At 41.6% G+C, this 143,826-nt stretch overlaps 7 protein-coding genes across 12 annotated transcripts; 5 read left to right on the top strand and 2 right to left on the bottom strand.

Moving 5' to 3' along the window:
• Positions 1–2,353: 2,353 nt before the first annotated feature.
• On the top strand, positions 2,354–6,538 carry elovl8b (ELOVL fatty acid elongase 8b). The gene is made up of 8 exons (XM_080473239.1): positions 2,354–2,831; positions 2,917–2,974; positions 4,368–4,555; positions 4,726–4,806; positions 4,960–5,016; positions 5,258–5,372; positions 5,756–5,883; positions 5,963–6,538. The coding sequence occupies exons 2-8, from the start codon at positions 2,917–2,919 to the stop codon at positions 6,125–6,127; spliced, it is 792 nt and encodes a 263-aa protein (XP_080329365.1). The 5' UTR covers positions 2,354–2,831; the 3' UTR covers positions 6,128–6,538.
• Positions 6,539–8,147: 1,609 nt separating this feature from the next.
• glis1b (GLIS family zinc finger 1b) lies at positions 8,148–88,920 on the bottom strand. The gene is made up of 11 exons (XM_080473213.1): positions 88,790–88,920; positions 88,312–88,632; positions 55,900–56,092; positions 53,018–54,548; positions 30,898–31,059; positions 27,268–27,378; positions 22,499–22,640; positions 18,946–19,117; positions 9,794–9,924; positions 8,762–8,917; positions 8,148–8,674 (listed from the first exon to the last, which is right to left on the bottom strand). Exons 2-11 carry the CDS (start codon positions 88,601–88,603, stop codon positions 8,532–8,534), a joined length of 3,033 nt encoding a protein of 1,010 aa, XP_080329339.1. The 5' UTR covers positions 88,604–88,632; positions 88,790–88,920; the 3' UTR covers positions 8,148–8,531.
• Positions 88,921–92,871: 3,951 nt separating this feature from the next.
• Positions 92,872–95,708, top strand: dio1 (iodothyronine deiodinase 1). 2 transcript variants are annotated; one of them, XR_013935704.1, is made up of 5 exons: positions 92,923–93,308; positions 93,399–93,542; positions 94,005–94,204; positions 94,632–95,239; positions 95,362–95,708. XR_013935704.1 is itself a non-coding variant. In XM_080473240.1 (4 exons), exons 1-4 carry the CDS (start codon positions 92,972–92,974, stop codon positions 94,695–94,697), a joined length of 747 nt encoding a protein of 248 aa, XP_080329366.1. In that variant the 5' UTR covers positions 92,872–92,971; the 3' UTR covers positions 94,698–95,708. The 2 variants fall into 2 exon arrangements, 1 of the variants encoding a protein (XP_080329366.1); XM_080473240.1 differs by having other exon boundaries at positions 92,872–93,308; positions 94,632–95,708.
• A 3,093-nt stretch (positions 95,709–98,801) lies between these two features.
• Positions 98,802–112,640, bottom strand: ssbp3b (single stranded DNA binding protein 3b). Of its 4 annotated transcripts, XM_080473230.1 has the most exons (19): positions 112,453–112,640; positions 111,653–111,725; positions 111,457–111,518; positions 111,289–111,373; positions 105,015–105,104; positions 103,800–103,874; positions 103,472–103,534; positions 103,298–103,361; positions 103,121–103,194; positions 102,873–102,937; positions 102,726–102,774; positions 102,419–102,454; positions 102,237–102,291; positions 102,083–102,147; positions 101,273–101,383; positions 100,779–100,857; positions 100,597–100,625; positions 100,405–100,506; positions 98,802–100,233 (listed from the first exon to the last, which is right to left on the bottom strand). In XM_080473230.1, exons 1-19 carry the CDS (start codon positions 112,506–112,508, stop codon positions 100,204–100,206), a joined length of 1,263 nt encoding a protein of 420 aa, XP_080329356.1. In that variant the 5' UTR covers positions 112,509–112,640; the 3' UTR covers positions 98,802–100,203. The 4 variants fall into 4 exon arrangements, with proteins under 4 accessions (XP_080329356.1, XP_080329357.1, XP_080329358.1 ...); XM_080473231.1 differs by lacking the exon at positions 103,800–103,874; XM_080473232.1 differs by lacking the exon at positions 101,273–101,383.
• A 2,666-nt stretch (positions 112,641–115,306) lies between these two features.
• Positions 115,307–122,608, top strand: acot11b (acyl-CoA thioesterase 11b). Of its 2 annotated transcripts, none has more exons than XM_080473222.1 (16): positions 115,307–115,559; positions 116,188–116,386; positions 117,122–117,191; positions 117,531–117,591; positions 117,676–117,777; positions 117,875–118,010; positions 118,106–118,259; positions 118,366–118,485; positions 118,597–118,735; positions 118,866–118,921; positions 119,721–119,787; positions 119,888–119,971; positions 120,431–120,564; positions 121,120–121,251; positions 121,414–121,540; positions 121,662–122,608. In XM_080473222.1, the coding sequence occupies exons 2-16, from the start codon at positions 116,197–116,199 to the stop codon at positions 121,791–121,793; spliced, it is 1,704 nt and encodes a 567-aa protein (XP_080329348.1). In that variant the 5' UTR covers positions 115,307–115,559; positions 116,188–116,196; the 3' UTR covers positions 121,794–122,608. The 2 variants fall into 2 exon arrangements, with proteins under 2 accessions (XP_080329348.1, XP_080329349.1); XM_080473223.1 differs by lacking the exon at positions 115,307–115,559 and adding an exon at positions 115,955–116,100.
• A 2,065-nt stretch (positions 122,609–124,673) lies between these two features.
• On the top strand, positions 124,674–127,612 carry fpgt (fucose-1-phosphate guanylyltransferase). Its single transcript, XM_080473221.1, has 4 exons — positions 124,674–124,820; positions 124,900–125,067; positions 125,154–125,246; positions 125,767–127,612. The coding sequence occupies exons 1-4, from the start codon at positions 124,748–124,750 to the stop codon at positions 127,170–127,172; spliced, it is 1,740 nt and encodes a 579-aa protein (XP_080329347.1). The 5' UTR covers positions 124,674–124,747; the 3' UTR covers positions 127,173–127,612.
• A 1,144-nt stretch (positions 127,613–128,756) lies between these two features.
• tnni3k (TNNI3 interacting kinase) lies at positions 128,757–142,601 on the top strand. The gene is made up of 25 exons (XM_080473214.1): positions 128,757–128,861; positions 129,118–129,226; positions 129,420–129,505; positions 129,798–129,895; positions 130,186–130,296; positions 130,372–130,470; positions 131,024–131,162; positions 131,412–131,556; positions 131,630–131,734; positions 131,828–131,922; positions 132,049–132,198; positions 132,291–132,374; positions 132,459–132,515; positions 133,320–133,412; positions 133,504–133,561; positions 133,645–133,839; positions 135,055–135,159; positions 135,252–135,304; positions 136,243–136,295; positions 136,920–137,052; positions 137,643–137,752; positions 139,969–140,028; positions 140,120–140,289; positions 141,590–141,669; positions 142,140–142,601. Exons 1-25 carry the CDS (start codon positions 128,822–128,824, stop codon positions 142,217–142,219), a joined length of 2,508 nt encoding a protein of 835 aa, XP_080329340.1. The 5' UTR covers positions 128,757–128,821; the 3' UTR covers positions 142,220–142,601.
• Positions 142,602–143,826: the final 1,225 nt, after the last annotated feature.

A 143,826-nucleotide genomic window follows, 5' to 3' on the forward strand; every position in this document is an offset into this window, starting at 1 on the left:
CCGCGCACACTTCACACTTCATTTGTAGGATTATTATATTTATCACTCATAAAAAGAAAGTGGCTTAAGAGATGTGCCACCTTAAGTACATACACATACATACACATACATACTGTATATGACAAAGACCAAGCAGCACCCTGGTGGGTTGAACTTAGTTCATCTCAACCTGACTACCTAGATCACGGGTCATCCAACTTTCTGACAAATAAAGCAAATTGTTGGGTAAAGTGTCATATGAAGAGCGACTTAGTTTGTTACGTGTCTCGACACTTGCAGGTAACAGGCCCACGGGCACCATCTTGGCACCCCCTGTCGTAGAACCTGAAATACAGCCTGGCTCGTAATAGCTGCTCCACGATTAGATAAATAAGTAACTTACAGCTTGCTGAAAATGGACTCTTTCTTGCTGTTTCGGAGCAATTTAAGTCTTTGTACTAAACAACATGTCATTTAAACATGGAGTTCCACAGGGTTCTGTCTTAGGTCCAGTACTTTTCACTTTATACATGCTTCCTGTAGGGAATGTTTGTAAAAAATACTCCATTAATGTCCATTGTTATGCAGATGACACACAGATCTTTTAATCTATGAAATCTGATGATATTAATCAACGTTCTAAACTACAAGCTTGTCTTGGAGACATGAAGGCTTTGATGAGCTGTAATGTCCTGCTCCTGAACTCGGATAAAACTGAAATTATTCGATTTGGCCCAAAACATCTGAGAGAGAAATTATCTAAAGATATAGTAACACTAGATGGTATTACTTTGACCTCCAGTACCACTGTGAGGAACCTGGGAGTCCTTTTTGACCAGGACTTATCTTTCAACTCCCACATTAAACATATCTATAGGACTGCCTTTTTTCACCTACATAATAGTTCCAAAATTAGAAACATGTTGTGACTCAGAGTGACGCCGAAAAACTAATCCATGCATTTGTTACTTTGAGAGTAGACTATTATCAGGGTGTCCAAATGACTGCTTAGCAAGTCTTCAATTGATTCAAAATGCTGCAGCGAGAGTCCTGACAAGAACCAGCATCAGAGATCACATCACTCCAATATTAGCTTCTCTTCAATGGCTCCCTGTTAAATCTAGAATAAAACTTAAAATCCTCCTTCTAACTTATAAAGCTCTTAACAACCAGGCCCCATCACTTCTTAAAGAACTGTTATTTCCATATCTCCCCAGAAGAACACTTTGTTGTCAGAGTGCTGGCTCACTGGAGGTTCCTAGGTTTTCTAAAAGTAGAGCGGGAGGCAGAGCTTTCAGCTTTCAGGCTCCTCTCCTGTGGAACCAGATCCCAGTTTCAGTTAGGGAGGCCGAAACAGTCTCTACTTTTAAGGCCAGTCTCAAGACTTTTCTATGTACTTACTGTGTTGTATCTGGTGCTGTATAAATAAAGTGAATTGAATTGATTCAGTGTGTCTAAAAACAATCTTTGTGAGAAGCTAATAAATGAAAATTTGAGTTGAATTCCACGTGCAGATGTATCACAAAGTGTACCACACATTTTTATTTTTCACTTTTTGAACAAATAAAGTGAAATATTCCTGTGTCCCCTCTAAAACTTGGCACACTGTATCAACCTGTTGTGTAACTAAAGATCAACAGTGGCGTCAGTGCGCACTTTAAGGGGTTAAAAAGAAGAAGAAGAAAAAAAGTTAATTTGGGCGGTATTCGGGTCCCATGTTACAGGAAGTACTGATGTCTTGCTACTTGACAAGCCTGCCGCCGCGCTGTTCCGCGGTGCGCCCATACACCATGCATTACCGTAAGAGCACACTAAATGGATTTCAAAATAAAAGTAACATTCAATGAATGAACTTTCTATAAATGAGTGCAATATTGATACTTCAATAGCCATAAGGAATCAAGTAATAATAAAACGTACTGTCCGCAAGAAAAACAAACAAACAGTCCATTGTCACTGTGACCTGGATTGACTAAATGATGACTAGGAATTTTGGAGTTAATTTGACTTTAAAGGAGACATATCATGTTGAGTGTTTGGACATATTCCAATTTTCAAAGTGCTTTTATTTGAATGACTTTATGACAACTGGGAATTTGGGAGGTCATCCAGCTTTAAATGAGGAGATATCATGTTGAGTGTTTGGTCATATTCAAACTGTTTGTTTGTTTTTTTTGCTTCTGCAGGCAGTATCTTTAATAAATATTTCATTATGCAGTGCGCATACAGGAACGAGGAGACACACAATGCAACAAAAATCTATCTGGACAAGACAATAACAGAACAACTTAAACACGGAAGTATAACACGTAACCATGACAACACATAAACCAAGTCAAGGGGAGAATTTCCCACAATCCTTTGCGCGCCCCCCAGTCCACAGCGGCAGCTCCAATAGTTTATACTAGTGACGCATTCATTTCTAACGTTTGTTATTAAGTGTTATCATTAGCAGCAGTAATAATTAGTGTTGTATTAACCAACTTAGCGAAGGTGAGATCTCATACACTGGAACGTCAACTTTTATTTCGACATCCGCTCATTGTGCTCTTACAGTAATGCGTGGTGTACGGGCGCACAGCGAAACAGAGCGGCGGTTGGCTTGACATCAGTCAGGAAACTCTTCTGAACTGACATCCGTTTCTCCGCCGAGATTCAAAGTTGCTCCGGTGAAAGAGAACTAGTCGGTCGGGTGTGCGGGCCCACGGTGCGGCTGGTCGGTTCAGTGGACGAGTGGACCGTGTAGGGCGGCTGAAATCTGAAATCTGACCGACGTTATTCTCTCAAACGTCTCCACGCTGTGTCCAAAGGTCCCCCCCAGCGCTGTCAGTGAAGATTCCCAGGGTTTCAAGGTGAGAACGTTAATGCACGTTCATGCACGTCCATGCGAGCGGTTTCCGTTCTTTTTCACTCACTTTGGGTTTGCTGTGCTTTCAGATGGCGGCTGCCTGGCAAAGTGTCAAATCTGTGCACCAGTGGATAGTGGACAACGGAGGTATGGGTGCAGATTTTACTCCCCCCAAAGTTTTATGTATGGGTTGTGCACGAATTTGCTCTTGCAGCTGTGGAAAAGTTGAGCGGTGTAACAGAGCCGAGTGTGTACCAGTGGAGGGAGTGGGAGGAGGGAGCTGCAGATGTGCGTCCTCCATTGAATTCACAATGTGTGCTTTGTCACTGGAGACCTGCCTCTTCAGTGGAGAAACACAAGTATTATTATACATTGAACCCCTAGTGTACAAATAAATAAAGCGAGTTTTCATAATATTATTGATAACAATGATCATTTTAATGATAATGCTGACGCTATAAAATTGTATTTCTAAGCTCCTTGGTTGGAGCGGATAGAATCTGAACATGTCAGAGAGAGCAGTTTGAAGATAAAAAAAAGAGAAACGCCAGGTTGAGATGCCGAAGAGAGTCAGTGGATCCATTTCATGAAATCTGCTGGAGATGAATGTGAAGGTTAACGCCCCGGAGGAGACTCGTGGACGTAGTGAAGGAGGACTTGGAGATGAATGGTGTCAGTGTGGGCAGGGCAGGGGATAACTGTGGCAGATGACCTGCTGTGGGCAACCAAAAAAGACAGAGAAGAAGACTTTTAACCAACTTTAGCAACAATTAGAACAGTGAGAATGAACCAGTAGATGATCTGAAAACACAGTTGCAAATAAAGAAATCAAAACAGTGTCTGGGTGGATGAAGGTGACTTGGAGTGAACAGAATAAAAGAGTGAATAATAAACGGGTTGAAATGAACGTTAGATGTGATGGTCTGGAAGCTCCGGCTCCCCCGATGGACTGGCAGGCTGGCGGTTCAGAAGGAGGACCTGAAAGGTATGGCAGGTTGTGGGTGACCGTTGAAGTGAACAGAATGTTGTCGTCTCGGAGCCTTCTGTTGTTCTGTATGTCTCGTTTTAGCCTCCCAGTCGGTGAACGTGCAAAAATGATGTGTAATGTCACGGATTATCTCTCCATTCCAGTTTAACACTTTGTATTTCTTATCATTCTTGTAGTTCACTTTTTCTTTAAGGAAGTAACTAAAAAGCTGGTTATTTCAAATACTATCCATTAAAAAGAAAACACTTGCTTACAGACAGGATTGTTGCAGTTCTGAGAGATTTTAAGAAAAAAAAAAAGTAATCGTATATGATTGTTTTTACAATTATGCATTTAAATACGGTTTGTGTGTGTGAATGAATCAAGTCATTATAGTAACGATCAGTTAGAACATCTGCCTGAGGGCAGGGTGGCTGCTATTTTTCTTTTTCACTGCCACCTGTTTCTCCTATCGAGATCCTCCATATATGTTTCTATAGCGTTCAGGAGAGTCATGGGATTTGCTCTGTAGTGCCTGAATGTCCCTGACTCCAAACGTTGTGTTTCCTGCAGACAAGCGGACAGATCCGTGGCTCTTGGTCTTTTCCCCTGTGCCGGTGGCCATCATCTTCCTGGTTTACCTCTGTATAGTCTGGGTCGGCCCTCGTCTGATGGCTCACAGGCAGCCCGTTAACCTCCAGGTCGTTCTCATTGTGTACAACTTTGCTATGGTCGGCCTGTCTGCGTACATGTTCTCCGAGGTACGTTTGAAACTGATCTTTGTTCATTTTTAACTGGGGGAAAAAACAAACAATGGTTTTGGTTTTTTTTTTTTTCTTCTGTGAGTACAACAATGAAAATATGATGTCAGGTTATAAGCACATCGTTTCATAGTGAGTGATCATGTGTGATTTCATCCCTGTTTGTTTAGTTCCTGGTTACATCCTGGCTGTCAAACTACAGCCTCCTCTGTCAGCCTGTAGATTACAGCACCGACCCATTGCCCATGAGGGTAAGAAAGTTTCTTCTGAAGAAAAAAACCCCAAAACTAAGTACCATCTGCAGAGGAGCCACGTTAGATACACGAAACAATCCCAACAATCTGCTGACCGGCTTGTTCGAAAGAAGATATGTTTGACTTCTTTATGTCGTTTCCTCTCTCCAGATGGCCAGCATTTGCTGGTGGTTTTTCTTCTCGAAGGTCATCGAGCTCAGTGACACGGTGTGTGTAATCTTCACGTGAATTTGCACAATCGTCAGAAGTGGGAAACGGCGATGTTCAAATATTTAAACATGTTCACAGAGAGAGCCCATAGAAATGTCTTTCAAATGATTACTCTTCCCTGCGGTTGTTTAACTTTGACTTTAAAAAAAAAAAAAAAAAAAAAATCAAGTTGGAACCGTATTTCTCACCAGCATCTGTATTCCTCCCGGATTTAACCCTACGCTCTCCTCCCTCTCAGCTCTTCTTCATCCTGAGGAAGAAGAACAATCAGCTCTCTTTCCTTCATGTTTACCATCACGCCACCATGATCTTCAACTGGTGGGCAGGGATCAAGTATGTGGCCGGAGGACAGTGTAAGTCGGTAGTTCCACCAAACGACTAGTTATAGGATCAATTCCGAGCAAACTTGTAACCAGAAGTTCAATTGTTGAACCTATTGAACCCTGAGGGTTCTTTAAGAGCAAAGTCATGAGTCGACCTCCGTTCTAGATTCATGCCTTCATCATAGATGGCTTTTATGAGCCGCTTTTCTTGCTCTAGCGTCGGTCAAGTTCATGGGTTTTTAACGTTTTACTTGGTATCGCTAGACACAGTTTAACTTTGACCTCAGTAAATAAATAGGAACAAGTATTATTGTCTATGTCTTGTTTACTCATAGGTAAACAAACATCAGCAATTAAAATGCTGCTTCCTAAAAGACCTTCTTGCACTCTCCTGTTTGCTCTACATCCTTCAGCATTCTTCATCGGCGTCCTCAACTCCTTCGTCCACATTGTGATGTATTCTTACTACGGCCTGGCCGCGATCGGCCCTCACATGCAGAAGTACCTGTGGTGGAAGCGATACTTGACGTCTCTGCAGCTGGTGAGTGGCTTCCCCTCTGTAAGACAAATGTTGCCCAATACCCCCCACTAATGTGACGTCCTGTGGACTGCCTCTGCAGGTGCAGTTCCTGCTCTTCCTCTTGCACACGGGCTACAACCTGTTCACCGAGTGCAACTTTCCCGACTCCATGAACCTGCTGGTCTTCGGTTACTGTGTGACCCTCATCATCCTGTTCAGCAACTTCTACTTTCAGAGCTACCTCAAGAAGAGGAAGGAAACATGAGCTCAACAAGTCCAATGGCACATCGCAGGAAGTGTAGGCGTGATGAGGGTGTCAGATGTGTCGTGTTTGTAAGATGCAGTATTCATCAGTGTCCACTAGAGGGCACAACATGCTCATAGCATCACGATTTCGATTTAGTCAGGATGTCAGAGGTACTACTGTCGAACCACTCACTCACTCACACACACTCACACACACTCACACACACACACACACACACACACACACACACACACACACACACACACACGCACACACACACACTGAACAAACAAAACAAATAAACATTCCTATATTTATTTCTTGAAGTGAGAAAGAATAAACATTCAAATTACTGCTGTAAACAAACAATGTATGTACAATTTATACAAACCATAATAAAGAAAGGTTGGTTCTTCTGCAATATTACTGAATTGGTGAGTTCACACTCTGAAGATACATCCATACGCAAAAAATCCAACATCACAATACAGACAAACATTTTTTTTTTTTTTTTTTTTTTTTAATATCCACTGCTAAAACATCACAGCAAATTTATATATTCATTTGTACACTTCAGTCTAAAACAGATTGAAAAATGTAGATAATAGAGAAAAACACACAGATGTGAGGAGGCATTTCGTCTGTTGCCCACTTTGTAGGGTATAAGTCTGAGGAAATTGCATATATAAACCGAGCTGGGTTGTAGTGTGAACATGCAACTGTACAGAAGCACAGCTATAATTACCTAAGATTTAGATCAGATTAGTTTTCAGCCCTTAAAGGTGAACAGATAATTTCTTCAAGATTGAAAAAAAAAAAACTTTCTGCATTTTCTTAGGTTTTTTGTTTTTTACATAATTTCTCCATCACATTGTTTTTTTAAATACATATATATATATATATATATTCAGTATACTCACATGAACTTACCAGAGTGGTAACAAAAAGAGTGGTCCCACACATTTGTCAGATTTTTGTTGGACATTTAAAGGATTTGCCTGAAGCCAAATACCAGCATCGACCACTTTAGATTTAAGTTCATACATTATTTTTTTAATAGTTTGTGGGTAAATCAGAAAATAAGTGAGAGGCCAGAGGATACGATGTTAAATGACAAATATGTTTTCAGCTTTCACTTACATTTCATTGGAATTTTATAGAACTCACACTCTTGTCTGATTAAAGAAGCAGTGCAGAGGATTTAGTTTGGTTCATAAGCAGAAATTACACAAAACTATTTAACAGTGTTTTCACCTGTGTTTAATCGCCACAGACTAAGAAGAGTGTTTCCACCCAATAAAGATTATGGCATTCATGTTCATAGCCTCAATGTGGAAAGGAACAAGAGACATCACTGAACTTTGAGCTTAAATTTAATACAGTGAGAACTTAACTTTTGTGTATGACTGTAATATCAGCATGAATACACTGTTCAGTCAATACACGTAAGGTCAGCTATGTAGTCAAAGTAGCAAAGTCAAGTTTTCAAACAAAAACTTTTTCCCCATCTTTCTTGAAGTGTGTGAATTATAGAAAATAAAACGCTTTATACAATCTGTGAAGCTACAAATGTTGGGCTACAGCCATTATCTTGCAAGCATTTTTTTTTTTTAAAAACAAACTCAATGTCAACACGCTGGAGGATTTGTGCCACTAAATGCTTCGCACTGCTCCTTTAAACCAACTTAATTTCTCCTCAAATACTGAAAATCTTTCCTATTCAGTGGCTCAGAACCTGGAGGTATACACAATCACACAAGGTCACATCTGGATTGAGATGGGTGACTCTGGAGTTAGGCCCTTTGGTGAGCAAATACTGCACTCATAGAAGGAGGATGAAATCAATACAATAGTCTCAATGGATCCAGCAGAAGTTGAGTAATTGACCCTCAGTTCAAGATGGCCTTAAATGCTTTTACAAGCTTCCTTCATTGCTTCAAAGGAGTCACATCCAATGACTTCTATGTCTGAAGGGGGTGGATTGGTCCTTTAACGGACTATTAAAGCAGAATAGGAGCAAGCATACTTTTTTTTTTTTAATTTCGATTTGTTTTCCTCTTGTGAATAACAAATGATTTTGTCTTTTTCAATTCAGCAAAAAAAATGTTTTTTTGCTTAAACTGCTAAACTTTTGGATGACAGGGTCACAAGAGGTCACTCTAGAGGTCACTAGTCTGTCGTGTATTTTGCATTTGGAAACTGTTGATTTAGTCTCAAAATGAAACTATACTTCACTCACTTGCTAAATTGTCTCTGTATGCCTCAGGTCACTGCCTTGCAGGTAATATACGTAAGCCTGAGTGATCCATGTTTAATATGACTTAAGGGGGCTGGTGTACACGTGTGAAGGCGTGTGTGTGTGAAAGGAGGTCGCCTGAAGCAGAGTCGGCGTGATGAAGCGTGTCCAGCGCCGGTCCTGCTCCTATGTCTCCGTGTAGACGGACGACAAGTGGCTCAAGTTGCGGTCAAAGCTGCCCACCTGGAAGAAGATGCTCTCTTCCGGGCTGGACGAGAACTGGCACCCTGCTCCTCCTTGCAGTTCGTGGGCCAAGCTGAATCCTGGGACTGGCACGATGAAACATGGTCTGTTTAATACCGAGATCATCCTCATCAGGTGAGCATTTAAGGCACACAGAGTAGAAAGGAAGTCACCTGCAGAGCCCGCGTTGCTGGTGGACATGTGGAAGCCGCTGTGCTGATGGGAGGTGTAGGCGTGAGAATCGGCCGGGACGTGGACGCCGCCGACTGTCTGCTCCATCCTGTAGGAGTCTCCGAAATGGAAGCAGCTCTGAAAACTTCCTTGATAATCTAGGAAAACCAGGGAGCATGTAGAGGAGTCGGAGGGGAGGGAAAAGTAGAAGCCAGACTTGATCAGGAACCGCCACCATTTATACGGGTGATTGTTTTCAAGGTCGGATAAGTGTCCACTCTGTTCGGCTCAAAACTTGATGTGGTTCTTAAATTATGACTGTGCTATATTTGTGCTTGTGCGAAACTCGGCCAACTCCATAGTATGTAGGATTTGTCCCCATCGTCTCAGTTTGTACTCAAAATCAACCACAGGAGTCATGATAATGGGAAAGCAGCCTTTCCTGCAGTGCTTTTACGCAACTGCTCGACCACAGCGTGGTTAGAGAGACGTCCATGTGTAGATCTTTAAAGGGAAAACAGTGTTTAAGGCATTAGGAAAAAGGCTTGAGAGTGACAGCTGAGCCTGCCGTGTTGGGGCGCTGAGAGACAGCTGAACACATGAGCCAGCATTTTGTTGGCCTAATTCAGTGCAGGGGAAAGGCTTCCGGCATGTGGTTTTCCCCACTCTGTCTCTACAAGTCTAATCTCCCTGTCCTAAAAATGCTCTGACAGAGCCACGGGGCAGTATCGCTGCACAAGGAGGCAGCCTCCTCTCTCCACGACCTTTCATGTGGGTCCGGTGGTAGGTTGAGCATTCGGAAAGGCAACATGGGGTGTTCACAATTGAATTAAGTTCAAGTGATCTGACACTGTCAGTGCTATCGTAGGAAGTTATTGTAAAAGCAAAAGACAGACTGCATGTCCCCGAATCACCTGCCACAGGAAACATCTGAGGATATTAAATTCAAACGCCAATGATTGTTTTCAAATACGAGCCAGCACAGATTTCCTGAATCAAGTGAGAATGCGTTCATTCAGAAGTCGTCGGATTACCGTCATTGGAGGACTGATGCTGGTGATAGTGAGCGTAGGACTTGTGGTGAGGATGCTTCTCCAGGGGAGGAGGAGGAGGAGGAGGCGACCCTGGTCCCTTCATCACAGGAGACAGGAGGGGACCAGACACCCTGGAGAGAGGATGAGTGAAACAAGAATGGAAGTCTTTTCTTGGATGGTCTCGATAATGTCTCAATAAAATGCCTCATGCGTCCCAAACCTAAACGCCAGCCCACTAACCACATGATCCCACAAACCCAGCAGAGCAGTTAGTGATCCTAAACACACAGAAGAAGAAACAGTCCAGGCGTGTGGAAACTTGGGCTCCCCGCACGTAATCATCCTCCTACCACATATTATGATCTTAAGTCAACAAACAGCAGAGCGTGCATTTAAGTCAATGCACACACACACACACACGGTGCACCGCTGCAGTAAACCCCTGGCTTTGATACTGGCAGGAAAAAAAAAAAAAAAGCAGTGTTTATGACTTTTGAATGGAGGAATATTACCTCAACATGTTTTTTTATTTATAGACTTCAGGTTTGATAGATGCTGGGGATTGAAATTCACATTCATCCACGCCCGTTGATACCTTTTATTATCCAAATAGAGCAGCTAGAAGTCACAATTAAAGGAGGAATTTAGAAGCTTGACGTGGCCAGCTGTTTGTAACATTTACAAGGGGTAAGATTTATTCAGTCTCAGCATACAAAAGTGCAAGATATAAAAACCCTACTACCATCACATCAAAGAAATCAAAGCACAGTGGTAAAATATCCGACCAGCTGACTGTAATTCTGTGACTTATCCTCGGTATAACTGGTTCACTCTGCAGAGTTCTGCGTCATCATTTCTAACAGCTGTTATCGGGTTAATTAATATTTTAGGGTTAATTCTCATGTTGCTGTAGTTTACTGCTTAACAGATTTGTAGGATTACATCATGCAATTGTATGACAAATTCCATCTTATTACGCACATTTGACAGCAATTTTACACGTCTGTTTCGGGTATAAATGAGTGGTGGAGTCGCCTAAATGTCGCAGATGCTATCTCACATGTGATATTTTCCTAAACTTGGGCAGACGTCCAAAGTCAAAGCGGTCGCTGTTGTGGTATATTTTGCTGTGAGGTGGATAAGAAGCTCTTCAGGAGAGTCATATCTCGGGTTTATTGGCCGTTTCTTCCTGCTTAAAGGGAGTTTGTTTTCTCTCTAACATGACATTAGTTTGCTCGTCATGTAATGTTCTAACAGAGTGCATCTACTTTGCGTCCCAACAGTTTAGAATATTACTGAGAGGTTAATTGTCCGTTAAGTTATTTCTACGCCTCTAACATAAATACTGAACGGCTTTTATTTGCGATCATTTTGTAAAACGTCATAATTTATGAAATATTCTTTTGATGTAATGTATTTTAGATTTTCATAAGAAATACAATGGGCCTCAAGGTGACGTAGTGATTAACACCGTCATTTCGCAGAAAGAAAATCAACATTTCAAATCAGGTTGGGGATCTTTTCTCTCTGTGTTTATTTTATTGGGATTGCATTTCTTCAAGTTTCTTCCCACCGTCCAAATCCATTTGTATTATTCGTCTATATGCCCTGTATGCATTCATCTACATTTCATTCATTTCAATTAAATTTCATTTGTATACCGCCAAATACAATAGAGTCATTTCAAGGCACTTTTACAGAGAAAAACACAAATCCACAAGGAACCTGCAGAACCAGGCTCAGAGGAAGGAGAGAAGAGGATAGGACAGACAGACAGATTGAAACCCTGTTTCAGGTAAGGACGTAAGGATTCACTCTAGTCATCTGGGATAGGCTCAGACCTCCTGCAACCATGAACTGAATAATGTGCATACCTCAGTCTATGTGTTAATAAATACAAAATGAGTTCCGCTGTTTGAATTAAAAAATGGGAAAAAAAACTTTTTTTTATTTTAAACTAAGTTTTTAAGCTTCACCTGTGAAGATGTGCATATATACAACATTGAAAACATCTAAAAATATTTTTAATAAGATATAGTGCTTGAGTCATTGTGTTTATAGTGGTGCTGTGGAATCCATTTTATTCTGTATAACTTTTAGACCTATTCCTAAATGTTGTCTGCAGAATGAGAGCTGCAGATCAGTCTTCAAATCCACTCCGACAAACGTAAAAGTTAAAATAAGCAGAAGAAATATTGAAAGCATTACTTCATGGTTATAAATATACCCAGAAGCAGTAGTAACCATATCTGGTATTTATTCAGACTGCGGCCTGAGCCGTAAATGTGAAAGTTTACCCAAAACTTAAGATGATCAATTTAATGACTTCACATTGCACAATTGACATTAACTTAATGAAAGAAAAAACCTGGTCCAAATCCAGACTGATTTGCAACAGACCTGCCTTTAAAAAAAAAAAAAAAAAAACGAAGCTGGCCCATCAAATCCCCAAATATTCATCAGCTACTTCTGACTGCACATCAGGAATGCCAACACATAAACTGCTGCTGTGTTACTACGTGCCGCTGTGCTGCAGAGGCATATGGTTTGCAGTAAGCGCTATATGAACGTGATGACAGAGTGTTGTTTGAGGCAGCTGAGCCCTCAGATGACTGCTCACTGCTGGCCTGGCCTGGCTGGAGTCTGCTGCATGACCTACTGCTCTATGCATGAGGGGCTTCTCCCTCCCAGCACTCAAGCACGCTGGCTCTGGCTCGGGCTCTGGGAAGAGCATTTGGCAGGAGGTGGCCCGAGATGGCGAATGCTGTCAAACATAAATGTAAGCCGTAGGAAAAGTTTTCTTGCCAAAGCTGAGTTTTGGTTTGCATCAGACACAGTTTCGGCCCTTTATCGCGGGGAATCGTGAACATTTCTGTTTTCTGCTCCAGTTTACAGACACATCTTAAAAATGTGATCACATGATTGATTTTCAATGGTTGTGTGGGATTCTCATTATACTAATATCCTATGTTGGTAACTAAGTAATAGCATTTATCATATGCCACTCAACGCCTTTTCATTTCGTTGAGAAAAATGACAGAACTGACTCATGAAACACACAACTAAGACCACAACATTTTCTGTACATGGTAATATATGATTACTAGAGTGGGTTTTCAGTCACTAATTAAGTAAAAACTACATTTCGCTGCTGTTCGACTGACTCATTTCAAACATAGGACTTAATACGATAACTTGAAAAGGTGTTTTGTAAATGTTGAAGGGTATAGCAGAAGCAGCGAAGAAGACTGATGTGTACTGATGTTTCCAAGTTTTGCTTTTATTTTTTTTTCAGTGTAACTATTCATAAATGTAAGCTGAAAGAAGATGTGAACAGAATACCAATAAGGAATAAAAACCTTTCCGACTCTAATGCTTGTTTTCTCACATTAGGAGAAGTAAATTATAATTTCAGAAGGTTGGGGATTTTGCCTTTAAAACAGATCAAATGTAAACCAAAATGAACTTATAATGTGTTTCAGTCTGACGAGTGAAATTATTGAACCTTGTTAGAGGTTTCTTAAAAAAAAGCATCAGAAAATCTTTTAATAGCATAGTGACATCATCATATATTATTTCATGAAAGACTTTCAATGTAAAAAAAAAACTTTGTACCAACTAATATTCATTGATCCTACAAGATAAACAATTCAAATAATTGATCAAACTAAAAATATTGGGAATTATGTTTAAAATGATTCACCAACTTCTATGGACACTAAAGTATTGCAAGGAGGTGATAGATAAACAATTCTGCTCCTTTCAGCTTTTAATCGTTGAAATCATCAACTAAAACAAACCAGGAGGGGTTTTCCTAAACCAGGTTTTGCCCCTCTGGCAGGTCATCACAGCTTAAAAATTGGGATGGCACAACTGTTTGACTTGGGAGAGCGCTCTGCTCTGACAGTTTTAGGCATTCCCCTTTGGTATTACATGTGACTATTGCTTTTATGGCCGTACAGTACACGGGCTGCACTTGACTTTAATTTCTATTACGGCAAAACTGAGGATGCCTGTGTGGCACCTTGTGTTGGAGCAGCTCTGGAGACGCTTGCTGCGAGCTGGCTTGACTAATCCATGTGTTGGCACCAGTCCAGTGCATGGCCATGTGGTCCTGCAGAGAGCAGCCTTCCCCCAGGAGCTGCTGTCAGCACAAACTCAGGAAACAGTTATACTGTTCATATTTTTACAAGCTGCCTCTATGTGCAGCTAAAGTGAATCATAAGCTAATCACTGCCAGGTGCCCCCAGCCCAGGCTCTCTACTCTCTCACTTGCTAGATACTCGTGGTATGAGGGGAATCTTTCATATGCTGCATTAATCTGCCCCCTGAAATTCATCTTCACTGACCATCTCCTGGTTTTTCCAGCCAACACACCCACTCCTGTCCCTCTGAAAAGACAAAACGGTTTGACCGCTGACCTTGTAATCCATGGAGTTAGAAGCAGCGTGAAAGCCATCAGATTAATGGAAAAATGGAAAAAGGTCACTTGTTTAGGAATGATGTGCATCTATGACTAGAACTCTCTGATATGAGCTGCTCCGTGAGGTTGACTTTGGCTCTGATAAAAGACTTTATGTCACAAAGAGATGTTAGAAGAGGTTATTTAAAGACCCGTGAGCCTGAATGGTGTGTGAGGCCTCACCCTTTGCTGACTCAATTGAACAGCAGCTTTGTGACTTCAGCTTGGTTATTTTGTGAGTAATAGGTCAAAAAGGTGATCTCATATTGGGAATTAGATTTTCTAAGTGACTAAAATCTGGCTTTGGAAAGAAAAAAAAAAAAAAAACAGATCAGAAGGGCATTTATACCTTAATCCACACAATGTCCAATGACTTGTACTCAGGTATGTGTGCAGACGTCATCACTGCTGGCCCACTACCGTCCAGAGACACGACAACCCGTGAAGTTTTGGCTCGCGATATGTGGAGGCATGAGGTGAGGGGATGGAAAAAAGTCTGAAGATTCATGAAGGTTGTTGCTCTGCTGCTCGTTCATCTTCCTTCATCTGCACCAAACTGTCCCACTAGGGAGTGAGGATCAGACCTTGTCCGCCACAGACCATGCAATCTCCGCGAACACCCTCGACCTTCCCTCTCATCCCCCCCCCCCACTGTTTGTAGCCGACCATTAAGCCCTTCTGATGGATGATGGGGGGCTTCTTTGGCGCAGATCGGTGGGAACGCTTCTGTTTCTGCTTAGCAAACTAAAACAGTGCTTGAGACACAGCCTGTAGCATCATGACTCAAGCTAAGCTAAAGCTAAGCCAGCCCTGCAGGCCTCGGCATGGAAAGCACAGACGAGGCTACAGAGATTTTAGCCGTCTGAAAATCTCTGAGAGAGATAGCTGTCCCAAACAGAGAGGATCCATCTTTAATCACCACCCTGAGAGGAATTTGAACAGAACCTCATCCGATTCTTGTCCGTGACTTAACCATTTGTGCAGACGGGTTAATTGAAGGCCAGATGTCATGAAGCGGGGACCACAAAATGAGTGACTGACCACATGCTGCCATGAGAGACTACCTCAAAAATGTTTTTGTTTGGGTTGTGAGATTGGCACTCATTTTCGGGATCACTGGAAAACGATAATGGCTGGAAGACAGACGGTGTCGGGTTGCGGGCCGTGAACGTCTCCCTTCAGAGAGGGAAATCTTAATGTAGCTCTGTGCAGTCTCTGCCGCCACTCTAATTCAATTAGCCCGTGTCAATCACTGCTGAGGTATCAAACCACCCCAGACTAATATTTGCAGAGGGGCTCTAATATCAATACACAGGTAAAGGCAGTAGCCTCCCCCCCTCTGCAATTATATAACCACAGTTGGTCCAAAGCAGTGAATGACAACATTTACCACCCATCTCTCTGTGAGCAATGAACCCCCCCCCCCCCCCCCCCCCCCACACACACACACACACACACACACACACGCGCGCACACACACACACACTCGTGCCGTGCCAATTGCCAAATGTATTTTAACTGGCATATCTTGATATTAGCTTCAGAAAAATGACACAGGTATTCACTAAGTAAAAGGAGTCTAAATGGCCCATTTAAGCCAGAGTAAACACATTTAGCTATGAGGTCAGAGGCTGCCACACTAGAGGAAGGTTAGTTTGATAATTTTGTCAAAATGTTTAATGTCTTGCTAAACCGTTTGGGAAAAACAAGTGCGGCGCTGATATTGACCTTGGCAGCTGCCTGTGTGCTCAAGGCTTTAAACATGTAAATCAAATGCTCCATCTTCGGGGCAAATGTAAGTAGACGTTTCATGCTCGACTGGTCGCAGGTCGCCGCCACAACTCGATGAACAGATAGAGCACTACAGTGTGTGTGTGTGTGTGTGTGTGTGTGTGTGTGTGTGTGTGTGTGTGTGTGTGTGCCTGTGCACAAATGTGCACACATTCTAGAGTTCTTTGGGGGTCAAACATCTTGATTTGATGAAATTTAGAAATTGGTGCAATCTTAGTGTCATCACTTTGCGAGTGTGTGGGAGCAAAGGCACAGATAGTGAGTGATTATGGAAGATTACTTTTTTTTTGCTTGTTGGGTTACATATGTAAGAGAAAAAAGGGGATTCTCACCTTGCAACACACACACACACACACACACACACACACACACACACACACACACACACACACACACACACACACACACACACACACACACACGCACGTGCGCGCACACACACACACACACACAATGATCACATGGTCTTCATCAAGCACCCAAAGGAAAGAGATCCATGTCTCAAATCTAACATGTCACCCTGCCCGTGTAACAGAGTATCACCCTACTCAGGTCCTTTTCACTTTCCATTCCTGTCCTCACTGCGGTAATTGTGCGTGCTGCTGAGAAAAGAGGCACCGGAACTGCAACCTATTTTCGCTCTCCTTCTTGTGCTCAGGGCTTGAAACAACACACGGCCTTCCAGATGCTTCCAGGCCGTCCTGACGCCTCTGAGCGGCGCTCGTACGTTTACATCCCGACTGACTCGCCGCGCCGGTCCAGTGCAACTGTTTGTGTTATATGTCAAGTGCTCTGCTGTACCTCACACCCCTATAACCCGCAATCATGTGTGTTTCCTGGCCTACTATATGTAAACTCCCTCGCAGACAGAGCCACACACGCAAGTTCAAATGTAAGAAAGACATCAAACCTCATTCTGTTAGCCGCCCAGGTTGTATATACTGCCAATAAAGTGTGTATACACTCACAGACACCCAAAGAGCCGACCACAGAGTGAAAAAAAGCATGTTTATGTAACACGATCACTTTTGTAACACAGAGTTTATGATGCCTGATTCCATCCTCTCTTTCTCAATGTTATTAGACTGTAAAAGGCTGTTTTTCTTCATTGTTCCCCCACTTTTAGACACAATGCTCGGTACACACTGTGCCTCCTGACGACACCGGGGCTCTGGAACTTTGCTCCGCAGGCTCTCTGGGGAAATCATCAGCGCTAATAGGAAACATGCTGTGCCTCGCACTCACTCACACACACACACACACACACACACACACACACACACACACACACACACACACACACACACACACACACACACACACACACACACACACACACACACACACACACACACACACACACACACACACACACACACACACACACACACACACACAAAGAGCTGTCCATCCACGGTGACAGACACTTCAGCAAAGCGGTGACATTTCTTCAAGGTGGTGCTGCAGATTTTGTTTGTTCTCTTTTAAACCCCTGCTGCCTAACGTTAGATCCGGCCTGGAAAAGATGTACTTTGTTCAAGTTCAAGATTTTCTGTGACAGATGAGATGATAGGTTAGTGCAAAAGATGTAGACACACCAACAAAGGTGTTGAAAATGACTGGAGAGTCTTTAGTTTTGATGGTTTCTCATGTCAAGTTTGTCCAGATGAACTGATTTTCACAATTATCTGGAAGACTCATCATAGTTTATAGATTGAACAATTAATACAGTTTGTTGTTTGTAGTTTTTGTACGCCGGCACATTAGCCATATACAATGACACTCATGGTTATTAGAACTGTTCGCCCTCGTATCTGGTCTTAGAGAGGGGGCAGCAGAACTTACAAGATAAACACCAGCAGATGATAATATCCTTGCTGCTTTGATGGTTTACCCTCATTAAAGCGTGAATCACATCCACGATAAATAGAGCTTGTGATGTGTCACGTTGACCGTGTGGTGACCAGCACTGCCCCTCTTCCCACCAGGGATTTCTCAGGGGTTCAAACGTAGATTTTGTTTCCAGTAAGAAAGCCAAATGGGTTTGTCAGCAGGACCGCTGGACTTAGCCTAGCATGATCTAAGAGGGTTCGGTCTGCATGCAGGATGATAAATAGGTGAAAAAGAATGGAAGTGAAGGGTCAAAAGTGAAATCATGTTTGCAGGGTTTGAGATCGAGGCTTTACAGGACTAGAGAAGTCATACTTTACAAAGTGCTGCCAATTATTGTGTATTCCTTGGGATATAGAGAGTGGAGAAAAATAACATTTACAAGCAGAGGTGGCAAGTCACAGAGTATTTGCTTGCTTTAATGTGTTCCTTATATTTATTTGTAAAGCAGTGTGTGTGTGTGTGTGTGTGTGTGTGTGTGTGTGTGTGTGTGTGTGTGTGTGTGTGTGTGTGTGTGTGCGTGGGTGTGTTTTGCTGACAAATATAGTATTAAAATAACAATGGTGATAATGTGCAAATACACAGACAGACAGCAGCTCTACAACAGTTTTCATAAAGAACAACAGTAACGAGCCCAGTGAGGTAATAACTTATTTACCCATTACTGCAAAAAAAAATGTCTTGAGATGGATTTTAATGTGGTACTTATACTGTGATATTAATGTAAGACACTGAGCTTGGTCAGATCTTTAATGTGTCTCTTGCTCACTTCAGCAAAAGAAAAACTGAATTTCTGAGATGTTGGGGACTTTTCTTGACAATACATCAATGGCTATCTGAAGGATTTTCCACCTCTAATCTGGTTTAATCTGTTTATATGTCCCACCCTGGTGACAGATTTATAGATTTTGCCACCCTTCACATGGACCCAGAGCGTTGTGCATCAGTATATCTCAGCCTTAGAATGTGAATGGATCCCCAGCCGGTTGCACATCTGCAGAGGACTCACCCATCTCTTGTCTCCATGCCTGTCAGTGGGGACAGGTGATGGGGGCTGCTGAGGTCCCGATCCAGGCGGTGCTGTCGGGAGGGCAGGTCAGTGGCAGAGGCAGGGTTGGGGGCGGGGGAGAGGAGCTCCACTGTGGCGCTGTGATGGGGGGTACTGGAGCCAATGTACAGGCCTGAAAGACAAACAAACCTAATTTGGTAAATCTGCCAAATAAACTCAAGAGCCCCGCCCTCCGTCTTTTCTTTGAGAAAATTAAAAGCCATTTCGTGGCAACAGGATTTTGTTTTGACAACCTTCATCCAGTCAGGGAGCTTTGCAAAATAAAATCTCCTGTGTTTGCGCTGTTTGTAATTTTGGGTACATTGTTTGTGCCGCCACGGGACTTGGCCTTGTTTGTCCTTTTAGCTATTTTTTCCTTGTTACACAATAAAAAAAAACTAAATTGTTACATGTGTTTGAAGAGTAACTTTGAACAGTAGGGTGTTTAAAAGGAAGAATAAGGTCACAAGTACATAAAAAGTAAATGTGCAGTAGGGACTAAGAGGATCCTATAAATTTCTGACTGTTTCAATATGGCTCTGGCTTTTTCATCTTTGCTGAAATCCCTTTTTTATAATGATATTTGATTCACATTTCATTGACGCACTGATCGGTGGGGGTGCATTATATACTACTCATGCTGGCTGCATCTTGTTAACTTTCTCTACTGTTTCAAGCTGCAACTTATTTCTTAAACACTGAATCATCTTCTTATTCTAAAAGCCCTGCAAACTAAAAACTGCAACTAATAACTGTCCCTTTTTATTGTTTATGTTTTGTTTTGTTTTATTTTACAAAAAATGCCCATCCCAGAGTTACTGCTGCCCTAGGTTACATCTTGAAATGGCTAGTTTTGGTTTCAAAAGTTTAAAAGAATAAAAGACAGAACAAGCAAGAGTTGCCCTTTTTCCTGTGAGTGCATTATTTTCAAGACCCCCTTTTTTTTTTTTCACCGTGAGCATTTACTGGTCTTCTGAGCGCTTTATGGGCATTTTACCCCTCAAAAATCTTCTTGAACACCTTTAACTTTTCAGTCATTTTTTTCTCGCAACTGAGAAACCTTTTTTTTTTTTAAAACAACTTTCTTTGTCAAAAGCTTGACAGTCTCTCCACTTTACCTCTCCGGGATCAGAAAATGTCACTTTCTGTCTTCTGCCCCGTTTATCACCTGATGTAATTCCCAGCGTTCACAAGGACAGCAGTGCACAGACTGTCTGGGGCAGTTAAAAGGTGATGATAGCAGAGTACAGGAGGAGATGAAAGCGAGAGAAAAGATTGGTGCTCCTGGTTTTGCAGTTTCCAGGCCCAGCTGTTCTCAAGTGGAAGCATGCTGAGGCCCGATCTGACAGCCCTCTGAAATGGTTACAAGCTTGATTCATTACCCCCAAATCATCAATCACAGACCTTAAATGTTTTCCCCTTTAGCCCCAACATCTGCTACCACACCGGCAAAACAGTCGACAAATAATGGCTGTGATTGCCTCAATTTTATCACTAGTTCCTTGCGGAGGAAGACGGAGGATCTCTTTGAGAGCTGAAGGAGGATTATGTTCTGGCTCTCCCAAAAAAAAACTTCTGGTTGAGTTGTGGAGAAAATGTGCGAGAATGTAACAGAGGTGTATTCTGGCCACTCAGAATAACAGCAGGAGTATGTTAACCCGTGCACTAAAACTATGATCAGTCCTTCCTCTGGTTAATCAGGGAGTGCTCTAATTATGCTCTATAAAACAGAGAGGGGTTTCTCGTAAGTCCTGCAGCAGACATGTGAATAAGAGGAGGATTAAACCCTGCAAACAGGAAAAAAAAAAAAAAAGTGGAGCTTTGACTGGAAGCATGACTCATTTTCTGCTTCGCAAGTGTTAATGATGGGATAGCTGCCCACTTTGCCCCACTTCTTCCATGCATCCTATTGGCTTGAGAACAAAGTGAAACTCACGTAAATACAGATCCCTAATGCCAACTTGCAACATATCTGCTGGCCTGGAATAACATAGCATCCTTGAATGGTTTGACTTCATCCCACAAGTGAACTCCTCTGGGGCTCTAAACCATTTAAAACAAGAGACCAAGGCAACATCCTCCCAAAAACAGAGGGAGGCGAAAGGTAAGAAGCCAAGAACTGGGGGCTCGCTTCAACATTCAAAGAAGAGTTGAGCCTTCACAGTCGTCAGCGGCGTGCAGAGCTCCAGCAACAATAACAAGGAGCAACAGGGTGCCTGGCTCAGTTGCAGGCGGAAAACAAGGACAGATGTGTCCATGAACGCGGGAGGCTGTGGGGCATCTTGCTTGTCTTTAAGACTGTTATAAGCTATTTATATCTATCTTGCTTCTAATCCAGGGTGGTGCTGACTTTCAGTGATGGTCAAATTCATCAATCAGATTAGGGCCACATGTGATGAATAGAACTTTCCGTTTGCAGCAGCTGCTAATGGTTTTTGCAGTCGTTGCATGACAACAGGACAGGTTAACATGACACAGTTATGAAATGCAAACACACTGAACAAAGAGCACGAGGTTGTCACACTTCTTCTATAAACCTAAATATCTAGGCATGCTCACACAACTGAAATGTTGATGTAACGTAAACACAAGCAATTAAAGACAAATTATGCACTAAAAGTTGTTTATGTTTGGCCAAACTCGGAGTATGATTTTTTATTTTTTATTTTTTATTGCCCGAGAGCATAAAATTCTGCGTGAATGTTGACATGACTGCTGATTGCCACCAATGACTCTGTGATTGCTTTGCCAGGTGTTGGGATTTCTGCCGGCACAGGCCTGTTCGTCTGTTTTGGAACAAATATTATCTGGCCATTGATGTTTTCAGATGTACTCAGTCTCTTGCATTCATTGTTTAAACAGTTTTCACAATGAAATATAGTTTTGCTACCTTTGTCACAAAACGTCTTCTATCATAGACACAAACAATTACCATATTGTCTAGAATATTTGTTGCACTTGAGAATAAGTGACATTTGTGATCTTATGTCATGACGAGGAAACAAACAATATTTGTTGCACCGGTGTAAAAGTCAAATGTATATATTTGTGCATATCCAAGGTGTGCCCTACCGTCACATATTATTGGGAATGAGCTCAAGACGCGGTTCAAGAAATCATCTGGTGAATTTATGAATTTGTTCCTCCAGCTCTGGCTGTTGTGCTTTTAGCTCATGATTAATGTTCTTTGTTTTTTCCAGTTTCCAAAATAAACTGCAAGAGAGGTTTTCAGTGGTACTGTAACAGCATGTTGACATCATACAGTATCAGGTAGCTGTCCCAGATGGTTTGTATGGAATATTTTGATATATAAGTTGCCTCTCGAAGTCAGTCACATGACCAGCCAAACAACAACAAAAGTGTGACTTATTATCCAGGAAATAAGGTAATCTATACAGTTTGCCAAGAGAAAATGTAACTTGATACCAGAGTTGTTTTGTTGGATAATATTGAAACTTCATGATGGGAAGAAATCATTCTGAAAGTAATGGTTTGGCTAAAATCTTCTGAGCACCTTGTGTGAAGATGTCTTGGCCGAGCGCGGGAGAGCGACCGTCTTTGCCGTTGTAGAGGTGCTGCGAGGAGGAACTCTGGAGGTGCTGCATGGAAAGGCAGTCACTGAGGACGTCCTGCTCCAGGTGAGGGCACGGCCGGAGCTGAGAAGAATAGACACACAGTATGATAAACTGCACATTTACAACAAAACATGCTAAATCATTCAGTGGGCACTCCCTCTGTTCTGTAAGATTATGCAAGCTTGAAACAAAACGCTGCGTATTTGTGGATCCAGTGATGTTATTTTCCCTTTCTCTTGATGTATTAATGACATAGTAATGTTGATGTGGAACGGTATTTCTGCAAATGAGGGTAAATTGTCAGTCAAGGAGAAACACAGGAAAGATCCTTTTTGAGTCATGCTTTGGCTAGAAACATAATGAATAAGGGATCGCTGTACCAACTCAGAGCAGATCTAAGACTGCTTCTGTTTCTAGCACCGTCAACAATAATGCGGGCAACTGAAGACACATTTCAGCTGCAATTTCAATCACACGCCACAAAAAAGAAGCTTAAACCCAAGGAAAACTTGTGTCAGTTGTTGATATGGGACATCTGCCTTGTGTATCAGTGGAGCAGCTGACCTCTGCTGGATGCATCAGTGGATTTCTCTGTAATAAAATATTATAGTTGCTGAGCTGCACACCAGGACTGTAGTAACTATCTTATCTGTCCTCTACTGAGGAGACTTTGCCTAAAATGCCAAGAAGTGCAATCGTAATATTACTGATGATCAGATGTAGACAGAAAATATATTAAACCAGTAGTGGGTAATATATCATAGTCAGCAGGAATTAAAACAAATCCTTTATAAGATTTTTTTAGTCCGAGTAGTAAATGAGGAATTAATGGAAACCAAACACACAGATTTCATTTTTGTGGTAAAGGATGACTGTGGTTTTTATTGTAAGTCAGAATTGAAGCAAGCAATGACATGGTGCCAATAAGTCAGTAAGTCAGAAACCTGCTAACAAACAAAAGCTGATTATCCTGTTTTTTGGTGTTTTGATCAAACACTGGGTTACAAATTACTGCGATATGATGAGCAAAGGTATGATTACAGTAATCTAACTAGGAATGTTGGAATATTTTTGCCGTAAAATGATAATACAGTTATTGCAGTACTAGTGTTTGTTTTTTTTGTTTCGTTTTTTTGAGGGGGGTGACTTCTGGCCAAGGGAACTATTTATGTGTTCAGTTTGTATGTTCTGTTCGGGAATATTCTATATGAATGCTTGTTCATCTTAGATACACACTACTGTCTGACCTACACATGTTATCATTTGAGGCACCACAGGCGTTCGACAGACAGACATGCACCGAGGTCATGTCAAAGCTTTTCGATAACAGTAACTATAAAAACACTTTGGCTCCCTGCAGGAGCTCAGAACTTTTCTCTCAGATGTCTGATGGATACGTTTCTCGTGTTACATTAAAGGACTGTTAACATGCTTGATCGTAGTCTCTGATTCCTCGGTCTACCGATATTGTCGCACGCTCGCCTCCAAGATTTCCTCGACAGTTCTCACTGTGTCTGTATGTCTGTTGACTGTGTACTCTGATTGTATCCAACAATGCAAAGCCATGTGAGTGCCCGCATGCTTGTCTCTATCTTTTAGCCACGTGATGTATATTATCAATATTACCTGCACAGCAACATTATACCTGAGTTTGGCCTGCTGTCCCACCAATAACACCTCACGCATGGACTGACGCACCAAAAGGAAACCTCCTCACATCCAGGGACAACATGGAAACTCCTCAGAGGAATTAACCCAGACCTAAAATCTAACGAATCATATTCTCAGTTCCTCAACTTGTTTAAAATAGGTATAGAAAATCAATGGATGTGTGGATGTTCTGCTTACAGGAGCCTCAAAGGATCATTTGTTTATTGCAAAACTACTAAACCTTTGCAGTACTTTTCCGTTAGCTACTTAAAGAATGCAGTAAAACAAATCTATATCCATGGATCTGTTTGTGCTGTGCAACACCAGTTAATTTCACTGTTTTGATTTTCCTGTTGGTTCTTGATGCTCAAAGCTCACAGAGACTAAAGTTGTGCTGATGCAAATACGTATTTATTGTATATTTCTTTGGAGCCAGCAATTGTTATAAATGGACAGCCTTGAAGCACAGTGAGTGTATTACCAAACCATTTTAAAATGATATATTTATGCCTTAATTTCATTATGTGTTCATTATTTCCTGCCACCATGCTGTGAAACTATACTTCTCGTGGCTCTAATCTTAAATACATGTGTTACCATCAGGACTTGGATTGCACTTGTCTCGACTCTGTTACACTGTTGCTTCTGCAATTCAGCTCTCCATCCATATTCCTGATAGAAGCAACTTGGTCACACGGGCCGAGCAGAGACCTTCTATTTCTTGGCCGTTTTAAGCATATTTTGGGGGAAAGTTCAGGATCGTTGCACTGGTCCCTTCTCGTTTGCTCAAGTCAAAGCCTGACAGACCCAAGGGCTCTTAGAATGATCTGGCCTTCCCACAGACACAGATGTATTTAATTGGAACATGGCTGACCATTGTGTTGCAAAGGAATACTGAGTATCAGACACGCTTCTTCCAATACTTCTGGGCTGCTCGTTCTATTGCCACTGAGTCCATGCCTGGGTTTGACCAGGTTGTCAACACTGCCCCATATGTCATCTCTGCAGTCAAAGCTGAGCCACTGTTGCCGCCCCCCAAATCTCGTCTACAATGCGTTCACATCCACCTATGCTGGACTGGGCTGTAGGAGAGCCATCAATGCTAACCTACATGTCGTCTCTGGTTGAGCCCTAGAGGTTCCACCTCTGTAGGTCCCTCTGCATGTCTCCTAGGAGGCCCTGCAGGACCTCCCTCCACCAATTACATTCTTGTGCCAATCTCTGAAATGATCCAGGAGGACCAGCCTCTGCCTGTTCCTGTGCCAGGCTCTGATGCAGAACTCTTTGGGGGAGTCCAGGAAGATCCCCACCACCAGTAATTCCCGTGTTCATCTCTGAGGTGGCCTGGGAGGATTCACCGCACGTCATTGTACGTCTTTGTTGCCATGTCTTGCTCCACCCCCATGTGGGCTCATTGTCTGGCATCGTCTGCCTGCTGCTCGGCCCCCGGAGGAGCTTTGTCACCTGCTTGCCCTCTTCCTAAGCAGCCATGTTTCCTCGTCCGGTTGCCATGAAGCTCTTCTGAGCAGCCCTGCCCTGCAACCCTGCATCGTGGCTGCGCTCATGAGCGGCCCCGTCTGCTCGCCCTGTTTTCAGGCCGCCCTCCTGATTGGCAATTTTCCTCACTGTTTGATACTTATTCTGCTAAGTCCGTTTAGTCGTGTTTTTGTTCATAGACCAACTATTTTGGACTTTAATCTGCTTTTTTTTTTTTCTTCTGGTTTATGTTTTTAGAATTTGCGTATGCTCAATGTATGTTTCTTGTGGCTATATATTCCATTCATATAACCTGGCAGTCATTTGAACTGTATCTGTACATGTACAGTATTATGTTTACACGCCACTGCAACAGCGTCATCCACAAGCTTATTACTTTATGTATTCTGCCCATCCTTCAATCCACAAATCCAATCTTAGTTATTCCATAAAACTCTGTTCCAGATTTTGATTTTGTTGTGGGACTGTGGGTGGAAACTTTTCTCAGTTGTACTGTATCATAATGACATCTGCTCTACCCTCTGATTATTCCCACACAGTTCATCAACAACAACTGAGCCAAGTGAAGGGATCATTTTATCTGTGACTTGCTTCTTTTAAGATCCCCTGCCTATCTGACCATTTAAATCCTAAGGGATTTAACTCAACATGGTTTGGCTCAACAGTTTAACAGCCAGAATCATCCAAGTTTTGATTTCACACAGAGATTCTGTATATCTGTAAATGAGTATGTGCTTGTCCTCGAGGGGATCCTTGAGAGTGCCCCGAAAAGCACTCATCACATGTAAGTGGGACTTTATTTTCTCCACAGTGACACTAACAGTGTTTTTCTTTTTTCTTTTCTGAGCCTAAACCAAGAGTGGAGTAAGAGCGTTTGTTTGACATTTGTCCATAACATCTGGCCACGGGGGTATTCCACACTACAGCTTATTAACAATGCTACAAGAACACATGTGTTTCCCTTTACGATGCTAAGCAAAGGAACACATCATCCAGCCTGCCACTATCCAGCCCTTTCCACAACAATGAGCCCTTTCTCTCAGTTATTTACCCGCTTCCAGTCAGGGAAAGAATGGGCTTTTGACCATGAACATGATGAAATGTGGTCAAAGCTGATCTATTGTTGGGGAAACCATTTTCAAAGACACCCCTCCACCCATCTCCCAGCCTCAAAATCCCTCAATTAAACCAACTGGAGTGATCTGTGGATAATGTGCATCAGAGCAGGACGGATTACACAATGTAATCTGTTTGTAAAACTTGTAGTCTTATCGTATGCACTCAATTACCGTCACCCTGGAGCCTATATCCAAGAAGATGAACAGTAGTTGCTCCAGAGCGGGGTCTTAGTCAACACAAGCATAGAAAAACTATGACGGATGTTCTTGCACTTGGTAGGAAAATTAAAAATCAACTGCAATTAACCTTCAGGGCAATTTTTTTGTTTAAATTCTGCGGTAACACAAGTGAGATTTGGTACCTTTTTGGCATAATGTTCTTATGGCACCCCTGGGGAATGCATGTTTGCTTTGTTCGTCCAGTCCAACTCGGACTCGCTTACCTTTCGACGCACCTGTTGCTCTTTGGCCGAGTGGATTTTGACATGTTTACGTAAGGAGCTGGGATCCGTGTAACGCTTAGTGCAGCCAGAGATCTGACATGCATATGGTTTCTGTGAGCAGAGAGAAAATATTCCATGTCAGTTTTTTTTGAAGGCTACTTGAATTCAAATTGACTTCAATGTAATAAGAATGAGGACATGGTAAAAACAACAACAACAACACTATAACTACAAACTAACATGGGATAACAATGTGAAGAGCAAAGATGAAATATGAAAGTCGCCGATGTAAAGGGAAAGTTAAAGTCCTACCTGTCAGCTGAGAAAGACATGTAATGTCAAGAAAAAGGAAGAGCAGAAAAAGGATGGAAAGAAAAGATAATCAGACAGTAGTTTTAAAAAACAATATCAGACATAAGATTCAGTTTCATAATTTGAAGTTCACTGGACTTTCTTGTGTGATACTTGCAGCTGCATCTACAGCGTCCATTCTTTTTCCTTTCTCACTGTGATATTTTCAAAAAACAACTTTCTTCCAAGTAGGCAACACCATTACTGCATGACTAATAGATTACAAAAAGTTGAAGAAATACTGATACATAAGTATAATAGGATGTGTTTGGATGGCGAATACTTCAAATTGTGCAATAGATGTGTGATGGGATTTTGAAGGGATTTGGAAATTAGAAGGATTTGTGTTGTAATGTACCGGATTATTATTCTGTCCACAAGTGTGCCAACATGCAGGTTGTGTAGAGGGAGATGAAGTCGAATTAGTCTAACAGAAATTGTAAAACAATGTACATGTATGATGTTTCTCAGTCATACATGTTTTTAAACACGTATGCAATTACACATTTTTTCACCAACAGCACATTGATTCATTTATTGAGGATTTTTTTTCCTGTCAGATGCTTTTTTTTCATTAAGCAGACAAGCAGGCCATTAAAGTGTAAGGGGATATACGTCTTTATTAGCTCTGCCTCTGTGCCTCGGCGTTCTGTCTAAATCACCCATTTGTTATTCTAGGGCGCTAACAGTGCCGCTCATCCACGCCATGTTTGTTTTGCCAAGCAGCCCCCAAAAAAATCAAGCGTAACTTCTGTGTAGGATAAATATCATTAAAGCTTGAGAACTATTTCCCTCAAAGTGGTTCTGGCAGAGTGTCTGACTGGGCAGGCACAGCTCAGCCCTGAGCAGGGTGTTAATGTGAGGCCGTAAGCATTGAGGGTCCCAGATTAGCTGTATCATTTAGCCTAATGTGGAAAAGTGTGGGTGGTGGAGGAAAATCCCAAAACAGATAGAGTAACATAGTTTTACATTCACATTTCTGAAATTCTGAGTGATTTACTATCAGATGTTGTAAAGGTAGAGGTGGTTGGGCAATGCAGGAACATGAGAGAAAAGTACACTTTTATTTCTTCCTCCTTGTCTTGCTTTTTTAATATATAAAACGGAGTATTTTAACTTCTTCACGGTTTTGTATTTTACTCTTGTGTGTTTTTTTTATTGTTGTCACTGCGGTTGCTTTCATTACATTTCACTCCTGTTAGCACTGTGTTTTAACATGGCGACAGAGTGACAATAAAGGACTATGCTATTCTATTCTATTCTATTCTATTCTATTATTAACATAAAAGTTATGAGAATACTGTTACGGTTTATCTGCTTAATGTTATTACTTTTTTATTGTATACATTCTCACTAATCAAAACATACTGAGGAAAAAAAGTATAGATACATTTTATGAATTCTCTAAAGTGATTCTAAATAAAATAAAACCAATATATACAATCTTTAATGTTATGTGTGGTACAACATTTTGGAAATTACCAATAAATATTTGTATTGGGAAAAAAAAAAAAGCTTTGGGTTTTCACCCTTAAGCGTTGTTTAACAATATTTCTATATTTCAACTATGTATGAGGATATACCATAAGATGTCAATTAACTATCAAATGCCTTGTCTAGTGGGTAAAATGGACTATAATCACACAAATGTCATCATATTTAACAATAATATACTAAATATCATATGTATACATCCTCTATATAGGCTTTTCCACTACTGTCTAAAAGGGTTCAATCTTTATAAAAAATGTGCATTAAATACATGTTATTATAACTATGTATGTGTATATTTAAAAATAGAAAACTTTCTGTAGAATGTCTGTGTACAGTGCACATGCTCAAGTAACTGTTTTATATTTTGAAGATAAATGTAATAATCATGTGCACCAACTGGAAATAGAATAGTTTGTTTAATGCTCAGATATTATGTTTATCTGTATATCTCAATAATCACCACCATTTTTTTTTCTTTTATGTATCTTAATAATTGTAACTGTTTACTTGGTGAGCAAAGGGCAACAAGATACAAAATGCAGTTTTTCTCCCCCTAATTTTTTTTGGTGTGGGAAAGTCTGAGTCCACCATGATGACTGAAGGTAATGGAAGAAATGAAGAAAAGACAGTAAAACCTTATTTATAAGTCTCATGTAATAGCCTTTAGGGAATAAACGATTGCTCATTGTTAAACATTCAACAACGACATTTTTCAAATGTTTTTTTTTTTTCAGAGGTTTATTTCTGGTTGAGAGAGTTAAGAGTCTCTCCAGTCTGGAAAACAAAATTTGCCCATTCCTTATTTTTGTTTATATTTTTCAGTGGAATTTTGCTTGCCTTAAATGAGGGCCGTATCCCGTGGATAATTGTAAAACTGTAACATATTGGAACTTTGTACAAAACCTCCCATGACACCCACTCCATTCTTGATGGAAAATGAATCTGTTAAATCAAGTTAATAAACGCTATAAATTGATTATTCAGGTATCTAATGCCATTGTTAAAATCTGTTGAGGTTGACAAGATTGACGATAAGTAGGAAATATTATTTAATGGGGAGGAGAGAAGTGAAAAGATCCCTAAAAAGGCAGAGAAAAGCAAATATTCCAAGTACATAATTTGAGCTAAACAACCTATTTACTCTTTAGCTGTTTTGGCGTCTGGATGGTGATAAAGTGGGAGGTAAACTGGTGGAGCTACTGAGACATGACGAGTAGCAGTGATGGCTGACTCAACCTTTCCCTTCTGTCGCTGCAGGTCACAGAAACAGGCGAAGCTCTGTCTGAGCTCGCAGCCCCGGTCCAAGTCCGTTATGCTGTGACTTGGTCTCATGGCGGCGATCGTTTAATGATCTGTGGCGTGTCACCGTGAGAGTCGAGAGCGGGAGATTGCCGAGTGACTGACGGTGAATTACAGTCTAACACTGTCAAGACATGGAAATAGGTGCGGAGGCTTGGACGACAACACGGTTTTGAACGCTATAAAAGCAAAGGAGGGGTAGAGTATAAGCATACACCCAAGACACAACCTCACACGTACACTGAAGGAACTTTCATTTCAAGATACTCCACAAGTAATTTGAAATTTTCATACAATCCAACCTCTAACAAAATTTATTGGGCAGTAAATGTAGCCCGTATGTCACATTTATAGTTTGACGTTTTATGCTGCAACACACTGGCCACCCACAGTTTTTTTTAACTGCTGTCTGGGGAGAAGTTGGACGGCAATCCGCTCTGGTGAAACACAGTGAAAAAGTGAGACCGGGGAGACTTTGACTCTGACCGTGTCCAGGTGAGTGCGCTGGTGCTTGGCTCGGTCGCTGGAGTTGCTGAAAGCTTTCTGGCAGCCAGGGTGCTGGCACAGGTACGGTTTCTCTCCAGTGTGGCTCCTCAGGTGGATCTTCAGGTTTTCCAGACGGGAAAACGCTTTGTTGCAGCCCTCGAACTGCAGACAGGAGAAGACGGCACGCATGAGATTACGAGTCACAAAGACAACCAACCGCACTTGAGGCAGGTATGCACAAGGACCACACAGGGCCATAAACACGGCGCCCACATGTGGGCGCCCAGAAGAAAAGAAATCAATCAGTGTAAAGCTGGCAAATGTGGGTACAATGTGGGTTTGCTATTGAAAAGAAATACTTAAGAACATGGGTGGTATACTTGTGTACATTTTTTTCATTGCTGCTGTGGCTCTTGAATTACTTTGCCAAGTCGAGAGCCTTCGTTGAAAACCACATCTACTCGAAGAACAGCCTGCATGAGAGTACACCTGCCTCAAGGCTGCCGGTTAAATTGCACGGGAAACTGGAGTGTGCTAATGAGCTGTAATGCATAGCATGAGATAAGTGTTTCTGTTGTGTATAGTGCATTAGACTGACAAGTGACAGTGACTGTAAACAAGCTCATATCTGACCCAGCTTGGCTCATTTGATCCCAACCACTCAGCCAATGAGCACCACAGATTTGTTAACATGTCAATGATTCATGAGGGTTCTCGCATATCCGCCTCTGCTCTTAAGCAGCAAACATGGCCGGCGAGCAGACGAGGCTGTCCTCATCAAGACCACCGCCAGAGACTGTTTGTAAAGAGTCACAATGTCATAACAGGCTACAAACACATCCATTATTAAATTAAAGGGCAACATTATATTAATTTATTTTTATTGAGGTTCTTCTGTGCATATTTACGTTGTCATTTTTCCAAAATTAAGGTCATTTATTCTAAATAGGACTGGTGAAATAATGCTTAAAATATAAAATTAAAAAGGTAATTTGGGCTTCACTTTGTTGCTGTGGATAGCACCCTCACTCCACAGTGAGATTTTCCCATGCTCGAGTGTAGATGACATAAAGTGGGACACACACTCCACACTGATACACTAAAAACACGTCTTTGAGCTTAATTAGTAGTTCTAAATTTCACCGGGTACAACAGAAGTGTGTTAGAGTTCTTCTATTGTGTGGCTTCCTTTCTTTACCATTTTTTCACCCTTTGATGATTTTATTAAAAAATATTACGTCTGAAAATTCCTAAACAGGCTCTCCACGCTTGAGTCTAACTAAAAACCAGAGTGAAGCTGATTTCGGCAAAAAAACCACCAAATTTCCTGTTGACCCTGTTGCAGGCACGCTGCAGTCTCCACCGTCCATTGTACTCTGACCTTTAGTGAAGCCCGCTGACAACAGGTCAGGTTACGGCTAAGGAGAGAGTGACACCATTCTTCTAATGGGCCCTCAGCTACCTTTAGGCTCAATGCTCATCCCTGGCCTCCTTCATTCACTCATGCAGCACCGTCCGGGCCTTCTATTCACTGAGGCTCCATTTAATATAGGCGAAACCTAAGCCCGGCATGGTAGAGCCGTTTTGGGTGACCACGCTGATCTGTGGGTCTGTGTGGCTCACTAACAGAGTTTTAATCTCCTCAATTATGGTGACACGACGCACCGCTCCTCATGAAGATTGTAAGACCTTCGAGCAGATGAGCTGTGAGACAACAGTGTCCTTTCGTAATGATCAGGCAGAGAGAGCTTTCTTCAATGTCTGACTTCTTTTCACCAACAAAGTGCAAACTAACATTTCCATAAGCCGCTGGTACACATGATTCGGAGCAGGAATGTGGACACAAAAACATCCCAATCCAGCAAACATAACATAGGGACATAAGGATTCTTGCAAATGTAATGCAGATACATCCATGGCAGAATTTTTTCCGAATTGACTAGTTTCAACCAGAAAAGCAAGTTCACTTGGCAAATAACAAAATGCCAAATACAATGGAAATAATACACACATATAAAAAGCAGAAGCAGGATGCCAGTGAGTGCCTGAATGACATAAAATTGATTAAAGTAGCAACTCAGTTATATACACTGGTAATTAGTTCAATTATTAAACATTTTAATTAAGGGAATTCAGGTATTTCTGTTCCTAACAATCATCTGATTTTAGCACTTGAATTGAGTGATGCTCAGAAAGAAGTGTCACCTTTACACCAAACAGCCACAACATTAAGACCTATAAGACCTAAAAGATCCATCCTGTTGGTGTCAGCATTCACTCCTGCAGCAGTTTGAGCTCCAGCAGCTTGTCTATTAGAATGAACCACAGGGGGCAGCCTTTCCTACCCTCCTGCATCACTGAGCCTTGGCCGTACTTGAACCTGTCTGCAGTTCACCACTTTTTCCTTGCGTGGACCATTTTTAAAGATACTGACCATCACAGACTGGAAACACCGCACAAGAGCTGCAGTTATGGAGTCTGATTCAACCAGCCACCACAAATTGGTCCTTGTCAAGTTCACTCAAGTCTTTATGCATATTTATTGCTTCAAATGCACCAGACAAAATGATCCTAATATCATCTCACCTACTACCTAAAAAGGAAATCGGTATAATTTACTCCGCCTGTCAGTGATCATAAAGTTATTGTTGTTTGTACTTGAAGAAGTGTCGAGGTTGGACAGTCCTCTGTCCAGACCGTCTGTACAATTTCAATCCATCTTAAAATTAGTGATTTGATAAAGGTAAGCTGTGGCGTAAACACGCCAAAGTTATGAGAAATGGCGGACATGTGCAACATGAACACACCTGAAGTGCTTGACAACAACACAAACTTCAGAAAATGAAGGAAAAGGAAAAACTATCGCTCAGACGTCCTCAACATTACGCAGACACAGGCTGCGCAGGGTTCAGCGTACACACCATGGAAAATGTCTTTGAGAACTCACGTATTACTACACGGCGGAAATATATTATTCCTGAGCCATGCCAATCAAAAGTTTTGGATGGAAACAAGGACAGCAGCAGCAGCAGCAGCAGCAGCAGCGGTGGTGGGAAAGTTTAATAAAAAATCAGGAGAAACATCCACACTACTGTACCAGTCATGACAGACACCGTCCATGCCGACTGCTGAAATACGGCGCCGAGCTTTTGAGTTTGGAAAACAAACATGGCTATTATTGATGTGCCAAACCTGTGTATTTATGTATAAGGGAATAATCACTCTTTCATTGCTTTCTTTTCCGCAATACAAATTTGTGGCTGAATTATAGTTAGGGCTCCATGGAGGAAAGCGTGTTAATCGTGTCGAGCATATTATTACTCTGGGAGCGAGGACTTGCACGGAGACGGTCTGAGTATGAGGTTTTCCCGCCTGCTGGGAAACCAATAGGCAATGCCACCTCGAGACATGGACATTACCCAGAAGCCCAGCATGAAAACTTTTATGCTAAAGTAAGAAGTTTAAGTGTGGCCAATCCTCTGGTTTAAATGACTTCTTTCACGGAGTTCAGTAGCTGTCAACTCCATTTTGGATACTTTGAGCATGCAGCGCTGTTCAAAGAAAATACACAACTCCTGCTAGTTGGATGTAAACGTGCTCTTTTGGCCAAAAATTGTGGCTTTTTCATCAAAAGAAGTGACTGACAGAAATCATATGTCTCGGATTGTGTGTTTTTATTCCTCCTAAATGTGTCCAAGTTACAAACATTGTGAAATTTAACACTTTTAAAATAATCTGTGCAGATTAAGAAGCATATGGGAAATTTTAAGAGGTGGTACAATCATCCACAACAAGTTGGCTATAATATACTGTATATAGTTAAGAAAGCTCAGCCTCATGATAAAAGCAGATGGCAGGTGCTACAGGGCACGGTAGAAATGAAATGTCATCATATCAATGAGTAAGGCAATGAAAAGAAATATAACATAAAATAAAATAAATTCTATCGAAGAAAGATTCCTAAATTAATAAGGATAAATGTTATGAATGTAATGATATGGTGCAGATAGTAAAATTCAACCATCAATAAATACATTTTAGTGGACACTGAATCACCAAGTGACAACAATGTCTTTATTTCAAAATATAGGAATTTCAGACATCAACAAAAATGTATTACTGACGTCAAACAGATGTTGTGCAGCGTGAAAGCAACTTTTGAGTTTATCAAGTGAATTTCACATGAAATGCATGAGAGGTGACAGCTCTTATAGTTTACATTTTAAAGGACATCAACGTGCATTTTGGCCACGAATGAAGTAACTTTAATCACTATGCAGGGGAGATCAAATCCTCCCCTGGCAAAAAAAAAAAAAGGTATCAATCTCATCTCTTTCAGCAAATCGGTAAAAGTGCCATAAACAGAGAGAAGTGTGGTAGCTGAGCGTTGCAACGCAGCATCGACTTCAATTTTGGTATTACCAAACAAAAACACTTTAGCCAGCGCTAATCACACTGATTGCTTTAAACATGTTTAGTTTGGCTGCAAACCTGCAGATCGCCACACAAGGGTCGCCGCACTGGCAGCGCAGAGGGATCCGAGCCCTGCTTTGACACCATCTCACCCTCGAGTGGCGGTGAGGGGGAGGGTCTCAGCGACTCGGTAAACATTGAGGATGACAGCGGGGTCCTGACATGGCTGAAGGGGGTGAGAGCGGGTTGAAAGGGTGGACAGGTAGCTGATCACAACAGACAGATTATAGGCCCGCTGTGCGGTGCTGGTGGAGGTGCGTCGCGCCTGAGGCCTTCATGGGAAATGACTCCTGACTGGCAGGGAAAAGGCCAAACAGTGTCAGAGCTAAAAGGCACCAGTGTAAGACTCCACTCGCACGCGGCGGCTCATTAGCAACCTGCAGGAGCTGCGGATGATGGGAACAAACCAGCCATTATGGAGCGGCGCAGGAGGAAGTACGGCTGCTGACATGCATAGCAGGAATCTGATTAAAAACCTTAATGAATGGTTTAAGAAGAGAAATGCAGAGGGAATCGAAACTAATGCAGAGGGGCTCCTCTTGAAAAATAATATCTGACTGGTCCTTGCAGCCAAGGTCATCACCTAGAGGAGTTATTTCTTCCTCCCTGAGAATAAGCTCCAGGATTTTCTCTGCTAACAATCTAGCTTTTCTGGGGCCGATGAGAAGCAAAGCTTTGATATCTCCAGCTACAATCTCTCTGGCCCTGGGCAGTAATTGTTGCTCAGGACTCTGTCTAATGATCGAGAGCTTATACCCAACTGTTTGCCTGCTAACTAGCATGAAATTCACTATTACTCATATTCAGAGGGCCTCCCATAAAAGAAAATGGTCCTGAGAGCATACCAGTCACAACCTCTTTTTCTGCTTTAATTAGTTTTACCTGACATATCAAGACTTTTTTACTGCAGAGGCTGACCGACAAGATGAAGGGCAAAATAATTTCGGTTACAGACGAAAACACTGCCAAATTAAACACATTATAAACTGCCGATGCTCAAAAGCAGGTTGTATAATATTTTAAGTATGAAAAAAAGAGTTTTTAAGTAGAGCGGGTCAGTTTATCACAAGGTGTCTTTCTCTGCCCGGACCAATGAGAAAAACCACCAACACTTCAGGATCTGTTCGGAGGGGAGGCCGTGGAGCAGAGTGCCCCGGCTGCGGATGAGAGGAACATGTGCATTTAATCTGCCTGCTTCCAAATGCCCTGTGGCAACCACAGCAAAGAGTAGAAAAACGTAAATGGATGAAATTATATCCATATGATTCAACGAGACAGCTAAAGAGAGGCAGGTTTCTCATGCGCTTCGTCAGGATACAAAATTGAACACAGCTTGGCTAAAACATTCACATTACATAGTTTACACATATCATTTCCACCACATATCGGAACCCTTTTAGCAGCCAGCCTCATCTGGCGTGTGTACGGCTTTAATTAGAATCAAAGATAGCGTAGGACTCTTTTAAAAAAAATTAAAAATCTTTTTTTTTTTTTAATACAGAACATAAAATTAATTTGTACATGTTGGATTTGCATCTCTCTGAAGCACTTAACTTGTGCACTGGGTCAAGTTTTTAAGAAGTATCATGTGTGAGATATGAACACGCATATACAAATGAGTGAAAGGGAGGGAGTGTTGTCCAGATGCGAATGAATGAGAACACAGAGCTCGAGAGCGAGCCGATAAATTGGTGGGAGGAAGTAGTCATGTAAATGACTAAAGAAATTGTTCTTAACAGCCATTTTGCACTCATGCCCGAACAGTTTTGGGGCCAGATTAAAAACTTCGGGTGTATGGCACAACAGGAAGCATTCCTATGATGACTTAATGGGGCTGCTCACATAATGAGCCAGCCCAGCTGTTGAGCTGCTCTTACTGGACTGTTTGCTGAAGATTGAGGAGGAAGTGCAGTGATGGATCTGAACCCCTGCTCCCGCGGTGGAGGCCTGGCATGCTGCAAGCCTCGACGCACAACAACACGGCAAGCTTTCATGGAAGCACTTAACCTGCTGCGATTCGGAGGCCTTCATTCAAATGTCCCACCGACTCTGCAGCCCTGCATCAGATTAGAGAGCTAAGATGTGATTTCCTTTCTAACTGGGAAGTGTGGGGTTTACAGGTTCATCAGGTTGAAGGGAAAAAAGGAAAATAGGGTCATGTTCGCTGACACTGACGTCAACTGACAAGGGAGAAGGATGTGCATTGTGAGTAGGTCCAGCAAAAAATCCTAATTCAAACAAAATTGAAAATTGCCCGAGAATATTTAATTTTCTTTCTGGACGAAAGCTCGGGGTGTCAAGACATAATTTTCCTACAGACACATTCATCACTCAACTGCAAGAATATGAGCCAGATGTGGAGCTAACTTTAAAACTGACTATTTATAACAAACACCGGGTCATGTTTCTGATCGCATCTCGTTCAGCCCTTCTCAGTGAGAAACAGAAGTTTGCTGAAAAGATGTTCTGACACGGAATCTGTCACACTCCTGGATTCATTTAGCTGTTGGAGAAATAGAACTCTGGCATCCAACCCTGTTGTACAATGCAGATCCCCTTACATCAATATTCCAAAATAATCGACCAACTGACAGAATACGAGAAGGATTCGGGGATTTGATCCGGCAAACTCCAAAGAAAAGCTTATAGAAAGAGCCATCCCACTTTGTCTTCTGACAGCGTGTTTGTGCTCACAGCAAATGCAACCATTTATAATAGCTAATTAGAGTGCAGTACAAAGCTTCTTAGGGCCACGGCCATTAGTACCCATCAAGGCATTAATTATAAACCCATTCACGAAACCTGAACCTGCCATGAAAAAGACAGACTGGGGGTTACGCAATGAAAATCCTAAACATGATCTGTGTTCTGAGCCGGCGCCTGGACTGATGTTACTGGCAGTCAATACAGTATCCCGTTTGACGGGCCCACGAGCCACTGCGTCCTCTGACACCCGGGTTTCAATCCATTCAGCACCTTTCACTCACACCTGCCTCCATTCTCACTCTCGCTTTCTCTCACTGCCGTACTCTCTTACCCCCTCCCTCCTGCCAATAGGCTCCTCTTGCCCTACAATGATGTGCGCGCCATGTTTCCATTTTCGTTGGCTGTGTCTGGAGATGATAGATGACAATTCACCAAATGCTAGTAATGGCAATAACACACTGTTTAATTGACGTGCTTCACCACTCTTTTACTGGATTACTATTCAAACACAATGTCATCATTAGCCTGTGCTTTATAGTTGGAAGTTTTCACTGGATCTCTACCATCATTTATTATTTTTATCTTCCCTTGCTGACCGTCTGGCATTTTGTTCTTTGTTGTTTTTTTTACCTTAGCCTGACTTGACTGCTGCTGCTTCAACAGAAAATGAGCTGTACAGTGTGAACCTTGGCTTTTACTTTTACTGTGCAAGTGATTCGACTGTCATTTGCTATTAACCTCTCATACAGTTTGGTCCGACTGTGGATCATCTCCCTTATCCATCCATCTGCTCTGCCATTTATTTCCTGTGCAGGGTAGCAGGGTCCTGGAGCCAATCTCAGCCTAACTATCGGTCAAGGACAGGTCTGGACAATGGTCACCAGTCTTTCTCCAGCATGGTTAAATTGATTCATTTTACAAGTGCTTTCTTTATGTTTGGTTGGGTGATGTTGACAGATTTGAAAGGTCCCTGCAAAATAAACATTATCCTTATGGTGGAGTTGACCAGTGAGTGTTGACGCACCCAAATTATGTTTAACAGTTACAAATTAAAAAAGTAAGGCAAAGAAGAACCGTACATTTGTTTATCAAAGTGAGTTTGACAGAGGCGTGTGAAGCTCACAGCAATCAGCTGATTGGATTCATCGACAGCAGGAGAGACTCATCCTGGATTCACTCACCATATAAACGAGTCTGGAGCCACAGCCAGAGGACGGGTCAATGATTTCTGTAACCTTAGCAATTCCTGGCTGCGTTCGGTCCTCTCTAGTTTTATTCCTGCAGTTCAGTCCTCTGCCCTCCTCCAGAGTGAAGATTAGTTTCGTTTTCCAAGATAAGTATCAGTCGTGTTTCCGCCGTTTCCGTGCGCGTCTATTTGTTTAGTTCAGGTTAGATTTGTGTTTTATATTCTGCAAGCTCAATACTAATTTTGTTCATACATTTACTAAATTACTGGGTTTAGTGACTTCCAGTGTTTTTATAGTTTTGGTAGTTCTGAGTTCTGGTCGGCATTTCTTTTTTGACTGATCTTAGTTTTAGTTAGCTTTCAGTTTGTACTGATTCATTGTTGATATACCTTAGTAGAATTGCTTCCTGTTCCTTTTTTTCTGTCCTGTTTTTTTAAGATTTTTTATTTTTTTAAATAAACCCAGATCTTTGTATTTTTACTTGTCTGTGTGCCGTGTTTCACGGCTCTGCATCTGGGGCTCAGTCCTGCCCCCGTAACAGTCAGCGCATGCATTAAAACTCATTAAAATAAAAAACAAATCTACAAAAACACAGCGAGCACTGATGTGGTTGGTCTCCCAAGAGAGGATAATTCCTTTAGCTGTTGCATCCGTTATAATTAACATACTAATTCTTTTCTTCTGACATGAAACTTTCATGAGGTGACTTGACATCATTGGCACCCGAGCTGAAATTGTTCTGTATCACACAGACTGAATAGTTGAAGAAATTAAAGGCTTTCTTCTTTTTCTGGGCATCCTAGTCACTGTCCACACAATGCTAGTTGACTCCGCTGTCTCAAGGCTCGCGCCCGCTGCAACTCACCCTGGCGACTCTAGAACTCTGACAGGACAACAAATAAACATTGCCGAGCCTCACCGAGGTTGCCAGCCAAGGTACGACGCCAAAAGCACTATGATATTCAGACAATAAACATGCCTGCAAAATTAAACAATAGGTCAAAATGGCTTTGTGATCGGCACCAGCCCAAGGACGCAGGCAGAGTGAAGGGGAAGAGAGTGCATTTATGCAACACCCTGGAGGACGACCAGACCACAAAGCCCTCTGGGTAAATAGCGGCTGTCTAAGAAATGTGGTGCAACTGTGATGCCACGGTGCCCGTTGATTTGTTCACTCCTCAGCGTGCCAAGGTTGTGTTCTTTTCTGCTCTCTGTGGGTTTCAGGGTCCAGTTTCCAGTTGCGTGGATATGGCTGGTTGCAACAGATCAGACTGCGCTCAACATCCAATGTGTCAACTCCAATTATTTCCTCGTGAGCACATCACCATTCATTCCCATTTCATCGAATCACCTGACCACATTTCAGTATACAGTTCTCTGTTCTCTATTCGTGTTCAATAAATCAGTCTACACTTATATGTCTGCTGTCTTGTAGCAAAACACATCAATTTGAGCGTGAAACAACTCCCCTTTCCTGTGCAATTATGATGCATTCAGCAACCTGCCAGCCTGAGGACCCACCATTCGCTGGTATTGCTTCGTAAACATTTTCATATTTATGGAATATTTCCTTCAAATTTCTCATTGGACACATATTTATGTTAGCTGTAACGTGATCTTGCTACTCGGCTGGCCTCACGCAAATTGCCAGTTTGAGAGCAAGCGCATTACAACATTTTTCCCCCCATATAGAATATTTATTTACTGACTGCCCTTGAATTCATGCATGACCTAATCTCCATTTCTTGGCCATGTGTCTTGAAGAAAAAGTAAGTGATGTTTTGTTGGTTTTTCCTTGACAGGGATGCAGAGCGGCCTCGGTGACAGCTAAGATGTGACAGTGTGAAAGACGTGCTGTTATGAGAACACGGCCAAAACAAAAGGATATGATTTGACTTAAAGGCTTCTTACTTCTACTGTAACTGCCCAAATAACTAAACCAATCTGGTTTGAAATCCTACTAAAACCTTTTCACATTGATGTTAAACCAATACCGAAGCTGAACAGATTGAACGTGAAACAGATGTTTTTAAAAGTGGACCAAAAAAGCTACGCAGAAAGTGTCTTCCCGGAGACGAAACCCACGGGGACATAAAACACCACGTGGGGGGGGGGGGTAAATCCCAGAGCTCAAATGTAAGAGTCTCTGTAGTGCCAGTACTACAGGGACACACACTCATAAAAATTGGTATTAAGAAACTGGATCATTTGAGTAACATGTCCTCATGTGTCCCACTGAGCAGATTTTTTGGGGTTTTGTTTCCGTCTCTACAACTCCGCCAGCCTCCCTCACTATCAGTCACTGCAATAATGTGGATTTGCTCTAATTGTTTGGAGATACTACATGTGGCATTCACCGCAATCTACGCACCCATAATTTTCCCTTGACATTTCCTTTTGGATCGCTCCTCACTTTCACTCTTTTGAGTCACACGAATGCCTCCCTCTGAAAGCTTCATCAAAGTCTTTAAAAAAAAAAAAAAAGCTGGAGTTTGGGGTGTGCTAAAGACAGATGTGTGTCGTCACACGTTACATTTACTTCGGTGATTGTTTGGATAAATTGTACTTGTGAGAGTAGTTTTAAAGTAAGGTACATTTTACTTTTACTTCAAGACAATTCTGAGGAAAAAACCTGACTTACTGTTACTGTGGCCTTGATGCAGCTCGTTGCCTTTGCTTATGACTGGTATATATTCAAACTCTTTATCTGGTCACGAGACTTTTACCTGAGACTCCGTCCCCTGACTCCATGTGACCAATCAAATAAAGCCAGACACTCACGTGACTGCTCACCAAGTTTTTAAAATCTTCTATAACATTGATTCTCTTTAGAACTGAGGAGAAAGTGTCTGCTGCCCACAGTCAGTTCATTATGTTGTGCACAAATTCACATTTACATTTTTAATTTAAAAAAATATGACGTTTAGCTTGGCTTTTAAATGCTGATATGATACCAGAGGTTTCTTCAAAGATGTGTTTTAATTTTAATATAATCAGTTAAAAATATTATCCCTCCATAACAAAGCACTAATTCAAATGGGCTTCTAAGAGGTTACTCACCATGATTTAATGCTAAATTAATCTCTCTGCCACAAATGATTGCAGAAACAGAAGCTGTTGAATTTTTCTGGATTAATAAAAAAAATATTGTAGCGTTGTAGACAATGGCAGCAATGGTGGAGTCTCAAGTTTGAGCTTTATTAGGCTTTTGTAAGCGTTCAGGTTACTGCGCCATTACTGTGAGCAACCCATTACTTTAGTATTCTGCAGAGCCCAAGTCAATTTTAATACTTTGATCCATTCTGAAAAACAACATAAAAAACTGACATTTTAACCAAAACATAGTCACCCTAAAACATGGTTAAACTGTTAAGTTTGACTTAAACAATGTAAAACAATTTATTTTTAGGACCACGTTTAACAGGACATGAACATAATTGATTACAAACTCTCAAGGCTAAAGTTGTCTGGATGTGTTATTTTGTTAAGGTGTATTTTTTTAGTCGCAATTTTAAGAAGTGATAGTGTTTCATTTTAATATATTTTCCCATTTTGATTTAACAATGTTAACAGGTTCTTTAGCATTGAACACAAGTTTTAATCCAGGTCCTTTTCTGACGATACTTTCGCTAGACTCTACCAACCTCTCGCGTTGGCCATGCTGACCTTCAAGAGTGCTGTCAGGTTTGATTTCAGGTCAGACCAAATGACTTGTCATGCATAATGCCTTGCCATGCATTCTGGGCAGAAGTGTCACTTTTTAGGGATGACATCAGTGGAGCCGGATTGCTCGTGTGGCTCCATTTCTTTCGGGCTTCAGTCTCTCAAACACTCAAATTAAAGCCGGCACGCCAACCACAGCACACCGCAGTGCATAAGTTAAACTTGACACCCTTAACGTAAACATGTCTTTCGCTACGTAACTTACCCATACTTCTCTTGGTGTTTACTTTGCACGGTAGCGACTCCCTCTCTCATGTATATTAGCCTCAGATCGAGGCGAGTCTGGGACGCTGCGGTGTGGTGTGTGTCTGACTGGGTGAAAGGCCTCTGAAATGCCGGGGCTATGCTGTTGCTCAAGAGCAGAAGTCGCTCCGGTGTAGATAAAACTGCTTCTTATATGCTTGTTTGGATGCAAATGTGCTGTTCTAGAATCAGTTTCATGCAGTGACCTCTGCAACACTGACAAGCCAGCAAAAAAAACCCCGAACAAACCCGGATGGGCTAAGACATTTGTCTGTTTGACACACGCAGGCTGCACACGCTACCAGCCGACCAGCTTGGCGGGGATGTTTGAACAGTGACGACTGTGGCACAAATGTCCCTGAAAATGAAACAAAGCCAGTGTGTGTGAACATGAAGACTGCGAGAGGATCCGCAGCCTCAGAGGTTAAAGAAGTCATTCATAAAAGGCAACAAACTGGAGCTACAATTAAGTTTTTAACTGTTGCTAAAAAAATATATATATAGATATATTATTATACACCCATATTGTGGGTGGATCATATGCAGCGAGCACTGAGCAGTAACAACCAGGAGAACAAAATGAACAGTCTAGCAGGGAGTCTAAAAAAGCCCCTGAAAGAAAGTTGTCCTCTTTCTACTGCAGTTTGCATCCCTGCAACAGCCTCCTGAACATGATAGACCCCCAAACGCATCACTCCACCCTCTTATCTCCCATGTATTGGTAAACTGATCTGGCTCAGTGGAGAGGTTAAACTGATTAAAGTTTTGGATGTGACACAATTATGACACAATCTCTCTGCAATGTCTGACCAGCCGCAGCCCTGGGTCTTCAGGTTTCCAATACCAGAGTGTGATTAAATGACAAGGAAATGGGAAAACTCAAAATACTGCATTCCAGACAAATGTAATTAAAGTGTAGCACATGTAGTAAGTCCTGCATGCTTTGATACCTGGTTAGGAAGTTGAAACAAAGGTAGCTGACCTTCTGCAGTTTAACCTAAACTCAGGGTAAAAAAGAAAGAAGGAAAACAAATTGTGGGCCAGAGCTCACAAATTTTGCACAATTCTTAACTGTTGGTTTTGTTTTTTGAAAGCAGAACCTGCACATATACAGTAACTATGATGAGAAAAACATCTGACCTTCCCTGTCTTTCATATTTTAAACTGTGGATAAAAAAAAATCCAAAAGCAACAAACTATTTACTTCAATGACATGTTGACTTTAATATTGCACACATTACATGAGTTAATGTGCAAAAGTTTCAACTTTTATTTGGAAAGCATACCCTATGATCTTTGCACCTGCAGCCCTTAACCTGCAGTCTTAGAAATGCCAGTTTAAGTTTCAGGACGAGTCAACTTAAGTCTAGCTATGAGTTATGCAAGAATCAGACTTTGTTCTTTAGTTCAATTAAGTTGCTGATTAAAGAAGATCAAGCAAACTGTGACTGAAGAGCACCACAAGCAATCCCTCTCAAAATCTCTCCAAAACCTCAAATACATATAGAAGCTGTGTAAACTTATTTTTGTTTTGCTACTTCAAGAATTTTTTTTTTTTTAAATGACAATATGTAACATATACAACCGACAGGACACAGCTGAAGATTAGACAGATTCAAATTGAGAAAAATAGCTTTTAGATGTTTAAATACAAATTAAAAAGTAACAAAAATAAATAAATAAATAAACATTTATTACTTTTTACAAACAACATCAATTCAGAAACACCGTCTTCAGTGTTTCTGATTTAATCAATTCAATATTATCATTTATTAATCGATACTCGTGAAGATGCTAACGTCAAACAATTTTAACCCAAGTTACTGTTTATGATGCTTTAAGTGGGGGCAACTATTCAACATATACAAATAAACAAAAGCTTCAGCTTTAAATCAAATGCTCATCTAAAAGTCATTGACTATCATATTACTGTGGTCAGTAAAATAGGATTTTAACATCAGATTAATCCCTTGCAATTTTTTGCTTGCTTGTTTTATTTTATTTTATTTTACATTGTGTCCAAACCAAACACAGTCACAAGGTAAGTTAAATATAATGATGTCATATTTGTATATTTAACTTTTTTTTTTTTTTTTACTCAATTTCTTACATCATTGTTGCCCTGCCTGCTCTACGTGCTTTTTCAATTGACCCCTGGGGACAAATACAATTTTTTGAATCTGAATAACTAAATATTTGTGCTAAACACCTGATTGATGTCTTTCACATGTATATATATATATATAAATAAAAAAAGTTAATAATGATAATAACAATTAAAAAAATTTTCTGTTTTTATTGCACGTGCATGTCATAATGTCATATAACAGTGTTTATTTTTATAGATGGAATACAGTCACAATTATAAAAGAGTAATAATTTGATCTCCACGTAAACAAAATTAGTGTCCCCCAAAGGGTTAAAGAGAAATTTTAAGATGGGACATGGAGGTAGGTGTTGTGGTTGTGTGGATGCGGTAAGTACGTCAGCGTGCCCTTAAATCCAAACCTAATGATCGATAATGGGAGAGAGAGAGAGAGAGAGAGAGAGAGAGAGACGGGGGGGGTGCTGGGGGGGCGGGGGGCTGCTGCTGAATAATGGGCAACATTACAACTAAAGATTGACAGGAAACCTTTTTCAGCTTGACAAGAAGTTGGCTCAGCCTGCTCAACAAGAAAAACAAGCAAAATTCATCTATCCGGGGTTTTCAGATTTATGCCAAAACATCAGTGGCAGAGTGACTCCGCCAGCAGTTTCCTCATACCGGTATCACATATGGACAGAGTTGTGTTAGTCATAGCATGACGACTGGATTGCCAAGCGGCACAGCCGATCTGACAGGAGGAGAGAGGATCGCTGCAGAACGGGATTATGAGTTTGGAGGAAGAAATTAGCCCTTGTAGTTACTCTTTTTGCCTCGGTAATGGCAGGCAAAGCAGGACTTTGGATAAAGTGTTAAAAGTTGCTTCCTGCCAGGCATGATCAGCTCCTTCACATTTGTGCGCAACTAACAGGCTTTGACGGCTCCTCCTGATTTCCTGAATTAATTAATTTATCACCTATTGACAGTAAACACTTAATAATAGCCATATAATAGACTTCTGACTAAAACTGAATTGCCCCTCGGGATAAACAAAATTCCTGAAGTTGAAAACTCAATGCAATATACCATAATACTCACTTTGTTCCTACTTTCTCCTCTTTAGCCAAAAGTGGCAAACATGCCGACATTATTCACTAAAGTAGAAATATATGTAAGCTACATTTAGAAACAAAGTACGCCTTTTCAAAGTACTGAGTCAACCCATTTATTTAGGTAAAAGTAAAAAGGAAGTAACAGGTTATGAAATGCACTTAAATACTACAGTAAGCAAAAAAAGGTGTGCAGTTACATGCAGGTAAAAACACATGTAGAGTAAACACATAAAGTAACTTCTTTTTTTTTTTTTTTTGATGAAACTACGTATGCCAGCATAGATTCACCAGTTTAATCATCAGCGGTACCAGTAATAATTATGGGACTTGTATGATAATTTTAACTTCCATTATAAAGAATTTTCTTTAAAAAAATTTAATAAAATCAACATAAATAATTAATTATTTGATCTTTGAGTTTACAAGCTAAAATATAGATTATGAGTTGACAAGGACAGAATATTGTAAATTACAAACAATACATGAATAATTCCTTCAAGAAAAAGCTGTAAACTGCAACCATTTGGGATTGAACACCTTGATACGGTCATAACCTGTTGAAATCAGTCTCTTTACTGTCCACTAGTCCACAGTCCATTGACTCGACCCCTGTTCGCTATGATTAATTTAAGTTTGGGTATGATGAGGCAATTTCATGGGTTCAATATTTATGAATATTTCTTTTTAATGTGGGTATTTGCTGTTGTAATTATTTGACGTTATTTGCATGATACACCATGTGCGACATTCAACAGATTTCTCTTTCTATTAAAGGTTCAGTAACTTTAACTACTGCATCTTATGTGTGATATGTGGTGACTTTGCAGAGGTGGAAACAAATAAGCCAGATTTCAAAATGTGAGAAGTAGAAAGTACAGATGTTTGAGGCACAGCAAATCTCAAGGAAATCATAGACTCTGAATTATAATGATAATAATGCATGGGTTTTATATAGTGCTTTTCTGGACAGTCAAACATGCTTTGCATTGCATTATTCATTCACGCCATACTTCATGGTGGTAAACTACATATGTAGCCACAGCTGCCCTGGGGTAGATTGACGGAGGCGAGGCTGCCAAACTGCGCCATCGGCCCCTCCGACCACCACCAACCGCTCACTCTCACACTGCATTCAGGCAGTTTGCGGTTCAGTGTCTACCAACCGAGCCATACCCCCCCTAATACTCTCCATGCAGTCCTGTATCAAGCTGGACATCTACTTGTTGATGCTGCAAACATAAAAGCTGTGAAGTCTAATCTTGGCATGTTTAATCTTCTCATCTTCAGGAGATTCATACATTTCTACTGCAGGTACCAAGAGGCAACAGTCTTTTTAGGAATTAAGCGCAAGAGACTGTGGCCTCTAAATTGTCTGGACAGACCAGAGTGTCAAGACGCTCATATGGGCACAAACACATTAATATCAACGTCAGTCACCACTCACTGCAACTGCCCAGACAGCTCCAGTTTCAGGCAGCATTCAGAGGAAAACTCGGGTCATGTGGTGAACCTCAGTTTTAATTAGCTAATGGCACTCCCTGTTTTATCTCCTGCACCTGAGCCGATTGCTCACAAAAGACTCCATTTACTCCTGAAAACACGCAGCATCTTGGCAGAGGCCTGCGTTCGGTGTCTCAGCGTCTGCTGCCGAGGGATTTCACCACTCTCTTCCAAAAATCAGTCTAGTAAATCTAAATATATATGTTAGCTGGTTTCACACCATTGAAAAAAGAGGAAATTCCATGATGTACGCTTTTTCCACCAGGCCTCTGCATCCAACTTTCCTTCAACAAGTGGTTTGACTGTGTGTGTGTGTGTGTGTGTGTGTGTGTGTGTGTGTGTGTGTGTGTGTGTGTGTGTGTGTGTGTGTGTGTGTGTGTGTGTGTGTGTGTGTGTGTGTGTGTGTGTGTGTGTGTGTGTGTGTGTGTGTGTGTGTGTTTGGTGTTTGTCTGTGTGCACTCACAGGCATAAGGGTTTGGACAGAGCCCCATTAAGCAGCTAATGCTGGCTGTGGTTTGTCATTGTGAAATGGGCGGGTGGCTCGCTGACTTTACTTTGGCTCGAACATTTGGGAGCCGAAAATGTGTGAATCCATCCTTTTATGGAGGAATTTTTCTTTCATTTTAAATAGTTAACTCCTACTTAATACGAAAATCACCTATTACTTATGCAGCACTTCTCCTAAGACTGTTGCAAAGTACCGAACAAAGAAGAGGAGGATGTATTCATCAGGGAATTTTCACAGCGGTTAGCGCTCTTGCACGGTTAGTGAGAATTTCTCTGGTGTGAGTCCAGATTGGGACTGGGCTTCTTTCTGTGCAGAGTTTGCATGTTCTCCCTGTAGGGTATTCAGGTTTTCTTTATTTGTGACACCAAATTGCCGGTAGGTGTGAATGTGAGTGTGTGTGATTGTCTCTAATTGTGTTTGCTGGACTGTGTTAAAACTAGAATATTGACTGAACATCAGGCCACTCTGGAGGCCACCATCTTTGTTAATGTCCGTCTGCCTGCGTATGAGCAGAATAACTCTTTGTCACGGAATAATGTATTAAAATCATGACATGCTGCAGTGTAAATAAACGGTTTAAGCAGACCTCAGGTGTTCGGGAAGTTTGTTCCACAAGTGAGGAGCATAGACTCTCAATGCTGCTTCATGGGGAACTAATAAGTCTCGCACATAATTTGGTCCAAGACCATTCAAGGCTTTGTAGACCTGCAGTAAGGGTTTTAAATCAATTTCTTGACTCATAGCAAGCCAGTGTTGTTTTGAGGACCGGTGTGATGTGGTCCAGTTTCTTGGTGTTTGTAAGGACTCTAGCGGCAGTGTTCTGGATCATCTGAAGCTGCCTGATTGATTTTCTAAAGATCTGTGAAAACACTGTTACAGTAATCTAGTCTACTGAAAGGTTTTCTGTTTAGAAAGAAACCCTTTTTTACCCTAGCCAATTATTATGCTTATGAGTTGGGGGGTGTTGCTCAGGGGCCCACATTGCGAACATCAGATCCCTAGTTCCAACCTAAACATAAATAGCCTTCATGATTTAAGCCACTGGAGTACTGGTGAAGATCATTTCAACATGCAAAGACTTGGTTGTTTTCTTCATGCCTTATATAAATCAACTAATGAGAAAAAAAAAGGAACAAATCTCACAAATGTGCCTGAGCTGACAGACATTTATGTTGAACAATGTCCGGTAATGGGCATCAAAGCTTAACCAAGCAGAAGTATACAGAAGCGAACATGTACATTTTAATTTTCTTTAAAACAAAGTATGTTCTTAATGTAATAGCCTTCCCACCCCGGGTGTTAGTTCACCACTTTCCACATTGTCTTACTTTTTTTTATAATTGACAAAATCTTCCATAAAGATTATTGTGATACAATTCTACAAATAAGCGTTGCTGCATTTCAGCAACAACAACTTCAATCCTTGAACCACAGAGTGAATCCACTCTCCCATAGCCTCATCAAACAACATTTCAAACACAACCCCCCCACTCCCCCCACCCCTTTTTTTTTCTTTTTTCTTTTTAATAATCTTTAGGGAAAGTTTTTTGCCAACTTTGGACCAAAACTGCTCTGAACCAAAAGCAAATAAAATGCACAATGTTGTACTCTGGCCTGAAGTCACTCAGCCATGTAAACACTCGGTGAAGGGGGATATACTGTGAGCTTCATAGCTCAGGGTGCAGCCTTCAGACGCTTCAAATCCACCAAGCCAACCTCTGACAAAACAGAACAATATCAATGTCTAGAAGCATGACAGGGCTCCTCTAGCTGGATATATTTTTAATATTTATGCAGACACAGGAAAAAAAATGTAATAAACTAAAACAACAAGTGAATTAGGCATGAAACACAACAGGATATTGCAGAGAGATTATGTTGTTTCCTTTTCGCCTGTGTGTCCCTCAGCGCTTGCCTGCCCTACACAACAACCCTGCGCCGGCTTTAATTGGAGGAGCTGGGGTGAGAACCAAACCTACTTTTTAAATGGTGACAAAATTTATGAACAGCCTCAAACTCAACCATCTGTATATGTACAGAGATTGCTTTTTTAAATTTAGTTTTTTTTCGGGGAATTTCTTAAAATATTTTCCAGGTACAGCCTGTGACAGGCTAGTGCAGGGGGTCCAAGTATGACTTGTGTGTTGTGATAATGACTTTTTCCTGCCAAGACACAGCACGAAGTAGTGCTGTGCTTCATGCGGTCTTGCATATGAGGAAAATGGATGAAGTGTATACTTAGAGAGCGAGAGAGAGAGTGAGAGTGGGGGGGGGGGGGGGGGGGGGGGGGGGGGGGGGGGGGTGTTATGTTTGGATGTCGGAAGAGCCTTGTTTCATGAACGCCTGCTGGAATCTGCTGCTGGAAGGATAATAAAAGGATTAGTCTTAGTTTTTCTAGAGCATTTGGGCCTAAAACCGAATGTCTCATCTGTTTCCTCTGCATGGATTGCTTGAATATTTGAATGCCTTTTTTTATTGCATGAGCAACGTGCACACAAGAGGCATCAGTGCTCGTAGCAAAAAAGCACAAATGCTCAGAAGAGAGAGAAGAAAAAAAAAAAGACTTTGGACAGAGACAACTAAAGCACAAGAGTGTGCACAGTCATTCAGATGCACACCAACAGACCAGCGAGCCTATGAGTGCAAACTACTTACTTAAATCCATATAGACTACAAACACAAACAGAGAAACAAATACACACAGAGTGGGTTTATTTACTCTGGGCCTCCACGTTTATCTGCAAAAGTCCCGAATCAACATACATTTAATCCCTGCTGATCACAAGTGTTGATTCAAGCATGAAAACATTTCACATTTATGTTTGGGTTCTGTGGGAAAGGTAGGAGTGTAACAGCTCAATGCACTGTACACAGAATCAATACTTTCTGTGAGTCCATATGTACAATGGGCCCGTTTACAAATTACTGCATCCCTCTGAATCTGAGCGTTCGCGTGCATGCTCCCTCCGAATAAGGGTGATTGGGAGGTTATGGTGTTTCAGAGTGCCTGATGTCTGCAGACAGAGTCCAGTGGCTCGTCCACACTGAGCCAGATTGTTCCCATGCTCACATGTGGTAAACATCTTCAAAAACACGCTCACACCTTGTCAGTGCAACGTTTGTACGCGAGTCGTTTGAAAGTACAAACATGCACACGGTACCTACTTGCTTTGTGTCACCCAACCCTCAGTAACAAAGAAACACTTACTCCAAAAAAAACAACAACAACAAAGAGGAAAATTGAAGCCCTGTAATACTACACACGCCTAAACTGAATTAACAGTGCGGGCATGCACAGCACTGCAAATTACTTCCAAATTTTCAGTTCATACTGTGCCAGGGAAGCAGAAACACTAACACGCCGCAGTGACGCAAAGCACTGAGAATAACACTAACAGTGGAGTATTCAGCTGAGATGTGAATTAATAAGTATTCGAGTCAGTAGGATTCTGTATCAATGTCGTCTGCAATTTAACGTGACTCAGCCACAAAATGCAAATGTATTCTTGTCAAAGACTCTTCACCTCCACCTATTTTTATAGGCAACCGCTATGAAGAAAAAATACACAAGATGTGTATTTCAACAGGTGCTGAAATATTATCGCTGAGTCAGTTTTTCAATTAGGTTTAGGACTTGGATGGATGCGTAAATTTGATGAGCACTGCTTCTGACAGAGCGTTTGGGTGAAACTGTGAATTGAGCAAGACGAGCAAAGGTTGCGGACTATCCCTCTGTGGCTCCTTTCTCCAGACTACTACATTTCAGCTAATGTTTGCCTTGGATATGAAGCCGATTCACTCAATACTTGTGGGAGAGCTAAACATTTAAAGCTCTTATTTAAAAGGATCATGTGTAGGCATTGTTTGGTTATGTTAACCATATGTGTTGGCTTTTCATGATCTGAATCCTTTCTCAAAAAACAGAGTGCCTGTGAAAATAAACATGGCTTCGCCCTATACAAATTGTGGACTAATTGTGTATTTTGACTGAATCATTCTTAAGGTTGGAGGGCTTTTTCCATTTGTGAGGGGATGTGGGAGAATGACGGCTTGACATTGATTAGTGTGTTGACTTGTGGAATTGGAGCCTTACCTGTAAGATTACAGCCACCAATCTATTTATACTAAAGCAGCGTTGCTCCTCTTACAGCAGCTTACATTTTCAGTGAGAGGCAAGTTCCATTAAAAATACAGGAATTTCTATGATAACTGTTTCTCAACCAAAACAAAATAAAAGTTTCTGTTGAAATGTAATCAGCAGTGAAGCAAGTCCAGGTCTGTCTTTGGACACAAGTGACCTGCATTCTACTTGAGGAAAAATCCTCCTGAAGGAATGTATTACCTTGTGAAATATGTGCTTGTGTTAAATTCAAACAGAAAAATGACACATGGTTGCAGTTAAGACATAAATGAGACTCACATTAATGCAATAAACAAAATGCTGTATTTATTACCTGAAGGAGAACCAAGAGAGCTGACTGAGATTTTTAACATTCAGTCTTGTAAATCTGAGGGATGATATTTTTTTTTTTTGGGGGAGGGGGATCATATTGAGGGGATAAATTCTTGGGTTTTAATGACTCACCATACACTTGTTGGGTTTTTCTCCAGAGTGGACCCTCATGTGGATGAGCAGCTTGTAGCGAGCGTTGAACGGCTTGTAACGGCGAATGCAACCCGCCCAGAAACAGGTGAAGTCTTCCCCTTTGCGCTGGTCAATGTGAACTTTCTCAATGTGTCTCACAAGTTCCTCCTGCTGCTCGTAAGCAGCACTGCAGTCAATCCAGCGACACACCTGCTTATCCGCCAGTGCTCCTCCTCCAACGTCTTCCCGTTCTGCAGCCGTGTGGGGCCCCGGGGGGCCTCCCGGGTTTGACTTGAGTCCCAGTGAGGAGGCAGGAGCAGTTTGCTGGTGCTGGTGGTGTATCAGCCCCCCAGCACTGGGCCCCACGTACTGGTGCATGTGGTAAGGCGGCGGCATAGGAGGTCTGGGTGGGTGGTGAGCGTGACGGAGGTGCCCGCTGCGACCGCTCATGTGATGGTGATGATAGCTGTGCTGAAAGAGTTCATCCTCACTGGGAGAGAAGTCATCGAGGGGCTCCTGCTTAAGGGAAGACACAGCTCTTTGGCCTCCATCCAGGAGGCCCCCGGCTTCAGGGCCTGGATGCAGGTTCCCAGACATCAGGGCCCCGCTCATCAGCAGCGCCAAGCCGTCCGAGCCACCTCCTCCGCCCACTGCTCCTCCAGCCCCACGCCCCCGCAGCATGGAGCCTGGCTCCTCACACAGCCCCAGGCTCTGCCCCTGGCCCTGCTCCGGATCCACTAATGACACTGAAGAGGAGGACGAAGAGGAGGAGGAAAGGGACAGCAGGCAGGTGGCAGGTGAAGACAGCTGACAGCTCTCCTGTAGGGTGGCCTGATGGGGGCTGCGGTGAGGTGGGGGCCTCTGGAGGGCTTCCCGTGAGCAAGAGTTAGAGGGTGGGGACGTAGAAGAGGAGGAGGAAGAGGAGGAGAAGCCGGCACTGCTGGTGTGGCTGGGTGAGAGGTTAGCGTGGAACCCGTTGACGCAGGCAACCATTGACATCTGGGAGGAGGAGCAGATGATTGCGGTGATATTGATTTCCTCAGAAGCAGCGCCAGTAGTTGATGGGGAGCCTGTGGCAGCGACGCTGCCGGTGCCAGCGGCCGCGGTGGACTGTGAAGCCAAGGACAGGCAGCGTCTCTTCAGGCTACTAGCGCCGAGTAACCGCGCTGAATGACGGGAGTCGGTTGGAGACAAAGCCATAGGGGAGGAGCCATCTTCATTATTAAACGGTCGCACTGCGTCCCCTGACACAGTGCTACCAACGCCACTCAGTGCACATACGCCATTACTGCTGTTGCTTACGTGCAAACCGACTATCTCATCCCTTGGCACCTCCAAACCTTGGCTTGCTCTACAGGCCTGAAACCTGGCTGGAGATGAGCTCTGGGCTCCGGACACCGTGCTGGAGAGCTTGTAGCCCATTGAGTTCTCTTGTTTGATCGGGTAAGGGATAGCGGCGTGAGCCCCGTTGGCACTGCAGCTCAGACTGGGTGAGGCCCCCGGCAGGGTCCTCTGCAAGGCAGAAGAGGACCTGGAAGCAAAAAACACAAAGAGAGCATGAGAGCGTTTTGCTTTGTGCCTGTTGACAGATATGGGTTGATTCCTTCCTCCCATCGGCATTATTGTCAGTGCTCTGCCGCTCGCCAGTTTGTTCCTTCTAGTCTTTCACTCGGTTTATATAAAACTCATCGTAAATAATTTTTATTGACTTAAAAAACTTCAACGGAGCCCTATATTGTTCGTAAGGGAGTCATGGTTCAAATTTTAGGAGAGTATCGGTCAGATTATAAATGCAGTAACATAAATGTTGCTGTACAACAGGTAGTAAAAATGGTTGATTTTCCAAAATGATTTTTTTATGAAGAAAAAGAAACAAGATCTTTCTGTTTTGAGGGGATATGAATGGGCGTTTAAGAGTGAAAGAGTGGGGGAGGGCTGGAAGACTACTGAGAATGAGAGGCCACTGGCTACTGTGTCCATCTGACGGGCTTTGATGACACAAAAGGGTTAAACCCAACCCAACATTGGGGATAAATAAGGAGTCACCTGTTTTGGTGGCATAATTGTAGCCTATGAAGGGTCACCATTTACAATACTGTGTATTATGGTGGGAATCTTTGCCCTGCTGAATAGGGAAGCCAGGTCAGATTTCTCCATGCGTTGCTGTGATCTCCTACATAATCATTCCTGTCAGTTGGCTCATTATGGATTTTGTCCAAAGCCTCTGAGTGATGTGAGAAGAGCTCTCTTTTTTCCGGGCTGTCTCATGAAGGTATCGTCTTTGTCCCTTCCCCTCTGAGTACACCAGGGGGAAAACAGAGCAAATGCTGACTGGGACGAGAGAAAGCCATCGGCCGACTTTGTCATCGTTGTTGTTAGTAAAGACTTGACCTCTCTCTCTCTCTCTCTCTCTCTCTCTCCCTCTCTCTCTCTACCCGGGAGCACCATTTCCTGTTTGGCTGTAGTGAAAATATTGAAAGACAATATGAGTGAAGTGCTTGTCTATCCAGGAGCACTTTCCTTTACATGACTTAGGATAAAAAGAGAGACGGGGGCGGGGGTCGGGGGGGGGGGGGGGGGGGTGGTTGGGGGGGCACTGGAAATTCCTTCAGCCTTGACCAACAGTAGTCAAAGATTGAACAACAGAGGAATCACATTAGTGGAACATAAATGGTGTGCTTTGGACCCCTTTAGTGTGTTTTATGAGACTGGGCGGCAAAGGTTTTCAGCAACATATGTGTGCGTGGGATTCACAACGGTAAAATTAATAGAAAACACATTGTACCTGCATATTACAGTAGCAGTACACCAAGTGGGAACGCTACAAAAATGGAACTGAAAAAAAAAAAAAGTCAGAAACATGTAAAATAGAAACAGTTTACCTCCTGTCTTGGTGAGCGCCATCCTGCAGAAGGAGGTCAGGTGTGGGTCTGCTGCACTGGAGGCTCTGGGGGTAAACCCCTTCAGTGTGACCCCCTGCTGACGGTGGCAGGCTCTGCCCACATCGCATTATGGTACCCTCAGCATCAGCAAGCTGGCCGTTTGACTCTTTCTCCGAGCAGTAGATGCCATTTTCTGGAAAAGAACCAGTGAGGACAAAATGACTGAAGATGCTAAATTACGAATGATGAGTAGGCAGGTAACACATCAATTACATACTTGCACTTACAATGTTCTTTCCCACACTAACATGTCATGATTTCTGACATGTATCAAGCTCACATTGCAGTGACCTGCTGGTCTCTTTAAAATTAAAAGCTGGCTCAGCAGATTGCAATCAAAACTTTGCTGACTGTCATGGGGAAATCATTAGTTCACAATGGGATTCAAGCCATCAGTGACATGATGAAGGTTTATTACATTATCATTCTCCTGAGAAATCATTGTTGGCTGCCACGTCTGTATCTAGTGTGTCAAGAGTGATATATGGAGAGCTGTCCAGACACAAATTCAGGTGGTGGCCATATGAATAGCACTGAGTGCTATATGTGAAGTCTTATCACTAGAGCAATAACCCTTATAATCATATCCTGTCACTACTACAGGATTGGACATAATCGACGTGTAAACTACTAGTCTTTTAGAAAGATGTATAAGGAACTGGTTAAGCCTTTTTATTCAGACTGGTGATTCACTGGTGTTAATCAAATTTCTCTATAAGAAATATAACAAATATTCACAAAAGATGTTTTAATAATAAATCAATGTTTTAAGTTGACAAAAGTTTTATTTTGTTGAGACAATTCTAAAAACATTAATGTGTAATATTAAAAAATCTGTGTCGGTTTCATTGTAGTATTATAGTATTTCCTGAAACAGACAGGCATCACAAAACCTTTTTTATTTATATCACCATGATCTTATTTTCTGACCAAAACTGCAATCACCAGAAATTTTACCAAAACAATGACAAAAATAAGAAAAATGAAAATAAGCTAAATTAATATGGAGGAGAGGAGGGCTGTGTGTGTGTGTGTGTGTGTGTGTGTGTGTGTGTGTGTGTGTGTGTGTGTGTGTGTGTGTGTGTGTGTGTGTGTGTGTGTGTGTGTGTGTGTGTGTGTGTGTGTGTGTGTGTGTGTGTGTGTGTGTGTAAATGTTTGTTAAAGGAAAGCCGATATCCCCACACACTTATGTGCAAGAGTCCACACGTCCCCTGGTCCAACTCTCTTAACTCAATTTCTCAAATTAAATTTTCTCCTAACAATGTTATTGATAATGTTATCCCACACCATGAGCTATTATTATTAGTCACCCAAACATTCAGCATTTAAAAGAAACACTAAAAAGGAAAACTAAAACAGTGAAATTGATCAAACATTAGGATGTATGAACAAAAGAAAGAAAAACAACAAGAAAGAAACAGAAAATACAACGTGAGTCTCTTCGATGAGGAGAATAGAAAGACAGAAACTGTGTTAGAAAATGGAAATATGATATCAAACTAAAGCTGGAGAAAACAATGGCTTTCTGTGGCCTCATTTTTATGAACATCTTTTCGCATATTGCCTCTCCAGCTAATGTGTCCACAGCCTCCTCTGCATTTGTCCTGTTGCGGGTCAGAGCAGAAACACAAAGAGGTGGAGAAAAGGAAAAGCGAGCAATACAAACAGAGCAGCATCGCCAGGGGACCACAGAAACAACGCTGGTTTCACTCACAGCTGCTAACAGAAGGCAAGATGTCTCTGAGCTCTGGTCTCTTTTCAAGCCATACAAATTGTTCTGTTTATCAAATTTTGGATTGCTCCAGGTTTTTTCTTTTGTTTTTTTTCACTTTTGTTTTTTTTCACCATTTGCTGGCGCAGCATCTCCACCAGTTAGTATACACGACTGTATTTCTGGATGAAAGTTTCAAGGCCCGCTGAGTAGAAGCCAAATGTTTCCCTGCCTCAAGTCAGGAGTAATTCAATCAGGATGGCCAAAAGTGACATGAATCAGGGTGGAGATGACTAATATCATCACGGATCCTTTAATAAGGCCATGGCTGTCCATTGCACATGCACGCAGAAACACAAACAAGCAAATAAAAACACTGTCATCATAAAGTTCTTAATGGATTGGCACTTGGTCAATGAGGCCTTGACTGGATGCACATGCTTTCTCTCACACACATACAGTCATCTGCCTTTTTAAAAACAGATCCACACCAGGCAGCCCAATAAATGTGAATTACAACACAATAATCATCGCTCTGTTCTACAATACAGAGCGGTTGAGTTCCAGGAAAGAGCTCACTTTGTGAATGAGTTAAACGCTGAGAGAAGACAGATGATCCGGGAACACTGGCTACCTGTCCTGTCTGCAAATTGTTGGACTTAGAAAAGCTCATAATACAACCATTGTTTTGCAGCATAATCTCCCCGGATCGCTTGTATAAGTTTTCATTGCCAGATATCACGGGAACAGGGGCCACACTGAGCTTAATTTGACATTTCTTTTTCATAACACCGAGCCTGATCTCAGGACTTTTTAGTTTGAAAATATCAGAAATGAGTTTGTAGCAGTCATTCAGAGACTTAAACCATTATATTACTATATTTTATATTAGTATCATTGCTTTCCTCAAGGTATAATAAATTAAGACTGAGTCTTATATTTGAAAAAAATTATGGAGAAAAAGAAAGTGGCACACACTTTATGTCAAAAACAAGTGCGGCATTGTATAAGCTACTTTTAAATCACATGGTTTTCTAATAGGGAGGAGCGGCACAGTTTTGCAAATGCTTAAAACACTTGACTATTTTTGGTTACACATAACTCTTACAAACCACAAGCTTACAATGACATCTACGTCAGGCAGGGCTTGTAATTAATTTTGGGTCATTTTGGAACAGCTCAAAGAAGTCATGAACATGAAATTGCAATAACTTCAGTATCCAACCGGAGTTGTGCTCCATAATATTGAGGAAAAAAACTCCCGGTTTTCAGATGATGGACGGATAAATGGATGGATGGATGGACGGTTGTCACTTTGCTGTATTGTCATTTGCTTGGCATGCAGCTGATCTGAGCTGGAAGCCACTGCTGCCAACTACCAAGGTTCAAATCCCACAGCTGACAGGTCACCACTGTAGATCCCTGAGCAAGTAGGTCCTTGACGCCTCCAGCAGCTCCTCATAGTGCCGTACTGTGGCAGCCCATCTTCTAGAAAAAGGATGGATTAAATGCAGAGAAATATTTCACCAAGAGAGATCAACAGTGTTTACAGAATATATTCTTATCATAAAACTGGGACCACGGGCCAGAAGTGGCTTCTGAGCTGACAGTTTCAGACACTTGTTCTAAAAGTATTTGGAGAAAAACAAATATAGGCTATAGTAATTGCTAAGTCTCGTTTTTCCACTAGATGATAAACATTTTTCATTATGCATTGGTGACACACGTTTTATGTATTTATGAGCATTCAAGTTTGATGTGTCTTTCAACTGTATACAAATAATAAGCATCACCTGAGACCGCCATGCATGGCCTTAAAATAACTGCTTCAATGCAAACTGGAAAGAGAACGTTTAAAGGGTGAAAAAATAAAGACGTGTTTGCCTTTAGCCGTCAGTCCGACCGTCATGATGGGCATTCCCGAACACACGGGCTTGAATGTCTCAATCACAAAAACGTCTCATGAGTGGCTCCAGGAAGTTAAAGTCAGAGTGTTAAAGGTCTTGATCCCCACGCTGCAGAAAGTTTGCGCTCCAGTGATTTAGAGCTTTGCTACATTAACAGAATCAGTCATGCTCCGGTTGGGGAAGGCGCATGCTCCTCAGCATATGGTGGCTTGGAAGGAGCCCAACAGTAAATTCAGTTTATATTGAATGTGCTATGGTAATTCAGCGTTGAACATTTCATTGTGTGTTAGAGGAGAGTTTGATCAGGACGTTGGAAGCCAGAGAGAACAGCAGGGAAAGAAGTGAAATATAAAACATCCAGCAGAGACAGGTGAGGGGAGAAAGAGTCTATTGGTGTGTGTGTGTGATTTTAGGAGTAAATAAAAAGTATTATGTATATTTGTATGTGTGGAGTAAATGGGTGCTCTCTTGAGCAAGGCAGCAACATACTTGTCATACTTTACATTCTTTGACTTTTGGTTGGACTTTTATATGGTGAAGAACCAGGGGAAAACATTTAATCAATTCATTTATAAAATCAGAAAGTGCTTGAGGGGGTTTCTATAGTTCAATAGTATTTTATTGTTTTTATGGATAGGTACCATGAATGGACAATACAATTATGTATAATTCTATTTTCAAGCTATTGCACTGATTATTTTGGATTCATTAAATGTGAAAGCACACAAAGAACAGGGCAGCGATTGAAAGCTGCAAAATGGAAATGGAATAAAATGCAAAACATCACAAGAAATTGGCTTTGCAAATATTTTCTGTTGAAGAAAGTACACCCAACACATTTATTAGACCACAAAGATACACACAATGTGTTTTCTCGTAACAAAACATTGGACCTCACGTGGCATCATTGGGAAATTTCTCTTATGTCTTCTTCTAATTTTCAACTCCAGATGTACCAAACATTCCTCAGAAATCTGCTCTTACTGTGGTGTGCTGAGTGATGAATCCCATTCGATCGTAAAATGGAAGCGCGTGGACAATAGTTTGTTATTAGCATGCCCTCCAAATACAACATGAGGGCAGGTGCTAAGCTCTGGAAACATACACAGAAAATTGTCAACAAAATACTTTTAAAAGGACTTGAAACCCACATGTGTTATTATCCAGCCTTCAAGCTGATATTTACTTTCAGTTAAAAAGATTTGTGAGGACATATGGATGGGGATCTGCATATGGTAAAGCTTAAGAACCCACAGTGACACAGCTGCCACACACTAAATAGATGGACAGTTCCTTATGTGTTAGAAATAATGGCAGGATTAGACTCTATGTGTTTTATGGCCGTTGCATGGCCCTATAATCTCCCTTGTGGATGTAATGAGTGAAGTGTGGGACATAAGCAAAAGGGCGCTGAAGACGATGAATATTATCAGGATTTGTTTTAGTCCTGGGATCAATACATCAATTCATTTTGTTCTCAGATTTATTTCTATAATACAATAATCACAAACACTCCAAAACATATAGATTTCTGAAAGAGATTGAAGAGGGATGTGATTTCAAATCTATTACTCATGCTCTCCCAATGCATGTGTGGGCATTTCCCACAGGCAGAAAAAAATGGATTTCAAGTCCATTGGTGAGTTTAAATAGTCTGTTTCTCTATGTTTGCCATGCAATAGTCTGGCAATCTGCCCAAGGTGTATCCTGGCTTGTTTTAATATCTTACCTCTCCAGGAGCTGATCGATATCAAAATCTAATCGATTGATTCTTGGATGGTGACAAATCATACCTGAAAATTTCATGCAGTTTGGGTGAATAGTTTTTGAGGAAAGTTGGTAAAAGTCATAGATACAAACCAATAAATAAATTAATAGATTGACAAAAACAAAAACATAACCTTCCATTAAGGTAATAAGATGGACAGACAAAGAAATCTGTGTTCAATGCATACTGGATCAGATTCAAAGAAAGTAAAAAAAATCAAGCTTTAGGTTCCTTAAGCATGGTCTCAATCTCTTACAATCCTCCAAAACTGAGCTTAGTATTGTAATCAATGTGTGTCACCCCTTCAGAACAAGCAGGGTGGGATGGTCCTCTGATGTACACAGTTGCAAGTATTCAGACCCAATTAGGAGTGACGCTGTGAGGGTGTGAGATCAGGGATGCAGGAGCACCAAGAAACATTAGGAAACAAAAGGGGGGCAGGACAGTGCCAGAAGCACCGGGGGAAAGTGTTGGGTTGTGCAGAGACCATGTACAGATGTGCTGGCTCATGCTCATAAAGAGCCACTTATGTCCTCATTGCCAGCTAAATACACCAGGACAATAGGAACTCTATTACTATTAAAAAACAAAGAAAACAAAAAAAACTCTTTCTCTAAAATTAGCAATGAGCAAGCAACAGAGTGTTGAAAACACAATGTCTAATAAAACTCTGTTACATCTAAATTTCTCTCTTCCGTTCCATAAATGTCATCTAATGCTTGTTCTTGTGCAATTAAACCACCACCTTCATTCCGGTGAGCGCCGCTCGAAAATGACAAGAAACTACAACGTTACGAAGATGTTAAAAACCAAGAAGCGGCATGCCGGTACATATGCTCCATTGGACCTGAGTTCATAAACTAATGCTTCAAATGAGATTGCAATTATAAAGGGATAAGCACGGTTATTTGAGAACTTGATTTGGGACATGTTTGATTATCTTTTGGCTGACGTTGTGGAGGGAAACACGGTTCCAATCACCTCCCAATAAACCTGCTCTGATGTCATCCATTTGTCATGTTCCCTTCTATTCAAAGCGCACAGCACACAGAGTTATAAAATTCGGATGCATCATGATCGTGAGTGGAAAGGCTTTTCTAATCCTTTTCTTGCTGATTAATGCAGCCACTGTGACCACGGATGCTGAAAATAAGACAATAGGCAGGCACAGTGAATGAACACAGACCCGATAATTCTGATAATTAGGGCACGACTCATGCTGCAGAGGAAAAGCTGCGGTCAGTGTGACCATGATTGCATTAATTGTTAAACATGCTTCACATAACCCGACGAATTTAGCTTTGGGGATCACAGCTCAGTTTGGGTGCACTGTAATAGTACACCTATTCACGCTGCCTCGGGGGCTGATGATCAGAGTCATGTTCAAGTTCAGCAGTGTTGTGCCTTGGCTAAAAATCTCTCCAATGACCTCAATGACTAATAAATGACTAATAAAGCAGAGCAGACATATGTCTCCAATCTAAGAGAACTTAGCCCCTCTGGAACAACATGGCTATTATCCTGAGATATGCAGTTATGACTGAATTACCATGCAAAGCATACCAATCCATACAGTATTGAAAAGATCAAACCGCATAATCGGATAGCTGAAAATCTGAGCAGCCGTGTCCTTCAGTGCATCTTGCTCCTTCTTCAGTGTCATTATTTCTTTACAGACAACACAAGTCCACCATCTGATCAACACATGGTCTGGACAGCATTATTAAGTGTAATTGGTGGTAATCTGGGGCGATTTTTTTTATTTCGGTGACACTTCATTTTCTATAATTCTCGCCTCTCCCTTTTAAGTCACCTAAGGGCTGCGTTAAGTGCCAGAGTGAGACTGCCCTTGTGCCAGCGTTTAATGCGTTCAAGTCTTCGGAGACATGCAGGCCTCAATGAAAAGCAGATGTGCGGAGGGATAGATGGTTTAAGGAGTGCGATCAGAGGTGTACTGTACTTAAAGCAGAAGGGAGAAGGCCGTGTCCGTGTGTGTGTGTGTGTGTGTGTGTGTGTGTGTGTGTGTGTGTGTGTGTGTGTGTGTGTGCGTGCGTGTGTGTGCGTGTGCGTGCGTGTGCATGTGACATGGAGAGGGGGGTGTCAGGAAAGAAAAACGGGATGTCAGGAGTGTGATGCAAACATCTGAACCCAAGGTACAACAAGCTGCCAAAACCGCAAGACAGATGCCTCTGGAAATCCAGTGTGACACTTCAACTGGCCCCACTTTGGCTCCATAAATCATAACATTCAGCACTTAAACAGTTAATAATGATCATTTTATTCCTGTCTGCCTCAAAACCACCATCTGCCATGGTTCTCTCCCCCTCCATCCTTCCTGCTTTTCAACATGAGACAGGTCAACACGTACAAGTGTGCGACAGCAGACTGAGAGACTTTGTAGTGGGATGCTCGGTTGTGCGTCTTGTCCGGTGCAGATGTTGCATATTAAGGTCCAAAGCCTTTCCCGGCTTCTCTGAATCTCATAACTCGTGTCTATATTTGTGTCTGCCGCATAGGCCCGGAACTTATTTGTTTGCTTAGTAATGGATGTATGATTGAAAACCTGGGGGCACAAGTAAATGAAAAATAACAACGTCTAGGGAGGAAGCTCTTCTTAAAGCAGGTGTGCAGCGAGGGAAGAAGAAAAACTCTATTAAATTACTGTTGGAGTAGAGAAATGTCAGTGTTTTTGTAGCGGGATTACAAGTACCAGCAGACATGAGAACTTTCAAGGGGATAAAATCAATTTGTTCAAGCTGATTTTAGTCACTCACAACCAGGTATCGTTGTTCCTCCCTTTATTCTCATGGTCAGCTTTATTTACATAATAACCCATGATCAGCTGTTAGAAGGTCAGAGATTGAGGAACCGGGAATCATGTGGCTCCAGCTGTAGAGTCAAGACTATTCCTGAGAATGTAAAACCATCAAAGAAATCATTTCCATTCAGTAAGAGACAAATGAGAGCTGTGATGAGCTCAGGTTTAAAGAGAAAAACCTCTTTGTGGATACGAGTGGTATTTCCTACTAAGTGGCCACGCAGCTTTGAGTCGCACTGACGAAAGCAGCGGTTGGTGAAAGATTAGTTCTCCTGTCCTTTTTGAGAGGCGGGAACATGCTGCGGGAAGCAGGCCTCATCATAATACCTGGCTCTTCAAATGAAGCAGTGCTGACCTCAGTCTTGAACTAAAACAAATAGTTGGCTGCTGAGAACTCTCCTATCCCCAACCCCACCAACCCCATCAACCCCACCCATCCCAGTGCCAGGCCCGGCGCTCGCCAAGTCCCAAAGACCAACGACTTCACCACACTGCTAAAGGAGGGGGCTGTCAGTCAAAACCCAAACACAGCAGAACATGACTCCACACACACGCACATACACTTACACACCTCTTTACCCACATCGTGCACACGCTCACACAACCCACCCTGAAATGTAGGGTTGAAATATTACTGTGGAGTGTACACCGAAGAGCAAACACTATCTGTGCATGATTTCATCAACCTTCTAACCAAACCTCACAGCCAACAATTACCTCTGGTCGCCCCACTGATTAATATAATTACTTTACACTTGTGCATGTCACCACCTGGTGGCTGCACTTTGTCACTGGTGGAGCTTCAGAACTCACCTCGTTGAAGAACAAAGAAAACAAACAAGTAGTCATCAAAGCTGAGAAAACCACAGATGATGAGTCCTCCTTGTTGCAATGGAGATTTTGAAAGCACCGAATCAGTCAGTACAATACTCATGCACAAAATCTAAAATAAAAATGAATATAAAGTATAGAGGTTAAAAAACATTAACCCTTTACAAGACATTTCTATGAGTGGTTTCTGTTCTTCAAGCTGACAACCTGCCTACGCCCACGATCTACGCGTTCAGTGATCGATCAAACTGGGTGATTCAATCGACTTTGTATTTTTATGAAAATAATGCTTGAATGGCTCACATCATGAATTCAGTTTGAATTGCTGCAGTCACTGCAAAGCCTTTTTGTCACCAGCAATATAAATGTTCCATCCAATTTATAAAACAGAATAGTATTACAGCAACAAACACGTTTCTATCTAGATTCCATAAATTGTGTCAGCATGTCAGCGTGTTCTTCATCCAGGTCAGGGTCGCCATCGATCAGATTCTTTTATGACCCCGGTTTTGTTTGTTTGAACACGATGGTTAGACTGAGGAGAGACTCAGAGTGTTTATGTGCAGATTAATTGTCATTTGTCTTGTATGGCTGTCACATAAGTAGAGAAAGACTTTCATGCTTCGTCTGCAAGACAGTTATAACTGTCCAAAAAGAAATTTGTGATTTCATCTGGCGAATGTCATTCAAACTGACTACTAGTTGTCGTGACCAAATGAGATAGAAGCTGACCTCCTACTCGGTCAGTGGTGCATTCATGTTTCTAACAACTATAAAAACATAAAAATTCAGCTAAATCAAATTATCACGACCAACGGTGAACATTTAGAGCAAGAAAAAAAACTAACCTGAAACACAGGCTGAATATATCTTTGTGTTTCTTTTGCCAAGGTAGCCTTGGATGAAAATACACATAAATCTCAGTAAACCTGCAGCCGGCTCCCGAGCCTCTTTATAGTGGTTTCCTGTAGTTGTAACAAAATTAAATGTAAATAAACCATAATTGTTATCATAATTTTGTTACACGGAACGCAGTCTGGGGTATGGAAAATAGGTTGGTTATACTAATGTGGACAGACTCCCTGTAAACACTTTTTGCAGCTTTCAGATAGCCTATTGCATTTTGATTATGGAGGGCTGCTTATTATTCACGTACTTTTTCATTTAATTTACTTTTAAAGTATGCCCGGACTTTTCCAATATGTTCGTATATGCCACGCTCTTCCAGTTTATAAATGCATTTTAAACTCAATGTTTCCTATATTAATAGCAAGATTTAATATGTCTTGCAGCTCCAGACATATTTTATTTGGTACATCAGGGGCAAAAGTGGCTCTTTTCACCATAAACGCGTCAGAGCCCTGTCACAGACTATTAAGGAGTTTCCTCTTCTTGTTGGTAATCGTCAGTGTTGCGCAAGTTACTCAAATTATATATTTAATTACTTTAGGAGTGTCTAGAACAACAAATGGATTTTTGCTTACATGAGTAACTTTTGTGTTCTTCGTGTATTATTGCTTCCCTTAATTAACTCTCATGTTGGAGTGAAGATATCAGTATTGCTGCGACACATTTGCTGAGCTGTTAGTCCTCGAAGGACTGGCCCACTCACAGATGAAGTTTCATCAGTTATTTCCATCTGTTTGGGCGAATCAGTCATTATGAAAATGGGATATTTTCCAATTGCAAGCACATCACTATAAGTACTCACAATGTGGATCCAGTTTTCAGCACAACATTTCTCAAAAGAAATATCTGTGTGGCAAATATGACGCACATAACAATGAACAAAGCAGCAAGAAAATAGATGGAACATTTCCCGAACGCAGAAAAGCTCTAAATAAGTTTCTAAACTGACACTAAAGCTAATCTGTCAGACACAGCAGCTCCAAACCTATTTTGAGTTCCAACAGTATTAATTTGCTGACACTTTAGTACTTGTAACTGCATAACTGATTTCATGACAGGAACCAATTAATACCCCGTTAAGGCCTTCTAATTTTGTCATTTGTTTTTTAGTTGAATGCTGTTTTCTGATTGTTGATTATTGATTCTGTCACTTTGTTTTGTACATCATTATTAACGAAACTCAAATTAATTGTATTGTGTGATCTCAATTGGAGAGCTTGTTTGAAACTCAGGAAAAGACAGCGAAAGCTAGACTTTTGAATACAGCCAAATACAATTTGCTACCGTCATGAAATTAAATTATAATAATGTAATAACACACGATGTTTGTTTTTGCTGTTATGTTGAGGTTTGAGATAAAAAACTAAAAAACAAACACCAGTGTAGTTTCATAGAGTTCAACACGGTGACATACCTTGTCGTGCTCCTCGATATCTGGGAAGGGCAGTTAAAAAAATAACACAAAACACCATGGGATTGATTGATTATGACAAAGTACAGCTTCTGTCGTCAAGTCAAACTCTTTTAAGACATTTGTTAATATACCAAAAATGTGCACTGTCAACAAACCACATTAAAGCCACAAGCAGCCACAGCTTGGGCCTGACAATCACTATCATAACAGGATTTCACCCACCAAAGTGCACACTGCCAGGATTAATCACAGACAATCGCAAAGTTTTACAAGGAGCGCTATGCCAAGCCACATCCTATAATTTGACAGCGAAGCCACGTCAGTGTAAGTGCTCAAAACACCAGTCAGGGATCGTGGACCAGCGACCTGACAGAGCGGCAGACTAACAAATCGTGATGCACTTGGCTGGCAGACGCAACAGGGACGTCTGGCTTGGTGACAGACACCTTTATAGGGCTGGTGAACGACACGGCTCCGGAGCCAGACTCGGCATGGGATCAGGAGGTGCTTCAAAGCCAGACAAGAGGTTGCTCTGTTTGTGGAAGCTGCAATAAATCCCGGCGGCGTGATGTGGCCACTCCGGAGTTTTTGGACTGACGAACCCTAGAAACACCACACCCTCAGACAAAGTGTCTGGTACGTCACATGATAGAATGGACATAAATACTACGGCACAGTGCTTTAAAATGTTTAAACCCAGTGTTTATTTGCATGGCTTTACATTCTGACCCCAATGTGTGAATGCTGCTTTAGTGTTTTTGTTTCTGCATGTACATGTGTGTGTGTGTGTGTGTGTGTGAGTTTGAGTTCACTCACAAGAACAACCGGTGCATATAAATCTGTCGTAGAAAATAAACACGTGGATTTAGGCCTCAGTTTGACTGCATGCCCATTTGAGTTGTGTCAAAACAGAACTGACGTCCCTCTGAAACCAAACTGAAATCAGATCCATTCATCAAGCGTCTGTCTGGAACTCTGTTCGTCAAAATCCTTGTAATAGCACAATAAAACTGTGGTGTAAGAATGGCTGGTTCAGGGAAATACGTTTTGCCAAACAGAGATTACAATGACTGAGTCTCATGTTGAAAAATGATTAAGACGTGTGAGAGACACAACATTTTTCTATGTTAGGAAATATGCTTGATGTTTGTGTGTTTGTCTAAACACATCGATTGGAATCTAACTGATAAAATAACATTTGACAGAACTCATCCAGATTTATATAACTACACGAATGATCTGCTTTTAAAAGTTTTTATTACATTATTGGTTGAATAATATCATTATAATATTTACTATTGCAAAATAAGAAGTTTCTGACTGTGATCATTGTAATGATTTTATGATTCCCAGGTAACGTCTCCATATTTGGATGTTGTGTTTATGTTCTGATAAAGTTATGTATTGTGAGATTTTGATAGTTTAGCTCGCGTGGCGTGGGTTAGTGGTTTTCGCGAGCAAACCGAGGCACGTCGTAAAACTCTGTGCCAATTTGTTTTAATCCACACACATGAAATAGTTTTGAGGCGGTTTCGTTGATAAATCTGTTGGCAGGTATCCTTTTGTTTCCAGTTTTAACAACTTGTTTTTGGCTGAACCGCAACCGTCGGGCCAAACAAATAAGGAAAAGTGTTTGTGCTTGAAGTCAGTGACTGAGCCTGTAAAATGCGTTACATGATTGGACAAAAAGAAAACACATGTTTCATTTAATCTAATCTCTAGTTAATGTAACGCCTTACCTACAGTTATTATATTTCTGAGTGCTTTTTTTGGGGAATGTCAAAAGTTTAAACAAAGTGTGAAGTTTGCAAGAGAAAAGGAGATAAGTTGATTATGTTGACAGAATGTTTCTGCTTGAGAAGAGTCAGTTGAGGTGGCCTAGAGGTGAGAGAAGTGGACTTGGAATCGGGAGCTCACTGGTTTGACTTTGCTTCCCCGAGGAAGACTCTTGACCCCCATAAGCTCCCCTGGAGCACCTGCACCTCAATGAATGTGGGGAGAAAAAATAAAGAATTTCCATTAATGGCATTAGTAGTTGCTGTAGGAAACAGGTGAAGAAATGGGAGGGAAACGTGCAGCAGTCGTTGTCTTCTTTGTAACATAAATTGTAAACAAGGAGCAACAGACACTCAACTTGTTCTGTCAAAATCGTGAGTGATGAGTTGAACACCGGCATTGAATGACTGAACCTACCCAATTTGTATTAGTGGTTCATTTCAAGTCAATTGTCCAGAGAGAGAGAGAGAGAGAGAGAGAGAGAGAGAGAGAGAGAGAGAGAGAGAGAGAGAGAGAGAGAGAGAGAGAGAGAGAGAGAGAGAGAGAGAGAGAGAGAGAGAGAGAGAGAGAGAGAGTTCATAACAGGTGAAACAAGTATAAGAAACCAAGTAACACAGTGAGATATAATGAATAAGATGAAACGGTGACTTAACAGGATTTCGTCATGCGGTCACTTTTGAATCGACTCACAACATGTGAGAGGGACAGTTAAGACCCAGAACCGGATGTTGGCACCTGTTGATGTGTAAAGCACATTGTAGGGCAGAGGCTGGCACGTGAACGCGGCTGGTCATGTGACATGTGTTACACTGTTGTCAACTCATTGAAGATCTCTGGAACCCAATCCTTTGTTAATGAAATCATTCATTCACTCACAGTTCGTTCACTAGCTTCTAGGTGTTTCACTGAAACGTTTGTGTAATTCTCACACTGCAGTTAAGCCTTTTAGATGTTTACGACTTCGATTGTTGACATTGTTTGAGAACAATGAGCCGCAGTGTGCAACCTAACTCTGTCTGGTGAATGTGGAGATATTCCACCAACAAAACTTTGACCCGTTGTTGGTAACAGAAGGAATGTCATCCGATTTATTCTCCGCACCACATGAGTGTGTACACAGTTGACTATGCTTCAATGAGCGCTTGTTGAAATGATCTTGAACAAAGTGGTCAACAATCGACCCTACTGCCTTCTGTAAATACAAGTTAGGAGTTTTAATTATAATGAAATAACATAATGAAAATCAGTCGGAAGAAAACAACAATTATGTTCTCAATTTCCTCATGAGTGATTGCAGACATTAAAGCATCTTCACCCAGAACAGACGGACTCTGTGTTTTCCCACTGAAGCCTCAATTTGTGACACTTTGTTAGTCTCTCTCAATCCCGTGTCTGGGACCGGCTCACAAACGTCCGAGAAGCTGTCAGCACAAAACTCACAGTACTCCTTCAGTCTTCTTCAGCCAGTACCCAATATTTACAAGCAGACCCAGATCTGTGAGAGAATTCGATTGGACACAGATGGCAGGAAATTCCATGGAAATGACAGTGGCCAAGCTCAACCGCACTACATGCGAGTATCTCCATGTAGCGGGTCGCGTCAAGGCCCGTCTGACAGACACTCTCTCTTCTTTTCGCCCAGCACCGCCTCCTGCCATCGATTATAGTTTGACAAGTCAGGAGACTTATACGACTTCTGTAAAACAAGTGATCAATTTGCAACAATTACTGTATATCTTTTTTTTTTATGGTTTAGAGGCTGCAGTGGGAGAGAAACAAATGAATAGTTAGGAAAACGTCTGGAAGAAAATTGCCTTGAATGTCGGTGGTCCAACTGAGAGGCTGAGTTTAAGTGTTGGTAATTAGATCACATGTGGATGGAGCAACATTTGAAAATGATTATTTTGTTACCTACACACAGTGCACATAACCTTCTGTTATTCTCAGAGGGGATGCTAGTTGTTTAAAACAAGGGCCAAACCAGATGTTTTAGGAACCAGAGGAGGACTCCGATTTCACTTCCTACTTCTTTCTTACTTTGTGTTGTTTTAGTGCAGGAAGAATAATGGAATGTTACTCTGTGAAAAGGATATGTTCAAAGCATGCATAGTAATTGCTTTGGCTTTTGAAGTCTCTGGTTAAAGCTGGGGTCAGTGCTGCTCCACTGTACCCGCAATGAAAATCAGCCCGTCAAGATGACTGGGGTCCAACTCAGCTTGAAAACGCCGCCTTTTGAGGAAAATAAGTGTTTGAAAAGCCCACAATTTGGTTTTAGAGCACAGATACAGCTTTATATTTCATTGGATTATAACTGTTGTTACATGTCAGTGCTTTCAGGATCCTTTACTTTCAGCATGCGCACTAACCCACGAGTCTCCAGATGAATGGTGTCCCACACAAACTACACTTGACTCCTGATAAAGTACATTTTGGTTTTTTAAAGTGAAAGGATTTATCTTCTACGGAACATTTATTCCACCACTCCTTGAAACAAATATACTCAAGCTTGAGTTAATAAGATATATGACATTTGTAGCTGAAAACACTTAAAGAATAAGAGCCTGACTCTTTATGCCCTGCGTAGTGGCTCCCTGTAGCGTTCATCAAATCATATTGTTAAATGGTTTTCTACTAAAAGCTACCTGCTGCTTTTTACTGCAGGTGACAAATGTTTTGTTTCCAACCATATTTCTTGGTACGCTATCCATGAATGATTCCACAAACAGTTTCAGACAAAAAATAGAGTTTCGTTCAAATTTGGATGGACTCAATCGACGCCGGTTCACCTGTATGTTTGATATGTGAGGAAGGATTATGTCCTGCTTCTCCCCCGTGTACGCCTTCAAGTTGGTTGCTGTGTGTAAATGGATGTGTCTGCAGGTATGTTTAGTTTAGTTTAGTTGTTGTGTTCGATGTACTTGTACACTGCTCCTACACCCTGTTCTTTGTATTGCTGTTCTTGCACCAATCCAAAAACTTCTTGTCACATTCCCATTTTTAATTTTTTTTTAAAAAGGACACTGATGATGATCCAACAGTTCTGACATCTAATTTTAAGAAGGATTGAAAATAATCCGGGGTTAAAAATAGCAAAACTCCACAGTCAAGTGGACAAGTTTTGTTATTTTCAGTTTGAAGGTTAAATATTGGATTTGGTGGAAGAAAAAACTATAAGGAAAAAAGGAAAAACTAACAACCAATCCCTAAACTACGCAGTCATTATTTTGTGGTTGTTGCCACTCGTGACACACACATGTCAAAATAGGTCACATTCTCCATTCGATTCAAACCGGCCAAGAAGAAATGTGCTATTGCACAGCAGTCTGCCACCAAAGGGCATTAACCCAGCTGAAAAATGACCATAACCTCGCTCCGGGGATCTCCTCCTTGACTCAGAGGGCACCACAGAATTGGGGTTTTCATACATATACAGAATAAATAAGAGAGGGCCCCAGGTTTTCCACTGAGCAAACCTGTGTTGAGTTTCAAACCACACATACCTAAGGAAGTCAGCAATGCCATTCTTTTATTGTGTGGGGAGTCCTCATTCACCAACAGCTTTGGCATCGAGGACCACCCCCCCACACACAACCACACACACGCTCACAAAAAAACTAAACACACACAGAGACAAGAGCATACACTCTGAGTAACTTGAGTCGGACAGTCCACCAGACATTATATATCACTTAACATCAAACGGAGCTTCATACTTCTGCTGTGTGAGGAGGAGGATGAGGAGGAATACCCCGCAGTTCATAGTCAACTCCAAATCTTCAGCGTAAGGGAGAGCCTACCGGTGGCCAGCGCTCGAGAGGAGATGGCATGACTCCTGAGGCCCTGCGGTCACAGGGACTAAGGCACCGCGGGGCCTGTAAAAACCCCAAATGGTACCAAGTGACACCTATGGAAACACATTCAATCTTGTGTGGTGGGAGGTCAATACGTAGCTATTTACACAGACAGGAGCCCTGTGTGTTGGAACGGACAGGGCCACCATCAAAGAGCTTTATGAGCAAATATATTCTCACTGCGTAAGCATTTTAGATGTCCAGGCATTAAAGGCCTCCTGTGTTTTCCCTTCTCTTGTTTAATGGCTGTAATAAGATTCCCTTTGTTATGATTTCTGCTCTTGCTGCGTCCCCTCACCACGCGAGTCGGCCCACGGGTTACGGCCCAGTTGAGACACAAGTTCTGTCTCAGAAGAGAAATGATTTTAACGTCAGAACAAATAGCTTCTCTGAATGGGACTCAGTCCCAGCACCTTGAGCAACAACACAATAACTAATGCATAAACAGAGATAAGTCTTAAATTTGGTGAGTACTGAGAATTGAGAAGACAAAAAAAACTTTTTTTTGCGGTGATCCTGATAAGGACTGGAAGAGTAATTTCTAAAGTACAAATCTTGATTAAGAAACGGCTATAATCATTCATCATTATGTAAATGTTTTGGGCACTTTACAACTTTTGTTTGTTATTTAACATTTGATATAATCAGCAACACAGAGTCGCTCAGGAGGGTGACGCAACACCCTCTGGACACTGAACTCAACGTCATGAAGTCGATCCGGATGAGAAGGTTGTTTTAGAAAGTTTGAGGACGACACAGTTTTTCTGGGATGAAGGCTATCTCATGTAGTCCCACACTGACGACATTGGGTGACTGAGATCATGCGTCTGAATGGGCTGCAACATCTGCAGGTGGGACTCCCGTGCTCTCTGTTCTTGACAGTGGAATCACATGTTATAATGTAATGGGTTATTGTAACTCCACTGTGTTCGACAGTGATGCATTAGTAACGGACTACTTTAATAAAACAAGTAAATAGAATTGCAATTAAAGTAACTACCAATGACTGACTAACTCAAACTGACCAAAATAATACGTATGCATCATTTCACTTCTGACGAGCTCATGGAAATTAAGCTGAAATAAACTATTTATCATGAAAGTGACCATATTGGTTAACTTACACATTTCAAGTTGTGAAGTTCAGTTCACATTAAAACTGGTGTAACTCATGCTTTTAATAAGTAAAATCCAGGGGAAACAATACATTTTATGTTTGGGAAATATTGTCTAAACATTTCTTTCCAAGAAAATCAGTAAGAGATTTGTCCAGTTTATACGAGTTTATATTTAGAGACAATGAAATGTGCGTGCCTGTCTGTCTGTCTGTCTGTCTGTCTGTCTGTCTGTCTGTCTGTCTGTCTGTCTGTCTGTCTGTCTGTCTGTCTGCCTGCCTGTCTGTCTGTCATAAATGGCATGTTAGGATGTTTATTTACACCATAATTATCCGTAAATCACAGTCTGTGATCGAAGCTTTCAGCTTCCAAGAATTGATGGCATAGTAACTATACTCCTTTAAACCGAGTCAATAGTAACTGTAATCAAACAATAACTGTCAATAACATTCTCAAGGTCACTATCATGCTGAGGACTAATCAGACTCCGGTTTAATAGCTCTGCTTTATGGACGATAACCTAAACATCGAAATGTCCTCTCCGAACAAATAAAATAAATGCATTTCATATTCTATTTATCTTAGGTGCCAAATACCTTTTAATTGCTGTCTGATGTTAAAAAAAAATACAACAGTAATAAAAAATAAACAGATATTGTGGAATTTTGGAGGTAATTTTTATATACTGACCTAAAACTGTTAATAGGCTTTGAAAATGTTACTGTCCTTATATATAGTCCTGAGTGGTGTTTATTTAATGGAAGGTATTTTATATTTATTGTATTCAATGGAGCACATGGTGGAGCAGTGGTTAGCACTCTTGCCTCATACGATGAATGTCATGAGTTCAAATTGTGTGGAATTTGCATGTTTTTCCTGTGTGTGTGTGTGTGTGTGTGTGTGTGTGTGTGTGTGTGTGTGTGTGTGTGTGTGTGTGTGCGTTTCCTCCAGGTACTCCAGTTTCTCCGCACAACCCAGAAACATGCACGTGAGTTTAACTGGTGACCCTAAATTGCCCATAGACATGAGTGTGTGTGTGTGTTTGTCTGTCTCTCTGTTTCTCCTGCGATGGACCCTGACCTGGTTCGGATCCAGCAACCCACGACCCTGCACAGGATGGCGTGGTGCAAAAGATGGATACTACATTTAAAAGGAGACCACTTCTGCCATGTCGCCACTGCCCAATGCTGTAGGAAAAAAACACCCACTCTCTTAAAACGAAAATTTACAAATTAAACGAGAAAATACTAAGTAAACAAACGACTAAAAGTTCTCAGTCAATTATAAGTGATACAGGTATGATTGAACATTGTTGATTGATAGCTTTCCCGTGCTAAGAGATGCAGACATAAAGAAAGCATTCTTCGTTTGGATTGTTGGCCTTTGCTAAATGTGTGTTGTTTGGGCACTTTTGACTAGAGCGCGTATGACTGCATACAGAATCTCAAGGAACTCTGGTCCGCACTATGTGTCAAGCCGTTCACATAAACTGGCATTCATTGTGAAGCTCTTTTATGGACCATCAAAACATTCATTTCTTCCCTGACCTGCTTTCCAATAGAGTCTCCAAGCGCATTAAAGCGCTTGCTTTTCATTTATTTTTATTCAAAAGAACTTTGAAATGCAAATGTTTGTTTCCTAGCATGTAAAAATTGAGAGGCGCCATCTCAAAAGAGAAAATTTGAAGTGAAATATGAATTCTCGCCATTTCACATCACCCTTAACATAAACATGCGGGTTCTCAGTGCAAGTCTTTTTGTGCTGTTAAATGAGTGTACTTTGGCAGGCGGCAGGGTACATATACTGATGCTTCGGCTCCCTCGCTGAGCGCCTTCATGGCTCAGAGCTCTCCAGGCTTGTAGAAGACTGGCATCTTTACAGTGGCCTAGATTGGCCATATTTTCGTGTCAAATGACAAGTCTGGCCTTGTAAAAGTGGGTGCTGTGGTGAACTGTACATTTACATTTACAGCGAAAGCTATCAAGGGCACGGCTAACCAGACCTGCTGAGTTTTGTTGAAGTGAGGTTCTGGTAAACATACATTAGATATGTTTTTAACAGCATCCTTTTTGGCCCTCAAAGTACGGTGCATTCATGCAAATATTCCTTTTTAAAAGACACTATCCTACTTGGTTTACAGTCACTGCTGAACTTACTGTGTTTTTTATGGTTGGAATAAAAAGCAGCATTCTTGGGAACAATAATGACTCTGTTATTGCAAAAACTTGTGGAAGATTTAATATTCCCAGTGTATCAAATATTTCTGAAAAAAAATTACAAATGAAAAAAAAAAAAACATATATGAAGAGAAATACTGGCAAATTATGCAGGAGGTCAGCGTTTCACTGCCCTTTCTGTGGAACCAGATATGAGCAGCAAGCACCACGGATGAAAATAAAGATAACACCAGTACAATAACTGTCAAAGCCACAAGTGTGATTTCACAATATTTTCTGCATCAATGCCAGTTTGAAAACTTACTTACTGTTTCTCATACTTAGTGAGGTAAAACACCTCATGATTTTCACATGTGTGAGAAGTTCATTGTGCCCTTTGTGAACCAAGACTGATTCGGGATTTGGAGTTTTCTCGCCACATAGCCCGGCTTCATCCCACAGTCTAAAAGCATTGGTTTGAGGTAAATTAGTGACTAACTCACTTGTATATGTTTAATGTGAGTGTGTGGTTGTCTGTCTCTCTGTGGACTGGTGTACCCTGCCTCCACCAATAGTCCGCTGGGACCTTCTCCAACCCCGCTGTGACCCGAAGTTGAATAAAGTGACTTTAGAAGATGCGCAGATATTTGTTTGGCTTTTATCCATTGGTGGGTAGAAAAGACTGATGATACAACCCACCAATTCTCTTAACACTAATACTAATCCAAACAGACAAACTGTTGGCTGCGTACATCATGACGGTCATTGTGAACTGTTTCCCACTTTACCACATTTCCTTCAATGAAAATAACAGTTTGGATATGGGACAAGCTCACAAGAAGAGAATAAAACATAAATTTTCTGTGCAATTGTTTTAATGTGCTTTTGGATTATTGGAACAGAGGATCAGGCAATGTGTTTCAGTAACGTTTCAGATTTTGTTTCTTTTATTAAGTCATTCTTTTTCAGGGGATGGGGCTACAATGGGAGATTAAAAGATTAAACAAAGATTTCCCCTCTGGGATTAATAAAGCGTTTCTGTTCAATTCTATTCTCAATGATAAAAGTCTCCTCAATCAGTGAAGCATGCCCGTGTTTATTCTTGCTCACTTAACAAGTCCTGTATCATTTTACCAACAAATCCCGAAAAGGCCTGTAACACAGTAGGCCTGTGTGCTCCTCCGCAGAGAGGCAAGCACACTGTCAAACTCTATGGAGCCCGGTGGCTGAGCGAGCGAGGCCGTGTGGCACCGAGGAGCAGGCAGCAGGTATTTGTTAGTTAATCAGCGTTTGAATTAGGCTGGAGGCCGAGGTTGTGTTCAGGAGCAGCAGGGCTGTTTTGACTAAGCCATCTCAGCGAGGGCCCGGTCATGGAGACTCCCAGCATTTGTAAAAGATTAGCAGCGTAGTCCTGATGTACTGAGCTCGGGTCAGGCAGAGTGCAGGGCTCGGACGCTAGCAGAGTCTCTCCCTATCAGTCCCATCTGCAGCTCTCACACAGCATATCGACTAGTCCCAGTTCATGAGACACACTGAATAATGTGATTAAAGGTTTTGGAGAGGGGCTTGGGAGTTCACTGAGGGGAGATCATACGAAAGTTGTTCCTTTAGGAAGCAGCATTACCAGGTTGATAGACCCTCATTCAAGTCCTGCCACGGAGGCTCATGCAATGTAATAAGCATATCAAGATTGGCCTTTAAGTAACAGTAAGATTTCCTTCTCTGTACAGCATATGTACATGTTATACCCTTTGTGTACCATTTTTTTAGTTGCATATCATATGCTATCAGATATGCGCACTTCTTGTCAGGGTATCTATGTTGAATAAGGGAATAACAATCACACACATGCTCTCAGCCTATCATTAGCCAAAGAAAATAATGAAAACCAACTGTGTAGGAACAATAAAATAATTTGTCAGGGGAGAGGGGTGCAGATAAATTCTGCAAAAGCATTTTCCAATTGGCTGAAGCTCCAGCGCACTGAGCCAAGTGCTCAGCACCTGGCTGTCATGGCTCTGACGCTGCTTAATTCATTTCGCTTTTCAAACACACGGCTATTAGATCACAGTCGATATGAACTGAAAGTGCCTGAGTAGTTTTTTTATTTTATTTTAATCAGTATTAGTCAAAGTGTGTTTTGAGCTGATTTTTTAGGGGCAAAAGTTATGAAAACAGAAAGCAGTGAAAGAAGAAACTGCTTTCCTCTCCCTGCTTCACTCACACTATTGGTCCACTAAATTTGTGACTCAGCTTTAGTGAGGACATTCACGGGGGAAAAAAGCCAGCCACTCATGCTAAATATTCTTGTCAAATACCTCTGATGATATATCTGAGACATTTCCTGCAATGGGAGGGCTTTTTTGTTTATTGACGCCGTGTGAACACGAGCGTCTCGTCTGCGTGGATCCAAAAGTCTTAGTATATCGGTTTCAAGGTGAATGAAGCTCTTCTTGATGGCTGTTGGCTTCATCGTAAAGCTTGAACACTGAGCCAGGGGGAAAAGGTGGAAATGTCAAGCCCGCTACAGCAGCTATGACCTGGTTCCCATTAGACCAAGATCCTTTTGCTCCCATTTTTTAACTTAACCCACCCATGTCTGGTTTTCAAGGGCTAAAACTTTCTTACATGCGAATCCTTAAACAAATACAGCACGTGCAAACACGCAGATGCATAAAAAAAAAAGCCTAAAGTAACACAGAAAGCACAGTATGTACGTACAACATGTCGGATTTACATCCAGTCTTGTAGGGGCGGCTACACATTGTGCGAAGTATGAACATGTCGTACAGAAAACAACAAGAAAACCACCACCACAAAACCACTTATTAAGACCTGGCTGTAATCACTTGGAGGACAAAGAGACGGTGAGCTAACTGAGCAAGCGAACCGCCATCACTGATCGGAATGTACTGCTGACCAGGGACGTGTGAAACATTTTCCTGTGTGGTATCATCGTGGACAAGCCAGATAAAATCCTTTCCAGCTGTCTCAACTGATATATGTTTAATTGTTTTGCTTGTATTTCAGAAAGGCAGTGGACAGAAATCTGAGGTGGGGATAATAATTGCTCAGACCATTAACAACTAATGTGTTTTTCACTCTCCCTACAGTTATCACCGTTACATGCTATTTAGGTTATGTCTCTCTCTTCCAGGCTGTCCTCTCTTTATCTCCATACCTTTCCACAGGAATCACTCGCCATACAGCGCTCACAGTTTGCCACCCCATCAGTTAACAACAGGCTCATCACTTTGTTGTCTGTTGTTCACTTCTTTGCTTGTTTTTTTTTTTTTTTTAATGCCTAGTCCTGTTTTAGTCAACTTTTCTTGCAACACACCTCCGTATACATACACACACACACACACACACACACACACACACACACACACACACACACACACACACACACACACACACACACACACACACATATATTAGTGCTGTCAAAAATAACGCATTCATTTAATTAACTGATTTGAAACGTTTAGTAGGTTAAAAGAATTTTAATCCTCAAGATAAAAAGAAAACAAAAAAAAACATTTTGCAACACAGCATATTAACCTCCTCACTGGAGGTCTTTCCATGATTATTTGGTAAAAAGTGCATGTCTGTTTAACTTGTCATGGACGCAGTGCAACTCCTCGTTGCTTTTCTTGACTTTGATTCAAACACACATGAGAGCCCACATATCAGCTCTGGCAACAGCTACAACGAGTCCTGTAATAGATCATAAGTGTACCACATCGTGTTCGTGTTAAGCAGAGTATTATAGCAGCCGACTTCTGGGTCTGAGGGGGAATGTTAAGCATGTTAATGAAGAGTGCATACTGAGGCTATTACTCAGTGTAATGTGGAGCCATTTAACACACTTACTGTGCAGCACATATGAGCCTGAGTAAAGATCAGGAAAAAGGAGTCCTTCATTTAATCTCGGCAACTGTAAATCAAGGGAAGAGAGAACTGACTCCTTTCAATGGTCCCCTCCAGCACCATTTCTTTACTCATTTAGGATTACAGGACAACAATGCCAACGGGGATTCTGCAATTTAATGAGGTCAATGTAAAACAGACTGATGCTACAGTAGCCAGAAGATAACAGATGTCTCTACTGTTTTCTAGTGGAAATTATTGGACAGAGCAACCAGCTCGTCTGTGAGACGTGATCAATTCCAGAAGGTGAAGTCACACCGACAACTCTCAACGTAAGACAGCAGCGACAGGCCAGAGTCTTTTTAGCTTCCTTCAACTCCGCTTGGCAATGATTCGTCGATGATGATTAAACAAAAGCAATTAACAGACAAGAAACTGACAGGCAAAAGGAAGAATGATACTGAGAGTCCTGGGATTTGCTGAGAAAACCGAGGAGACGTGTGAGTCAGTCTTTTAAAAGTTTAATCTTTAAAACACTCCTCCGTCTGTGGTTGTAATTAGACAAATATCAGGTGTCAGGGTATGACTGCGTACACCGAAACAGCGTGTCTGGGAGAGAGAAAGTATACAAAAGCAATTGAAACATGCAATTGTCTAATCTGCCATTTTAGAATTTCAATGTTTTGGTTTTTTTTCACAAAGAGGATATTCCCCCCACAACAACAAAAAATAAAAAAAATACAAACTACAACACTGCATCGTGGGAAAACATAATCTTCTTATCAAATACATCATCTGTTTTCTCTGATATTAGCCCTCTGAAAACTGCCTTCTCCCTCAAATATAATTGTCTGTAAAAAGTCTGTAAAAATAACCCTAAGCATTGCAGATCACAGTGTTGGCATCCAGTCTCTAAACTTTATTAACATCCAGAGTCGGCCTGGCGAGGCTCCCAGCTCCCTGCAACACCGGCTTACAGGCTTTAACCTGAACACAACACCAGCCTCGCTTTCCAGAAATCCTGTACTTCCTCCCATCCCGGCAGAACTCTGCTGTCCAGATTTGCGACTAAAACGAAAATATTTTTGACAAAACACTTTTGTCCACCTGTGCTACATTGCTGAAACTGCAGGGAAAGGATGATATCACGCTGCCCTCGACGCACAGAGCTCTTGACTTCAAACAAATACATAAGCTACAATAAAGTTTGACCCAAAGATTTGTCAAAGCTTTTAAATCCTTCAAAAGATAATTCAATAGAAGCTGACTGTAATGAAACTTGGCTCTCTATCTAGGGCAATAATGCACACAGATCTATATCTGTCAAGACGTCGTGCACATACATATGAGTAAATCGGCAGTTGTAGATCTGCATTGGAGTTGTCACGCATGGGGCTTGTGATTGATGTCCGCATTCATCATTCACAGACAATCCCACAAGTGAAAGCAAATTTTCCCAAAGAAACCTTCTTCTATGTACTTATTAGTCCTGGTGAGCAAGTTTATTCAGCACTAGGACCGGATTGTGTTGCATATGACTAGAGAATAACTATTTGGTCCAGAAAGCTGGTCTACTATTAACAAGCACTAATAAAAGTATATAAACTGCCCTATTAGACTTTATAATGTCTTTCATAGTCCTCTGGGGCAGCGCCAGCCAATGGTGCAGTGAGCTGAGTGGGCACTGCCCCATGGCAGCTTCCTGGCAGAGACAGAGAGAACAAGAGAGAGGATAAAACTCAAGCTTTTTGGCTGCTTTCTCCTCCGCTCTAATGAAGGCATTAAAACAGCCACAGCTCGCATCATGTTTGCCCGTTTGTTTTTGACCACTCGGTTGAAGCCGGTGGTTGATTGGCTGGCCGATTAAACTCCAACATGAAATGCGTTGTAAATTTAAAATTTTTTTTTAAAAAAAAGGCACTTTCAGACCGATTTAGTGTTTTCTCCATGATGTGGATGATTCATTTCAAACACAAACTTCTGGACATAACGTACAAAAAAGTACATCAAGTGGGAGATGACAAGCATTCCTCTTTCATACACACAAAACCAGAGTCCTTACTCCTCGGTTATGGAGGTCAGTATGGATCCCTCTCTCTCTCTCTCTCTCTCTCTCTCTCTCTCTCTCACTCTCTCTCTCTCTCTCTCTCTCTCTCTCTCTCTCATCCTCTCTCTCTCTCTCTCTCTCTCTCCTCTCTCTCTCTCTCTCTCTCTCTCTCTCTCTCTCCTCTCTCTCTCTCTCTCTCTCTCTCTCTCTCTCTCTCTCTCTCTCTCTCTCTCTCTCTCTCTCTCTCTCTCTCTCTCTCCTCTCTCTCTCTCTCTCTCTCTCTCTCTCTGTGACAGCTGTGCGGCCTCAGTAAGCCCTCTGCTCCCCTCTGGCAGAGCGCTGCACGGTGGTAGTCGGCCGTCTTCGCTGCCACAGTCAGAGCGGAGCAGATTTTATCTTTGATGAAACACGGCGGCGTCGAGCCAAGAACAGCAAGTGGCACCGCCGAGATGTAAATCTAAAACCCACCCTCGAGCGAAGTCATACGCGGAGAAAAGTCTGCGAGCGGAGTCACTGCCGTCTGAAAATGCATGAGTAATACGGACTCTATAGACGTGTGGTCCGCTGTGGCATGTCTGTCCAGGCACACCGGCTCAGAGAGGAGCAGAGGAGTCTCTCTTATCTTTTCCACAGAGCGAAACGCTCCACGACCACTCGGTGTGAATCACAAGTCCTGGCAGGTTTTTTTCCTTTAATCAGCAAAAGTGAGCGAAACTTTTGCGAGTGCTTCTGAGCTAAAAATACATTTTTTATTATGACATATCTAAGCCAACTCTGCAGTTTTTTTCTTGATTGAGCTGAGGCCCAGAGTGCATTTCTTCTGGGTAGTCCAGAGAAATTTCGACACTTACTCAAACCAGAGAATATTTTTGCTGCATGACTGTTTAGATTCACTGGAACAAATAAGTCGTGATGCCTTTGGTTGGAATGAGAAACCATAGGCATACACTCAGATCAGATCAGAATAAAAACATCTGATCTCACGAAGACCAGAAAAGGATTGGTGGTGGAAGCAGGTTTGTGCAGATGTTCAGGAGACAGCCTCAGGTGGTGGTGCAGCAGGCGATATTCCTCACACTTGTGTGTGTGGATCCAACCTTGGTGAAGCTGATGCAACAGCTCTTCCTGTGCCACATCTCTTCTGTTTCCACACACGTCATGTTGCCTCAGCGGCCAAGTTTGATTGAGATGATTCAACCAAGCAGATGCCAGACCAGCGGCGTTCTCTCACTCTCCCTCTCAAGTCACTGTGACTCAGGAGGAGATATCCTTCCATTACCCAGCATTCCCTCCTCAACATTTCAGGCAGACGTTTACGGGAATACCGACAAACGAATCATCACCCGGCCTCGGCTTTATGAATCAATGGAACATGCTGCAAAACATTACACCCTTCCCAAGCAGCACCCTCACATTTGTCCATAGCTCACTGCTGAGCTCACCACGCAAAGATGTGGGGCTGAGGGCTCTTGAGCTCATGGGAATGTTCTGGCTGGTGAGAAAAAACCCATAAAAAGAATGCTACTATCACTGTACTACTTAGATACACATAAACAGGTCCGCATGTGTACTTACTTCCACTGATTTAGGAGCACAAATGCAGACGGAGTGGATGTCTGGCCGTCTTGGTGACACATGCCGTGTAAAGCACAGCTGGGCTGAAAAGCCTGGACCCAAAATATGTTCAGTGTAATCTTTTCACTGTCTAGTAAAATATATATACATACTGTATATATAAAAAAAATAAAAAAAGTCTTGGTCAACCTCAGCAACGAAACAAATAGAACCAGAAGTTCAAGAAAAGGTTAACTCTATTCAAGCAGCAAACGCTCCTGACAGCTGATTAGACTTCCCAACATCTGGGGGAGAAAGCTGCACACCACCATCACCGCTGCCTCCTGGCAGTGATGATGAGACCATAAATGATGAGTAAACCTTGAATAAATTGATATTCTAGAGTTCAAGCTGATTTTCTTTCTTCTTTTTTTTTTACAGAGAAGTGATCTACTTCTCAGAAGTGACAGGAATTCAACCAGGAAACAGAATAGTATTTGCTTTGGATTGAAAACGTACCAATTATATTGTTATAATTTAATGCTTTAGGAACAAAGCAACCTTCAGCCAACAGTCATTTTCTTCAGTGCGAGAATGAAAATGAGACAATTGGCTTTGCAAAGGGAGAAAAATTACATGCTTTCTGAAAAGTCAAATGTGGTTTGGGCGTAGATCTTACAGCTCAGGTCAGACACAAAATACAACATACATACAGGTATAACATAAAACACACACACACACACACGCACACACACACACACACACACACACACACACACACACACACAACACACACACACACACCACACACACACACACACACACACACACACACACACACACTCACACACACACACACACACACAGAAAACAAATATGGATAAATCAAATGTCAGGCTGTATTATACAGTTGACATATGTAATATTGATGTAACACCAATATATGCCTGCTCAATGTATTTTCGGTGCCATAAAAAAGTAAAAGTACAGTTTGGAGGCTGATAACTTCTACCTGACAGCCCATTTACAGAATCATCAGTGTGGATATGTTGGAGATTGTACGATCAAGAAGACAGTGACACCAAAGTGAAATTTGGATTTAAAGTTGTCTCCTGAGATACTCTTAATTAAATCTTGTTTTCTGTCCCCGATGCCTCATTTATAAGTTACAGATGATGAACTGAATGAACAGTGTGAAGAGCTGAACTGGGGCCTCGTGGTGGTGAGGTAGTCAGCGGTGGGACTCATAGCCAGAATGTTGTGAGTGTAAATATGGGGCCGGGGAGGTTTCCATGTTCTCCCTTGGCACGGATGAATATGTTTTCCCATAATCACATTTACATAAACGTTTCATGTCACGCAAATCTTAAGAATTTATTCATAGGAGAACGTCCACACAACAAGTAAAGAAGGAATCAGAATGGAAAGTGCATCCTGATAGATATGCAAAGTTATATTTGAAAAAGAAAAAATCTATATGTTCTTAAAGAACAAGCATTCATCTCATTTAGCTTTTCTACGGTTGTTCAGGTAAAATTGACTCCAACTCCCTACTCTAACCCCTTAAATAAATAAATAAATAAACTATTTAACTGTAACATTTGATTTCAAAAGCCTATTTTACCCAAAGATTTCAATGATTTTCCTTACAACCCTACTGGAACACGCACAACTAAAACTATTCACAGGCTACTGGGAAGCTGTCATTAGGCCTCTGACACTGCAGAGACTCCAGGCACTCCTGTAACGGTTGGTTGTTTCTCATAACAGTCATATTATCGCCCCGCACTCTTATGTCTACAAATCATGCCAGGGTAAATACAGGAAATTAAGTCACAATCAGGGAATTTAACATTGCTGCCAGTGCCACAGGAAAAAAAAAAGAAATGGGCACATGTATACATGTGTGGTTATGTCAGTGTGTGGCGTATATAGTTTATGTGGCTCGTTCAACAACTGTTTGTAGAGTGTCAGAAAACGATCCTGTGGGTTTGTGTGCTCATGCACTAGTGTACCGACTACATGTATAGAGAGAACGTGTATAGAGAGAACATGTATAGAGAGAACGGGTATAGAGAGAACGGGTATAGAGAGAACGTGTATAGAGAGAACGTGTATAGAGAGAACGGGTATAGAGAGAACGGGTATAGAGAGAACGTGCATGTCATCACCGTGTGGCAGTAGAACGGGCCCCAGGGCAAGAGGAGACAGAAATCGGTCAGAGCGTTGTGAAAAGTTCTGACAATGAGCGAATGTTAAAGTCTATTGCTCATCTTCCAACAGGCTGAATCAACACACAGACCTCTGCAGTTTATCTCAGAGAGTCACTTGAGTACACTCACTCCTCTAACTCAAACAGTTCCCCCTCTAATAAGCTCACAGACTCAGCAGCATCGCTCCGGCCAGGAGAAACTTTAGTCAGGTATCAAATGATGCTAGAGTACACACTTCATTCAAACTTGATACAACTAAAGGAGGTCAAGTGTTTTCCTTTGCAAACTAAATATTTTTATTGCTGGCGGGCACTAATATTTATAGCACAGGAGACTCGCAGTGTTTGGATGATCAGCCCCTCCTGAAGAGCGCTGAGCGTGTTTCAAGACTAAAGCACCAGGCGTGACACAAGTCGCTGTGATTTGTGGATTGATGGATTTGATGTAAAGGAAAATTTTTTATTAAAATCCCCCCTATGAATTCATGCGAGAAGCAGCCTTTAAAATGCAAAGCAATATCAACTTGAATGTAAATAAAAACTGTTTCATAAACACATTTACAGTGTCGCTTTGCAGTTTGCGACTTAGAAAAGTAGCGAAGGGGTGCTGGAAGCAGAGGTGCTGGAAGCAGAGGTGCTGGAAGCAGACGTCTCAGAAGCGTCGGAACACCAAAGTATCACATGAAACATTGCCGCCCACCTTTGAATCACTTTTATCACTGCATAATCATTTTTGCAATCGCATGTTAAGAGCGTCGGAAAGCTCCTGACTGCGGTGTGTTCCTCCTCCTATATCTTCTTACTTCCACCAGGATAAATTTTAACAGCCTATGTTTATGCAGAGATTCCTTTCAGTATAAATCTGAAGTAATGGTTGAGAATGCGGCTTAAACTCCAGCTCTGTCCCCAAATGGGAGTGTGTAATACGAGCAGCCTGAAATGAGGCATGATACAAAAGACTGATGAGTACTGAGATCACTTTCATACTCCATTCTCACCAAAGGAGACCATAAAACAACATAGAGATACAGCAAATATTCATGAAGTGCTGCGGAATGAAAGTACGCGTTAGGATGTGTTCCTGGGAGAAACAATGAAATATGATGTGCGAACCAATTTCCTCTAAAGCCTGAAACATGTTTTGAAGTGGAGCTCAACATGCTGAAGGAGACACACTGCAGAATAGTTGATAACTACTTAAATTCATAAAACCTATGAACAAATCAATGAATCACAATTTGATTGCTTCGCAGACCCAGAACAACAGAAGCGTATGTTCATTTGCTCCTTCCAATGTTAATCTATACGGCGTAATCCACAAACACGTAACACATCTTGCATTCCCACAACTTACGGGAAGCGAGTTCAAAAGCGTTGCAGAGACAATGAGTCGATTCATTCTGGTTGGGGATGCTGGGGATGGAGGGCTGAGGGCACAACTGTGCTCCAAGAGAACTCATAAATGCTGAGACACATTCAGCAGACATATGGTTTGTGTTTGGAAAGAAGAAACAGTAATCAAATCCGTTGATCCTCTTCTTGCTGCAAGGATGATTGCTAATATAAAAGTCTGTTCAGTCTAATCATAATTTAGGAGGGGGCTGTAATTACCTCCACCCTCTCACAACAACACACTGTCTAAACAGGATGGAGCAGACTGCCACAGAGACGCAAAGCCTAGTTTCCACTGTGGATGCTATACATCTGTGTGACGGGGCTTATTTCGTCTATGTAATTGTTTTAACAATTTCACTTTCCCTGATGAGTCCGTGTCGCTCACTTTTAGTGGAATGAAAAAATGTTTCAGAATTATTCTGAACTATTTAAATATATACAAAACTATTTCTGAAGCAAATATCTTCAGAAATGTTCTGAATTATTATTATTATTTTTTATATTGTTTTAAACTTTTCAAACTTGACATTGCCACCACTGAAATAATCACTGCTTGTGCTATGAATTACTAGAACACAGAGGAAATGCACATTTGTTTGGCAGCTGCTTCACAGACTGTGTATTACTCCAAATTCCTTCAGTGCGCAACAGAGACAACGCTCTGATTCTGGGGTTATTTATGAAATGGCCAATGATCCAAGTGAGCTCTGATTTTCATTAACGGGCGTCATTTATAACTGCAAACGGGGATTTTAACACAGAGCGGTTGGCCAAAAGAGGTTATTGGAGCTGCATAAATTGATAATTAGGTTGTTTTAATCAAGCTTAAATACCCTGAAACTGTTAATTGGCAGAATGGACATAGCTGCCAATTAACTTCACTGTTTGTTTGTTTTTTTTTAAAGAAAGAAGAAGAAAAAAAACCAAGCATGACAATATTTACTTTCACCATGCATGTCCAAAAACAATGACCGTCCTTTCACCTCTTCAGTGTTGGTGAGATGTGGGAGCCTACCTTGCACCGGGGGAACAGAGAAGCACAGCCGCGGACTTCTCCCCGACAGATGCGCTTTTTCCTCGCACAGTCGCTTGGGGCTTGCGCAGTTCATGTGAGTTAGGGCGTCGTGGGAGCTGCGGCATGTCTGAGATCCGAATCCTGCGCTCCCGACGCGGCGCGCACAGATGTCCGCCTTCCCGCCGTACACGGACAGTGTCAGGCCGGGGAAGTCAGCGAAAGCTGGCGTCTGACAGTGGCTCACCATCCCGAATAGCGCCGAGGAGTTCTGCATTGATGACTGCTTTCCCATGCAAGTTTGCGGGCCGCTGCTCACATTACCTGCGCGCATGGAAAATCAAAATCAAAAAAAAAAAAAAAAAAACCACTGTAAACACAGCAAACAAGGACGTGTGGTCCTTCTTGTCCCACTACACGTGTTTAGGAGACAGCTCGTGCGCAAACATGCATTCAAAGGAACTTGGGTGATCAAACGTACCATGTCCATCTGGCTTCCAGGGAGCAGAGGAAGCTCAGCTGTGCACATCGTCACGTTTGTCAAACCGGAGAGGAAAACATTTGCAAGCCTGATCGATAGCATCCTCTCAGTGGGCATCACACTTCAGCATCACATGCCCCCCTCTCTCTCTCTCTCTCTCTCTCTCTCTCTCTCTTTCTCTCTCTCTCTCGCTCCCTACTTTTCCCAGATTGACACCCAGGAGCTCCAACTGGTCTTCAGGATGCAGGAGCACCAATAAAAATTGGGTCCGTGTTTCTGTGGGAAGTTAACATCTGGATCCAGATACGCAGCGCGCTTAAGTAGTCAACTGCGCCATCAGTAATAACGCATCCGGTGTCACGCACCATGTAATATGATACTGATCATCAGATCCTATTGTAAAATACATTATCCATGATGTGGGAGAGCACCACACATCGATCCATTCTTTTAAATGTATATTAATGATTAGAATCTTGTGAAATTATATTTCTTGTGGAAAAAAAGAAAAATGGCGTGATTTAAGATGAGGATGAGCACAAAACACTCCATGACAGTTATACACAAATATCTTACAGCCTGTTATTGATTTAAGTATTTCCTTTCATGTGAAACTCGTCTCCATATGAAACATGTTGCTTTTAATGCGCATCCATCTCAGACGGCTGAATGAAAACGTGAACGGAACCGTTTTAATATTGCATATGATATGTTATTGTGTCCCGTTTTATACTTTCGGCATTCACATTATAATGCCTCAAATAAATGGGCGGGGAGGGACTGATGCCGATGCTCATAAATCACAAAGATACTTAACTAACTGGAATATTTACGGGACTCGACGAAGGAAATTAGCTGGTGATCTTTCAAAAAGTAATTGTTAAGCTTCATCTTAATTCCAGGGCCACATAATACTTTCTTTCCATGATCTCTCATTCTGAAATTCTATTCTGCAGCGCCATCTGGTGGCTGTTTGGTGGAGGGGAAACCAAGAGAACCAGGTGGCCAAAGAAGCAGCTGCTGCGCACGTTGTTCTTGTTTTGCAGAAACATCTTAATAAGAGCAAACATGTCGCGCATTGTAAAAGCCATAAAAGAGGGCGGGTAAGGACGAGTTATAGTGCTGGACAACTGAAGTAGGTATCGGTTTTACAAATGGAAATAATAAGCAACAGGAATGACTGGATTTCGTGATGCCTTCACGTGATGTAGGAACTTATATATTCCATACATATGACCCAATTTACAATAAATAGATAGATAGATAGATAGATAGATAGATAGATAGATAGATAGATAGATAGATAGATAGATAGATAGATAGATAGATAGGTGTGTCCTTTGTTCAATGTAGCAGAGTTTATCTTAAAATGTTAAGTAACATGAAAATGATTTTAGAAACACAGAGAAAGAACAAAAGCCCAGAAACGTAAGAAGTACTGGTTTAAGAAACAGCAGGAGGAGCATTTTGTTTTGACTAGTGGGATGGGTCAGTAATGTGACTTAAAGAAAAGTTCAAACATTTTTTTAAGGGTGTTGTGGTCCCAGGAATAAATAGGCAGAATTTATTGAATGTGCGAGGACCCTAAAATCATCTGACCAAATTCAGAAAAATGTTCTTCAAAGTGACACTGTGATAAAAGTTTGGTTAAAGAGCTGAACTATGGTGCATTCCATCGTCAAACGCTTCGGGCAATTTGGAGAAATGTGTGCAAGCAAAGGACGAAGCTGAAGGTCAACAATCTTGTGATCTTCAGGACCTCAGGCTTCACAGCGTTAAGAACAAACGTGGTTCTGTGCTGAATCCAGGAACACTTCCAGCAATAATGGTCCCTGCACATTATTTTACCAAGAAATTCCAGATTAATGTCGATGAGACTCGAGGAATAGTTAATTCACTCCACAACCTACAACAAGACTGCCGGGAAGACAGGAACAAAGGGAAACTGGCACAGCTGTAAATCATATTTCTGTCTGGGCCACTCAAGGACATTCACAGAGCTGTCCTGAAGCCACTCCTCTCATATCTTGGATGCGTGCTTCAGGTCATTGTCCTCCTGAGAGATGAACCGTCGCCATAATCTGAGGTCAAGAGCGCTCTGGAGCAGGTTTTTCATCCAGGGTGTCTCTGTACATGTGCTGCCTTCATCGTTCCCTCTTTCCTGACTCGTCTCCCAGTTCCCGCCGCTGAAAAACATCCGCAAACCAAACCTGTAAACTTTGGCTAGGAAGGAGCTACAATCAGGCCAATCTACCATACATCCATCTTCTAATTATGGACTGAGGAAAAAAAGCCAGAGTTCAAGGAGAAAACCCACTCCTGCACAAGGAGAACATGGAAACTCTACCAAAGGAAAACAAACCTGACAGAAATCGATCTACAACATGTTTGCTGTGAGGTCCACCGTCCACCGGGCCACCACTACGTCATTGTGTGGCCCAGGTAAAATTTATAAAGTCATTTTTCAGCTCGACTTTGGAAATCATGAACATTGAATTTAGATCAATCATCACATTATTTCAGTGAAATAAATGGCAAGATATGTGAAACTAATTGAGGTCATTTTAAAGATGTTGAGGAGTTGTCTCACATTAAGAAGGAGTGTCTGGAGTTTAAAAAATCCAGTTTGACCAGGTGGAATTGTGGAAGGACAAGCGCGGGATACACCCTGAACACCAGACACCAGTCACATCTATCACAGGGCAAACACAGAGAGCTGGATGACCACATGCACTCATATGAACACCGAGGGGCAAGTTAGGGTCAATAATTAACCTCACATGTATGTTTTTGGAATGTGGGAGGAAACCAGAGTACCCTGAGGGTGTGCACACACACACACACACACACACACACACACACACACACACACACACACACACACACACACACACACACACACACACACACACACACACACACACACACACACACACCTGGGCAGAGCATGCAAACTCTACACAGAAAGACCTGGCTGGTCTTTGAACCCAGACCTCCTTGCTGTGAGGCGAGGGTGCTCACCACTGCAGCACGGTGAGGCCTCTGTCTTTCTTGTCTTATTAAAATAACAAACGTTCATCCAGTAAACCAAATATGAATAATCACTCAAATTAACAAGAATGATGAAATTGACCAAACACAACCTTCTTTTTCCGATTTTCAATACCAGTGCTGGTTTCTTGATTTCCAAAACAATTGAATCTGTTGTCTGTCTAACTATTCCAGACCTCCGTATTTTTCTATCTCCTAAATGTTGACATGTGTAGGCCGCTGTTTTAGGGGGTTTCTGAATTTTGGCCAAAACTCGCCATATTTTTCAAAATAGCCCACTTCCTTTTGGGTTTTCCGATCTGTACCCCTGGACGTTTTTGTGCGTCTCGGAGTGTAACATATGTGTACCGAATTTCGTAGCTCGTCTAGGTGAAACGTGAGACCTGGGCTTAATCTTCTAAATTTTGTAGGTGGCTTGCTGTTGAGCCAAGTCACACGAGTATTCCCTCCAAAATATAGAATGGTTTGCCAGGTCTGACGAGTTTGCAAAGTTTCACCTCTTTTCATGTACATTTAGGCCCTCAAAAACGCTTGTCTTTGTGACAGAAGTTTCACATCCCTCTGAGGAATTGCTATTCTATTCTATATTCTATTATTCTATTGCTAATAACAGAGAGGCCCTGTAAAGTCTTCCTTGCCTGGTGAAAACTGTGGTGAGTCCGAATTTCTCAACTTTTTGTCTCTGGCAAGTGAAAATTACACTTTGTTCGAAATCATTGCAATATATTAGGGGCAAAGTCTGTAGAGATAATGTTTTATATAGCCTTTTCCTACTCTAGGCAATAGTTTAATCACGACCCATAAACAGTAAACATCTGCATGACCACAAAAAAAAAAAAAATCAAGGAAACACTTGAGGGAAATATTTGCTTTGCTGAAGCTTAATGATCACTTAAGTTTACGTTTTACAGGAATACTAAACGTTAGGTGTGGTTACTGGTTGAACATGTATGGTGGGGGGGAAAAACCCGTCCTTAATTGTCAAGCCGAGGGCGACAGGGTGACGGAGTGTGGAAAGTCCGAGCGTCCGTGAACGCCTCGGTTAAAGTGGAGCGGGTGGGAGGGAGCAGACTTTCAGCACACAGCGAGACGCTGAGACCAGAGCGACTCCTCCAGAGGCCACACGCAAACATGCTCCTGCAAAAGCTGATGCTCTATGCATCGGGCGTGTCCATGTTTTTCTTTGTGGTGGGACTCAGTGTCAGCCTGAGGATTTTGCATGTCTTCTCACCAAGCCTCGCCAAGAAACAGATCTTGAAAATGGGTGAAACGTTCATTATGACCCAGAATCCCAAGTTTAAGTACGAGGACTGGGGTCTCACCTTCTTGTCCTTCACTTTCATCAAAACCGCCCTGTTTCAAGTGTGGCTGACCCTCAGGGATGAGGCTTTCGAGGGAGAAAAGGCTCCAGACACACCTGTGGTCACCATGGAGGGAGAGAAAACAAGCATCTGGAAGTATCTGCATGGTGAGGTCGTTTCTTCTTTCGCCGTGGATTCTTGGCTGCGTGTTTAAGTGCTGAGTTGTTTTGTTTTGTTGTGCTGTGTCCTATCTACAGATAACAGACCGCTGGTGCTGAGTTTCGGGAGCTGCACCTGACCCCCGTTTATGTACAAACTTGATGAGATGAAGCAACTCGTCAGGGACTTCGGCGATGTGGCTGACTTTCTGGTGGTCTACATCACCGAGGCTCATTCAACAGGTGAGTGAAATCAGCAGGTATTGTTGTCAGGAGGGGGTCAAAACAAGAAAGCAAGCAAACTTTATTGAGCTGGTGGATGCCCCCCCCCCCCCTTTTTTTTTTTTTTTTTTAAATCCTGCTTTACCAACAAATATACTGCACAATCAAAGAGGAATAGCACTTTTAACCTAAATAAAAGACTCACAGGGGAAAGTTGAAGTTTGTTTTTTCATCACTAACATTTACTTTATGGACTCTGTAGACACACAAGTCATGCTTGAAAAATGTACACTTTTTGTTTAGATTGCTCTCCTCTGTGGGGAACTTTAAAAAAAAAAACAAAAAAAAAAACCCCTGCAGTTTAATGCTCAATGATGCTGCACATTTAAAACCACAAAAGTCATAGTCTGCAGTGTTGGTACAATTTACATGTTCACACCACCAGAGATTAAGACGTGGATCCTATTGAACTTTTGTTTTTAGACGGCTGGGCCTTCACCAACAACATTGACATCAAGGACCACAGGAACCTGGAGGAAAGACTGTCTGCAGCACAGATTCTGGTCCAGAAGGAGCCCCTCTGCCCCGTGGTGGTGGACGCAATGAGTGACATCACCTGTATTAAATATGGTGCGATGCCAGAGAGGCTCTACATACTGCAGGCGGGAAAGATCGTCTTTAAGGTGAGATCCGTGCAACACTGAAGGCAGCACAAAATCTTGAAGTACTTATTGTACATCTATTTTTTTTTTTTTTTTAATGACAATTTTATAGGGCATTAAAAGAGGGGGAAAAATTTTTTTTTTATAGTCACTGCTTTTTCTCATGCAACTGTGTGGTTTGAAGCAACACAAGCAATATGGGTGTGAGCGTCCCTGCACTATCTCAGCTCACGCCATTGCGTGAGGATGGAAAAAGCAAACACAACAGAAGAATTCCTGGAATGCAGCCAGAATCAAGTCGCGCCAGAAATGTAGATTACGTGACTACAGCATGTGCATGAAACGTTGAGGCCGTCTCGCCCCTGAATCGAATTTAAGTGGTGTCTTAACAAAAAAACAAAGGTATGTACCATATTGTCATTTATTAAGTTTTAATTTTTCCTTCCAGGGAGAACTGGGTCCCTGGGGCTACAAACCAGAAGCGGTGCGGTCCTTTCTGCAGAAGATGAAATAAGGTTGTTTTATATGACGGAAGGGTTGCTTTCCATTGCCGGACTGAGGCTTCTCGACTAAAAACCGAGCTTTGTTCGACAAAATCCTATGCTGTCTTTTCTATCAAGCTCAAAACAAAATTAGTGCTACTTCTGCTTGTAGTTCTAGGACCACGATTTGGCATCAACCACACAGGAAAAAAATATTGTAACTCGTTGAAACTCGCACCAACGCTGCCTTCAGTCTGGCCTGTTAACGTCAGCCTCTGAGTGTGAACTCGCCTCTCACCGTTTCTTAGTGAAGGCTGCAGATCAAACCCTTGGCCTCTGCAGCCAGATGAAGTGAAACGCAAAGAGAGAAAGTTCACTCAGGGTTTATGTTGTATGGACAGAGTGTACAGAATGTTGTTTACGTGTCCATGATATATAAATAAATTCAAGCTGCCTTAATTCTTGATCTTAAACTTGCCTAAGATTGAAGTCATTGGGAATACTCATTTTCTACTTGCTATTGAGCATACCGTAAATGTAATATTGTGTACTGCCTTAAATCGTAGAGATATTTGTTGACGAATACTCCAAAGTACATCGAAGCAGGATGGCTTTTTACATGACGATCACTGTGCAAACCTTGAAACGCTGTGGTTTGATGACTTAAAGGTAGGCAGCTTCCGATGGATACTGGAGTATTTATTCTCTGGCATACTCATTGCATTAGAATTTATTAAATAACGTCTGCATCGGACACAATTGTCATTAATGGAGATTTGCTTCGGGATGTTTACATTGTTCAATGAGCTGGATAGAGACTAGTATCAGATTCGGAGTTTAGACATGACTTACAGATTTGTTTTGCTGTCGATGTTCCCAAGTGACCAATGTTTTCCATGTTGGGAATGAGGTAAGCTGTTTGAATGATATGGAAAACTCCAGAGCTGAATGTAAACGAGATGAAGTAGAACTGCACATAGGCAACTGTTGTATACAATTTTGTTGTTGCGTTGTCACGTCTCTTGCCAATTAAAATATGACTATTGCCTGGCCACAAAGGCTTTCATTATTTCCTGGTGCTTCTTTACAGAATACAGTTTCGGGGCGTCGATGATGACGTACATGGCTGTCTTCCACCACATGAGACTCAGGCTGTTGTTTGCTGTCTTGTCTGGAATTGATAAATGTGCTGTGCGATTACATAAGTTCAGCAAATCATCTGCGAACACATATATATATACACAAGTGAATTGTGGAAAGCCTCGTTCAGGCCCTGATGTGAGTTAATGCCTAACCCGTCTTATCTCGACATATCAACCCATTTTTGGCATCGGGCGTATCTGTAATGTTGCATAACAATTTAATCAAATGTGAGTTTTTGCAGTTTATCAAGGTTGTGTTTATTTACTGGAAGTAAATGTGGTGAATCAGCCCATGGATATCTTGAATTATTAAGGAAAATAGAAAATGCTGCTGTAAGAAGCCTTAATTTTCCCCAACGCAGTCAGTTGTTCAATCGTTTGCATTGAGTTGATTCTCATTTTGCCACAACTCATTTGTCAATAACATTTGAAATATCAAACATTTAGCTTTCATTTTGTTATATAAACATTAGGTAGGAAGTACAAAAGTGCCTTTGGTAATAAATTCTATACATATCAGACATGTCAAGGTCTGCATTAACTAAATTATCTCTTTACAACACAAAATAATCACGGGACAGATGGTAAACAAACCAAAAAAAAATGTTCAAAGTATGATTCAGATAAGACTACACAATCAGTTTTACATTTGCACTACATGGTTGTGGTAGCAAACAGGGCACTTTTGTATTACGACAGGTTGTGTAACATTAGCTGTTTGGCTCTGTAGAGCTGGCTCCTGCCAAGCCACTTCCCGTGGAGAGCCGCCAGTAGCTGCTTAGCTGTTTCCTATTGTTAAACAGGAACCAGAACACATTCGGTGCTTCCCAACTCTGGACTTTAGTGAAGATTCACATTGGAGTCTTAAAGTGGAGCCAAACTCTGGTGTATCACATGTTTAGGCGCTTCAAGGGAATATAAATATATGAAGGCCACCAAGAGCCTGCGAAGCCTGGGAGTCCACTGGAGGCCAGCAGGGGGCAGTGTCAAGTCGTATTTGTTTTGGTGAACTTTGGGTAGGAAATGCCTTTTGAATTCAATAGGTGCTACAAAAAGTCACTTTTAACACACCCGTCAGTTCTGTGGCTTGCTTTTGAAATAAAATAAAGTGTGCACTTTGAATTCCATGACAAAGTCGAGTTTTCTGACTCGATTTACATGAACACTATTTTAAACAAATTGAATACAAGTTTGTTTTACCACTAATGAAGATGCACAAAATCCCGGTTTAGAATTAGAACACCCTAGAACAGCTCTATCATAATAAAATACTGAATTTCCTTGACTTGTTTTAAGACTAAGACCTTGGAGACACTGCTCAAATGAAAAGCAGCATGTTATTTTCCAGAAACACATTTGAAGGTCTTGAGTTTTGAGTTGAGACCGTGTTGTGACCTCACTGTTCGGTGCCAGAGAGCAGCATTATTTCGTCAAAGAACAAACTTATGAGATTAACTACAATTATAAAATCGGGTTTTGTGCAAAACCAATTCTCCTACGCCTGTGAGAACCGCCTCACAGAAAGAAGACTTGCCTTGGATTCCAGAGCGGGGCCTCTTTCTGGACTTACATGGAGGACCCATCAAGTCATAAGCAGGTGGAAGAAAAATGCCAGCATGTTTAACATTTGTACCCTGCCTTCACCCACACTGAGCTAGGACTGATTTGAGCGCACTGTACACTGGGATTGGATAAAGCGGTATAGAAAATGGACGGCTGGACCTCTAGGAGGCGCCAGAGAGCTTAAGGGAAGGGGCTGGGATTCTGGGAGACACCCTTTCAAATACTTTTTAATTTATTGAAGAAGAAAAAAAAGGATGAAATACAACAAGTGCAGGGTAAAACGTTTTTAGGCTCGGAACTTATTTTAAGAGTTTGGAGTTAAATGTAAACGTAATGAGTTATACAGCAAAACTGTAAATATAACAGCTGGCAATTTCACATGTACTAGATATTTAAGATCGAATACATCAGTTGTGCTTTAATTGCCTATGGATTCCAAAAACCTTTTACTAATATCTTCTAATGTAAAAACAATACTTCGGAAGCAAGGCTTTTAAGAATATTTAAAGGTGTGAAACAAAGGTGCAGTGAGAGTTGTGTGGGCAATGTGGTCCAAGCACAGAGAGGGTCTCCTCTTGTCTTACTTGTCAAACAGCAGAACTAATTTAACATCAACCTGTAGCTCATTTAGGAAAGGTTTTCAGACATGCCATCTGATTATATTGTTTTGCTGTAATTATTCACCATTTGTGTGGTGAAATATCTTTGGTTATCTGGTGTGCACTGTGGACCGATACTGATGTTGAGTCCGAAATGAAATAAAGGTGAATAAGTATATTATCATTGATAACAGTACACAACATATGAAGGGCTCAGACTATTTTTCTGTCTCAAAAAGTTTTAAACGACGACTTGACCAATACTGAAGCAGACTCTCGATTATATGGAAAGCAAACGACCATTGGGACCATTTAACTCCTCCCACAGATGCGTCAGAAGATAAAAGACTTTCCCCACAGCAAACTGGTGTTTTGGTGATTATAGCGCCCCCTGGCTTCACTGCAGGTACTAATACGCACGTTCTGGAGTTCTGAGTTTATTCTAGTCAGTCGCAGTTACATCATAATGGAAGTGTTCCACTCACCTGAAGTTCAACCAAACAGTGAAAGTCGATATATTTTAGTTTAATACAGAATTTTAAGTATTTGAGCCCTCGTAGTTACTTCAAGTCATGAATTTCAAGTTTAAAAAATATTGAATCTTTTCTTAACCCATAGGCCATCATTTTCAATCAATACTTCATAAAGGCTAAATCTCTTCGATAATATGAATATAGAAAAAACATTCTATGAAATTTAGCTGTGTGCAGTGTCACTTCAGTAGGACAAGCCAGTGCACGCAAATACAAACTGGCACATATAATTGTCATGGCAGGCCGCTATTCTACTTTCAATAGAAAAACAAAACAAAAAGACGACCACAAACAGCATGGTAAGTTATTGTAAAATTATATTAACAAGCAATCTTTCCTCAATTTGAAATAAAAAAATAGCAAATAAAGGCAACATAGGACAGATGTGTATAATGTGTAATGTTCACAGGAAAATTGAAACAAACAAAAAAAATTCTCATTACATTTACAAGACTGCTGCTAAAGTTTATAATGATGACTACTAGAATCAGTTTAGAAAGCTTTGACTAACTGAGTAACTGGGGCAATATATGTAGTCAAAGTTTGTATCAAAATATAAAAAAATATGTGGGCGGGCAATAAGACGGGTCAATGATACAGAAGGGAAGTATGACCAACCAATATGTATGTCTGGTAAAATGGATGAGTCATCCATAGCCATTTCATTAAAAAAAAAAAAAAAAAAAAAAACAGGAAATAACACAGAGGGCTACGGCAATGAAGAGCACAGAGTGTTAAGCACAGGCAGGTAAAGAGATATACACCACATCTTAAAGCAGGTGTCCACATAGAGAAGAGCAGCACTAGGTAGTATGTTGTACACAGATTCTCAGCACTCATGCACTCACTTCTTATGCCGAAGTCTGGATTCCCTTGACAGTGCACAGCAGCAATCCAGCTGTTTGGCTGAAACAGCTGAGAGTGCGGAGGAGCACAGCCGTCAGCAATAAGAGACTGATCAAATTGGATCAATATGACATCGTGAGAACCTCCTGAGCACTTTGCATGCTACTAAAAGGAGGTTACGACATAAGCCATATCCTTTCACATATTTTCTCCTCAAAAAAAAAAAAAATCTCTTTAAATAAGAGGGCGGGGTCCAGAAGAATAGTACAATATTCAGAAAGGTGGCCACAAGTTAAAAGGCAAATTCTGAGTCCTATGTCAGCCGTCGTTTGTGACAGAGTATGCATGGCGATAAATAAAATGACAAGACAAAGACTTTCCAAGCTCACAATGCATATGCACACTCTCCAGTGTTTTTAAGTGACAAAAAGCGGATATTTCCTGCACATCTTGCACCACAAAGCAATTCAATAAAAAGTACAAGAGGTAAACTTCAACCATGTATTTTTTCCTCTAAAGAGGTTGATAGAACTGAGAGGGATCGGGAGGTTCTGCAGAGAACGTAAAAACGTGTCATGTATGCATTTCAGTAGCTGGTTTTTGTCACACTTTTAGGGGGGGGGTTTGGGGGTTGTGATAAATGGATAAATTGTCCTTCATTTTTGAGCAAGGAGCAGTAGTCGCCAGCCATTTACATTTTTCTCCAATCAGCATTCTGGCATTAGTGTGGAACCAAAATGGCGCCTGTCCCTGATTCGATGCTGAAGTGTTTGGCCATGTCCTATAGAGAGTTCAGATCCTCGGAATGATGGCAAATAATGTCGGGTGGAGGGGGTTGGGAAGGGGGGGGGGAGGTCACACGCTCATCGTCATGGTTGGAGAGTACTGTGGAAGCACAGAGAAGAGACAAATAAAACACACACACACGTGTTGCATCACATTCAGCGATGCTAATATACTGTGAACTGACTGTGTGGTCAACAGTGCCTCGCCTCTGGCTTCGTCACAAGTCACAGCCAGATTCACTGATGTTCACCGAGGAGAGGGAAGACTCACGTTCTCGCTCTGAAAAGAATGGAGGAAGTTTCCGCTTAGCTCCCCGTCATCCCTCGGGGTCCCAGGAGGATTGCTAATGCCACTTAAATTGTTTGGGGAATTCTGGAAACAAAGAAGCGCACATTGTTTTTCCCCAAGTATAACGTTTCACTTTATGGAATAAAGCTATAAAGGCGCAGCTGTGTTATTTACCTTGTTCATTCCATCCATATCACCAGAGCCTGTAAATGCAACAATCAGAAAATCAATAAAAGCAATGCTTGTACTCCTCAATAGGAAAGAAACATTTCTACACGGCAGCCTCTTCTGAATTATGATGTCAACTTTTTCATGGATGATAATGTAGTGTATTGTGCTGCAGTGGGTAGTGTTACCTAGTGATCCATTCATGTGGTGCGGTTCCATCCCAGCCATGGCCCCCAGGGGCCCATCAGAGCCCGGACCCATGGGGAACTGGAGGGTACAAAAATGTAAAAAAAAAAATGTAAGGAGAATTTGTATCACAGCACGAATATTCTACAAAGTTCAAAATTGAGTGAATTCAGCACAAATTCTCTGAAGCTCAGTCGCTAAATTAGCTTTTGTTGTGATGAAACGAAGCCCCTTGTTCCATTGCAAAACCTCCTTCTGGTCAGTTGCGACCATCAAAAAGCACATAAAAAAATGTAAGCGCAACCACTGAATGTTTAGCACCCCATTCTATAGAATTGAAGCATGTAAAAGTTACAGGTAACTAGTGCCATGCAGGAAAAGTGAAATAGTGAATCACCCTAATTTAAGGTTTTAGAGAACAAAATCTGCCACCATGAAGTGAAAATCCCACAGGCCTTAAAAGTGAAACGAGCCCATATGAAATTGTCTTTTTCACATCTACTGTGGTCGGTAGACGTTTTCCGTTCCTCAGAAGCAGTCGGAAGGGCCTTGGAGGCTCACGTGCACACAGATGAGGCACAGAGTGAATATATAATATATCCTGCAACTGAGAAGGAGCAGGTACTTTGATTGTATGCCATGTTGAATTTTGTTTCAGTCCACACCAGGATAAGTAGCTTTGTCATGAAGCTGATGCTAGAAAAGTAGAAATACACAGAAGCTGAATCCCCCGCCCCCAAGTACTAGAAAACCATCATAGGTCAATTATTCCTTTCTGCTGCTGGAACCAAGGCCTACATGTACTTCTGGGATACATTGTTCACCATTATAAAAAGTCAGAGTAAATGAGGTAGTACTTTCAAAAGTTCAAAAACTTTGGTCATGGGGGTCAAGGGGTGAACATATCTGGTTGGATGACGACTCCCTGTATCATACTTGGGCTCATTTCAAAAACTCTGCTACTGTTCGCCAAGACATTTTTTTTCATTCATACATCTGTACTTCCGTCAATGACGGACTCGAGCATTTCTAGTCTAGCTACTTGGGCTCATCTCCTTCCCAGTGTTATCTCAATGAACCCGTTTCCATCGCAATAAAACACCTGAAACAACACCGGTTCAACCTCCCGCATGTTGTCGCCGGTCAGAAATCAGACATCAAAAGCAAAACTCACAACACCACAGCCACTTAACTTAGGATCTCTACAGAGCCGCAGGTCTGATCAGTAGATCTAATCGACTCAGTCATGATGAAGTCAAGGGTGGTAATGAACAGAATGAAGGGGGAAAAAAAAAACAATACTCACATTATTTCGGTTTCCAGGTCCAGTGTTTATCATTGTGTACAAATTGTCACCAGAGTTGTTCGAGTCTAGGAAGAGTGCAATTGTATATATGATTAGAAATGGACTCTGCATGCAAGAGCTGACGTTTGAAAGTTTCAGTCAGGAAGGCACTGACCTGCAGGGCTGGGCATGATGGGAGTTCCTGGTGGTCCTCCACCTCCAGATGCCCCCTTTGAAGAAGCCGGGGAAAAAAGAAAAAAGAAAAAAAGGATTATAGACGTGCAAGCAAAACTCCTCAGTTATAATTTCCTTGGCTGAAATGCATGCTTGATTTAAGACTTTAGGATGCGTTCTCACCCCGTATGCGCCAGGAGAGGGTGATGAGTAAGGCATCTGAAACCAAAGATATAACCATTACAGACCAGAAATGGGAGCGTAAAACCCTTTCAATACCTCGAACTGTCATCATTCGTCATTTGATAATCCTAATACCATTATGGCTGTCTGTCTATGGAAACCATGACGCATAACACTACAATTATAGCAGAGACTAGAACACTGAGACACAGAAGAACTCCTAGTTCTGAGGAGATCTGCTTTCTTTGTCTGAAACAGAAACCAGCATATCGCTGGCTGTGTTAAGTGGGAACGAGTTAGTACTCACAGAGTTGGCATTATTGGGATTGGGCCATGGTCGACCTGTCCCCGGGCCCCTAGACGGTGAAACCAATGCGGAAAAATAAGTAAAAAAATCTGACCTATTTGGACTAAAAACACCAAGGCAATACTTGGAAATGAAGTGAAGGCTCACATGTTCACTCCTGGCATCGCGGGGCCCATAGCGTTGTGTGGAGGCCTCATCCCTCCACCAAAGTTCTGGCAAGATGACCACAAACATTTAACTCCAAAACTATTCAAACAGCAATCAAAACAATGAGTTTTGTTATTATTTAGGCACAGGTATTTGCCAATAAACCCCTTAACTCACTATAACCAACCAACAAAAGTTCACTGACTGATAATTCTTTGAGACCAACTGGTAAAAGTGAAGTATTGTACCTGTGGGCCAGGCCCCATGGGTCCCATGACTCGAGGGCCAGCCATTCTCTGCATTGGCCCCAAGTTCGGATGGCCTGCAGGGATAAAGACAGGTTATTTAAAAAGAAAAGCAAATATAAATCTGAAATGATTTGCAGATTCATAACAGGATCAAATGGATTCAGTGCAAATTCACACCTTGTGGTCGGGTGGGATCCATATTGGGCAGCATAGGGTGCGGACCTGGTCCTCCTCCAGGTGGCTAACAGGGATTAAACAGATACTGGACTGAGTGAAATTAGTTTTTAAAATATGTGCCGAGTAGTATGTGTTTGTGGTATGTATATGAATCGGAATTGGAATGTGCGCTACCTGGTTGCTCATCCTGATGGGGGGACCTCTTGGGCCTCCAGCGAACCGAGGTGACATAAAAGACTGCAATATGAACAAAGTTGTTCTTTGAAACTTTAACAAAAAGGTGCAACATACATCTCTTGAATTGTCCCAGTAAGGTTTATTTATTTTTTATTTTTCTTGCAGGGGGGGGGGGGGGGGGGGATCTCAAGTTATGCGAATACTGCAAGCAGCAAAAATTAAGCCGAGACAAATGCCAAAGCATGAAGCATCAGCAATGAGAACCGGCGATTCCAAATGACCACAGGCGGGGAAAGTGGAGAAAAAGACTGACAGACAGAGTTACCTGACTGTGAGGTCCCATCATACTGTTAGGAGGAGGAGGCTGAGGGTGAGGAGAGCCCTGGGGACCAGGAAGACCCTGTGGCATCACACAAAATGAAGAGGCGAGGATGAGGAGGAGAGAAGGAACAGAGGGGAAGATGAGAACAAGAGAGACCCAAAGAGCGAGAAAGAAAAAAAAAACAGTGGCAAGAGAAAAAGCAGGGAAAGTAGCAGGATTATTGCAGGGTAGAGGCGCAAAGCAATGCCAAGATGTACAAAAACACGATGCTCAGTCGAATGTGAGGAACAGACGATGACGAGACTGAGCGGAGAGGAACAAGCAAATGACAGAATTTTGTGAGAAAAAAAAAAGAGACGGCAAGATGGAGACGATGTGTGCTCTTTTGCCTGTCAGTCAAGACATTAAGAAGCCTGCTGCATGCAGCATGTTATCAGTGCCAATTTCCCCGAATTAACGGCGTCAATTAAGCTCTATGCAATTAGCTTTATAACAACACTAAACACCGACACAGTGTTGCTAATGTTGCTGATCTGACAGAGAGTGAGGGGTCTAATTGATCCTCCTCTGAGGATTTCTTGCATGGAAAGTACGAGTGTGTATGCAAGTGTATAAATGTCGATGCGTCGTCCCCGATATTAACATGAAAACATGTTCCAGCTCTGTGTTGTTTTTTTTCCTCCTTTTTAATTTCATTACAAAACGATGAGCTAATAAGAGAACACTTGATGACGAATCAATGACGAATTTGATGTCACCTACAATGAGGGAGTTCTTCACAGTTGCCTGCGAAGAGTCTATTTTCATGAAATATTGATTTACAGTAGGTGCTGCACCTTTCGATTTCTCCATTAGGGAAAATGGCCGGGCCACGCCTGCCCGTTTACGGCACAGGAGGGGCCGGAGCAGACAGAACGTCTATGATGTTTACAACAAGTTTGCTGAGCAGAGTGGAGCACGACGTAGACAAAGCCAAATACAGAGCGCAATGTGAAGGCTTCCAGCTGTGGTGCATGCAAAACCCCCAGTGACCAACGCAGCAACGCACGTAGTAAAATGTTAAGATTAATCAGTTTAGCCATTAACCGGGACTTAATGGTACAATTTAACATAATTATCTCAAATTAGTGTCGAAATGATTTACCAAGTGAAAATCATAGATGTGAGTCAACGGGCTCTTAACAGGAGCAGGTCATTTCATTATAGGCATGGACTGACCTGGAACAGGCCAGGTGGCATCGGTCCTCCTGGCATGCCCTCACCAGGGGGCATCCCTCCCATCACAGGGCTGGGAGCTGCTGCCGCACTCTGAGAAAGAAGAAAAGAAAGCGCAGCATTACAACCTCTCAATGTGCTGCGTCACAAACTGGAAAAAAAGTGATGGTGTGACTTCATGCACCGAGCAGGAAGAAGATCCAGTCAGACTTTGTGACATCTTGACAAACAAGAAAAGTGCATGTGAAGAATCCAGTTCTACTCTGGAAAGCCACTGTGATGCATGTCCAGCCCATCAATTTGAACAGGCCAATGTGTGTGGTATGTGATCCGGTTTCATGACCCTGGTCCAGACCTGTGAATACGATTCTATGTATTCCCTGTTTAAACATCACTTAACTGACTGACCTACACTCCCTCAGACCTCAATAAAGTATTAATGGGGCCCTTATTACGTCTAAGCCCTGCTGATCCAGGATCCAGTGGATCAGATAAGTATCAGTGCGATGCACTGAGTAAGAGGCTCCAAAGTGCTGCAGCACAGCGGGGGCTCGCCGGGCCGATTTCCTGCTCAAACCGCAGCCCTAATTCACTAATGTGCCATTTGCTTCGGTCACACACTCCTAATTGACCGAGTTTTTCATCCTTGTAGCTGAAGCAATCCGAGATGAGCTAATGTCTTCAGAGCTGTGGGGTTTAGCCCCCAATAAACAGCGACCAATTGAGAGAAGCGGCTTCAGTCCCGATTGTTAATGCACAGCTTGCTTGGATTGCAGCGTCGACTGACGATGGTAAACAAGCCATGATCACCATAGGAGTGGATGTATCAGCATTCATGCTCATATACAGCTCTGGGCCCCCACAGCTCTACAGACATCACTGGTCAATAGCCAGCACACTCCCCTTTATCGACTGCACCTTCCCTAATTATATCTGCTCAGCCTGCCACTGCAGGGACACTGTGAAATACCTCAGTGAGGAGAGAAGTGAGGCCACAGTGAAAAGTCACGTCTCATCTGGCCCCTCCAACACCGGCTCACCAGCACAATAAATCCTGCGTCTTTACAGAGTGGTGGGCAAAACTCAATGAGGAGCATGTCTGGCTGAAAAGTTCTCACATATGCTGAGCAATCGCGGCCCCCTTAAACAAATCAATCTGTAGACTGTAAATGTATTCGTCGTGATTTTATCTATGCCTGACACGTCACTAAACTAGCTATCAAATGAGAGTCGCTGTTTCTTAAAGTTGTTCATTTCTTAGTTTACAGGCTCACGCAATTTTACACCACAAACGTCATATACAAAGCATATTGCTCAACAGCATATATATATATTTATAGCAACATTTCTGTAACATTGGCACTCACATTCAAATTACTTCCTGTTATGGTGCTGTTGTGAAAAACATGCAATTATTACCTATACACCAGGTTGTTAAATGCCCTTTAGCATTTCAGCTGAGGCTAATGTCAGCCTCATACTAAGAGCAAAATACAGAGGAAAAGGGGTTGTTACATTGAGGGAACATAACAGAATCACTGAATACGTAAAGCACAACCTGTTTAGCAGGATATGAACTGCCCAGACAAGTCGTACACATGCGAGCGAAACAAGACTAATGTGAGGATAGGATCCTCACATTAGTCTTGTTTCGCTCGCTGGCTGACAGACAATCAGTTAGAATAAGTTATCCAGTCTTTTGTCCAGCCAACCTGCAAACATTGTTAAGATGTAACAAGACACGGGGATTCAAGCAGAATATCCACATGAAATATTCAATTTTTAAAATAAAATTTAAAAATGCAAAAGTTTCAATGACCGATTTTCATCAGCATGGTGACGCAAACAGTGACTGCAAGCCTTTGATAACTACAGATGGCTCCTTTAATTGTACTAATGAATCCTCACCTACATCATGTCTGCGTGTTTCAAGATTAGAGCAGTGTCACCTGGGAGATATGAACTCTTTGTTGTTGCTACTTTGTTTTTTTTATTGTTTTATGTCAGTTCCAAATGCTTTGTTGTTTACAACAGGAACTCACATCACTTACAAGAGGCAGGGACAATACTATGAAGTGAAGAGCCAGTAAAATAGGCTTATAGGAGGTTTTTGGTTGATTTATTTAGATTCAAGTATCATGACGGGGAGGGGGGGGGGATCTCGTCAGATTGAAATGGCACACAGATCTGTTAAGGTAGCATGTGTAGAACCTTCCTAGACAACATACTTCTAAACCCAGGAAATTTTTGTTTTTATTTATGTTGCAGGTTTTTTTTTTTTTTTCCAATATTTAAATAATAAAAAAAACAAGCAGTCTCAACTATGTAATTTAGCAAACTATGGCTGTAGTAAGAGTTTAATCAAGCCAAAGATTGACACATGAATGGTTGTTACATCACTGATCTTGTAAATAATGCTGCAAGGACTATTTAAGAGCTTGTGACAAATGAAGCCAAGCATATAGAGACACCAAAGCCACCTGAAACACTTTTAATTGAAATACACACACAAAAAACCCCAACAACTTTCATTTCATTTCGATTAACTGGAATGACTTTTGAGGAATTCAATTTTAGAAAATTAGTCATACAGGAGGCATTAATGATGCTGTGACAGAGATAGCATCAGTTATGTTTGGTAGTCATTCTAATGTAAATAGCTTTTGTTCAATTTATAGTTTTACCATTTCTTCTAATTGCATTTAAATAAGAGTACATAAAATGCTCAATTTATTTTTTTCACAAATCGATGTTTCCTCTCAACTTTCATTACAAAACTTCTGGTCGCCGTTTTATTTTTTGTTAATTGCGACAACATGCTGATGTTCATTCACAATTTCAGTCTTTTATGGAAATCAACTGGATTCCCAACCATTTTTCCAAGGAACTCCAAGACTGCCTTTGGGATAGGCTACAGACGCTCTCTCTGGCTCCACTGTGAGGTTTTGGTAAATAGAAGATCAACAATGATGGACACACCCACACTCACAAACACAATAACAGAAGCCTTTAAAATGAAAGCACTGAGCAGTGTCCAAAGTCTATACTATAATGTCTACAGAGTCTTTAAAGTGTCGTATGATGCTTGTCTTGACCTGTAAATCTCATTTTGTCAATCCCACAACATGCAAATTCCCATTTGATAGCATCTTTTGGGAACTACTATCGGTTCCATTCTTTGAGAGACCGTGGTTGCAATATGTTTTGTTCCACTTTCCTTTGGTAACTTAGAAGTGGCCTTACAGAAATGACACGAAATGAAGCTGGTTTGAAGTTGGTACCAAAGTCCTCAAACAAAGCCACCCATAGCTCCATACCCTAGTGTAAGAACAAAAACTGGCAGACTAAAAAAACCAATGTCCAGGGTGCGCTCCCCAGCATGTTATGCTAGATCTTTATCTTGCCTGCGTAAAGCCCACAGCTATGTTAGGAGGTTTGTCTCCAACAGCCTGATGCTGCTTTCGGTCAAAATGAGCCACGTCTCTCCACAGACTGCCTGGTACAGGAAAAGGGCAGATGTCTCAGACTTGCCCAGGGCTAGGAGGGTCTTGTCTGGGGCCTTTCTTACAACTTCCCAGGGGACCTTCCTTATGACAGACGGCCAGCCCCCCCCCACCGCCCCAACCCATAATGATTCAGCACATGTACACGTGGAAAAAAAACAAAAAAAAAACACACAAGCAATCTCAAACAAATTTTCCCCTGAAAGCTTGAATTCCCGAAGAAGGTTACAAAAGGCCAGAGTGGCGGCGGATGTGCTTGTGCTCCTTTTAGAAAAACAAAGAGGAGGGGAGAGGGGAACGAAGAGTACAGGATGAGAGAGAGAGAGAGAGAGCGAGAGAGAGAGAGAGAGAGCGAGAGCGAGAGAGAGAGAAGGGCAAGGATGACCAAGAGGTTGAATAGGGTAACTGTCGAAGAGAAAGGACACTCGCCGAGATTGAGGTACAGACCGAAAGGAGAAAAACATTCAACAATTCCAAGTGGCTGATGGAGAAAAGATGTAGATGTTTTAGACACAGCACAGACCACCCAACAGCAGGCTAGTGAACTAGTGCGCTTTTAACAGCCCGACTTCTTCCACTGGAACCAATGCTCAAAAGAAACCAGCGTCTATGTTTAGCTTGTAAATGTTTAACCATCAATCAACACCATAAAACCCAGTCTGGATCCTGACCGGATCCTCTCTCTGTGTCTCTCGTTTTTTAGTTACTTCGAGCAGGTTCCCTACACTACACATCACCCTCCTTCTCTTCCTCCCCAACCCCCTCCTCTTTTTATTCCCTCAGCTCCTCCGCAGTGGTGGATGCTGGGCATATGCCACAGTGCCACTCCCCTTTTCTCCCCCCAATCTGCCCCTCAGCTCCGTGACAGCCATCAATCAGTCGCTGACGCCATGGAGACAGGGCCCACGGGGAACGTTCGTCAGACCCGGCATTAATACACTGGAGGCTTTACGAGCACTGCTGGCACTCACCTCCCCCACACCCAGACAAAGGCTGGGGTCCAATGACTAGTACTGTCCGCACACACTTGCCTGACCCCCTAATAAACACAAAGGGAGCCAACATCAGAACGAAGAGCAACCACAAAATGTTAAGAGAGAGCCAACGGCACTCAAAAAGTCTCAAGGCTCTGCATCTCAGCAGGACACTGCCCAAACTGACATTTCTACTGCTCCCTCATTTGCCTAGTACTTTCCATGTTAAGAAAATTGCCTCAGTCAAACGAGAACACACAACCTAACTGCTTCTTCTAAAGGTTTTTAATCTTCCAAGAGAGTCTGGGGACGTTGTCCATTCTAATAGAACAGGAACAATTAACATCTGTAATTTTTGTTTACAATTTTTTTTTTTTTATATCATTTTATATGATTAAACATCTTTCTATTAAAATAGATGTTGAAATCCGTGATACTTTCACACAATCACCATACAAACGGGAACAAGATAAATACCCATCTTGGTAATTATCTTCAGATGTGCACAGGTACCAAGACGTAGAATTTGTGAAATAGCAGCCAAACACAACCATCCTCCTGACAGGATGAGTTGTAACAACAAGAAATGTGGCTGGTGAAAGGGCAGAGCACCTACGCAGTCTCTCCTCTTGCTCCCAGGTCACCTGCTAGAGCAGGAGGCCTGTTACCCTGACAACCCTATCAGCCAAGACCAGGACCAACATCTCCATTTCATCCTCTTCCTGCCTGATACACCAACGACCCACCAACCAACTGTGGTATACACCACTTTTTTTCCCCCTCCAATGCCTTTGTAGTACCAACATAGCTACAACTCATCTTTACGTTTTATTCACATCAGACACATAAACAGAGGAATACCATCTTCAGGTGAGGCCAAGAGACATGACAAAAGACCAGAAGATTCCACTCAAAGCACTCTATACTACCTTTGATTAACGAGAGATCACTTTAAAGCGAAACCACTGCTCATGATACAAAACATCTACAACACACAAAAGGAGAGTGTGCTATCCTGAGAGGTGCAATGCACTGCCACATGGTGCTCGTGCTCTGAGGAACATAAATCTCATCATTTCAGCAGGCAAAACTACCGGTACTTTAATTTCAAATCCATTGAGATGACGTCATTGCAGATTCAGTGCTTCGTCACGTGGGTACTTGAGCAACCACATTTTCAGGACACCTGGATTTTTGCTAAACGACAATAGAGCAATTTGTAAACATTCACAAATGTGCAACGAAAGCCACGGTGGATTTGTTGGCATTTTCTCAATGCAGGCACTGGGCTTGGGTAAAGGGGGAGAGCCCTGGACAGGTCTGACTCAGGACATGCTGACATCAGCTTCATTTTCCCCAGAGGGTCTCTGAAGCTCATTGTTGGGGCACATCAGTCAAGCCACTGACCAGGATCATGATGGGTGTTCATGAAGAAAAGTACAGAGAAATGCATTCACTGAGTCCTCTCTTCAAAATATGTTTTACAAACGCCACAAAAAGGCATAATTCACACAGCTATCACTTGAAACTAAATCATGACTAATTTCTAATTGAACCATCATCTGTATTGCCTTTGAGAGGGAATGTGAGAAATTCTGCCAGGTCTTTACTGTTACAATAGAGATTATGAACAGTTTACTCTGGTACTTCCAACAAAGAAAAATCGGAGTCACTTCAGAACCTGAGCCGAAGTAGTGGTTTTTTTTTTAACAACCCTTCTTAGCCCTAAGAACAAAAGATTGTCTTTTTTAGGTAGATGCGGGGCCAATAAGTGCAACAGTTCCCAGAAGAACTACTCACATAATCATGGAAGGCTTTCGCTTCGCTGGAGTGGTCACATGTCTCTCTCCTCTCCGGTGCAGCACAATACAAGTCCCAGAATACACTGTGGACGAGACAAGTCGTGAGGCAAACAAAACCACACAAACAACCCCTGGAAAAGGTACATTACAAGGAGATGAGACTCACCACCACCAGGAATGTAGGAATCCAGGGGGCTCTCCAAGTGTTATGTTTTTCTCCCATCGGATCTAGGAAAGTGGGATTTGAGTTACGGTGAAGGAATTTCAACATCGCTGTCAGTCAAACATCCAGTTGATTAAAATGTGAAAAATACTACAGCCTGTTAATTTTGGTTCAAGTTGTGACTCCAAATTCCACATACCTCTGATAAAAAGGTCTGTGCAGACTTCTGTGCTCCAATGTGTAACAAATACTCATAGACGTATAGAGCCAACCTGGGTGAGACAAAAGCACGAGATCAGCTTCAATTCACAAGAAGGCAAAACACGCTCAATAAACATCTGCTTGAATCTTCCTGCACGGACACAGTGAGTGACGAGAGTCGCGTACAGGCCCCTTTGAACAATGGCTGCCAAACAGCCGGTGCCCAAAAAAAAAAAAAGAAAAAAAAAATGTAATAAAAATTAAATGGGAAGTGGTAACCAAGCCAAGCCTGAAGAAGACCCACTGCAATTGAGAGAGGCGTAATAAAAAAAGTGCCGAAGCAAACTGTGTGAACGTCGTGACGGGAAACACGTCCAGCACAGCAGCCTGTTGTGTATTAGCTCGGTACGGTGTCTCGGTGCCACTGATGGGGCTGGGGGAAATAAGAACGGAGCGCAACAGAGAAAACAATGTACTGGAGCACCGAGCTGTTATTGTTTTCTCCTCCCCTGCGCCGTCGAGCGAATAACCGCTAAATCGCGCGACGGTCGCCGGTTGAGACATATCCAAAGTGCGAGCGGAATCGGTTCGGGAATGCGTAGAGAGAAAGAGAGAGAAAAAAAAGGCAGCAGACGCGGAGCCGAGAGGAGGAATGGCGAGCAGACAAGGCGGTTCATTCAATTCCTTTCTCGGCAGGAGGAAATCGCCTTCTGCTAGCCTGTCCAGCGAACAACAGAGAGCAAGAGGGAGCAACTTACGAGCTACAAAACGCACAAGATCGAAGGCTTCCTGGCTTACTTTTCTCTCGCTTGGCCGTCCGACGGCACCGGGGTGCCTTTTCCTTTGGGGAACATGGTTGTGTGTGGGAGGACGCCCGCCGTCTCTTTCTTTATTTCGTTATTTCATCTGTCAGATCATCGCGGCCACGACCCTCTCTCTCCAACCGCACTCCTCCTCAACCCGACGACTCAACCGAGCCTGGTCCTGGGGGAAAGGGCGGGGTCTTATGTGACTGACGCTCCCCTCGGCCAATCACAATACGCCAGGCCACTGAAGGCTCGGCCTCCTCGCGCTTTCAGTTTTACTGGTTTTGCGTCGTGCCAAAGAAATCAACGAGGCTGGAGTCATGGTTTTATATTTACCAATATCAAAACAAAAGCTGTCGTCTACATTCACACCTCATCCATTTTCATTTGTTGCAGAAGACATGCACGGTAAAATATATATGAATATTTGTGCAAAGTTATTGATAAACACATACATACATACATACATACATACATACATACATACATACATTGTTATATAATGTAAAATATGTGAGTGGTAGTATTGCATTACAAAATTACAGTAGGCTCTATAGCAGACCTGGGCCTCATAAAGCCTGGCGGCCATACGTGGCCCTTCGGATGTGCTTGACCGGTCCTCAGTTTGTCACCAGGAAATTGAGAATCAAATGAAAGTTAGTGATGCATGTAGTACATTTTATATTTAGATAATATTTTTTTTCATATAAATGGCTGTTGATGTATTATTCGGTGCCATATTATGTCTTGCAATTTAACGAGCAGAGCAAGCAACTGTTGCCTCATCAATTTGGTTTTAGTTTACTTGAGTACACTGCAGCAGGCGTCCGTCAGTCCATTTGAAATTGGTCTAAAGTGAAATTAATCTGGAAGAAGAAGTGATGCATAGGACAAAGAGTGGTCCACACTTCCAGCCAATCACGCCAGTGATACATACATAATTTACATATTCTAAAATTGAATTCAAAATGTCATCATCATGTAGAAACTTGTGTTTTGATATTCATTCACAATATAGTAATTTCATACTGCAAGATACAAAGAAGTCGGTATTAGTTTTCGCCATTAGTTTTCAGTGTGACTTAAGAGGAAGATGTAAGAAACGTATTTTGTAACATCATCACAGCCACACAAATTCAGTCACGATCATTTATCATTTGCTGGACTACCTGTGGACAATTAAACCGATTTTTGGTGTTTCATTGTCAAAACAAAATGGCTATCCAAAGTGATCCTTAGCTTATGGATCTTTCATGCATTAGGAAATCTTTTGCAGTAGTTTTATGTGGTTGTTTTGTTGGCAGATCATGTCATGTCTCCACAATGTGTGTGTGAAATGACTTAACTACCCAAACAACATTGTTGAAACATATCATATGTTATTACATGTGAAACATTACGTTTTTCAGTTTGCCCGAAAAGATGACGTGAAAAGTGAAAAAAAAGAAGAAGAATTATAATCAGTCCAAAACTTCATCTTCATCCACCCATCTACCCATCCACCAGGTTACCAGTCCATCACAGGGCAAACACAGAGAGGAATATACACGCAACACATTCACACATAGAGTCACAAAAGTCTCCACACATTCATCCAACCAATTAGGGCAACCAATTAACCTCAAGTGCATGTTTATGGTCTTTAGGACAGTAAAAAAAAACAACTCTCACACACAGGGAGAACATGCAAATTCGAACAAAATGTCCCTCAGCCAGACTCTAACCAGGATTATTCTGGACCAAGTGCTGAGTACTACAACACCTTGAAACTCTTCTTTATATTTAATTTTACTGGTTTACTGCCTTTGTTTTATTGTATTGTCTGTATCGTTTATCTATTTTATGTAAACATGTGAACTGTGCATTTTTACATCTTGTTTATTCTTTGTGTAGCACTTTGCTCAACTGTAGTGTCTTTAAATGTAATTTAGAAATACAGTTGGATTCGATTATGACCCGATACATGCCAGTATTTTTGACACAATTGAATGGCTTGTTCGCAATAGATGGGATAATCATTTCGATTTTTAAATAATTACATTTCACCCACAAGAATAAGTAACATTAGTTATTTTGGCTATGCCTCGTTAGAGTCCGATAAGTAACAATGACCGAAAATGTCACATCAACCGAAATTGTTACAAAATTTAACCTACTAAAGCCCAAAATGTAATAACTGATTGATAATGTAGCAGAAGCGCTGAGCCCAAAATGTAATTAAAAAAGAAGTAATAAAACCCCAAATGTAATACCAGGTTGATAATGTAACAAGATGCTGAGCCCAACACTTTCAATTCAATATCATGGGACAGGCAAAAATATGTTTCCCCTAATAGTGTAATGATTTTATTATATCATAAAGTGAGTCAATGTTTTCATAGATTGGACTTGAACTTGACCTGCTTCAATGTTAATGACACTAACAAGAATGAGAAAAATGTTGGACTATCTATATTTTGTTTTTACATAAGTCCATATAACGTTTATGGTATTTATGTATGGTTGCTATTGCCCAAGTCATTTATAGTCTTCTGTTCTCTATAATCTGTAATCTATTTGCCCAACCATCCGAACAAAAATAATATACAAGCAATAAACCTATATAAGATCACATTTAAATTGTTGTTCAATCTTTTTACATTATTGACCAGTTATTACATGTCAGGTTTTATTACATTATATTTTATAACCATTTGGGTCGTTGTTACATACCGGACTCTAACATGCCTTACTTATTTGTGTAGAAATGAACGAGGGAGACTGAGTAGTTTTCCCTCTCATTGCACAACTTAAGACTCTTGATTTGCGTCTTTAATCGCCCTTAAAACGAGTTTCCCTCCGGCTCCACCTTAAAAGTCGTGGCCGCAGCAGGAAGGTCTGTCCCCCTCTCTCTCCCTCCAGCGGTGAAACTTTCCTCTGAAGCCGTGTTGTGTGAATGTTTTCATAGTTGGCTCGCGGAATGGGTCAATTCAGAGGAATCCCGGATCTGGTGGCCGTCAACTCTTTCCCAGTGCTGTAGAGGACGCTCAATTGCTTTTGTTTTTATTATTCCACGACTTTTTGTCTCGACTTCAGCTCCGGCAGAACCTTTGAAACTGAGTAAGCTCTTTTGTGTTGTTACTTAATCATTACATTTGCGTGCCTGTGCGGTGAATGCACGTATTTCCCAACAAACTTAAAGGCTGCAGCGGTGCAAGTTGAAGCTGTTTATTGACTCGCCTGGCGTCAGAAGTTGAAGAAAAATGTGCTATTTCTCTGTAAATCACTTTAAAGGTCACCGCCGTTCCTGTCACTGACGTCAGGAGGAGCTGCACGTGCTGCTGCTGCTGCTGCTGCTGCTGCAGGAGGCACAGCAACACGCTTGTGTGTCTGCAACTGTTCAGGGGACAAAAGACAAGCCCCAACTTGCAATAAACAAAAAAAAAAAAGAACAAGTGAATTTTCATAGTTACACAATACCTTGTAATTATGAGGTATTTCTAATCCTGATCCTTGAGTTGAGGTGAGAGGAAAATGTTGAGCAATTTTACTGAGGGGGGACGAGCCCAGCCGCAGATTATATTAAGCTTATTTAGAGCCTTGTGTTGCAGTGCAGGACCGAACGCAAATGCAGTTTTCAGCTGAAGTTGGGGAAGAAAAAGTGAATCACGTTGATCTCATAAATTGTGTTGGCTTCAGATCTGACTCACACTCACAAATGTTCAAACTTTTGCTCTATTTCCTTCAGCTTTGAACGATGACTTCAAATGTGGAAGACGTGGACACCATGCTCGACTCTCTAATCATCCAGGAAAGTGGGGAAGTCTACAGAAATCCCACTCAAGTGCAAATGAGTCAAATCGTGCTCCCTTGCCATGCCAACCACTGTGGGGAGCTGAGTGCTGGGCAGCTGCTGAAGTGGATGGATTCTACTGCCTGTTTATCTGGTAGGAAACACACCTTGTGCATCTTTGACCCAGTGCATAGACGATGGATCGTTTCTAGTTAAGCATTAGAGTCTTGTTTGCATAGATCTTTAAGTTGCTTTAGATGTGTCCGTTTCATTTCAGACTAACTTACCCAGTTAATGTTCGAGACGCTGATAGAAATTTGCAATATGAAGCCAGTGGGCATGTATTATGTGTATAAATTATTCATGTGCCTGCCTTAGTGGCAAGGCACTAGTAAAGATTACTATCCGAGGCGGCCGTTGAATTTTATTACTATTCTTTCTTCTGTTTTTTTGCCGCGGGACTAGTCCTGCACTGTTGGGAGCAAGAACACAAAAAGCCCATCAAAACGTGTTGGAATATGTTGATCCGACTGTTGTTAACCCTTTCCGGAAAGATTATTCAAAAAAGTATCCCATACAAAGTGGATGGGAGAGGCACCTCATGAAGTTTAGTGTCTGTTGCCAGGGAGACGCTGAGAACGAAGGAGAGGCAGACGCACAAAATTTCCTCTGGAATTTTCTTGTATCGGTGATATACATTTGCAAAAAAAATCCACAAAGCTTAGAATGTGGTAATATATGTGAAGAAGAAAAAATCCTTAACCATTAATAATTTCCGTAAACGTTAAATTCAGATCATGCATCTTTTCAACTGATTGTTTTTCTTTTTTAATGCGTGCGTTTTGACAGATTTCAACCTGTATTTTCTGTATATTCTTCTTTCTGCCAGCTGAACGACATTCAGGTGTTTCCTGTGTCACTGCATCAGTGGACGACATCCACTTTGAACACACAATAGGGTAATATTCTAACCTCAGCATTCCTCTGTAATAGTTCACGACTGAACGTAAAGTGAACGGAGCCCATTGAAAACAAGCTCAAGGCACAATTTGGGGTTGAATAACTTCTTTCTAAGAAACACATTTTTTTTGTGAAATCATTGCTAATAATAATTTCCAATAAAAAGGAATGTCTTCTCAACAATTGACAAAAAAAACAAAAACATTCTTGACTGAACTTGCTTTGTTGTTGACTGAACATTGTGTCTCCTAGCAGAGAGGTGATCCACTGTGTTGAGTACAATCAGTGCGTCATGTTGATAGTAAAGAGACATGTATGTGTGTGTGTGTGTCCTCAAGGGTAGGGAAAGTTGTGAACATTATCGCAAAGGTCAACAGAGCCTTTACATCCAGCATGGAGGTCAGTGGGTGTCTTTTTTTCTGCTTTTACAATAGTAATGCTTTATGTCACTTCACAATTATTGGAGATTTTGTTCATTTTCAGGTGGGCATATTGGTGACATGTGAAGACCTTTACACTGGGAGGCAGTGGAAGGTTTGTCATGCTTTCGCCACGTTTGTTGCCAGACGGACTGAAGCTGGGAAGGTAAGAGGCAACGGGCAAAACGATGGAGAGAAAGACACTTGACTAAAGATGTGTCATCAGCTGCTGGTGTGTGTTGGTGTGTGTTATTTGTCTTTAGGTGCAGCTGAAGCAGGTGATTCCTTCTACACAAATGGAGCAGATGGAATACAGTCTGGCAGCAGAGCGGAGGAGGATGAGGCTCATCCACGCCGAGATTATCACAGACATACTGAGCAGCAGCACCGCTCAGCTGGGTACAGACAGAAGGGTTTAAGACACACAGCACTCAAAAATCTGATTGGTTAACGCTCCTCGTTTTTTTTTGTTGTTTTTTTTGGACTCTCATCAGGAGAATGTCAGGAGTACGAAGACGCAGTGAGGGCTGAACGAACACGAGTTGAGAGTGTGGAGCTGGTACTGCCGCCCCATGCCAACCATCAAGTCAGCACTTTTGGAGGCCAGATTATGGCCTGGATGGAGAATGTGGCTACAATTGCGGCAAGGTGTGCATTAATATTCAGATTTACTTGCATTGTTTCCCATCACACGCTGGAAATGATTTAGCTTTAAATAAACATCGCCTTTTCTTCTCACCATAATCTGATCTAGCCGCCTGTGTAACGCTCACCCAACACTGAGGACAATAGAAATGTTCCATTTTCGTGGCCCATCTCACATCGGCGACCGGCTGGTGCTGAAAGCCATCGTCAACAACGCCTTCAAGCACAGGTGAGCCGCACATCATGTCTGTTATTAGAGTAAGTGATGCTCGGCAATTTATCACTTTAGTGTTCCCGATACATGTGTGCTTACAAAGCCTTCATGAATCGTGTGTTCCAGCATGGAGGTGGGCGTATGCGCTGAGGCCTACCAGGGTGGAGAACCTCTGCGCCATATAAATAGTGCCTTTATGACCTTTGAGGTGCTGGACAGTGACAGGAAGCCCCGCACACTGCCGCGGTTACGACCCGAGCCTGTGGTACGTGTAGTATTTTTGGCCCTTGGAGGTCAAGTGTAAAGAGTTGAGCTTAAATAGCAATTCAATCTACAAAAGTCATACCAAAAGCATCCTGAATCAGGCTTTACGTGTTGGGTTTTATATTTCACAGGATGGAAAAAGGCGTTATCAGGAAGCTATTGCCAGGAAGAAGATTCGCCTTGATCGGTCAGTATGTCCCATTCAGCTATCAAACCTTGCTTATATTGTGGTATAATCCAGGTCCTCACATTGGTTTTTTCCCCCCACATATCTCAATTGTTCACACTTTAATGGTCTCTCCACTGAGAAAAAAAAAGGTTTCACAAGTTTCACAAAAGACAAGGAACACATTTGCTTTGTCAAAAATGTTTTTAACTCAAAGCACAAATGGACATTGTCACTCTACTATTATCACGAAGATCATTAACTATTGAAAAGGATAAGAGGTGAGATAATACTAAGATAAGGAACTCCAATGATCCCACATTGGTAAGATCCACAAGGGCGAGCAGCTTCAACATTTTGAAATTTAAAACACTTACACACTCCATCTAGTGTGTGTGTGAAGTGTTGAATTAGTCACATGACACACACCATTATGTTTGAAGTCATGCTGGCGTGTCTTACAGATATTTTAAACAGATACAAAGAATAATTATCAAACACGGCGCTGTATAAAGAACCGGTCATAATAATGAAAAGCTCTCCTGACTATGTTGACATGGCATTTGACGGAATCGTTGACTTACATTCGATGGCCACAGCAAATGACTTGGCAGAGCAACATGTCGCAGCTGAGCAGACTTTGGTGCAGTCTGCCAAGCATAATAGGTTCATTGTTCAACTGTGAAATGAGCTGCTTCTGTGAAAATAGTTTCATGTGCAAGTTCAGAACTGGATTTGAAATGTTCACATTTGTCAGAGTTATGGTCTTTCTCATGGCCTGAAGGCACTTTTGCATTACTGTGGGGCCTTGTGTTTACAGGAAATATATTATCTCCTGCAAGCAAACTGAAGTGCCTGTCTCGGTACCGTGGGATCCAAGTAATCAGGTATTTTATTTTTTGCAACAGAGGCAAATAAACTTTCTGAAGCTGATTGGACCCCTGCTCTGGTACTTTTGACTTATTTATTATTGTTTTTTTTTTTTAGATGTACCTGAGCTATAATAATGTCTCTGCCCTGAAACTAATGGATACGAGGAACAACTGGGTACTGACCTCTGAGAAAAAAAAGGTCAGTATTGCTTGGGTAGCGATCCAGCGTATAACTTGTTAAGTAGTTTGATCTGCAGGGGTTAGCCCCAATGAATCTGCAGTGTTTTACATTTGTGAACTCTCAGGCTCAGCTTGTGGCGTCATATTCACAAAAGACTCGAGGCTGTAATTGCTGCTGAAGGTGCATCAAGAAAGTACTGAGCAAGGCCGTGAATATTTATGTACATGTGATTTCTTAGTTTCTTTTTTTTTTTTTTATTAATTTGCAAACTTTAAAATTTTCAAAATTTTTATTTTTTTTAACATAAAAAGTGAAGTGCTGTGAGTAGTTTCCAGATGCGCCGTATCCTCCACTCACATGCATTCACAGATTTATGTGACAGTTTTTATATTAACTCGACTTGACCTGTGTTTAAGATGTAGAACAAGTTCTATTTATAGAACCAGATCTAACCTCCTCTTTTGGATGTGTTCTCAGGTCAGATTATACACTCTGGAGGAAGATCACATGCTGTGTTTCAAGGTGGAAATGAACGTCAGCGTCCCAGCTGAGCAGACCTTCCACCTACTGTCAGACCTGAGGAGGAGAAAAGAGTGGGACCGCCATTATGAGTCAGTAACATAGACACCTTTGGCATTTAGCATGCGCTGAATCACTTCACCTTCCAGTCGGCTCAGTTGAAGACAAGCTTGAATTCTTACTGGGTTTTAAAACGGCCACCGAGAAAAGAAGCGGTTAACAGGTTAACCGCGTCCTTTATATCAATCTTCCTACAATAGCTGTATGATGGCTATGGCTGTTTTTTTTGCATAACAATGTAAATCTCGGGTTGAAGCCATGTATTTACCTAAATATCCCAAATAAATCAGCAATGCGTTAAAGCCCTTTAATCTACAATCCACGATGAATACTTTCACTCACCAGTTCATTGTGTACAATTCTGCATTAATTCTTCCACTATAAAAGGTGATAGTATTTGGATTTTGTTGAGGTTACAGAGTGCACCCCTTAAAGCCACAAAAGGGGACCAGAATATGGAAAACATTATACACTGCAAACCGCACTTTACAAATAAACATATGGTTAATTAACACCTCTTTGAGAACATTTTACATTATCAGGTTTTATTTGTGTTTCCCCTGTGTATTGTTATGTTATACCTGCAGGGAGTGTGAGGTGATCAACCAGGCCGATGAGGATGACACTCTTTATCGCATAGCTACACCCTCTGTTACTAAAGGGGGCAAAGGGCAGGACTTCATCTTGCTGGCATCCAGAAGGAAGCCGTGTGACGCAAGGTGTGTTGTGAAGGGATTTTGTTGTTTACGTGTCACCATGAATGACATTCTCCATTTTAGCAATATCTACGCTGGTTAAGTTCTTAATTGGCCACGCGCTATATTTTTTGTCAACTTCTTATGTTGACATATTATGACGCTATCTTCTCTTGGCTCTCTCAGGGACCCATATCTGATCGCTCTGAGGTCTATCACTTTGCCAACCCACCCACCCACCGATGACTACTGCAGGGGAGAGGTGCTCTGCGCTGGTTTCACAATCTGGAAAGAGTCCAGTACCGTCACCAAGGTGATCCGAATCTTCTTGCCATCGTTACCCTCAGATGCATTGTAGCTTACTTCAAATGCACAACTGAAGCAAAGAATTCCGAGATTAATTTTCTATTACTTCATTTGCGGTTTTGTGTCAGATCACCTACTACAACCAGGCCACACCAGGAGTGCTCCCCTATATTTCCACAGACATCGTTGGCCTCTCTTCATCCTTCTACAGCTCTTTTTCCGCCTGCAGCCAATTCCTGGAGGCCAACAAATACGGATAGTATGGATACTCCATCTCTTCACAACAGTGCTTCCTGGGTTTCACTCCTGAAAAGTCACATGAGGAGAAAGGAATAGCATCATCATATCACCGTCTTATTTGTAGTTCGGGATGTTGTGCTAAAAGAACCATAGTTGAACGTAAATGTTCTACTGCAAGATAAAGAATGAAATGATTTGAAGTGGGTTTTTTTTTAATTCAACCTGCATGTCTGCAGAAAACATGACAGCATTGAAGCAAGACGTATATGACATGCTCTTGAATTGTAAGCCTCTTATTTTGTGTGTGTGTGTGTGTGTGTGTGTGTGTGTGTGTGTGTGTGTGTGTGTGTGTGTGTGTGTGTGTGTGTGTGTGTGTGTGTGTGTGTGTGTGTGTGTGTGTGTGTGTGTGTGTGTGTGTGTGTGAGGGCCAGTATATTATAGGAACACATTTTATGGAATACCAAAATATATGCATTATATTTTGGTATGTAGATTTCACCTTGTAAATGAATCAATGCTTCTATCTTGACACAGACATTTCAATGGTACTGCCAGTCAGTTTAAAACAGTAATGAAAGTTATCTAACTGAGGCTGGTTGTTTGTTTTTTTTCGAAATAACTTTTAAGAAAGTTTAAAGTGATTAAACTTTACATAGGAAAAATCTATTGTGTACTTTTAATGTTGAATGATGCTGCTTTTAAAATGTCAGGGCATAGTTTTTACAGAACTGTACAGAATGCGTTGTATGTTGACAATGAACGGCCAGGAATTGCAAATGAGCCGTTTTGATTTTACTGAAACAATAAACACAATAGACGGGTGGATTATGCCGATTTGAGTTGTTGTGTTGATGACCCCTCCCCTTCTGCATTCTTTCCATTCTTTAACCACTTTGTTTTATGAGGTGGGAAACACGGCCTGCAGTTGTCCCCTACTGCATCTTGTGATGTTAGTGTTGCAGCAGACACAGAACAGCTTAACAAGGTGGAGCTTAAAAGAGTTTGAGAGGAGCAAATCTGGTCCCTGAAGCCAGAAGGTTTTTTTCAGGTATTGTGTTGGTTCTCCAATCAGCGTATTACATTTATGGTGCGCCACAAAAGCAAGAGGGTCAACAAAGGCATCACTGAAATCTGTTATGAAATATAGTCTCCTCCACAATGCTCCATGGCACAGGTCAACTGCCACCTGAGGACAGTGAGCAGACCTCAGAAATACCATATTTGTAGATTTGATTTACATTTTTATTACATGTTAAAGAAAAAAACAAAAAAATCATACAAATAATATTCAACTAGCTGTCAAATTCAATGTCTGATCACTATTGCCTTTTGGTGCTGTCTTGTTGAATTATTTCTTTTCTGAAGAGATTTTACATTTGCTTTGGGGGTAACTTCTGTAAAACTGGAAAAAGACATTTCGTTGTGACCGTATCAAAGGTATCTCTCCCCATTTATTCCCGTTGTGCCAATCCCTAAGATCTCATACAAAAAATATCCAACTTTTTACAAAATAAACCCCCTGAAAAATGTGCTGTGCAAAAGTATCTATACCCCTTCAGTCAATACAATACAATACATTTTTGGCAGTCTGACAGTTTTTGATCGCCCTGTATTTGTCTCCATCCATCTTCCCATCAACTCTGACCAGCCTCCCTGATGCTGCCACCACCACTGTGGGGAAAGTGCGTTCAGGGTGATGTGCAGTGCTAGTTTTCCATCCCACGTAGCATTTTGTATTGAGTCCAAAAAGTAAAAGTTTGGTCTCATTTGATTGAAACACTTCCCTCTACATGTTTGCTGTGTCACCATGGCGTGTGGCAAAATTCACAAAAGACTTCCTCTTGCTTTCTTCAACAATGGCTTTCTTCCTGCTACTCTTACATAAAGCTCTGCGGGAAGTTCAAAATTTGGGATATATAGAGTATATATTTTAATAACTTAACCCAGCTATAAACTTTGCCACAGTTTTTATCCTGGAACTGTCTTGATTGTTCCCTGGTCTTCATAATTCTTGTTCACAAATGTTCTCTAATAAATGTCTGAGGTCACAAAACTGGTCCCTGGGTATTTCCACTTATTGTACTCTTAGCGATTTAAAGTCATTTCTGTTTGTTGCTTGAAACGCAGCATCTCAGGAACACGTCTCACATGAGATGTGATTTACGAGCTGTGGGGCTTTGTTACCATGGTAACAAATGACCAGTTCACAACATATGTAGACTAACTAAGTTATCAGGATTTCACCAGGGAAACAAATGCACCTTGTCATGACCATGTGTGTCATCATTGATTGCTGATTTATTGACATCTAACATGAAGCAAGCTTGTTTATCCAAGTGTCAAATCCCAAATAACATTACCAGATGCTTGCCTCAGCTGCTCTCACTCAGGTGTCTCAGTGCAGGAAGAAAGGCTCAGGTGAGCTTCCCAACCCTTTATATAGACTCTGCCCTTCTTCCTGCAGACTTCCTGTTGCCACCCTGTCACGTCAATATATATTTACATGTTATAGAGGAAATAATGAGTTACTAGTACTCACTTTGCAGTGATTAAGGTACATGTTTGTGTTCTTCTACTAGTGTGTTTCAGTTGCTATGTAATTTTACTAATACATGCAAAATGTACATCACAATTTGAATCAACATTAAATCTTAACAGAATCGTAACATGCTCGTGGATATAAATTAAGTAATTTTTTTAATCACGACAGTTGAATACACCAATATATTTGAGAAGAGATTTGTGTGTATGTGAGAGAGAGAGAGAGAGAGAGAGAGAGAGAGAGAGAGAGAGAGAGAGAGAGAGAGACACACACACACACACACACTCACACACCCGCCCTTGTTACCCGCCCACGTGGTGACGAACACACTCCACGTGACTCTACCCGGAAGCAGTGCACATACTGACTGTTGCTGTTTTGGTGCAAGTACAGACGTTTAACAGGGCGCATGTTCACTTTCTATTTCTCAATATGGACCAGGACTGTGCCAAAAAGCTAGAAACTGCCACAAGAGAGAAGCTGAGGAAACTGAACTCTCTGCGTGGTGAGTTTATTAGTCAATGCTTGGGATTTACTGACAGGTGTGGCTGAATGAACCTGGACTTTGTTTACTTTGCCTGCAGGTCGAGAGATGCAGGCCGGGGAGTTTTGGGATGTGGTGGCCGTGACTGCTGTGGATGTCAGCCAGAGAGAATCTTATGAGCTGCAGATCAGAGAGAAGCTGCACAGGAAGGAGCTTCCCCTGGGCGTGCACTACACTGTCCTCTCTGACCCTCCTGGTCCCAAAATAGGTGAAAAGTCACTGTTTTTGGGTTTGAGATAAAGCGTCACAAGCACACGAACATTTGATATAATCATGTGGCTTTGTGTTTTTAAGGAAATGGGGGATCTACTCTTTACGCACTGCAGCATCTGAGTGACACCTTTGGAAAGATGCTGAGTAAACTGAGAGTCATCCTGATCCATGCAGGTATATTATTCTATGATGGCTGACATTTAAATTTTTTATTTTTATACGTGTGTTCTGGCCCGCAATTACCTAACAGTTACACACAGGTGTGCTTAACAGTATCAAACTGATAATATCTTATCCTTTCATTGAACCAAAACTTTCACATGATTGCAGGGATAATGAAAGTGAACCCAGTATAATCACTCCTCAAAGATATATTTTCAGTGATTCTGTAGTACAGCTGAAATCCAGTCACTGAAATCAAATTTTGGCCAGGTGTTAAGTTACTTTGACTGGTTGAACAAACATGGCTTCCCACAGAGAAAGCTTCTGCTTTCGAATGGAACACATAGTTTGAATATATTTGTGCTGTTTGGCAAGTATAGTGTGCACAAACAATAGATTTTTTTATTTGTTCTTAATTGCAAGTGAGACTTCACTAAATGTTTCTATCAAGAATATTTTTCATACTGAATTATGAGTGTTTGGGTGCTCTTTTAATGCACTGTGCTATGTGTCTTATCCTGTCTGTTTTTAGGAGGGTTTAGTCAGCGATTGCCCAGCGCCAGCGCGCTGGGAAAGATCTTCATGGCCTTTCCGCTGGGCGACCCAATCTACCAGATGCTTGAGCTCAAACTGGCCATGTATGTGGATTTCCCATCACAAATGAAGCCTGGCGTCCTCGTTACCTGTGCTGATGACATTGAGCTCTATAGTACCGGAGAGGGAGAGAGTGTTCAATTTGACAAGCCTGGCTTTACAGCTTTAGCTCACCCCTCACCACTCACTGTAGGAACTACCCATGGGGTGTTTGTGTTGGATCTGCATGAAAACTCTTCATGCTTGGAAATGGAGAACACATCCTGTCTGCGCTTCCTGCACAAGCCAAGCGTTGGTGTAATGCAAGATGCTGGTGCTGTTTGTAAAAGGGAGAATGTAGCACTTCCTGACACTGAATTTGTCTACACAGACAGTACATATTATGTCGACTTTGATACGGCAATCAGTCTTCTGAACTTGCTGAAAGAGTTGGGGCCATTGGACTGTGAAATAGATGCGTACGGGGACTTTCTGCAAGCTCTAGGCCCTCAGGCCACGATAGACTACACCGACAACACTGCTAATGTCACCAAACAAGGGAGCAGTCTGGTGCGTGTTCGTCAAAAGATCTTCCATCTTCTCAAAGGGACTCCCCTGAATGTCATTCTCCTGAATACCTCAAGGTTTTATCATATTGGGACCACCTCAGAATACCTCTTTCACCTCACTGAGGATGAGGCGCTGAGGAGTCAGCTGGGCCTGCTGTCATCTGCTTTCAGTGTGTGCGAAACGAACAAAAACATCTCCTCGCGCTGCTGCATCATGTACAGCATTATAGAACCCAGATGCTCTGTGGGGGCTGGATCGGTGGTGGAGTACTCGACTCTGGGAGATGGCGTGTCGGTGGGCCGGGACTCGATCGTGAGCGGCTGCCTTGTCAGTCCAGGGGTCTCAGTACCGGACAAAGCCTTTATGCACTCACTGTGTGTGAACCATCAAAACCAAACCAGGTTTGTCACCGTCTTCTTTGGGATTAACGACAATCTGAAGCACAGTGTCGGTGCCCCTCGATGTGTGGAGGAGCTGGATCTTTTGGGCTTCAGCCTGGCAGAGTGTCTGTCCCACTGGGAGATGGAGAACGAGACCCTGACATTCTCCGGCGAGACATCCAGCTGCAGTCTGTGGAATGCTCGTCTGTTTCCCATTTCCTCCGACCAGCAAAGCTCTTTTTTACTGTCTGTCAAGATGCTGCAGGCTGTGCTGAGTGGCTCCACCAGCCCCCTACCCAACGGCACACAGCTGCTGTCTATGCAGGAGTGTTTACAGCTCAAGAACCTGGAGGAAATGCTGAAACTCAGGAGGAGACTTTATGATGACATAACACAAAAGAGATTCAACAAATAAAATGTCATGTTTTACATGATATTTAGATTATGGTGTGAAGTTTATATTATCATCAGACAATTAAAGGTTTCCATGATTTTTATCATTATACCGACTGTCTCTATGGAATCCAATTGAATGTGATTGTACACTCTGTAGAATTTGTAATTGGAATGTTTTTTGTATTTAAAAAGTGTACACTTTTGTACTTTTTATCAATTGCAGGCGAGGTCTTACTATGTGGTTTTAACAGATTTGTACAATAGCTATGCCTCCATGCTGGAGGACAGAGTCACTGTTTTCCTGGTTGTCATTGTTGAATTTTTTGAATTTTGATGCAAACGTTAACTTCCTCCCAATCATGAACTAAAGGGGGTTTGATTCCCAGAAATAAATGTGTGTTTGTTTGTTTGTTTTTTTATGACTCCAGTGTCTCAATAAATCCCTGGGACAATGTCTTCATATTTAGTCAAACTTTGTGATGGACTCGTCGAGCTGATAAGCGGCAAAGGTCACCGTGATCCCATGTTTATTCATATAGGACATTTCTCTGTGACGTCTTGAACGTTTTTTTTCAAATTTGATTTGTATGTTCACTCTTACTCAGAAATTAGTGGGTTAGATCTTGGTGAACAAATGTCAGTGTTGCTGGCACCACATATACATCCATTATCTCAAAAAAACCCAGACTGAGAGCATTGAATTTGAAGGTTAATGCATCATCAAATCGCTAAATCTGGATGAATTTTCATGACGTTTAAGTGTTTTTAGGAGTTTTCCTTTGGTTTATTAATTCGTTAAAACCTAGAACAGAATTTGGGAAGAGTTTATAGGTAAACAGGAAATATATATATATATATATATATATATATATATATATATATATATATATATATATATGCACCTCAGTGGGATGCCCTACCCCACATTTCAAAAGCCACGGATCCAAATTTCAAAGTAACAATGCACGGGTAACATTCAAAGGGGATTGCTGAAGTTGTGAAACACACCAAAGAGCGTCACAAAGAGTTGCAATCGAGAACACAGGAAACAGAAGGGAAAAAAAAGCACGAGTGAAGAAACAGGAGTCACAACAGATCCGCATGATAAAAGCAAAAAGTTCAAAATGAACAAAATTCAAAACTGCAGCTGAGCTGACATAAGTGAGGATTCAGATAGGAAAAATGAAAAGGCTTTACACCAAAATAGCAGAACAGATTGTTTATTTTTGATCATTCTACAATGTTTTACTACTTAATTGATATGAATACATAATATATATTAACGTAAATTGCCGATTTAAACGACACTGTAGTCACCATTTAATACCATGTTATTATTCTTGTCTCATGCTTAAGCATTAATGACAGAAAAAAAGAATTGAAACCTCTTAAAAATGTCAAAAGGACTTGATTTTTTGAATGTTGTGTTTTTGTCATCAAAAACAGAACACAGATCGCGCGCTTTGTTTGATGCTGTATTTACACCCAGAGGAAGGAGATCAGTTGTCGTAGTTGTTGAGGCATTCCACTCAGAGGTGTTTATTTTTAGCCCACTGCCATGATCCCCCTTTATCTGGACCTGTGCAATTGTAGCAGAGAGATAGTATTCCCTTCTCACTCTACTTCAACAAACTCTGCGGTGCATATAAAACGAGAAGGAGCCCTTCGATGGGAAATTACAAGTCAAGACCATCTCAGACATGTACAGGTAATCTTTACAATTGTGTTTTTATTCAACATCTATTAAAAAGGCTGAGATGAATTGAAGGAAGGACCTATTGTGGATGGGTTTTCATATTTGCTGTCATCAGTCCTTCTTATGGTGAAAACAGCTTGTGTACTAGGTAACATACAGCTATAAATGTGTTTTAGGTAAACTGAGGGTTCTGTGTGTTTGACAATAACAACCACTGGAAATGAAATAACTAAACTCTCATTACGTCTGCCCTGATGATGATGTGAAGATGAGTGGAAGAAGAAGGTGGGAGAGTCGTACTCTGTGATCATTGAGAAACTGGATGATGACTTCCAGCTTAAAGAAAGCGAGCTGGTGGATCTCAAACTGGCTTTCAGGTGACACTACTCTTTTATTTATTTATCTATTTATTTTTAGGTCTTTATGCAATGAAATACATGCATGACTCATTACACAAGCTACGTGTAATCTGACAGAAATTGTCCCTGTGCCTGTAGTGGGCTCAGTTTGATTGCATTCCTGTGTCAGTGGGTTTTCACCAGCTCTGGATGTTGATTTTCTCCGGTTCAGCTCAGATGAGGCTTTTCAGAAGGTGAACTTGTGCTACCGCACAGAAAAGGGGCTGTCGCTGCTGCATCTCTGCTGCGTGTGTGGAGGTATGCATGACTACCAGAGTCTATTATTAACTCCTCAACAAAATGTGACAGAGCAGGGAAGGATTACTGTGAATTGACTGACAGTACTGTCTGCAGATGACCTTTATGATATTAGAGGCATTTGAACGCTATGAAATAAATAATGTTCAATATTTTTAATGTGAAATGAAAATATGAATAGTCAGAAGGTTCTTTATGGTTCCCCTTTCCCTTGTTTGAGATTGATAATCCGTCATCATTATTTTGTTCTGATCATGAGATTTTAATTACTATGTATTTGTTGTTTTTATAGGAAACAAAGGCCATTTGAGTACTTTGATGCTGAAAGGCCTACGGCCATCTAGACTGACGAGGAATGGATTCACTGCCCTCCACCTGGCTGCTTACAAGGTGAATCAAGCCTGACGGCAATACAATGCAGATTTCCTTGGATGTCTCAGGTGGAAACGTGTTTTCATTTGCTTGGGTTATTACTCATCTTGTTGGAGAGCTTTCTAAAGTTTTACCACATGGTGGAGTGCAAGTACACACAAAGCCAGTATGGTAAATGGCATGCTGTGATGCTATAGCAGTGAAATACTGGCAGTATATGTGAAGCTGACATGGGTCTGATATTAAAAGCCCATCATGTGCAAATATGGATTTGTTTTTGTTTTTTTGTTTTTTTTAACATCCTACAGGACAATGCTGAGTTGGTGACAACACTTCTCCATGGAGGGTCGGATGTACAGCAGGTGGGATACGGGGCCCTCACGGCCCTGCATGTTGCCACACTGGCCGGGCATCATGAGGTGAGATGACACAACATCTTCAGGTATGGACCCGATGGACTTTGTGCATCGTCGCCTTGTCATTTTTCCTTCCAGACTGCAGACATCCTGCTACAGCATGGAGCTAATGTCAATGTTCAGGATGCTGTGTTTTTCACCCCGCTGCATATTTCTGCCTACAACGGTCATGAGCAGGTAAGTGGCTTGACCTGACACGGCCAGGGCTTTAATGGTGGCAAAGAGGGGATATCTGCACCTCAGTGGTTTGATTGGCAACCCCTTTTGCCCAAATATATTTTCTTCTATATGATGTTAATTGTTGTGTGGAGTTACCATCTGCCATTTCAATGTAAAATGCATTTAAAATACAAACTTCAAAGTAATGTTGACAGGACATTTAGGACTAGACACGGCATGTCCCAGATCTCACTTCGGCCATATTTCTGTGTGTTTTCACTAAAACAATGAAATAAATGTTACACTCATGACAATGTTGAAATAGCATTCCTGCTGTGAAGCACCTGAGCTGATGGAGAGCTGTTATGTTACTAACTACACTGAATGTCAAGTGGAAAATTACGCCTTTTGTACCTTTTTCAATCAAGAGATTGACTTAAATTAGTGAAGAGAGAGGATGTTAGTTATTGGTACTTCCAGTGCGCCCCTCAAAATCTTCCCTAGAGCCGATTAACTCTCTTATTCTTGTTTTTTAACCAAATATGTTTTCTTTTTCTTTTCTGCATTTCAGGTGGCAAAGCTGCTGCTAAAGTTTGGGGCAGATGTGAATATTAGTGGTGAGGTGGGTGACCAGCCTCTGCACCTTGCTGCAGCCAAGGGGTTTCTAAGTATAATCAAGCTGCTGATGGGTGAGGGGAGCAAAGTTAATGGTGAGACCCAAGACTGGAGGAGTGCTCTTCTGCACTTTGCGCTTAAATTAAACTGAATAGCAAAGGCTAATCCATACTTGGCTGAACCCGTGGTTGTTAAAACAGAATTTAAGATACTTCACTCCGTCAGCTGTCTACACCGGCTGATTTTCCCCTTCGAAAAGCCACAGGGAAGCTAAATAGCATACATGAGTACTGTAATTGTTGGAACGACTGTTTGAGTGTTTTTAACTTTTGTACTCTTAACAGTAAATGCTCAAGACAATGAAGATCATGTTCCTCTCCACTTCTGCGCCCGCTTCGGTCACCAAGAGATTGTTCGTTTCCTTCTGCAGGGAAACTTTGACTTACAGCCGCACTCTGTCAACATCTATGGGGACACACCATTACACCTGTGAGTGGCTTACACTGACGACGATCTTTTAAAGTGGCATGAAGTGTCGCTGTTAATGCCTGTGCTTCTTCAGGGCCTGTTACAATGGCAAGTTTGCAGCAGTGAAGGAGTTAATCCAGTTTTCTGGCACAGACAGTCTTTCAAAGGAGAATATATTTAGTGAAACAGTCCTTCACAGGTATGGTCTGGCATCTCGGCTTTACACATGCTGCTCTTCATTTGTGATACCCGTTTCTTAGTGGTAGTAATGAATTCATATCTCATGTCGCAGTGCATGCACCTACGGTAAAGACTTGGAAATGGTTAAATACTTGCTGGGCCAGAATGCCATGAACATCAACCACCAGGGCAGAGACGGACACACAGGTGACCATTCACATCTTTCAATCAAGCTCTCCGGCTCAGTTTATCTGTGCAGCTACTTTCAGAACGGAGTTTGCAACCTGCTCTGAAGGTGACTCTAAATGTAGTTTGTATGCTGTGACTGTTTAGCTTTGCACAGCGCCTGCTTTCACGGTCACATCCGCCTGGTGCAGTTCTTGCTGGACAGCGGGGCTGACATGAACCTTGTCGCCTGCGACCCGAGCAGGTCCAGTGGGGAGAAAGACGAGCAGACGTGCCTGATGTGGGCGTATGAAAAAGGTCAAGTTATTTATTCTTAATAGATGTGAGCCGGGTCTTTTTGGGATGATCAAATAAAAGACTTTATAACAGCCTATCATTGTGTTTTCCAGGTCATGATGCCATTGTCACCTTACTGAAACACTACAAGCGTCCAGACGACTCTCCTTGCAATGAATACTCCCAGCCAGGAGGGGGTGAGTCAACACCCCAGAAATCACTGAAGGGGATACAAATCTACATAATCCCAGATTAACTAGTCAATTGTGTATCTCTTACAGATGGGTCCTATGTCTCTGTGCCGTCTCCTCTCGGAAAGATCAAAAGCATGACTAAAGGTAGTGAGGTGGAGAGAAGCACAGCAGATTTCTCACATCACTGTCAGCTGACATGACAGCAGACTGAGTTTGTTGCCAGGGGAAGGTGCCTGGATACTGAAAATAACACTTGGCTACCGTCTTCCTTGTGAAACTAGAGGTGGTGTGAACTGCAGATCAGTCTCTGGTGTAATACCTGAAAAACTTTTTGTCTCTCATTTACTTCTACAGTGTGACACAGTCAGAAATATTGATCATTTACTTATCTGCAACTTATGAATTCAAGAGTTTAATGGATGACTTCAATTTTAAATACACATCAGATATAGAAAGATGTCATGGCTTCAAATAATGTGAGGGCCACTGAAAAACAATGACAAATGCACTGACACAGACACGAACACATGCAATTTATTTCAAGTTAAACTTTATGAAACTTTAGAAGGCAGAATTGGCCTTGAACAGGCCACCAGACCATGACAGGACAAACACAGAGACATTCATACACCTACTGGTGATTTAAAGTGATCAATAGACTTCAAACACATGTTTTCAGACTGTGGGAGGAAGCAGGAGTACCCAGAGAAAGACACACCTATGCACATGAATAATAAACTTAATGTTATTTTAAAGAGGAAACACAAAAAGCTTCTGAAAACTCAGTTAATTTGTAATCAATTTAATGTATATGGATATTCGAATGAATTTTGACAAGAAACCTGAATATAACCTGATTTTTACCTTTGTTTTGCTTTGATAAAGATCCCAACATAAGATATTAAGTCATTATTAAGCCTGACTTGAGTCTTTAAACTTTGTTTTTAGAGAAAGCAGAGGTCCTCGTGCTCAGGGCAAGCCTCCCGTCTCAGTTTCATCTGCAGCTGTCTGAGCTGGAGTTTAATGAAATTATTGGATCAGGTGAGTCCACTCCCGCCACTGCTCTTTCTGAACTACCCGCTTACATTTTTTTTCACGAATATTGATTTTATTATCTGTGTTTTTCACGCAGGCTCCTTTGGAAGAGTTTACAGAGGCAAATGCAGGAACAAAGTTGTTGCCATCAAACGGTAGTAATTTATGTGATTTGTGTTTCCTTCTCATGCGAGGAGAAGCAGAGAATCAATCATTCAATCCTCTCTGTCCTTCACAGCTATCGAGCCAACACGTACTGCTCGAAGTCGGATGTGGACATGTTCTGCAGAGAGGTTTCCATCCTCTGCAGACTCAATCACCCCTGCATCATCCAGTTTGTGGGAGCGTGTCTGGATGACCCCAGTCAGTTCGCTATAGTCACCCAGTACATTTCAGGGGGCTCGCTGTTCTCGCTGCTGCACGAGCAAAAGAGGTGATAAAGTTGATTTCTCATTTGTTTACTTTTATACACACTTCTTGGACACTTAGCCCACCCTTCAGTGTCACTTATATTAGTTTAACTTGCAGCCCACCCTGAGTTTTATCCTGTGCCTGATCCACAATAAGTAAGGGAATTAGAGCTGAAGACTTTGAGCTTTCCACCAGGAGTGAGCAGGATGGACAAGATTAAGTTTGAACAGATCAGAAGGACAACTCGTGTTGAGCACTGCAGGGATAAAGCTCGAGGGGCCAGGTTGTGATTATTTGGACATGTGCTGAGGGGGTATAGTGAAGTCTGAGAGGACATAGAGAGGTTGGTGAAGAGGAGGCAGCAGATAAGTCTGAGATGGAAGAGAGAAGCTGGGAAATGAAGATTATTATTATTTTTTTGTTGTTGTTCTAACAATGCTTCCAAACAATGCACTTTATCCTGCTGGAAAACCTGTCTGTAGTCTGTCCAGAGAGTCTTTACAAGACATGAGCTGTTTGGTATTTGCAGCATTTTTGATCATTCCTTTTCAAGGGTAAATCCCAAATATCAACTAACTCTGCGGCTAACCCCACAAATGTCCCAAATTGTCACCAGCAATCATGGATTTTAGTTCACCGGAGAAGAAAGCCACTTTTAAAGCACATTTCTCACCCAAACGATAAAGTATTTGGGAGCAACACAACAGTAAACAAATGTAAACATAAACGTAGAATTCCCTCCAAGTAAAAACTAATAATTTGACAAACAAACAAACAAAAATATAAATAAATAAATAAATAAATAAATAAATAAATAAATAAATAAATAAATAAATAAATAAATAAATAAATAAATAAATAAATAAATAAATACTAGACAGTGAATTATGGTCTTTAAAATATAGAAGGCTAGATGGATAGATAGATGGCACAATGAGGTGTCTCACAATGAGAAAATGGGGGTTAGACAACATACCTGGTGTCTTAGAAGGGCATGTTTTCACAGCAGAGGCTAACTGTTTCAGGTCTCATTACCCTCGTTGTGCTCATCCTCTCGCCCGTCTCACCCCTCAGCAGGGATCACCATTGATCCAGATGAAGAGTTCCGCTAACTGTGTGGCCAGGTGTTGTCTTTATAAACTGTCCTATTGATCTGTGTAAAGTGCTGTGTGTGATTGGCAGGGACCATTGATCGGGCACTAAGTGGTTGCTGCTTTAATGATGTGTCAATGGACAGGCTCATCGACCTGCAGTCCAAGCTCATCATTGCCATCGATGTGGCCAAGGGCATGGAGTACCTGCACAACCTCACCCAGCCTATCATCCACAGGGACCTCAACAGGTAGGTGCAGCAGTAATAACACATGTGGTGTGCTGGTATTGGAGGTGTGAAATATCTGTTATCCTTGAAAATAACACACATCTTCCTCCCAGTCACAATATTCTGCTTTATGAGGACGGACATGCAGTGGTGGCTGATTTCGGAGGTGAGCAAAGACACTTAGCATTATTTTCGACACGGGGGGGAAAAAAATGATTTAACAGACTTTTGTGACGTCTGCAATTAATATCATGTGTCACAAGAGAGGAGACAAATGTTCCTGCTTCGTTAGTAAAAAATGTGTAAATTATTTGATTGATACAAACAGCTAACATAGAAGAATGTCAGCATTTCACGAGATGCTGTTCTGACCTGGACCTTAAAACAACGAAGGAATTGATGCTGGACAAGCTGAACAATTTACCCCCTTGCATACATTGCCAGGTAGCGGATGAACAGCTTCAAAGTTTATCTGTGTGTACATCTCAACTGACTTCTCCTGGGCTACAAACGCGCCCTATTAGGTGACAAAGGCCGAGCAAAGACTATTTTATCAAGAAGCTGATACAAGCTCACCTCCATAATCCCCTGCTGGTTAATTTCTCTCTATCAGTAATATGAAGTGTCCTGACCTACTGTGACAGGACATTGTAGAAACACTGCTCCAGCAATGGGTGGCAAAGGTGGCAGAGGGCATAATAAAGTGACCAGTGTCCACCCTACAGTGAGATTTACACCCACTGACTACAAAAGAAGGCAGGCAGTATTTTACAAGAAGCCACCCACCCTGAACATGACCTGTTCTTGCCCTTTCTCCATGCTGGCCCTGGAAGGACAGACAGGAATTTAAAAGCCTCAACAAATAGACAGAAAAACAGCTTCTACCTATTGTATTGTATTGTATTGTATTGTATTGTATTGTATTGTATTGTATTCTATTCTATTATTAAATTAAATTAAATTAAATTAAATTAAATTAAATTAAATTAAATTAAATTAAATTAAATTAAATTAAATAAAATATGTAGTAACTATAGGAAAGTGCGAGGAAAGAACAACATATTTTAAACCTCACATCCTTCTCGTTCATCTTTTCCTCTGCAGAATCCAGGTTTCTACAATCCGTGGATGAAGATAACATGACCAAACAGCCAGGGGTCAGTGCTGTACTCTTCTGAAGCTTCTATATACCGAAAGCAAAACCTCACAGTATACAGTTTTCCCAAGCATTTTTCACAATTTATGCAGCAACCATGTAAGAATAATTTGACATTGGGGGGGGGGGGGAAGAGATTACTGTTATGCTGTAAGAGTTCAAGGCAGTGCTTCTTCTGCCACCTGCCATCAATTACCCGCCTGCTAAAAAAGAAAACTGCTTTCATGCAGATTTTGTCTGAATGTGCTGACTCAGACCGACACAGAGTGCTTGGCCTGCAGTTTGGTGTTAAGTGTGTTACATCTCCTGAGAGCTGCCTGTTGTGATGAACTACTTGCCCTTACTGGGACGCAGTGTTTATATCAGTAATTGGGCTTTATTTGTTATGTGTGTGTGCGCGTGTGTGTGTGTGTGTGTGTGTGTGTGTGTGTGTGTGTGTGTGTGTGTGTGTGTGTGTGTGTGTGTGTGTGTGTGTGTGTGTGTGTGTGTGTGTGTGTGTGTGTGTGTGTGTGTGTGTGTGTGTGTGTGTGTGTGTGTGTGTGTGGCTGTCTAATGTTATGCCTCTTAAAACTCATGAAATCCATCCCGTGGCAGTTTTCACAAGTCCTCACATGTGTTTGTGCAGAACCTTCGCTGGATGGCCCCAGAGGTGTTCACCCAGTGCACCCGCTACTCTGTGAGGGCAGACATGTTCAGCTACGCCCTCTGTCTGTGGGAGCTGCTCACGGGAGAAATCCCCTTTGCCCACCTGAAACCGGGTAATGTGCAGACGAGAGTTCAAACTCCTCTTTGACCTCTCATGTAACTCAAAATCAACACACACAGGCACACACACCTTTCACTAGACTGAATAATCAATGCGTTGTAATTTTCAGACTATCTGAAATTTTTTCCTTCCTTAACCAAGGAAAACAAAGTCAGTGACTGTTTTTAGAAGTGTATTTTATGAGTCATTAGTCCAGGTAGACAAAAAAAATGGAACTTTCAAGAAATAAATAAATCATTTACCTGAGTTATTACAGTGATTGTGTATGTGTGTGTGTGTGTGTGGGGGGGGGGGGGGGGGGGCATCGCAGTTAAGGCATTAGGTGTATCTGGGTATAAAAACTATAGTATGATGAATAAAAACTGTCGTGAAAATAAATATTGAAATAATTACATTGCTCCAAAGTGACTCATTTGTACGTCTCATTCTAGTAACCATGTCATAGTCCATTTTTTCTGAACTATAGCAGGTATAATGTTCACAGTGCACCATCTGACATGGAACACAAACACAGATTAAAGAGGCTGTCAAGTAACATGGAAATGTTTTACAGCTGAACTAAAAATATCCTCCTGTCCTCAGCTGCTGCAGCTGCAGACATGGCTTATCATCACGTCCGGCCTCCTATTGGCTACTCCATCCCTAAACCCATCTCTGCACTTCTGATGAGAGGCTGGAACTCTTGCCCAGAGGTAATCCACTAGAGTTCATCTTTTATAACACTGCATCGTGTCTTTGAATATCATAAATAAAGGGGCTGCATCGCTTCACAGAACCAACCACATAAGCTTTGTCTCATGGCTGTATATTTTTCACATTATAGAATAGTATCGTTCATGACTAATGGATTAATAACGATGGGAAAAAGCACAACTGTTCCGTACTAGTTATTAAGAAATAACTGGTCAGTATTTATATAGAATTTGCAACTATTTCAAGTGATATATATTACTTAATTCACCATTGTCATTCGTCTCAACTGTGCTTTACATTATTAACAATTAGAATAAAATAATAATAAAAAAATGCTATTAATGAAATAGTTTTGTACTTTTCATGGTTTTATCTACAACAAGAAAATGAGAAAAATCTATTCTGGAAAAGGCACTCCCCTGACCTTGAGATTTCTTTCCTGCTTGCTGCACACCTCCTGAAGCTCTCTGGCGCCCCCCAGGGCAGGCCAGCTGCATACTTGTCAAGACTTTAAAAGGACACTTTAGATTTTATCCAATGGTGCACAGTTTAGCCTCTCTGCACCTCGTGCTGCACTTGTCAGCATAAACCAAACTAGAGTGCCTCACTGTATTAAACTGTAAGGTACCATAATCTCATCCATGTCATTAGAGCTATAGGCACAGTGAGGTAAATGATGCTGAGTCAGTGCACATGCAGCAGTAATGAACGAGAGAGGCCATTCCCCAGATGATACATTATTGCATGGCTGTTCACATTCAGGAGCACACAGACACGGGATGATGCTCCCTCTGGGCTCTGATGTTCATAATTAGCCCGGGATGTTTTTTTCACGTCCTCATTAGGATGCATTATTACATGGCCGACCATGCTGGCACATTTGTCCCTCTGTGATGCATCTGCTTCCTGTTTGCCGGTCAAACTTTCCAGAACAGTCACCTGTTTATGGACGTGTCTCCTCTTATGGTCGCCTCGTCCCTGTGCAATTTTGTGAAAGCACTTTGCTTCGCCCAGAGCGATGACGGGCTGCCACGGGATCTCACTCGCACGTATGTCTCATGGCTCCTGATGTACGTGACAGTGGCTCTCCTGTGGCTTTTGCACTGGGATATGCTGCACAAAATGTACTGGAGACTATCATGAATGCTACAGTGAAGTAGACTCTATAATTCTACGTTCAGGGGTTATTAAACATAGGCAGGGCACTCAGTGAAAAAAACACTAGAACTGAAAATCATTGAATGGATTTTTCAAGACTTAATTTTGTGTAGTGGAGTTAAAGTGAAATGCTAATATAAGCTTTATTGTAACGGTTGCAATAGTTGCAGATTATTCACAAAGACTTAACTGTTTAAAAACAGTAGGAGGGGAGTCCACTTTTTTATTTTTTGCCTGTCTTAATAGCCATTGACAATATTATCTTGAATTGTGAAAAGCATTGGGACCACATCATTCAAACATAAATTAATACTTGGCGTGAGACAACAGATGTGTTTGAGGAGAGTTAGGGGGGGGCCAAAGTGGCCCGTTGTGGTTCAATCTCTGTCACAGGAATCTGTTGTCCAACACTGAAAATCAGTGATATGTACCATTTAGCACTATTGTCCTGTGTTATATTCTGTCTGGATGTAAAAAAAAAATGCACTGTAGTTATAACCTACCAGATGTAATAGATGTACAAATTGACAAACAGTCATGCGATTATGACACGTAAAAGCAGAAATAGCACAAACCTTCACAATATTGGGTTAGTATGGGCACAAAGCCACGGCTGCTTTAAAGTAGTTTTCCTTTTGAACGGCAAGAACCAAAACAGAAAAAACACTTATACCAACTCCAAAATAAAAAGGTCTTTCCACAGTTTGCTGTATTAAAAGCTGTTCAGGGGTTGTTTTTTTCACCCGTTTATATTCCAGTGTTTCTCTTATTGGTTCACTTCATTGGAAGCTGTATGCATTCAGACTGGGACGACTGTCTGAGGATGTGATGTATAATTGAGGACCTCTGGGGTGGCAGTGTTTGTTCTTTCACAGCGAGCAGAGAGATCTGAGGACTGCTTTTCTAAAGCAGAGTTCACCTTTGCTTCAAGCGTGGGTGGACTGAAATAAGCAGAGTATACAGGCCAGTGCTGGAGCGAATACCCCTCTGTGTATTTGATGCATTTGTTTGATGGAGAAACAAAGATCACGGTTGTTCGCCTTTTTCCCAAGTTTAGGACAGACCTGAATTCTCTGAAGTTGTGTCCAACCTGGAGGAATGCCTGTGCAATGTCGAGGTATATGATGCACCCGCTATTCCCAAGAGTGCGTCACATCCAAGTTTAATTGATTAATCTCTTTATGGATTCTGCTGGCTTGGTGTCACAGTTGATGTCTCCAGCCTCGAGCAACAGCAGTGGCTCCCTGTCGCCCTCCTCTTCCTCTGACTGCCTGCTCGGGCGAGGGGGACCTGGCCGGAGCCACGTGGCCGCCCTCCGCTCCCGTTTTGAGCTTGAGTACGCTCTCAACACTCGGGCCTACGCCATCTGGAGTCAGAGGTAAGAGAGCGGCAGCCATTCAAGTGTCTTCTGAGTCAGGTGAAGGTCAAGAGGGTGAGAATAATTTACTGAACAACGGCTGCACTCGTCTTCAGCCAGTCCTCGACTCCCGGCACAGTTGTCACTGGCTAAGATTCTAATCAGCTTAAGTTGTTTTTATGTACCAATGAAGAAGCAATATGCTTGTGCACACACGGTCAAATAGCCGCTTCCGCAGCTTCTTTCTTAAAGCAGGAGATTTTTAAAGCACTGTCAGTTTTAAAGTCATTATTAATTGTATTTGAAGGCCAGCTTAGTTCAGAAGATTATCTATCACTTATAATGAACTATTTTCCCATTTTGTTCTTTAAAACATGTATTTAGGGTTTTACCTTGACTCATACACTCAGCAACAATTTCAAGATTTTTGCGCGTATTTTTTGGGATTTAAAACAAAAAAAAACAATAATCAGGGTCATTTATTGGGGAAAACTTATCAATTGCATTTTACTTTTCCTCCAGACTTTATATCATGTTCAAATGGTCTAATTCCTTATGGATAGCGCACTGGGATCAATCTGTTTTTTTTTTGCGTTACTGTAAGTTTCTAGTTTTGAAAAACAATTGAGAGAAAAAGGATGTTTGTTCTTTTATAAACTCCTGCAAAAGAACCAAACAGAATCCAAACAGATGCTTACTGCAACACCGTGCAGTGGAGTCGTCCAACAAACACACACAAAAAAAAAAAGAACACACAGGAGAGGAGATGCAACAAAAGATGCATGACATTCGTACTGAGAAGGAAAGCCTCTATTAGCTGCCTGGCTTTGGGCCAGGTGTCTCATTATGCATGTAAGAAACAGCACCGCCTGATAACCGTCACTACCAACCCAGTCACGAGAGGAGGGGCTATTACTGTGTTGTGAGGACATTCCTGATGATTCATTAATAGTTTGAGGAGACTTTAGTTGAGCTGAAATATATAAACTGAAAGCACGTTCACCTTCATAAATCATAGAAAGTTTATCTACGTGAAATACGACTGATTTAATTTTTTTCTCCCCATGTGTTGTGCGGTGTTTGTGTGTCGCCACCTCTTTGAAACCTGTCATCATCAATTTTGTATATAGTACTCCTGCAAAGAAAGGGAAAGTGGGCTGGCACTGGATCAGGCTTTACATATTGGATTTCTCCTGCTTGTATCGGGCTCCATCTCATCTGTCTTGCTCCATGTAAATGTAGCGTGTGTACGTTCACGTGGCCTCGTATTGTTTTGCATGAGAACAGGCCCCGACCTATTGAATCTATTTCTAATTTTCAGTGAACGGCGTCGAGCTTCTGGTGGCCTTTCACTGGAGGAACTGAGGAGAAACATGCAGTTGTCGCCCATTGATCGAAACGGTTCGTGTTCAGAGAATGTGTCCAATGACGCTGCACAACTGAGTATGTCTGTTAAATGCAGCAGTTGCAGTTTGGCACTTATAGATGATAGTCCTTATTGCTGCATATTTTCTCCTTTCAAAACTATTTCTACATTACATAACATGACATTGCTTGATACATTAAAAAAAAAGAAGACAATTCAAACTGTGAGACTATTTTTAGATTTTTCCTTTTTATTAGTAAACATTCAAATTTAGTACCAAGTGTCTATATTGAACCCTTGTTAAGCACTGGAATATCACACATTCAGAGGTTCGAGCTGAGTCCCTTGCATTTCCTTTTCCAGGATAAAATGGCATCGTTTGATTTTCTCCCTTTAAAATAATACTTTTGTAGACTGTAACCTACGGCATTCATTAAACGTTAACAGCAGTAAATGCGCTATTCCACTGGTTGTGGAGCTTTGATGCTGTTTGTCTCCTTCTCAGGATACGTCTCTGATCCCATGAGCACAATGAGATTCTGCTCTTCCCTCAGCAGCAGCGGCAGCTTCGAGGACAGTAACTGAGCCAACTCTCACCTCCATGTCTGTATCAGCCCAGATATTTGACTCCTTTTGTGAAATTATTTTAGGTGAAACTAAGCAATAGTGGAGTTTATTTAATATCATCATTAGTAACATTTGAATTGCACACAGGAATGAACTGTTTGTGAATTGTTAATGCATCATATTGTACATCTAGAAAATAATTATATACCGTTTGTAAAATAAAGTGTGTTTCATTTATTATTTTACGTCCCTTGTTACTATTTTTGTTTTTGTGTACCCGGCTTGCATTGCTTTAAAATATAAGAATTTACATCAACATAAACGCAACATCCTCTTTATTTGTTCAAACAAAGAAAACAATAAAAATCAGAGTCACTGGTTAAACTCTGGTTTAATTTTTATTCTTCTTGTCGACTGTTTGCTTCACACAAACTCTCAGTCACAGGAAATTGGAAGATAAAGCCTCACAAACCCAAAGGAGCTAATGGAAGTCAGATTGAAAGGCAAAAAACATTCAAGAGTTTGATATATTTGAACAGGAGTAGCAGGAGCAGCAGCGATGGCAAATCTGCACACAACTTTTGATATTGACAAGATTACAACTGCATCTGCAGCTAAACTAATTCTCTTCAAGGATGGACAGTGGGCTCGGCGTACAATTTGTTCTGCTGCATTTTCCCACCTACGCAATTGTATCAAAGTTGTCATTAACGCAGGCACAGTTCAATTACAGCTCTCTGAGCAAAGCCAAAGTGTTCGTATCCCTTCAGTGAAAATGTGAAGAGGACGAACAGCAAACTGCAGTTGTCGGAGTCCAAGAACTATGAATTATTCAGGCATTTGTGAGCGTGAGTGGACAAGTATCCGTTTACAGGTAAGAGGTGATCGCAGCTGCATTCGATACCTCAAACTATTGCCTCTTTGTTACCAACAATAGGAAGAGATGGTCTCCCGTAAACCTTTTTTTGCAGCTGTCAAAACCCATCGTGCGGCTTCTATTTTTGTGAAGACGTTGGAAGTAAAAGCTGCCAACTAACCACCCAAGACTCCATTAAGTGCTAAAGTCATAGTTGTTTTTTTTATTTTTACTATTCATATTTAAATACATTTCATGGTATATTATGATAACTACAAGTGACTGCCGCCTGATTGTCTATGCATGTCAAATTTACAAATATCCTTACAGTATTTAGGCAGATACTTTATAAAGTACTGGTGATATTAATATTTATTTGCTCACTCAACAAAATTAAAAGTGAATGAACAGAGGTGAATACAGTATTTAGTCACACTCAAAACATTCTTCTAGGTAAACATTTTGAAAGTTTGTTGTCGGAAGGCAGCATGAAAAACACATTGTGGGACTGCTAATTCATCTTGTCACCCTACAATAGTTTGTACCGGACATAATTAGATGTTTTGTTATTAGTATTGCATGATATATACAGCCTGTGTAGTGCTGGATATATGAAATAAATTCATGTTTCACTTTATATCGTGTGGCAGCTCTAATGTCCACTCTCAGTCCTTGTCGTGGTCAATAAAGAATAGGAACTACAACCAAACATGGTTTCGTCCACTAAGAAAGTGTTGAGTCGGTCTTTGCTGAGGGTGTGTTTGATGTC

This window comes from Lipophrys pholis (assembly GCF_963383615.2).
Source record: "Lipophrys pholis genome assembly, chromosome: 10".
NCBI classification, from domain to species: domain Eukaryota; kingdom Metazoa; phylum Chordata; class Actinopteri; order Blenniiformes; family Blenniidae; genus Lipophrys; species Lipophrys pholis.

Excerpts from the sequence above, each read along its gene's own strand:
- elovl8b (XM_080473239.1), top strand. The coding sequence starts at position 2,917 with ATGGCGGCTGCCTGGCAAAGTGTCAAATCTGTGCACCAGTGGATAGTG. Across the intron at positions 4,807-4,959 it reads CCGACCCATTGCCCATGAGG|ATGGCCAGCATTTGCTGGTG; the intron begins GTAAGAAAGTTT and ends TCCTCTCTCCAG. Across the intron at positions 5,017-5,257 it reads TCATCGAGCTCAGTGACACG|CTCTTCTTCATCCTGAGGAA; the intron begins GTGTGTGTAATC and ends CCTCCCTCTCAG.
- glis1b (XM_080473213.1), bottom strand. The coding sequence starts at position 88,603 with ATGGGAAAGCAGTCATCAATGCAGAACTCCTCGGCGCTATTCGGGATG. Across the intron at positions 31,060-53,017 it reads AAAAACCCAACAAGTGTATG|TTCGAGGGCTGCAACAAAGC; the intron begins GTGAGTCATTAA and ends TCCTGTCTGCAG. Across the intron at positions 8,675-8,761 it reads CAGCAACGCGGGCTCTGCAG|TCCCAGGATTCAGCTTGGCC; the intron begins GTGACTTCCTTT and ends TCATCGTGCCAG.
- ssbp3b (XM_080473230.1), bottom strand. The coding sequence starts at position 112,508 with ATGTTCCCCAAAGGAAAAGGCACCCCGGTGCCGTCGGACGGCCAAGCG. Across the intron at positions 111,374-111,456 it reads TTCCTACATTCCTGGTGGTG|TGTATTCTGGGACTTGTATT; the intron begins GTGAGTCTCATC and ends TCTCGTCCACAG. Across the intron at positions 100,626-100,778 it reads CCACATGAATGGATCACTAG|GCTCTGGTGATATGGATGGA; the intron begins GTAACACTACCC and ends TTGCATTTACAG.
- acot11b (XM_080473222.1), top strand. The coding sequence starts at position 116,197 with ATGACTTCAAATGTGGAAGACGTGGACACCATGCTCGACTCTCTAATC. Across the intron at positions 117,592-117,675 it reads CCTTTACATCCAGCATGGAG|GTGGGCATATTGGTGACATG; the intron begins GTCAGTGGGTGT and ends GTTCATTTTCAG. Across the intron at positions 118,486-118,596 it reads AACAACGCCTTCAAGCACAG|CATGGAGGTGGGCGTATGCG; the intron begins GTGAGCCGCACA and ends CGTGTGTTCCAG.
- fpgt (XM_080473221.1), top strand. The coding sequence starts at position 124,748 with ATGGACCAGGACTGTGCCAAAAAGCTAGAAACTGCCACAAGAGAGAAG. Across the intron at positions 124,821-124,899 it reads GAAACTGAACTCTCTGCGTG|GTCGAGAGATGCAGGCCGGG; the intron begins GTGAGTTTATTA and ends CTTTGCCTGCAG. Across the intron at positions 125,247-125,766 it reads AGTCATCCTGATCCATGCAG|GAGGGTTTAGTCAGCGATTG; the intron begins GTATATTATTCT and ends GTCTGTTTTTAG.
- tnni3k (XM_080473214.1), top strand. The coding sequence starts at position 128,822 with ATGGGAAATTACAAGTCAAGACCATCTCAGACATGTACAG. Across the intron at positions 132,375-132,458 it reads ATACTCCCAGCCAGGAGGGG|ATGGGTCCTATGTCTCTGTG; the intron begins GTGAGTCAACAC and ends TATCTCTTACAG. Across the intron at positions 133,562-133,644 it reads AAAGTTGTTGCCATCAAACG|CTATCGAGCCAACACGTACT; the intron begins GTAGTAATTTAT and ends TGTCCTTCACAG.